At 44.3% G+C, this 116,094-nt stretch overlaps 1 protein-coding gene across 2 annotated transcripts; it reads right to left on the reverse strand.

The window, feature by feature from the left end:
• Positions 1-425: 425 nt before the first annotated feature.
• Positions 426-114,674, reverse strand: znrf3 (zinc and ring finger 3). 2 transcript variants are annotated; one of them, XM_036980189.2, is made up of 8 exons: positions 114,028-114,674; positions 40,997-41,119; positions 12,709-12,783; positions 10,286-10,417; positions 9,709-9,819; positions 6,077-6,244; positions 5,038-5,140; positions 426-4,702 (listed from the first exon to the last, which is right to left on the reverse strand). In XM_036980189.2, the coding sequence occupies exons 1-8, from the start codon at positions 114,256-114,258 to the stop codon at positions 2,802-2,804; spliced, it is 2,844 nt and encodes a 947-aa protein (XP_036836084.1). In that variant the 5' UTR covers positions 114,259-114,674; the 3' UTR covers positions 426-2,801. The 2 variants fall into 2 exon arrangements, with proteins under 2 accessions (XP_036836084.1, XP_036836085.1); XM_036980190.2 differs by having other exon boundaries at positions 9,709-9,816; positions 114,028-114,663.
• Between the last annotated feature and the right edge of the window lie 1,420 nt (positions 114,675-116,094).

Below are 116,094 nucleotides of genomic sequence, written 5' to 3' on the forward strand. Positions count from 1 at the left end.
TTCATTCAAACAGCACTTTCGTGCTGTATATATAAAAATATATATATATAAAAAAAAAAAATTGGCAGATTAATCGGTATCGGCTTTTTTTTGGTCCTCCAATAATCGGTATCCGCGTTGAAAAATCATAATCGGTCGACCTCTAATTTGAACCTAGGTGTGTGTACAGGCACAGAACAGCAGGGACTTCAGTTCTAACTTTGGCTGTCAAGCCCAAAAACTGCAGTGTGTACACAGTTAATCATAGTCTTTGTCTGGACTGTAGTTAAGTTGCATGCTTTGAAATATTCCACAGATACTTTCCTCCAAAAATGGTCTTCCCAAAAGAGATGTATCCCAGACTTAAGACATCACTTCTAATTGAACTGTTGTGAATTAAGATGAATTAAGATGACATGGTTAGGAAGAAAGATGCCACAACATTATTTACTTGAATAAAACTGTATATTTTACAGATCTTTGTACACTTTAATTACAAAACTGTATGATAACTACATTTTTTAAATCAGTTTTTGGTCAGAGAATATTTAAAATCGTCTTATGTGCAATTACCATGTATTTACAAAGTCTCATGTTAGTGATTTATCAAAGAAAGCAACCAAATAACAACTCCAAAATGTTCATACACAACATAAGACATGGCTTAAAGATAAATATATTAGTAAATAAATATTCAGAGAACATATTTCCATTTATGAAATGTGCTGCTATACAGATACAGAAATATACAGATTGATTTCTAACCTTTTTAAAATGGTAATGATGGAGAAAATAATTATATTTCTTAAATTGTTTTTTAAAAAGCATTTTTTTGTACACATTTTCTTTTTATATAATCTTAAGTGCTACAAACAATTAAAACAAATTAAATAGTGACTTGCGTACCCCCAAATGTTCATTTGCAACACATCTCTATGTAAAGGCAAGATTAGATTCTCAATATCTTTAATTTATTAGGGCTCTGGGTTAACATATAAATATTGTTATTTCAAAACAAATGCCTCTGTGAAGAGAATGGGTACATTTCATAGAAACAGTAGAATACAGTCTGTAAAACAAACAGAAAGAAGGTATGAATGAACAAACAACGTTGATATTGTTTGTGAGCATGGTGTGTATTGTGTGATTTAATCATAAAAAAAAAAATCTAAAATCAGATGTGCTGCCTTTTTTGTAACTGTGTTGTAAAAAAATACATCAACAAAAACACACAGCCACAGTATAAAAGAGATCCCTTGTGAATTATACTTTTTTCCTTTGGCCTATTTTTTTTAAGCAACACAAGAGCCTCATACGACCATCTACATTAGAGCTTAAGTGTTGAGGAGGCTAGATGAGTAATTGCCCCCCCCCCCCCCCCCCCCCCAAAAAAAACATGAGCTTCTAAACTAGAAATAGTAACTAAAATGGATATGAAACCAATCCTTTGAAGATTTCCAAATCTCTTTCGAGGAACTCAGAGAAACATTGTCACTATGTGGACCTCTATTCAACCAAAAAGTGACACAGTCCCGCCCCAGATAGTAAGTATGGCTCGCTGGCCTAAGGCTTGGTGTTGGACTGAGTATACCACAAACAGACAGAACTGTAGAGTAGTTTGTATAGCTTAGCTTCATCTTCTCAATGAGAGAAGTGGGCGACTGACTGACACTGGCTGTCCTCCAACTACCAAAAGATCCGAATCCCCAACAAACCCCCTAAAAAAAGAAAAAGGAAAGGTTTTGGTATTCTTACATAATCTTTCATCTGAGTTGGTGGTTTGTTCAAGCTGTATAGGTAACTAACTGTATGTCATAAAATAAGTACAGTACAGTACACACATAGTCAGGTCTAAAAGGTGAGCAAAAAAAGACGTATTTTATGCTAATACTATTGCTCAGAGGGAGATACTTTATTTAACAAGTAATACAAAAAAAGATAGGGGTCAAAAATATTGGTACTCAAGCACTCTCCCCTTGTGAGGATAACAACACTGTCTTTTTCTAAAATGTTTTATGAGATTGGAGAACACATTGGGAGGGATCTTAGACCATTCCTCTATACAGAATCTTTCCAGATCCTTGATATCCTTCATCTGCACTTATGGACAGCCCTCTTCAATTCAAACCACAGGTCTTCAATCAGGTTCAAGTCCCGAAAACATAATATAGCTCAGTATTTGTATTATTTATTGTATACAGTCTTTTTTGCTCATCTTTAACAAGGGTGCCAATCATTTTTGACCTGACTGTACGTATAGTGCATACATACTGCATGTACATCCAGGCATTTGTGTAATAAGAATTAACAAGAAGAGGGAAAAAAAGGGAAAGAAATCCTCAATCGTTTTGCACAAAATGGAGTTTCGATATCATGTGAAGAAAAACAACTCACCAAATCAGAAAATACAATCTCACAAACTGGGCCCAGCTAACACAATTAGTTGATCTTCTAATGGGTCTCATGACTGACCCTGGCTGGCACTGATGGTATGTGGTAGTAGCCTACATGTCGTGTTGTGCCCCTGCCAAGCCAACCACTGAACTTCCACCCATATGTCGTAGCCTGATTCTCTATCACAGCCTGTAGAAGCTGCTGGTGGGGCCACGAGGTGGGCTGAGCCACAGGAATGAACTGGATAGGCCTGGTTACACCAGGCAGGCCATCATATAATTTTCAGTAGAAATCCACACCATCACCATATAGGATTATAACATTCAGAGCTCAGCGAGCAAGGCTTAGAACAAGGCAACTGAGGGTTTGTTGATTGACTGAATGAACAACTGACTGGTTCGGTACCAAAGAGGCTGTTTCTGGGCTCCTCATATACCCCCAAGCCCCTCATCTGTAGCTTTACTGTTTCCCGACGCATCGTGGTTAGTGGCGTTCCGGGGGTGGAACAGGGCCCTGGTCTCTTCCTCCTGGGTGGGGTAAGTTTGACCTCTGAACTGTCCTGAAGTAAAGTACCCCCCTTCACTTGGCTCCACCCGCCAACGAGTCCCAGTCCGCCCCTCGCCCCCTTGCCCTTCCCCCGTGATGATGCTGCCTAGCAGTAGGCTGCTCTGGGTCTCCGCCCCCAAGCCCGGCTCACAGTCTGTGTCCTCATGGATTATGGGTATTCTCTGGCTGAGCTCGCCACAGCAGCCCTGTCCGGAGCAGGCGTCTGAGTCTGCAGCGTGGTGTGCGTACTGCACGTTCACGGCATAATCCTCGTTATAGCGCCCCCCTGTGGCCCGGTGGACCTTCATCTCCTTGTAGAAGAAGCAGGGCAGGCCCTCATAACTCACCTGCTCCGACGGAGCTAACAGGTGCTCCCCCTGGCCGTAAAAGTTCTGCTGATGCTGAGAGGCGGAGCTCTGCTGATGGAACTCCGCCCCCCTGTGACAGCCACGCCCCGAGGAGGCCAGAGACCCAGCCGTGTCCGAGTCCTGCCCCTGCTGACCTATGCACTCCATGTTGGGTGGGAGTACCTCGAAACAGCAGCTACACGCCCCTGCTCCTACTCCCCCCAGGACATGATTCCCCCCTATCTCCTCCCCTGTCTGCCCCCCCTTCCCTCTGTCAGCGGCTCCCTCTAGAGGGCCGGCTGAGGTAGTGCTAGTGGTGCTGGTGTCCCTGGGTTGCTCCAGTGACGAGCGGCTGCTGTAGTTGGGCTCCAGACTGCAGCTGGAGAGCTGGTCCCCCGAGCCGAACCCACAGGCTCCTTGAGGAGGCTGTAGGCTGCAGCCATCTTGGCCCCCCGAGGGAGCTGGGGTTAGGGAGTCCTCGGCTGTGGAGGGACAGCCGGTGGAGGCCCCTGCGGCTGTGGCCCCTGGCTCCCCTTGCGAACCCCTGCAGGGGCTCTTACTGCGGTAGACGTAGGGGTCGTAGTCAGAGCTCAGGGAGCTGCGGAAGGTAGAACAGGAGCCGTACACCCCCTGGTTGCTAACCTCGGTGCAGTCCAGCATAGAATCACTGGATGAACAGTGGCACTGGCCCGAACTGCTGCTGCTGCTGTCGCTGCCCGGACAGTCGGCCAGGTAACCGCTGCACACAGAGTGGTGGCCATGGTAACAGCCCAGGCCTGAGGCACCGCTCCCTGCCTCCCCTATCCTGGAGCTGGTAGCAGGGGCCATGTGGACCACCGTGGGGTAGAGCAGACCCCCCTGGAAGGCCCTGCTGTGGTGGCCCTTGTGGGGCCCGGCACCCCCAGCCACCCCCACAACGCCTGCAGCCCCCTCACCCTGCTGGGGGAAGGTCAGGCCCTGGAAGTAGTAGTGTTGGTACATGGTCTCATACTGCGAGTAGCAGGCAGCACGCGAGAAGCTGCGCCCATGGAATTTGGGCCTCTTGAAGGCTCCATGGTGGGGCCCGGACTGCTGGTGCTGGGGGTAGGTGGGGGGGTTGAGGCCCAGGCCGCGGTGTTGGTGCTCCAGGCCACAGTGGTGGGGGTTGAGGGAGTGGTCCAGGTGCATGGTAGTGTGGGGGTGGTAGCCCCGGAGGAAGGCCCCGGCGTGGGCAGACTGGGGAGGGTACAGGCCCTGGGGGTCTGGGTGGTGGTCCACAGTGAGCATTGTGATGGGGTTACCATGGGGGTCCATGGAGGTGCGGGTGGGGTAGGTAGTCACCTGCCCAGCACGGTGCACCCTGCCTGGGTAGTGGACGGGCAGGACTACCCTCTGCTGCCGGCTGTGGATGGGATTGCCATCCATGCAGACAGGGCCGGGGTTCCCCTTCTTTTGCTCTGAGAAGAGGGGTGTGAAAGAGGGAGAGTGCTTGATTAAGGTTAACCTAGAGAGTCAAAGAAGAGTCTTTCAAAGGTTAACTTTGTTACAGTTACAGTTTCATGTGTTGTAATATTTACTTTATTTCATGAAAAGGGTATTTTACAATCAACTGCATTTTGCTTGAACTGTTTTAGTGGGTTGTGTCGTCTAACAAAAGTGCTGGAAACTCTCATTAGAGAGCCACAGGTGCTCCCCCACTGGCACCCTGTTCCCCATATAGTACACTACTTTTGACCAGGGCCCATAGGGAGTAGTGTGCCATTTGGGATGCGGCCAGTGTGTACCAACTCACCGATAATGTTGTGTCTACAGTGAGGGCAGGTGTGGTGCTGGAGGAGCCAAGGGTCCACACACTTCTTATGGAACCTGTGGGCACAGGGGATGACCCGCAGCTCCTGTTGAGGGGAAGGAGAGCAGGAGAAGAGGAGGAGGAAGAAACAGGGGGAGAGGAGGAGAGGGGGAAGAAGAAGAGTTAAAGGTTAGTTAAAAGGCTTATGCCATCGAAGGACATCATTGTCGTTTGATGGATGAATGGCCAACAGGTGGCAGCAAAGCAGCAAGAAGGTTTCTCTTCTTTACCGGTGTCACATTATACATCGGTATACAGCTACACTGAACAAATCCAACCTCACCATCAAACCCAAGACTACACTACTCATCATGACAGCACAGAGCCCTCAAACTACACCAGTCCCCCTTATTCTCAAACCTGACACCATGCCGTTGGCCGAGCCAGAGAGAGCCTTATACAGAACACAGCAAGACTCACTGACACAAAGAAGGATCGTTATTATTCCGTTCTTGGACAGAGATGGCTCAAGTTTTTCCCTCCGTCTCTCTCGTCGTTTCCCTCTCTCCCACTCTCCTTCTCACCCTTCCTCTCCCACTGCCCCTTAGCATGACTCATCTCCTCTTTGGGCTCTCTCCCTCCCATCTTTTGTCTTACTTCACTGCTCAAACCCCTTTGATGCCATTCAGCCTTTTATATCACGACTATGCTTTGTTGTGTGTTTTCTTCCCCTGGTTTCCCAAGACGACACATAACACACTCACTGACTGGGTCCCCTGGGGGCCCGGGGCTCTGGGTTGGTCCCCTGATGTCCCCAGGCTGGGCCATGATTAGCAATGCTGTTACTGTAAACCTTCAAAGGTCCCAGATTAGGGTCTAGGAAACATCTTTCTACAGTGACTTCCGAAATTCAAGTCAGTTTGACCATGTGCCATAAACTCACCACTTTCAAATACCACTCCAATTAAAATGCCACTCTGATATAAGGCTCTTTCTTTATGAATAGTATTCAGTGTGTGTGTGTGTGTGTGTTCTCTCGCACCTCTCCGTCGATGTACTTCTCCAGGCAGATAGCGCAGTCGGAGGTGGAGCTACTGCTCAGTGAATCCGATGCCCCGCAGCTGCTCTCGCGCTGCCCTTTGACCTTGGCCTTGAACTTCCTGGTCTCCATCTTCTCCAGGGCCTGGATGGCCATCCTGTTCATAGAACTCTGGAGATGGGGAGAGGGAGATGGAGAAGAGAGAGGAGGGATAGAAATGGTCAGGCTGGGAATAATGGTACACAACAGGTACATAAAGAGAGGTACAGTATTGGTAGATAGTGTTGGTAGACAGGTACAGTGCTGGTAGACAGGTACAATGTTGGTAGACAGGTACAGTGCCTTGCGAAAGTATTCGGCCCCCTTGAACTTTGCGACCTTTTGCCACATTTCAGGCTTCAAACATAAATATATAAAACTGTATTTTTTTGTGAAGAATCAACAACAAGTGGGACACAATCATGAAGTGGAACGACATTTATTGGATATTTCAAACTTTTTTAACAAATCAAAAACTGAAAAATTGGGCGTGCAAAATTATTCAGCCCCCTTAAGTTAATACTTTGTAGCGCCACCTTTTGCTGCGATTACAGCTGTAAGTCGCTTGGGGTATGTCTCTATCAGTTTTGCACATCGAGAGACTGACATTTTTTCCCATTCCTCCTTGCAAAACAGCTCGAGCTCAGTGAGGTTGGATGGAGAGCATTTGTGAACAGCAGTTCTCAGTTCTTTCCACAGATTCTCGATTGGATTCAGGTCTGGACTTTGACTTGGCCATTCTAACACCTGGATATGTTTATTTTTGAACCATTCCATTGTAGATTTTGCTTTATGTTTTGGATCATTGTCTTGTTGGAAGACAAATCTCCGTCCCAGTCTCAGGTCTTTTGCAGACTCCATCAGGTTTTCTTCCAGAATGGTCCTGTATTTGGCTCCATCCATCTTCCCATCAATTTGAACCATCTTTCCTGTCCCTGCTGAAGAAAAGCAGGCCCAAACCATGATGCTGCCACCACCATGTTTGACAGTGGGGATGGTGTGTTCAGCTGTGTTGCTTTTACGCCAAACATAACGTTTTGCATTGTTGCCAAAAAGTTCAATTTTGGTTTCATCTGACCAGAGCACCTTCTTCCACATGTTTGGTGTGTCTCCCAGGTGGCTTGTGGCAAACTTTAAACAACACTTTTTATGGATATCTTTAAGAAATGGCTTTCTTCTTGCCACTCTTCCCTAAAGGCCAGATTTGTGCAATATACGACCGATTGTTGTCCTATGGACAGAGTCTCCCACCTCAGCTGTAGATCTCTGCAGTTCATCCAGAGTGATCATGGGCCTCTTGGCTGCATCTCTGATCAGTCTTCTCCTTGTATGAGCTGAAAGTTTAGAGGGACGGCCAGGTCTTGGCAGATTTGCAGTGGTCTGATACTCCTTCCATTTCAATATTATCGCTTGCACAGTGCTCCTTGGGATGTTTAAAGCTTGGGAAATCTTTTTGTATCCAAATCCGGCTTTAAACTTCTTCACAACAGTATCTCGGACCTGCCTGGTGTGTTCCTTGTTCTTCATGATGCTCTCTGCGCTTTTAACGGACCTCTGAGACTATCACAGTGCAGGTGCATTTATACGGAGACTTGATTACACACAGGTGGATTGTATTTATCATCATTAGTCATTTAGGTCAACATTGGATCATTCAGAGATCCTCACTGAACTTCTGGAGAGAGTTTGCTGCACTGAAAGTAAAGGGGCTGAATAATTTTGCACGCCCAATTTTTCAGTTTTTTATTTGTTAAAAAAGTTTGAAATATCCAATAAATGTCGTTCCACTTCATGATTGTGTCCCACTTGTTGTTGATTCTTCACAAAAAAATACAGTTTTATATCTTTATGTTTGAAGCCTGAAATGTGGCAAAAGGTCGCAAAGTTCAAGGGGGGCGAATACTTTCGCAAGGCACTGTACAATGTTGGTAGACAGGTACATAAAGACAGGTACAGTGTTGGTAGACAGGTACAGTGATGGTCATGTAGCCTACATAGAGTCAGCAATATGTTGAGGACAGAGTGTCCTTAGCATGCCCCAGTGTGAACTCAACTGGAAAGAGGTTTCGTAACGTGTGACAAACTGCTATTTTAATTAACACTTCAAGGAAGTCGACATGGCTCATCAGGAACACACACACGCAAACAGAAACACGTGTGCACACACACTGGCAGGTTTCTCTATATTAATCCCAAAAGCAGTCACCTGGAGTGTGTTCCTCTGTCTAACACACACACACAGGTGTGCTGGCAGGATTTCACCTGCTACTGTGCTGCTCTCCATCAATGTTAATTAGATGTTAAAACCTGTTTTGAAGACTGGTTTTTGTTCGGAATTTCGGATGACTGACGTGCCCAAAGTAAACTGCCTGTTACTCAGGCCCAGAAGCAAGGATATGCATGTACTTGGTAGCATTGGATAGAAAACACACTGAAGTTTCTACAACTGTTAAAATAATGCATGTGAGTATAGCAGAACTGATATAGCAAGCGTAAACCCGAGGAAAATCCTTTTGGAATATATTTTTTTTACAAGATGTCTCTCATTAGAAAAGTAGCCTTGTTGGCGTGTGAATGAGGTGCGCACACTTCATTATTTATCTTCCCTATTGAACATACTATTCTCCGTCTTAAATATTATCTTCATTTAAATATTAGCTTCTTATGGCTGGGGGCAGTATTGAGTAGCTTGGATGAATAAGGTGCCCAGAGGTGCCCAGAGTAAACTGCCTGCTACTCAGTCCCAGAAGCTAAGATATGCATATTAGTATATTTGGATAGAAACCAAAGTTTCTAAAACTGTTTGAATGATGTCTGTGAGTATAACAGAACTCATATAGCAGGCAAAAACCTGAGAAAGAATCCAACCAGGAAGTGGGAAATCTGAGGTTTGTAGGTTTTCAAATCATTGTCTATTGGTCATATTGCACTTCCTAAGGCTTCCACAAGATGTCAAGAGTCTTTAGAACCTTGTTTGATGCTTCTACTGTGAAGTGGGGGTGAATGAGAGGGGAAGGAGTCAGAGGTCTGCCAGAGAGCCATTAACAATTTATCTCTACTTCTGCTTTTTATGACTCCTCTCTTTGGTGTTTTTCTGTGACTTGGCTCTGACCTAACATAATCGTTTGGTTTGCTTTCGCTGTAAAGCCTTTTTGAAATCGGACACCGTGGTGGGATTAACAAGAAGTGTATCTTTAAAATGGTGTAAAATACTTGTATGTTTGAGGAATTTTAATTATGGGATTTCTGTTGTTTTGAATTTGGCGCCCTGCACTTTCACTGGCTGTTGTCACATCGATCCCGTTCACGGAATCTCAGCCCAAAGAGGTTAACTAGATGTGGGGACCAGAAGTCCACACAAAGTCAAATGCTATTCCTATGGTTCAGGGTTAAGGTTAGGAATTAGTGTTAGGGTTAGAATTAGGTTTAGTTTTAGGGTTAGGAGCTAGGAGCTAGGGTTAGGTTTTTGGGTTAAGGTTAAAGTTAGGGTACAAGTTAGGGGTTAGGGAAAATAGGATTTTTAATGGGACTGAATTGTATGTCACCACAAGGTTAGCTGCGCAAGTGTGTGTGTGTGTGTGTGTGCGCTCGCTCACCTGGCTTCTCCTCTGTTTTAGTTTGATCTTGATGAGCAGTATGAGGCAGACCAGAGATACCACTACGAAGAAGGCCAGGAAGATCCCCATGTCAAAGTACTCCGTAGGCTGCTGTCGGGAGGGAGACAGGGGGAGAAGTGGTTTGTTAAATTATGTCTATTACAGCCCAAGGCAGACATCTCACACACATGCTTGCATACACACGTGCAGGCACACCGGCACTGACGCACAGGACTGGGCATAGATGCACCCCTGGCACCGTCCATTGATAAAACGACTGTGTGAAAATTGTTGTGATATAATGAAGAATAGAGAGCGAGGGACTAAAGGAGAGGCTCAGATTTCTCTAGAAGAATGTCTTCCCATGTCTGTAACTGTTAGCTGCGGGACTAGACTCAGTATAGTGCTTTGTGAAGTGTGTAGGGTTTAAATAAGAGTTATGATCAAAATATGGTTTGGCTAGTCCATTCACTTGCAGTTGTGTGTGTGCGTACACACACACACACACACACACACACACACACACACACATCTAGCATCTTCCCAGTAGTTCTGGTTTGGCTTGTCTGGCTCTTACCCTTGGTGGTCTGTGCTGGATTCTGGCACGGGCCACTTTCTGCTTGTTGACTATGTTCATCAGCTTAACAGCATCGGCCCCCTTCACATAAACCACTGGCCTCTTCAGAGGGTCCTCCGCTACCTGGTTCAGCTGCAGGAAAGGAGAACACACAACAGGTCAGCTATACAAGAGAACACACACACACACACACACACAACGGGTCAGCTATGTAGGAGAATGCCGACACGGCCAGCTTCCACATTTGGCCCGGCCCACACCACATCAACCTTCAGTATTGTAAATTAAGAATAAGAACTGTGTCCTATCATCAACATACTCTCTAATTTTATTTCCCATTGAGAAAATAACCTGTAGGAGAGAGAGAGAGATGTGGAAACTGTGGACTGCCTCCTCCACTGAGTTCCTCTTTCTCCAGTTTGCTGTCGGCCTCCCTCCCTTCCTGCCCTCTCTAGTCCATGTGTCAAACTTATTCCACAGAGGGCCGAGTGTCTCTGGGTTTTAATGAATTAAGGTCCCCATTTTAGTAAAGAACAACCCTCACCTGGTTGTCTGGTCATAATTGAAAGGATAACCCAAAACCCACAGACACTAGGCCATCCATGGAATGAGTTTGACACCCCTGTTCTAGACTGTCCGCCTGCCTCCCTCCCTCCCTCCCTCGTCTGTCAGCCTCCCTCCCTCCCCCTCCTCTCTAGTCTCTCCAATCAGTCAGCCTCCCTTCCTTCCTACCCTATCTGGTCTCTCTAGTCTCTCAGCCTCCCTCCCGGTCCTCTCTAGTCTCTCCATTCTGTCGTCTCCCCTCCCTCCCTGTTCTCTCGTCTGTAATTTAGAAAGGCCAGGGGAAATACCAGGGATATTCACTTTTCAATTTCTTCCCGTCGTCATGTTACCAAGTGAAATATGCTCGCTCTGGTTACAGTATAGCAAATGGCAATTTCACATCTCTGCCTCTGCTTGTGTTCTTTCCCCCTGCAATCTACAAAGTTAATCTACACTAGACTCTCAAAAGTGCCAACACTTCTAGCAAAGTTATGCTGCATGTGCTTGAATTGAAGAACAAAGTGAATTTGAAAGATGAGATACTCAACCACTCAAAGTCCAATGGAACTTAAAAAAAGTGCTTCTCTATTATCAAAAACCATCATGTTTAATTCTACATTAAATTAAAGCCTTCGTAACAGTAGATAGATCATGTAAATGGCAAGAACAATTTAAAAAAGAGAGGTTAAAAACATTAACTTTCTAACCCTCTCTCTCCCTCCTAATTTCCCCCGGAGTACGTTAACTCTAACTCTCTGTAACCCCTCCTCCCTGCCCCTCGGCCTTGTGGGTCGTGTCTGTACCGATTGGGCAGCTGCGACTGGAAACCCTCTTAGGGGAATTTAACCCCGCGGGCCACACTGCCTTTCATGTGGTCCCTTCTCAAGCCTTTTATCTCTGTGGGTCGCTGCTACACTGCTGCTGTTGCCTACAGCCTGGAGGCCTGAACACAGAGAAACCTGCATGTCCGGGCCTGGTGCTCTGGGCCTGGCTGAATACCACAGGAGAATTCTTCTCTCTGACAAAGCTGCTATCGACGCTGCACCGGTGGAGGCTAGAGGGCGGAGGACAGACTTCTGTATTACAGACAGGGAGCTCACCAGCCAACAACATAGAAACAGGAACTAGCTCAGGTAGAATGGAAGGAGAGAGACAAAGAGAGAGAGGAAGAGAAGGAGAAAGAAGTAGAGAGAAAAAAATCAGCGAGAGAAGAGAAAGAAAAAAAAAGAGTCCGAACGAGAGAGAGATAAAAGCGAACGAGAGACTTGGATTATTCGGGGTACTAGGGGATGAGGTAATGTGTTGGTGTGCAGTAGCAGCTCTAAACTACCTCTGCAGTTATGAGCTCCACAGAGCACGGTCATGGTTGAGTAAAACCCTAACCTGAATATCAATTTAACGTCTCTCTCACACAGTACACTGTTCTTAAGGCAGACAGGGTAGGACTCAGTGTGCATCCTAAATGGCACCATATTCCCTATATAGTGCACTACTTTTGACAAGAGCTCCATGCACCATATAAGGAATAGAGTGCCATTTGGGACGGGTCCTTAGGCTAGACTCAAAGCCCCTAATAGTTGAATGAGCCTGCTTCATCCACATGGGTTTGACCAGAAGGGGAAAAAAAGTATATTGTTGGGCAAACACACAACCTGCTTGTCATAGCAGGGCATGTCTCAGTCAGTTGACAGTGGTCTGTTAGGACAGAAGGTCTTTGAAAAGAGAACAAGAATTTGGGTGTTTGAATGGAGAGGAATATGTTTTTAGCCTTAGCATGTTAGCTTAGCCTCTCTGTTTCCTTCATTGAATAAGTGGAGACTTCGAATGTGTGTGTGTGTGTGTGTGTGTGTGTGTGTGTGTGTGTGTGTGTGTATACTGACCTGATCGATGGCATCAGGGTTTTCGGACACGTCGAAGATGACAGCCGTCGCTCCCCTCTGAACCGCTCGCTTCGCCTGCAAGAAACAGAGAGAAACACAATCATTAGATATGCATCAATCATTCAAATGAAGGCACTACTTTCACTCTCTACTTTTGTTTACAAACATCACCTTGAACTCAAATAAGTACATCTGAAATGGAAATTGAAACCGAGAGCCAGACAGACAAGATCTTTGAGGTCGAGAAATAGACGTGTTGGCACAAAAAAAATGCACGCGCATCAATGTAGCCGGAAGGTGTGTGTTGTTATGATTCTGAACGGACAAATAGCTTGCAAAGATGACAAGAAGCTGCCTTGTGGGGAATCCTAGGTGGCTCGGTTCAGGACGTTGTAGCTTGTTATAGCTAGCTAACCAATGTAATTGAATGTAATTGAACAACAAGTGTGTGGGTTCAAATGGGTTTGTGTTTTCAATAAACATTTGGAGATGAAATATAGTTTACATGCTGTCAATAGTCTAAGACAACCCAGTCTGTTTTGCCCCATAGTTGCGCACTCGTCAGTTTTGTTGCGTAACATCCAAAGTGTGTCTACACTGAGTGTACAAGAAATTAAGAACAGGGTAGCCTAGTGGTTAGAGTGTTGGGCTAGTAACTGAAAGGTTGCTGACAAGGTACAAATCTGTCGTTCTGCCCCTGAACAGTTAACCCACTGTTACTAGGCCGTCATTGAAAATAAGAACTTGTTCTTAACTGACTTGCCTAGTTAAATAAAAGGTCAAATAAAAAATAAATACAATTTCTTCAGAACAGCCTCAATTCGTTGGGGCATGGACTCTACAAGGTGTTGAAAGCGTTCCACAGGAATACTGGCCCATGTTGACGCCAATACTTCCCACAATTGTGTCAAGTTGGCTGGATGTCCTTTGGGTGGTTGACCATTCGTGATATACATGGGAAACTGTTGAGCGTAAAAAACCCAGCAGCGTTACTGTTTTTGACACAAATCGGTGCGCCTGGCATCTACTACCATAACCCGTTCAAAGGTACTAAAATATTTTGTCTTGCCCATTCACCCTGAATGATACATACACATTCCATGTCTCAATTGTCTCAAAAGGCTTCAAAATCCTTCTTTAACCTGTCTCCTCCCTTTTGTCAATACTGATTGAAGTGGAATTAACAAGTGACATCAATAAGGGATCATAGCTTTCACCTGGATTTACCTGGTCAGTCTATGTCATAGAAAGAGCAGGTGTCCTTATAATGCTTTTTAGACTCAGTTGTTTCAATGTATTTTCCCCCCAAAGACATTGCACTCTCACTCCCAGCCACTGGAGGGGGTTGTGTGACTTTGAATGGCCTGACTCTAGCAGCAGCTAGGCCCAGCAGCTAGAGAGAGAAAGAGAGAGAGAAAGCGCGAGCGAGAGATGACCGAGGGTGTCGACCCCAGTCCATGGAGAGGTAAACAACACGATGATAACTTTGGAAGGATGAGCACATGTGGTCTGTCTCTCAACTTTCTTTCTTACTACATGGTGTCACGAGAGACAGACCAGTATACCAAATGACAGCTTATTGCCTATGTAGTGCACTTCTTTTGTCCAGGGCCCAGGTCTCTGGTTAAAAGAAGTGCACTCTAAAAGGGAATAGGGTGCCATTTAGGACACACTAAAGAGCTGCCTGTTTTGGTGGGATGGTGTTTTGGCCTGCTTGGTGACATCACCATGTGGTGAATTAGTTAACAGACCAATAAGACAAAGAGTTCCAAAACTCTGCCAGTAACAGCTCGTTTTCAGTTCTCTTTGAATTGTTCATTTTGATATCTCACATTTGGGGTTCACTAAGGATCGCCTACTCTCGAAAGTATTAATCTAAAACACTCTGTTGGAGACAGACAGGCAAAGCGGCGAATGAGGTGACCCTCAATTCCATCAAAGGATCAAAGGAGACACTCTCCCGCCCTCTGGTTATTCTCACTTCTCTTCCTCAAACGAAGTGTCACTACTCTAGTTCTCCTCATATCGACTGGATACCGGTTGCCAGCTCACAAGTGAACCGTGAAGGGTATCGCTGCCGAGCATAGGTCTTCAGACCCTGTTGAGAGGTTGACTTCTAACCAGGTTTTTGATTTAAGTAGAAATTTCTACTTCTCAGTCTCCGTTAGTAGCTAGTGTCACTGCTAGCTATTGAGACTCAGTTAGCCCATGCTGCAAGGCTTTGGCTAACTTGGCTAGCTTGCTGAGAGGCAAGCAAACCTCACTAGCATACCCTAACTGCAACACGGTAGCTTTGCTAGCTCCCTTCTATTGTCTAGTTAAGCTTCGTTCACCCATTGTGTTAGCGAGACCCACCCTCTGCCTTCACGGCACCGTCGGTCACGGGAGCATTTTTCTCTGAATGCTAACTCGGTCACTCTGGTTCCTTCAGCCAGCACTGAGCTAGCCACAGCACACCTTCACCATTAGGTGGCTGCTAGCTAGCTTACGCCCCACTAGCTTCGCAGCTATAGCGTTACAAAGTGCTCAATATTGCTTGTGCTATAACTAGCTAGCTTGGTGTCGCTGTTTACACAAGCTACTCTTTTGCTAGCCGCCAGCCGCAGGGCTTCTAACTAGCTAGCCTATGCCTTCTGCACGTTATTTTTACAACAGGCATTGTTCGGTCCCCCTTATCCATTGAAATGGCCACTGCTATCCCATCCCAGGATGAGCCTAGCCCAGCACTCTAACCCCCACGTTCTTGTGCTTGTGGCTTCATGATAGCGGGGAAAGATTCCCTCCCTCTATGCATTAATTGCTTGGGTAGGGAACATGTCTAGGAGGCGCTCGAGGACCCCGAGTCCTGTAAGCACTGCAGATTGCTTACTACAGCAGGTCTGAAGAGGAGGCTGAAATGTGCTTTTATCTCGTTATCCCCCTCATGCCTCTGAGCCAAAAGCGACAGCTGAGGCTCAGCTCCCCACAACCGAGCCCAGTTTGGGCAAGGTCATGGATAGCCTCGACTCCCTCCCCTGACTGTCGAAGTAGTGTCAAGGGAAAGCGAGTTAAGGGACAACGAGGATGACGATGGGATCAAGTCACGGAAATCCTTGATAGCACACAGGAGTTGGGGACTGATGACCACGTTCTCCCATCCTCCAGTGGAGTTTGGGCTCCTTAATGTCTACAAGCGGACCGTGTCCAGATTCAAAATTGAGTGGCTGTCTTCTATAGGCGCTCAAGGTCTGTCAAGGTCACGGGGACCATTATATTGATTTATAATGGCAAGGGTGCTTGGAAGGGCCCTCTCCTAGAGGAGTACTCCCTTAGTTTCGGGACCTCCGAGGGTTGCTATGTAGGGACTTCCCTGGCTTCAGAGAGCATGTGTTGCGATACGCAACTTAACCATATCCCCACATGTGAGATATATTTGAAAAAGAATACTTAAGTGTACCTGTGTAACCTCAGTTCTCTGATATTATGAGTGAGATATCTCACAGCATTTCCCTGCGCGCAAGAGAGTGAGGAAGAGAAGCATGCTTGATAATAATCAGAGGGCGGTCCTTAGCGAACCCCACTCAAAATATCACACTCATAATATCAGAGAACTGGGTTTCCCCTCCCCACTCAGACGTCTCCCAGACAGTCCTAGAGCAAATTGATCTTTGCTAAGAAGCTATTTTTGTTTATTTGACCATTTTAATTAAAACAATCACAGTAAGAAGTTTTCTAAGACCGTCTGAGAATGGTCTGAGTGGGGACGGGAAAACTGAAAACTAGCTGCTATTGAGGTTTGTAAATCTCTTGCTTGTTGGCCTATTAACCTATTTAACTCATGGTGATGTCAACAGGCAAGCCAAAACCTCATCCCTCTGTACCCACTGTTTCTTGAATAATTTTACTTATACATTTTGTAAACAAACATTGGAAGGGGCGGCAGGTAGCCTAGTGACCGTTGGGCCAGTAACTTGCCCCTGAGCAAGGTAGTTAACCCACTGTTCCCCGGGTGCCGAAGATATGGATGTTTATTAAGGCAGACCCCCGCACCTCTCTGATGCGGAAGACACATGGCGTGTAAAGGGCCCATGAAGTGGAACCTTTCATCAATTGGGCCAAAAGACCTTCCAGGAGAATGGAACTACACACATGGAACGTAAAGTACCAGTCAAAAGTTTGGACACACCTACAGTACTCATTCAAGGGTTTTTCTTTATTTGTACTATTTTCTACATTGCAGAATAATAGTGAAGACAAACTATGGAATAACACATATGGAATCATGTAGTAGCCAAAAAATGGTTAAACAAATCAAAATATATTTTTTATTTGAGATTCTTCAAAGTAGCCAACCTTTGCCTTTGACAGCTTTGCACACTCTTGGCATTCTCTCAACCATCTTCACCTGGAATGCTTTTCCAACAGTCTTGAAGGAGTTCCAACATATGCTGAGCACATCCCAAACCATCTCAATTGGGTTGAGGTCCGGTAATTGTGGAGGCCAGGTTATCTGATGCAGAACTCCATCACTATCCTTCTTGGTCAAATAGCCCTTACACAGCCTGGGGGTGTGTTGGGTCATTGTCCTGTTGAAAAACAAATTGTAGTCCCACTAAGCGCAAACCTGTCCTATCGCTGCAGAATGCTGTGGTAGCCATGCTGGTTAAGTGTGCCTTGAATTCTAAATAAATCATAGACAGTATCACCAGCAAAGCATCCCCACACCATCACACCTCCTCCTCAATGCTTCACGGTGGGAACCACACATGCGGAGATCTTCCGTTCACCTACTCTGCTTCTCACAAAGACATGGCGGTTGGAACCAAAAATCTCAAATTTGGACTCATCAGACCAAACAACATATATCCACCGGTCTAATGTCCATTGCTCGTGTCTTGGCCCAAGCAAGTCTCTTCTTCTTATTGGTGTTCTTTAGTTGTGGTTTCTTTGCAGCAATTAGACCTTGAAGGCCTGATTCGCGCAGTCTCCTCTGAACAGTTGCTACAGTGCCTTGCGAAAGTATTCGGCCCCCTTGAACTTTGCGACCTTTTGCCACATTTCAGGCTTCAAACATAAAGATATAAAACTGTATTTTTTTGTGAAGAATCAACAACAAGTGGGACACAATCATGAAGTGGAAGGACATTTATTGGATATTTCAAACTTTTTTAACAAATCAAAAACTGAAAAATTGGGCGTGCAAAATTATTCAGCCCCCTTAAGTTAATACTTTGTAGCGCCACCTTTTGCTGCGATTACAGCTGTAAGTCGCTTGGGGTATGTCTCTATCAGTTTTGCACATCGAGAGACTGAAAAGTTCTGTATGTGTGTTACTTGATCATTGGGCTGGGCTGCAATTTCTGAGGCTGATAACGCTAATGAACTTATCCTCTGCAGCAGAGGTAAGTCTGGGTCTTCCTTTCCTGTGGCGGTCCTCATGAGAGCCAGTTTCGTAGGTAGGTGCGTCCAAACTTGACTGGTACTGCACATCTGGCCAGGCCAGGCTGACTGGCAACCCTCCACCTCAATCCACATTCACCTTCATTTTGACTAGAGGAAGTGTGCAGTGAGCTGGCACTGTGTGTGTGTGTGTGTGTTCTTTAATACAGGTTCTCACCTGGTAGAAGGGGATGAATGATTCACTAATGCTTCACCATCGATCAACAACAAACTGACTCACAACAAAGTAGTACTCCACATACGGAATGCAGTATGCAATCCACACACAGAGACCAACGAGTTGATTCTAATGGGGTTAAATAGAACTCTTTGGCTAGTCCTTTCTTTAGGTCTACAGTCGTGTCCACTTTATAGGCGCTAACACGTTTATTTTTTCCCCAACTGCATAAATGCGTTTAAACTTCTGAGGCGAAGACTGAATTCTCTTATTCTGTTCTCTGTGTGTTTCCCTCTCACCCAGTTTCAGCTCTCCATTGCCAGGCTCTGGCTGTAGTCCATTCAATTCAGACGCTTTGATGTTAGCCATCTACGTTAATAATTAATAGCTCTTGGTAAGACGCTTCAAGAAGAAAGAGATCCCTGCTAAAGAATCTCCATTTGGGCATGCGCTGCAGTGTAGGGAGTCGCCTGCCTGATGACAGCAAAAATGTACCTACAGGCAAGCGCAGCTCCCTCTTTTAACGTAAAACACGCACACACACACACACACACACACACGTTGAGAGGAATGATGAGGATTGGGCTGTTTACATCAACAACAACAAAAACTATTTCCCCTGAGCAGAGCAGAGTGGAGTAGAGCACAACAGAGCAGAGTTGAGTAGAAATGAGTAGAGCACTGAAAAACAGAGCAGAGTAGCAGTGTGCTCAAGTCCCTATGAAAAGGGAAAAGGCAGACACTACTCCACAACGTCATATGTCTTGTCACACTAAAACCTTCTACTCCTACTCTTTCACACACTGTTCAAGGGTTTCTGTGAAGTAAAACAATAATATGGTGGTGTTGTACATGTGTAGCATCGGGCAAAAATAAAACAATGTTCTGATCAGTAATTCCATTTGCTTCATTCATTCAAAACCCCTCTGGAATTTCAAGTAATGTTACTTCCACAGCTACTAGATAACAATGTGAATCTCCATAATATATTTGTAGGAGAACTATAGAAAGATATGGCCTTGTCTTTGCGCAAGTAAACAGATGACTGAAATAACAATGTAAAGTTGCCTCTAAAGTTATTACAGTACATTTTAAAGTAAACAAAACATGAAACTCACAGGTCAGAAACTCTAAAAATTCTAGCTGTCTGCCATGCCATGCATATGGCCTGTCTGTCATAAACACTTACACTTACCCAGAGCTAGTTGGAGTCTCAAAGAGCACCCTACTCTCTACATAGTGCACTGCTTATGATCAGAACCCTATGGCGCCAATTAGGACACAGGCACTGACTTAAAGCCAGAGCCACAGTGTGCGGCCCAGCCGCTGGCTCAACGGGCTACATGTTGGCCCTGAGCATGAGAAAGAGGGTACAATCCAACCCAAGTGGACAGAAACCACAGCCTACAACGAGGAGAGGAGGAGAGCCTGGCGTCTAGACACAGAGGACAGAGAGGAAGAAGAAGCCTATGTTTAGAATGGGTACGTACATCTGCCAGCTTTTTTTTTAAAGGAAAGAAGATTTCACCATGCAGTCTGGAAAGTGACTTTTCTCAGGATAGATCAGCATGAACACTAGGTCCAACTGTTAGATACTGTATGTACACCAGTGGAGGGCGGCTCAGAATAATGGCTGGAATGTAGACAATGGAATGGTATCAGCCACATGAAAACCACGTGTTTGATGTGTTTGACACAATGCCATTGACTCCATTCTAGGCTATATTATGAGCTGTGCTCCCCTCAGCAGCCTCCTGGTGTACACAATGTGTGTAATCTGTACAGCTTCACTCACACACACACACACACACAAGTGCACACACACAGGCTGCGTTTACACAGGCAGCCAAATTCTGATTTTTATTCCCCAGTAATTGGTCTTTTGACCAATTAGATCAGCTCTGAAAAAGATCTGATGTGATTGGTCAAAAGACCAATTAGTGGAAAAAAGATCAGAATTGGGCTGCCTGTGTAAACACGGCCTTAGAAGCATGCACACACACACACACACACACGGCTGTGTATACACCTGTAACCTGTATACTTAGCTAAGCTCTCATCAGAGTTTAACTCTCCATTTCTCACTCTCTCCTGCTTGCTCGCCCTCTTTTTTCTTTCCTCTCTTCTCCCCCCCCCCACCCCCCCCCCCCCCCCGCCCTGCTCTCCCGCTCTGCTCACTGCTATAATTAAGTGAATTAAGTCTTCAGAAGGTTCTCCTCTCCTCTGCTATTACACAGTCATTTCATGTAGCCTCCTGGCTTCTCCTCCCTTTATTAAAAGATAAAGGCATACTTTTCTCCCATGGATTTTCTTACATGTGGTCAGCTTTTTTTCTCTCTCCCTCCTTTCTTTTTTTAGAGACCGTGTGCCAGGGCATTATTTACATTCTGCTAAAATAAAACGCTCTGTTCTCAGAATGACTCTTCATCCGACACATATATGTAGACATGTTTGCCAATGGCATTCAAACCAACTGAACTTCGTTTCCCATATGTGACTAATGAACACTATCCACCGACTATAGGAGATGACATCACTACTGAGCAACATATCTATGCAGTATACATACAGCAGGAGACGCAAACTAATGGCGTGAGCACAATAGTTTACCTCAATAACACCATGTGAGACGACACGTTTAGCACATACAGTTTACATACAAAATACATTTCAACTCAGTTTTTCAAAATTCCTGACATTTAATCCAAGTAACAATTCCATGTCTTAGGTCAGTTAGGATCACCACTTTATTTTAAGAATGTGAAATGTCAGAATAATAGTAGAGAAAATGATGCCATTTATTTTGTGAAGTGCACCAGACCCTCCTGCAGCAAAGCACCCCCACAACATGATGCTGCCACCCCCAGTTGGGATGGGGTTCTTTGGGTTTGCAAGCCTCCCCCTTTTTTACTCCAAACATAACAATGAGTTTTAAACAAACAGTTCTATTTTTTTTTTCATCAGACCATTGGACATTTCTCCAAAAAGTACAATCTTTGTCCCAATGCTGTTGCGAACCGTAGTCTGGCTTTTTTACGGCGGTTTGGAGCAGTGGCTTCTTCCTTGCTGAGCGGCCTGTCAGGTTCTGTCGATATAGGACTCGTTTTACTGTGAATATAGATACTTTTGTCCTTTGCTGTAATTCTGTGATTGATTTGCACTTTTCGCACCAAAGTACATTCATCTCTAGGAGACAGAATGCATCTCCTTCCTGAGTGGTATGACAGCTGCGTGGTCCCATGGTGTTTATACTTGAGTACTATTGTTTGTACAGATGAATGTGGTACCTTCAGGTGTTTGGAAATTGCTCCCAAGGATGAACCAGACTTGTGGAGGACTACCATTTTTGGTTGATTTCTTTTGATTTCCCCATGCTGTCAAGCAAAGAGGCACTGAGTTTGAAGGTCAGCCTTGAAATACATCCACAGGTACACCTCCAATTGACTCAAATGGTGTCAATTAGCCTATCAGAAGTTTCTAAAGCCATGACATAATTTCCTGGAATTTTCCAAGCTGTTTAAAGGCACAGTCAGTGTATGTAAACTTCTGACCCACTGGAATTGTGATACAGTGAATTATAAGTAAAACAATTGTTGAAAAAATGACTTGTCATGCACAAAGTAGATGTCCTAACCTGCCAAAGTATAGTTTGTTAACAAGAAATTTGTGGAGTGGTTGAAGAACACGTTTTAAGGACTCCAACCTAAGTGTATGTAAACTTCCGACTTCAACTGTAGCTTCAATAGCACACTTCGGTTTACTCTCATAACCAGTGATCGAGGCAGAATAAAAAATAAAATAACCTGCATTGCTAAATCACGACTTGCTACTTATGAGCTATACACATTGTCCAACCAATCGCACAGGGACATACCATACAGCGCACGCACACGCACACTAACCCCTTTCTCCTCATCCTCAGTGTCGTCCCTCACGGCCATGAAATCCCACACTGAAACCTCCACCGTGACTCTGTACGGCTCTCCAGTTCTATAGGGGGTAAAAACACCACGTCCAGACTCCTGACTGCATGTGGACTTTGAGTGCCCTTGACTTCTAAGTGACATTCTTTTGAAAAAAACTCCACTCTCCCTCCGTCCGTAATTCTCCTTTTTAATATCACTGTGGCAGCCCGTTAAGTTGAGTGTTTTACATGAGTTGAGGGGACGTCAACGATACAATTTCAAAGTATTTTTGGGGGATGTAAAAAAAATGTTTATGAAGCACATAAAAAGCCACTTGTGTGTCCACTAGCCTTACAGCCCTCCTGGTGTAGGACCCAAATATCACCCGGATCCCTTTATAGTGCACTACTTTAGACCAAGGCCCATAGGGGCCTGGTCAAAAGTAGTGCACTAGCGTGCTATTTGGGACACATTCCTTGTGTAAACTAGCAGTTTACTGAATGTAAATACGGACACGGGATCACTTGAACCACTCTGGGAGCCACGGCGGCAGCCATTCATAACCCTGTTCCAGACGTGAGCTACACTGAGCAGAACAGAATCGCTGGTTTTGTTTGGGTATTGTATCCGTCCTTCGTCTCTTCCTTGAAGTAATCACTAATATAAGACAAATGAATGGGGGTTAGTACAGGTTTAAGTACATAGTTTTTTATCTATCCATTATAGTCGGATCAGTATTTACTTCAAGGCAGGGTGGGGGATGTTTTGTTTTTGTTGTGAATGGGGTCTCTGCCTCTTTAAAGGGGCTCCAAAAAGCAAAAGCTAGGAGCTAGGCCCAGGCAGGCAGCTACAGTATGACGAGGGAAGATTCCCCTGATCAGTGTCATCTGCTCAGTCCAACTTGTAGTCAGTCAATGTGATGGGTCTCACCAATACGGAAATGGCAACGTCACAGAATAGTTTTCCAAAATTCTTCCAGCTTCACCACCTGATCGAGGCCCAGAGACAGAAATGAGCCAGCATTAATTCTGGGGCCACCCCATCACCACACTGTCAGCACATGTGTGAGGGTATGTATGGAACCTTACTCGGAACACAGTGGGTACGGAAGGGTACGGAACCTCGATCGGATAGAGAGACATAGAGAAAGAGAGAGACAGATGATGACCTCACTAGTAGAGAGACAAAGAGAGAGAAGAGTACAGCACTTTGGGGCTCTGGTCCTCGGGTCTCACACCGAACACAATATAGCCAGCTACGGGAGTGTGTGTGGCTGATGTCATCAGTAAACCCATTCTGTGGACAACAACATGTTAGATGCTTATGCAAGTTTCTACACTAGATGCTGGCGCAAGGTGCTAATGCTATGTGCTACGCTAGGTACCACTAGACGCTAATGCCAGAACGTCAGAGACTATGCTAAATGCTAACGCTAGATGCTAATACCAGGTGCTCCCCTCTTCCCCTCTCCCATTTCTTTCCCATTCAGTCTCCCCCTATCTCATTCCCTTTCTCGCCCACTCACTCTCCTCCTTTCCTAACTCTTGGAAGACTAGCCCAAGGTAGGCAAAAAGAGATCCTAATAGATCTTCTCAATCTCTCTCCCAAAACTCTTTCCCTATGTGTCTCTCCCTTTCCCCCTCTTTCCTTACCTCCCTCTACCTCTGCTAGGTCCCCCCGCTTTTCCTCTCTCTGCCTCAGCGCACAATGATGGGGGTTGGCCATTCAGCCAGTGTTACATAACCAAAATGATACAATTGAGTTGCACTGTGAGTGTGTGTGTGTGCGTGCGTGCATGAGTATGTGTCTGCATACTTGTGCCCGCGAGTGCTTGAATGACTGCGTGTGTGTGCATGAGCATCAAGTAGGTGTGTGTGCGTGTTCATGTGTGTGAGGTGGGGCACCTCAGAGGGCCAGCCAGAGCAGTGTGACTTGGCAAACAGCAACAGACCCATTAACGCCTACAGTTCTGCAGGAGAGAACTCTCTCATCAGACAGTCTTTCACTCTACACCTCTCTTTACCTCTCACCCTGCCCGCTGTCCTCCATTACACCAGTCCCTCTTCCCTACCTCGCCACTGAGTGTACAAAACATTAGAAACACCTGCTGTCCATGACAGACTGACCAGGTGAATCTAGGTGAAAGCTATGATCCCTTATTGATGTAACTTGTTAAATCCACTTCTAATCAGTGTAGATGAAGGGGAGGAGACAGGTTAAATAAGGACGTTTAAGCCTCGAGACAATTGAGACATGGATTGTGTATGTCTGCCATTCAGAGGGTGAATGGGCAAGACAAAATATTTAAGTGCCTTTGAACGGGGTATGGTAGAAGGTGTCAGGCTGGGTTTTTCACACAACAGTTTCCTGTGTGTATCAAGATTGGTCCACCACCCAAAGGACATCCAGCCAACTTGACACAATTTTGGGAAGCATTGAAGTCAACATGAGCCAGCATCCCTGTGGAACGCTTTCGACACCTTGTTAGAGTCTATGCCCTGACGAATTGAGGCTGTTCGGAGGGGAAAAAGGGGTGCCATTCAATATTAGGAAGGTGTTCCTAATAATTTGTACACTCCATGTGTATACCCATCATCCCTATGCGCGCTCTCTCTCTCTGTGTGTATGTGTGTTATCCACTACCCCGTCCTTAGTTTTACTTAAAACACAGGACCAAATCAAGCACCCATCAGCCACTGCTCTTCCCTGTGTGTGGGTTCTGCCCTGTGGAGACCAAAACGGACAGAGAATGGACAACCGCTAATTAAATATCCTCCACTTTTTCTCGTCTCGATCCCCCTGTTTTTGTTTTCTTACCGGTTTGCTTTTCCAGCCTTTGTGATCCGCAGGAAAATAAAACAACCCTTCTGGTTGGATGGTGGGTCAGACTCGGGAACGCTGCTGCCTTTTATAAAAGTACGCCCATCAACCAACCAACTGATCTCCTCTACTTCAGAACTGAGTACTGTAGGATCCCCAACGGGGAACCTGTAGGCATCCAATCCCAGGTAAGGGATGCATACATCTCCCAAGCCGCTATGAGCGTATCATTGATCTATGGAAGTAATACTAATTTACTATTCCACGGGTCTCTGGCGATTCCTCTGCAGTGAATTTATTACTGATGCTCATTTACCACCATGTGTGGCTGAGCCAACGCTAAACAAAAGAATCACATGACTAACTGCTGAAATAATACCAACTGGGCTTTTTTGCTCACAAATCTACCAAGTCAACTTCTTTTTTTTTCTTTTTTTTTGTTGAGACTCCCCCTAACTGTCAGTACAAAACTGGCAGTGCGGCATTAAAGTTGAAGAAAGAAGCGCTACAAGGAACTAGGCTATTTACTAGGAACATCCTAATGCAAGGACACTCTGCTACAGTCGGTCAATATTTCTCATCAATTTGTAACAAAAAAAAGTCCCCACAAAATCTTGAATCAAGGACATCCTTGCGGGAACATCCTCTTGGAAACATTTAAACCTGTTTTATAGTCGAGAATTGAAGACTTGTCCTTTGGCTCATCAGTAAATAGAAGAGTGGAGAGACAGAATTGGAGGAAGTTAGAAAGTGAAACACTAAACAGGGACGTAGTAAGTCAGCCACTTATCAAAAGGTAGACATCAAAACGACTGTGTTGTATTCCAGTGAAAAGGCTAAGACTACTAGGAACTGGAGTTGGGTTCCTTTTCTTATTAAAACAGGACGTGTGACAAACAAACATCTTACGTCATGTACAGTAAAATAACATAATAACCTTATCTAAATAAAATGTTATAAAGTAAAAAAAACATGACTGCATGACAGCAGAATGATGCAATGTTTCTGGGCATTACATCATCAACGTGTGCCACAGTGTCACTAACTAGCTACCACAATCACACAACACGGTACGTTGACCAACCGTTACAATACCTCACTGTTAGTTATCATAATAATGGAGCATTTAGTCCTTTAGGGAAGGGAAAGGGGGATACCTAGTCAGTCGCACAACTGAACGCATTCAACCGAAATGTGTCTTCCGCATTTGACCCAACCAGTCTGAATCAGAGAATTGCGGAGGGCTGCCTTAAATCAACATCCACGTTAATTAATAAATAGGATTTTCTACAGAAATCAGAAGAAAAAACCATTTATATAATCCTAGGATCTCAACTACCTCATCAGAACTGACCAATGGGAGCAAGTGTTGTCCACCTCCAGCATTTTGCCCATTAAGCTGGGGCGGCAGGTTGCCTAGTGGTTAGAGCGTTGGGCCAATAACCGAAAGGTTGCTGGATCAAATCCCCAAGCTGACAAGGTAAAAATCTGTCATTCTACCCCTGAGCAAAGCAGTGTTCCCTGGTAGACTGTCATTGTAAATAAACATTTGTTCTTAACTGACCTGCCTAGTTAAATAAAGGATCAATTTTAAAAAAGCTCTTTATCTGCCTCCGTCCTTTTCTCGCCCCCTCACTCCCTCCTTTTCAGGAGACAAACCAAACCCAGCAGTCGTAAAAACACAAACAATGTATGGAGAGCAGAATTAGTACGATACCTGCTAATCAAAATTCAGAAAAGAGCCGTTAAATTCTACAACCACCTAAAAGGAAGCGATTCCCAAACCTTCCATAAGAGATGAACCTAGAGAAAAGTTTCCTCAGTCAGTTGGTTCTATGGGCTCTGTTCACAGACGCAAATAGACCCCACAGAGTACCAGGATTAGACCCAACCAAATAATGAGAAAACAAAAAGATAATTGCTTGTCATATTGGAAAGAACTAACCAAAAAAACAGACCAAACTGGAATGCTATCTGGCCCTAAACAGAGAGTACACAGTGGCAGAATACCTGACCACCGTGACTGACCCCAAAATAAGGAAAGCGTCGACTATGTACAGACTCAGTGAGCATTGCTATTGAGAAAGTCTGCCCTGGGCAGACCTGGCATTCGAGAGAAGATGTGCCCACTGCCCACAACATTTGGTGGAAACTGAGCTGCACTTCCTAAACCTCCTGCCAAATGTATGACCATATTAAAGACACATACTTCCCTCAGATTACACAGACCCACAAAGAATTCGAAAGCAAATAAATTTTTTTAGAAACTCCCATATCTATTAGGTGAAATACCACAGTGTACCATCACAGCAGCAAGATTTGTGACCCGGTCGCCATACAAAAAGGGCAACCAGTGGAGCACAAACACTGTTCTAAATACAACCTTTATTTATCTGTTTATTTATTTTCCCTTTCGTACTTTAACCATTTGCACATTTTTATAACACCGTGTAGCCATAATATAACATAATATAATCATTATTCCGAAACTCTTGTGAGTGTTATGTTTACTGTTCATTTCTGATCGTTTATTACATTTTTGTTTATATCACTTGCTTTGGCATTGTAAACACATGTTTCCCATGCCAATAAAGCCCCTTTGAATTGAATTGATTCCCCCCTCTACCCCCCCTCCACTGGCAGCCCCTTCAGACGAGTAACAATAACTGGATGTAACTTAGCTCTCACTACTGCCCCCCCCCCCCCCCCCCCCCCACACACACACACACACACACAACCCCTCTCCCCTTCTATCCCTAGCTACGGGCTCACATAAAGAGCTCCCAGTCAGTCTGTCTCGCTCAGCCTCTCTCCCCATGGCTGCCAGGTGTGTTACTCCCCCCCCCCCCCCCCTCGAACTGTGATTCTCTTTTTTCAAGAGCTCTTCTTCCATTAGCTCAACCTCTCAAGGCATGGCTAGCTCCAATGGCACTTCTCACTCTCTCACACTTACACACAAACTCTCAGGAGGGTGAACCAAACCCCACCTCTCTGTTCTTACACCTCTGGATGTTCTCTCACATGGACAGAGGAGCCCGCCACCACACCATGGAGAGGACAGACAGCTGATCAGATCGAGTGTGTGTATGTATGTGTGTAGCAGAGAGAGGCCCCTGGCTGCATGGGGCCCAGATCAGGCTCAGGCGTGGTGGGCCTCGGCCCCGAGCAGCTCAGGCTCAAAGAGAACAGGGCCATCACACACAGAGCAGCCCAGTATGGAGGAACTCTCACAGAGAAGAACAAACGCACACGGGCTTAGCTATGTGGAGACCCAGGGAGAGAGAAGAGAAAAGAGACGCTTTGGTGTGGGAGCCATGTCTGATCATATCACTGTGATACGGTTTTAAAATTTTGTTTTATCCATGTTACCTCTTTGGATAGCTAGCCGTTGTATTTTCTGGCTAATAGCAAAAACGGTCAAAACTCACAAAATTAAATATATATTTTTTTAAATCACAAAAAAAATTTAAACAAAAGAAGTCGACTTTTTAACCGTTTACAATTACATACAAATTCAAGCATGTTGAAGAATTTATCATCTCAAATTAATCCATTTAAAAGACCCCCCCCCCCTCCTCCTCTGTGGCGCTCCGCTCTTTCATTTCCACTCCCCTCTCTCTCTCTTCTCCCTCCCCCTCTTTTGCGCTCCCTCTTCTTCTTTCTCTTTTCTCCCGCTCCCTCTCTTTCGTCTTAAGTCCCCGGGGCTCCTTTATTCTCTCTTTAAATAGGGGCCCGACCAGGGCTGTGAAGTGTAATAATGGTCATTTTTCCTCTCCATTCAGCAGCGGGTAATTCCACCCAGGGACGGCTCACTTTGAGCCACATCACACAAGGAGCTTCCCAGTGACCATGGCAACGTGCTCAGTGGGATCCCGGGGCCGTGAAGCAGTGATTTGGGGGATTTGGTGGGGTGTAGGGCAGCCAGGGTGGCTGGGGCGGTGAGGGCCCGCAGAGGAGGAACAAAAAAGAAAATGCTGTCCAAAATGGAGAGAGGAGAAGAGAGAGGAGAAGAGAGAGGAGAAGAGAGAGAGAAGAGAGGCCCAGTCTAGGTGTAGAGAAAGCCTCCGACCGAGCGAGCGACACCCCACCAGGAAGAGAAGCCAAGATACTATCAGCAAGTTGAGTCGTACAAAACATGAAAGGAGCACCCAAGAGGCAGGCCTCCCTCATGGTGCAGGCAGCTCAACGCTTCACAGGGTTTCACTCTCTCCTGCTCTCCTCCCCCTCCCTCCTATTTTTTTCCCCCCTCTTTTCTCCCCTCTCCCTCCTTCCGCCATGGTATGGCACTGTTTCTGTGATGTGGTGGTGTGGGGAAGGAGGGAGGGAGAGAGGGAACTGAAGGTAGCATGTGAGTTTTATTGTTGGTGCCAAAGTCTATTGATGAACTGATGCTTTCATTGATCATAAGGGAGGATACCTTGGCCTTCTGTTCACCTCTTAAAATCCACCCCAGCACCAGTACATTCACAGGGCCCTCCCCCCCTAACCCTAGAATGTGTGTAATCCACTGGTTAGTTATAGGGGAAACGCTGGATTACCGCTTCATAATAAATCGTCCTACTGCTACTGCGATGACACCGACCACCATTTCGGTCTTCATCACTTTAACGACCACAGCGTCTGACAGTAACATGCTCTTCTGTGGACAAGCTGTCCTCATATGGCATGAAAAGAAGTAGGCCCTTAACTCCACCTCTGAAAGGAGAGAAAATAGTCCCATCGACCCACCGCTACTCCATCTATTCCCTTCCGCCAGCAGAAAGCATTCTTCCATAAACGCTAGGTAATTACGTTGGAATAAAAAGCTGCAGCTGCATCTTAACAATGCACTAAAACTATTATAGGTAATCAATTCCTATTATATTGACGTTCGACAGCAATCTATCTACCAAAGCACTGTGCAAAACCACCTGGCCATCGAAACACAACACTTCGCTCTCCCTCTCTGCTCTGCTATGGAGTCCACCAAGACAGAGAGAGAGACAGAGAGAGAGACAGAGACAGAGAGAGACAGAGAGAGACAGAGAGAGAGAGACAGAGAGAGAGAGAGAGAGAGAGAGAGAGAGAGAGAGAGAGAGAGAGGGTGCTTTATCAAAGCACACCTAATCTCTCAGCCCCCAGATAAACAGTGGATGAGCTCACATAAACCACACACGCACACACTTATTTTTTGACATTTTCATCAGCCAATATTATCATCCACAAAATAAAATGAATGGTGTACAATACAACATAAAGGGTGCAACAGATCAGCACCCCTGCCAGAACCTACCCTATAAAACTCCACAGTACGAGTTTAACAACACTCTGTGTGGCACAGCACCGCATTGGCATACCATTCCATGTGGTCTGGCATTGGCATGGTCTCTAACAAACAGACCGACAGACACCTTTCCCAGGTCAGCTACAGGGCAGGGCATCCAAGGTTTACACAGCCAGAGGTGGGAACAGTTAACCTAACACAGGCCCCAGGCCAGACTGTGTATGTGTGTGTGTGTGTGTGTGTGTGTGTGGCTAGCTGCCTCACTCTCATCTCTCTCTCTCTGGCTGAGATGCCAGACAGGGTAAGCATCCAAAAGCCACTTAGCAGTAAGAAGGTGCAGCTGTTTGCTGAGCTCCACAGCAGGCTGTGCCAAGAGAGAGAGAGAGGGGCAGAAACAGAAAGAGGAGAGGAGTGCCAGGCTGCTAGCTAGTCACTGCAGGGGATCTATATCATAGAATTACAGTGCATTCGGAAAGTATTCAGACCCCTTGACTTTTTCCAATTTATTTAAAGTTACAGCCATATTCTAAAATGGATTAAATAAAAAATGTTCCTCAGCAATCTACACACAATACCCCATAACGACAAAGCAAAAACAGGTTGTCAGAAATGTTTGCAAATGTCTTACAAATAAAAAACAAATACCTTATTTACATTGCTATTCAGACCCTCTACTATGAGGTGTATCCTGTTTTCATTGATCATCCTTGAGATGTTTCTACAACTTGATTGGAGTCCACCTGTGTTAAATTAAATTGCTTGGACATGATTTGGAAAGGCACACACCTGTCTATATAAGGTCCCACAGTTGACAGTGCAGGTCAGAGCAAAAACCAAGCCATGAGGTTGATGGAATTGTCCATAGACCTCGGAGACAGGATTGTGTCGGGGCACAGATCTGGGGAAAGGTACCAAAACATTTCTGCAGCATTGAAGGTCTCCAAGAACACAGTGGCCTCCAGCATTCTTAAACGGAAGAAGTTGGAAACCACCAATACTCTTCCTAGAGCTGGCCACCCAGACAAACTGAGCAATCAGGGAAGAAGGGCCATGGTCAGAGGTGACCAAGAACCTGATGGCAACTCTGACAGAGCTCCAGAGTTCCTCTGTGGAGATGGGAGGACCTTCCAGAAGGAAGCCACTCCTCAGTAAAAGGCACATGACAGCCCACTTGGAGTTTTCCGTAAGGGACCAGAAAGAGTCTCAGACCATGAAAAACAAGGTTCTCTGGTCAGATGAAACCAAGATTGAACTCTTTGGCCTGAATGCCAAGCGTCACAATTGGAGGAAACATGGCACCATCATGCTGTGGGGATGTTTCTCAGCGGCAGGGACTGCGAGACTAGTCAGGATCAAGGGAAAGACGAACGGAGCAAAGTACAGACACATCCTTGATGAAAACCTGCTCCAGAATGCTCAGGACCTCAGACAGGGGTTAAGGTTCACCTTCCAACAGGACAAGGACCCAAAGCACACAGCCAACACAATGCAGAAGTGGCTTCGGGACAAGTCTCTGAATGTCCTTGATTGGCCCGGTCAGAGCCCGGACTTGAAACCGATCGAACATCTCTGGAGAGAACTGAAAATAGCTGTGTAGCGACACGCCCAATCCAACCTGACAGAGCTTGAGAGGATCTGCAGAGAAGAATGGGAGAAAGTCCCGAAATACAGGTGTGCCAAGCTTGTAGTGTCATACCCAAGAAGACCCAAGGCTATAATCACTGCCTAAGGTGCTTCCACAAATTCCTAAGTAAAGGATCTGAATACTTATGTTAATATGAAATATTCAGTTGAAGTCAGAAGTTTATATACACCTTAGCTAAGTACATTTAAACTCAGTTTTTCACAATTCCCGACATTTAATCCTTGTAAAAATGCCCAGTTTTAGGTCAGTTAGGATCACCACTTTATTTTAAGAATGTGAAATGTCAGAATAATAGTTGAGAGAGACTTATTTCAGCTTTTATTTATTTTATCACATTCCCAGGGGTCAGAAGTTTACATACACTCAATTAGTATTTGGTACTATTGCCTTTAAATTGTTTAACTTGGGTCAAACGTTTTGGGTAGCCTTCCACAAGCTTGGTTGGGTGAAGTTGGGTGAATTTTGGGTGAATTTTGGCCCATTCCTCCTGACAGAGCTGGTAGAACTGAGTCAGGTTTGGAGGCCTCCTTGCTCGCACACACTTTTTCAATTCTGCCCACAAATGTTCTATAGGATTGAGGTCAGGCTTTATGATGGCCACTCCAATACCTTGACTTTGTTGTCCTTAAGCCATTTTGCCACAACTTTGGAAGTATGCTTGGGGTCATTGTCCATTTGGAAGACTCATTTGTGACCAAGCTTTAACTTCCTGACTGATGTCTTCAGATGTTGCTTCAATATATCAACATATATTTTCTTCCTCATGATGCCATCTATTTTGTGAAGTGCACCAGTCTCTCCTGCAGCAAAGCACCCCCACAACATGTTGCTGCCACCCCACAACATGTTGCTGCCACCCCACAAAATGTTGCTGCCACCCCACAACATGTTGCTGCCACCCCACAACATGTTGCTGCCACCCCCGTGGTTCACGGTTGGGATGATGTTCTTCGGCTTGCAAGCCCCCCCTTTTCCTCCAAACATAACAATGGTCATTATGGCCAAACAGTTCTATTTTTGTTTCATCAGACCAGAGAACATTTCTCCAAAATCTATGATCTTTGTCCCCATGTGCAGTTGCAAACCGTAGTGTGGCTTTTTTAATGGCGGTTTTGGAGCAGTGGCTTCTTCCTTGCTGAGCGGCCTTTCAGGTTATGTCGATGTAGGACTCGTTTTACTGTGGATATAGATACTTTTGTACCGGTTTCCTTCAGCATCTTCACAAGGTCCTTTGCTGTTGTTCTGGGATTGATTTGCACTTTTCGCACCAAATTACGTTCATCTCTAGGAGACAGACCGTGTCTCCTTCCTGAGAAGTATGACAGCTGCATGGTCCCATGGTGTTTATACTTGCATAGTATTGTTTGTACAGATGATCGTGGTACCTTCAGGCATTTGGAAATTGCTCCCAAGGATGAACCAGACTTGTGGAGGACTACCATTTTTTTCTGAGGTCTTTTGATTTTCCCATGATGTCAAGCAAAGAGGCACTGAGTTTGAAGGTAGACCTTGAAATACATCCACAGGTACACCTCCAATTATGTTAATTAGCCTATCAGAAGCTTCTAAGTCATGACATCATTTTCTGGAATTTTCCAAGCTGTTTAAAGGCACAGTCAACTTGGTGTATGTAAACTTCTGACCCACTGGAATTGTGATACAGTAAATTATAAGTGAAATAATCTGTCTGTAAACAATTGTGGGAAAAATTACTTGTCATGCTGATTTGACAAAACTATAGTTCGTGAACAAAACATTTGTGGAATGGTTTTAATGACTCCAACCTAAGTGTATGTAAACTTCCGACTTCAACTGAATATATATATATATATAAATTAGCAACAACAAAAAATGTTTTTGCTTTGTCATTATGGGTATTGTGTGTAGGTTGATGAGGGAAAAAATTGTGTTTAATCCATTTTAGAATACCATAAATTATGTAAATTATAGGCTGATCTCGATCTACACCATGTCGGAGTGTGTGGAGAGGGGCTCTAGCACAGGGTAAACAGTCTAGAGACTTCGGCTCTTATGCTATTATTGTATTAAAAGGGTAGGGTTGTGACGGTAATGGTTTTTAGATGATGGTTACTGGTCAGTCAAATGACAGCGTCACCATAATAACCATTTGATGCTGGCCTTCTAGGCAGAGTTCCTCTGTCCAGTGTCTGTGTTCTTTTGCCCATCTTAATCTTTTATTTTTATTGGCCAGTCTGAGATATGGATTTTTCTTTGCAACTCTGCTTGGAAGGCCAGCATCCTCTTCACTGTGGTGTGTTGCGGGTACTATTTAATGAAGCTGCCAGTTTAAAACTAGTGAGGCGTCTGTTTCTCAAACTAGACACACTAATGTACTTGTCCTATCGCTCAGTTGTGCACCGGGGCCTCCCACTCCTCTTTCTATTCTGGTTAGAGACTGTTCTGTGAAGGTGAGTAGTACACAGCGTTGTACGAAATTGTCAGTTTCTTGGCAATTTCTCGCATGGAATAGCCTTAATTTCTCAGAACAAGAGTAGACTGACGAGTTTCAGAAGAAAGTTCCTTGTTTCTGGCCATTTTGAGCCTGTAATTGAACCCACAAATGCTGATGCTCCAGATACTCTGTCTAAAGAAGGTCAGATTTATTGCTTCTTTAATCAATACAACAGTTTTCAGCTCTGCTAACATAATTGCAAAAGGGTTTTCTAATGATCAATTAGCCTTTTAAAATGATAAACTTGTATTAGCTAACACAACGTGCCATTGGAACACAGGAGTGACGGTTGCTGATAATGGTCCTCTGTACGCCTATGTAGATATTCCATTAAATATCTGCCATTTCCAGCTACAATAGTCATTTACAACATTAACAATGTCTACACTGTATTTCTGATCAATTTGATGTTGTTTTAATGGACCAAAAAAAACATTTCTAAGTGACCCCAAACTTTTGAACAGGAGTGTATATATATATCTCAACAAAAAAAGAAACGTCCTCTCACTGTCAACTGCATTTATTTTCAGCAAACTTAACATGTGTAAATATTTGTATGAACACAACAAGATTCAACAACTGAGACATAAACTGAACAAGTTCCACAGACATCAGCTGCATTAAGTACTGCAGTGCATCTCCTCCTCATGGCCTGCACCAGATTTGCCAGTTATTGCTGTGAGATGTTACCCCACTCTTCCACCAAGGCACCTACAAGTTCCTGGACATTTCTCGGGCGAATGGACCTAGCCCTCACCATCCGATCCAACAGGTCCCAGACGTGCTCATTGGGATTGAGATCCGGGCTCTTCGCTGGCCATGGCAGAACACTGACATTCCTATCTTGCAGGAAATCACGCACAGAACAAGCAGTATGGCTGGTGGCATTGTCATGCTGGAGAGTCATGTCAGGATGAGCCTGCAGGAAGGGTACCACATGAGGGAGGAGGATGTCTTCCCTGTAACGCACAGCGTTGAGATTGCATGCAATGACAACAAGCTCAGTCCGATGATGCTGTGACACACCGCCCCAGACCATGACGGACCCTCCACCTCCAAAATCGATCCCGCTCCAGAGTACAGGCCTCGGTGTAATGCTCATTCCTTTGATAATAAACGCTAATCACCCCTGGTGAAATAAAACCGTGACTCGTCAGTGAAGTCCTGTTTGGACCAGCACCGGTGGGTTTGTGCCCATAGGCGACGTTGTTGCCAGTGATGTCTGGTGAGAACCTGCCTTTACAACAGGCCTACAAGCCCTCAGTCCAGCCTCTCTCAGCCTATTGCGGACAGTCTGAGCACTGATGGAGGAATTGTGCATTCCTGGTGTAACTCGGACAGTTGTTGTTGCCATCCTGTACCTGTCCCGCAGGTGTGATGTTCGGATGTACCGATCCTGTGGAGGTATTGTTACACGTGGTCTACCACTGCGAGGACAATCAGCTGTCCGTCCTGTCTCCCTGTAGCGCTGTCTTAGGAGTCTCACAGTACGGACGTTGCAATTTATTGCCCTGGCCACATCTGCAGTCCTCATGCCTCCTTGCAGCATGCCTAAGGCACGTTCAAGCAGATGAGCAGGGAACCTGGGAATATTTATTTTGGTGTTTTTCAGAGTCAGTAGAAAGGCCTCTTTAGTGTCCTAAGTTTTCATAACTGTGACCTTAATTGCCTACCGTTTGTAAGCTGTTAGTGTCTTAACGACCGTTCCACAGGTGCATGTTCATTAACTGTTTTTGGTTCATTGAACAGTCATGGGAAACAGTGATAAACCCTTTACAATGAAGATCTGTGAACTTATTTGGATTTTTACGAATTATCTTTGAAAGACAGGTTCCTGAAAAAGGGATGTTTCTTTTTTATATACATATTTTTTCCCCCTTTATATATATTTTTCTGCTGAAAACTTGAGGGGCCCCAAAAAAAAACGACCCGCGGACCACTTGGGGAACTCTACTCTACAGCCTTGTGTATTTGCTGTATGCCCTTACAGCCAGCAACAGGTCCAGAACCAGTCGAGCTTAGGGTTGTGTTTTTAGGGTTGCAACGATACCAGATTCGTAATATAGAATTCTTTCCATGGGAAACATGAAAACACATAGCAGACTGAACTATTTGGTCCTTTAAAAACTTGCTGTGTGTAAAATAGGTTGTGCTATATCTTGGAAAATAGATAAAATGTGACTCTGGGTGACAACATAATGGTGTTTGTTTCCAACATTAGGGCTGATTTCGTAAATATGTGAACTCCGCTTAGTGTTTTGTTTCCTTGCCAAAATACTAACGAGTATCACAATACGGGTATCGTCCCGGCCCTAGTGTTTTTGTAAGGGCAGAGTAGAGTACATGGCCCCTGTGTGTGTGTGTGTGTGTGTGTGTGTGTGAGTGGAGAACATGAAAAGGCTGTGAGGGAGAAAAAACCCCAATAATAATTAGACAGCCTCATATCTTGACACAACCCCCCCCCCCCCTTTCCCCTCTCACACCCTCAACCCTGAAACAGCAACCCTCGCACCCCTCCCTGCGTAGGAGGTGATGTCATGCCACAGGATGGAGGGATGAGGGCGGGGATGAAAGGAAGAGAGGGAAAACCCTCATGCCGGTCAGGGCCCATGCGGCCGTTGGTGCGGCAACATGAAAAGTGGAAATATCACGCTGGCATGGCGACAAAAGAGAGCAGAGCCACCAAAGCCATGGCATGATTACATGTTCCACAAGAGACGCCAATATCACACAGAGAGAGGGAGAGAGACTAACGAGAATGAAAGAGAGAGACTAGAGAGGAGAGAGAGACTAGAAAGAAGGAAAGAGAGAGACTAGAGAGGAGAGAGAGACCAGAGAGAAGGAAAGCGAGAGACTAGAGAGGAGAGACTAGAAAGAAGGAAAGAGAGAGACTAGAGAGAAGGAAAGCGAGAGAGAAGGAAAGAGCGATAGAGAGTGTGAGAGGGACTAGAGAGAAGGAAAGAGAGAGAAAGAGGGATAGAGTAGAGGGCGAGAGGGAGAGGGTAGTGGAGGGGAATTACCAGGAAGCTAGGAACATGTCACCCCAGCCAGGCTAGTTAGGACAGAAATACACCACTTAAAGACAGGCAGCACAATTATGAGCACAAAGTTTGTTTTTTCACTAAATTGGTAATTTGCCCAATCAGATCAGCTCTGACAAAGATCTGATGTGAAAAGATTTGATGTGATTGATCAAAAGACCAATTAGGGAGAAAAAAAGATTTGAATTGGGCTGCCCATGTAGACGCAGCAATACCGTTCAACACTACACTTAAAAGAAACCATCATGCGAGGATCTATTCAACACTTCACACAAAACACCACAAGTCAACTTACTGCGCTATAACTCTTTAGTCTGCACAAATAACATGTATAGGCATAGCTACAGCTCTCTGAACAAAGCTAAACCCTGCACGGAAATACAATGTGTAGATGTTAGATGAACAGCTCAGTGGCTATCTACAACGCTACAAAAACAACTCTTCCACAAACACAGGCAAAGGAAACACAAGCTAGAACCCAATCTTCCAGCGCCTCCCCGCTTCCCTGCTGTAGAGGGAGCCGCTGTGTGTGCAGCACGCAGGGAGGGAGGCAGCGGTGGGGGTCACAGGTCAACAGCCCAGCGCCTCTCATAAGAACCAGACAGGAAGAGCTGGGAAAAAACAGTGTACATATATACACCACCAAATGAAGTGGTGGGTTTGGCATCGAAAAACAAAAGCATATGCAGAAAAGTACCTCATACCTACAGTAAAATATGGTGGTGGGGCTATTATGGGACATTTTATGGTCAACGGCAACATGAACTTTACCAAGTATCAGGACATTTTAGCAAAAAACCTGGTTGCCTCTTGGCCGCGAGTTGATCTTCCAGCAAGACAATAACCCCAAGCACTAATCAAATTCCAGAAGAAAATGGTTAATCAACCACAAAATCTAAATAAATGTCAGTCTCCGGACTTGAACCCCATTGGTTTATTTTGAATAGGGCAGTCCATACGTGCAGACGAAGGATATCAAGGATCTGGAAAGATTCTGTAAGGAGGACCGGTCTAAGATCCCTCCCAATGTGTTCTCCATTCTCATACAATGGTTCAGTGTCGTTATCCTCGCAAGGGGAGGGTGCTAGAGCATTGAAAACAGCCAATAATGTTGACCTGTATCTTTTTGAGATTTTTTGTTGTTGTATTACTTGTTAAACAAAATCTCTTTCCCTGAGCAATTGTATTAGTATAAAATAACATAATTCTATTTTTTAACAGTCTTTTTTGCGCTTTATCTCTTTATCAGGGGTGTCAATAATTATGGACCTGACTGTATGTGACACGATACTGGTTTTGGTGTGGAAGCCTGCTCTCTCTACTGCACTAGGACTTCATAGACTAGCATGCCCCACCCCTCCCCTCCATTTTCTTTCACCCTTCTCCTCAAATCCTGCCTTTCACTCTTTCCCGTAAGTCCTGCCTTTCACCCTTTCCCGTAAGTCCTGCCTTTCACCCTTTCCCGTAAGTCCTGCCTTTCACCCTTTCCCGTAAGTCCTGCCTTTCACCCTTTCCCGTAAGTCCTGCCTTTCACCCTGTCCCGTAAGTCCTGCCTTTCACCCTGTCCCGTAAGTCCTGCCTTTCACCCTGTCCCGTAAGTCCTGCCTTCTGTTCATCAAACCTGCCTCTAATGGTGGGTCAGCTACAATAGAAGTAGTTAGTAGTCCTGGCTGCTTTGTTTTCCATTTCAGTAGAGAATCTATGAAGTCAGAATTAGAGTTTAAAAACATCACGATACATTAAAAAAAACGTGAGCTGGCGCACACCCAGAGGAAATTGATTTTGTGTAGAGGTGCTGACTAACGGCGAATAAACTACAAGATGCAAAAATAAAAATAAAGTGTCGCACACTTTATATATAAACTCCCGGTAATTTATTGGGTAAATCACCAACGTTTCGGGCATCAATGTGCCTTCTTCAGGGTGAACATCGTGATGCAAATAGCATATTCGGGGCATGTAGCATATTCTAGAATTGGAATTTAGATCCGAAACTGGGCGGCAAAGTGTGTAGTAAACAGAGAGGAGGGTTGAGTATGGGGTTATACAGGGGGTAAGGCTAGACCGGGCACGGCAGGGTGGGGTGAGGGGGGATATCTGAGCCTGTTTGGGACTACAGTCTGCGGGCACTATGGGAGTAGGGGCATGAGGGCTGGCAGGGGCACTTCGGGCTGTGTGTCTGTCTGGCATTACAGTAGAGTAGTGGCCGTGTCTGGCTCTGGGAACACTACAGGCCCCCAGCTGTGCTCGGGCCCAGGCAGGCAGGGTCTGTTCTGTCAAGATGGGCCAAACAACAATGAAGAGGCCTTTCCCCTCTCCTTTCTCTCTCTCACTTTACACACTAATTATAGACCAGCAATGTCCCACTGTCCCCTCAAAACAAACCAGGAAAGAGAATGGAAGAACAAGGCGCCTCCTCTTCTCCCTCCTCCTTTTCATCTCCATTCTAATGAGGGGATGGATACTGTCATCTAGATCACTTTCACAACACCTCCCCCTGAAAGAGGGCCACAGGTCTGCTGGATGGGCTCTGCTCCTGCACCAAACCCCCCCAATTCCAACATGGCCACCTGCCTACAAAGACAAGAGATCATCCCTATGGTGGCCCCAAATATCAGCTCAGCAGACGTTGAGTCAAGGCCTCACTGCAGTCCAGTCAGAACGCTACTGTACGCCAAAAACACTCGACTGACCCGTTGACTACAACAAATGATACAGTCGGTACTTTCAAGAGAGGAACCTATCGTCCACACTTGTTCCTATTCCCAGGTATAGTACAAGATTCTTCAAGTGTTTGAGTGCCTTCGTTCTAGCATTACCATTAGCTCAGCTTTCAGATCCTGGCGTGTTGCGTGTTCTGTTCTTCTCTGTTCTACTCGGTAGCTAGCATGAGTCGCCAACCGACCGCTAACCGTCGCCTCCAGAGAAAGTGCCTCATCCATTAGCATGTCTATACAGCTACAAGGAGCGCTCTTTCAATTATGAATGGCTGCCCTCTTTCTGTCACTGGGAAGGCGAGGCCAGGCGTGTACAGGATAAACGAGACGATAGCCTCCCCCCCTTCCTCAGGGACAAGTGGTATGTTCCATTAGGAAGGACACTTAATTAAAGCCATGATAAAATACCACTCTAGACACCAGAGGGGAGGTCTGGTGGAGGGGAGAGGGGGAGAGGCAAGTGAAGGCTTCAGTTCCTCTCTTCTGATTATTGAAGCGAAAAGAGGAGAGGTGAAAAACAAAAACAAAACCTGTCAACGAACGGTTCCCTTGACAACCAGGGATCAGAGATAAATAATACTGACAACATTTTAATTAAGTTGCTGAACACAAGTTGTCTTCACTTCAGAGCCAGGACGAATCTGCCCATGCTGATAGGATGAAGGAGTGATGTTGTCTGGCATGTACAGGAGCTGATCCCAGATCAGCACTCCTACCCTGAGACACTTGATACATAGGGGCCACGGTCTTGTTTAACATCCAGCACCTACCCAAAGACATTGCATCATGTTCGTCTGTGTGCATGTATAACCTAGCTGTGTTGCTCACCTTTCCTAGGACAGTGAGACAGCTGGGGTCCAGCTCAGGCTGCTCCAGCTTCACCACTCCCACCCAGCCATACTCGTATAGGTCCTCCTCATCATTGTTGTTACACAGCCCCAGCGGATGCATCTGGAGACACGAGGAAAACCTTGGGTCAATATCACAACATATAAAACAGGATTAAGGTCCTTCACGGCACAGCATAGGGTTAAAATCATTCTAGGGATCCTGGGAAAACATGCTCCTGCAAGAACCTAAATGTCCCTTATTATATTACATACAAGCTGGTGCAGGTGTGTGTGTGTGTGTGTGTTTGCGGTCGGGCTCAAAGAGATTGCCGTTGAAGTGCGCTTTATACACTGTACCTATGAGCTAAGCAGCAGCGCAACGGTTTAGCAGCCAGCCAGGCACATTCATATTACTATAAAAGGATGTAAGGCTTTAAATGAAGAGAGAGAAAAAAGCCAATGGTAAAGTAGCTAAGTTCCACACCACTGCACATTACCCAGTGTCTAGAGTATCTTAAGTGGTCCCCCTATTATCCCTAAGGCTACTAAATGATCTTGGGGTTTGCAGTGCCATTCCTCAGAGCACAGAAAGAGAATGACTAGAATGGAAAAGAATCCCCCTTCAGACCACAGCAATGCTTCAGGTCGAACGCACTGATTATAGGCCTAAGTTGCGCTGGATAAGTGTCCGCTAAATGACTACAATGTAGAATGTCTGTAATTGAAATGCCCAGTCTATTCTATGTCATTGTATTCTTATGTCCTGACGCAGAGGGAGGATGTCTGCAGAGTAGATTAGACCTGAGGACTGAGGATAGGAGGGCAGACATGACAGAGGCTGGCTGACTCACTCTCTCTCTGTGTGTGTGTGTGTGTGTGTGTGCGTGTGGACACGAGGCAGCCCCCTGTAATTACAGACTAATGCATCATGATTCATCTCAGAAAGCTCTTTAGCTACTTTACTTCAGACTTTCTCTTCTTTGATTACGTAGGGGGATTTAGAAATAGACCTATATGTCTGCATCCCAAATGGCACCATGTTCCCTTCCATAGTACACTAGTGTTGATCGTCTGGTTTGGTGACCTACAGTATGTCGTCATCATACATATCCCCCAATGGGAACAAAAACACAGAAACCACGCAAAAATAAATACACTTTTTTTTTTTTTTTTTAACAGCATAAAAAGGAACACTTGACGTCTAGGCTTCTAACTTCACGGAGCCTACTTGCCATTCCCCAAAATGCTTTAAGTATTGCACCAATATTTCTTGTGGTGATGACACGGACTGCTGTGGACTGTTATACTCTATATCTAAAAGCAGCCTTTCTTCCTTCCTGCTCTGTGGGGCCTCAACCTGGCCTTGTAAACTCAACAGGTAAAGACTTGAAGAATTCATCGTATTCCTGTCAGGCCTAAGCCAGTCAGGGATATACTGACCTTACTTTAAAAAGGGCTCTCCACAGTGATTTCACCGTCTACTCACAAATTTCAGCTGCACAAAAGGAAATGGAACGAGGTGGAGAACTACGCAAACAAACCTCCGCCGGCGCTATTGAGTTCTGTGTAGAGCCTTTAACACTCAACATGGTCGGCCATCGAACCGAACCAAATCAAGACAAAAGTTACATTGAAATATAAAAACAAGACAACTACAGCAAGAGAGAAACCTACAGTGTAAACTGCCCATATCTGTTCGAGCATAAAAAGAAAGAGGGTAATTTCACTCCTTCTCCGATACCCAAAATTAGATTAAACGTCTTTAAAAAAAAAAAAATTAAGTTGGAAGCTGGTGTCCTTAAGTCACAAAGACCCATCCCCTCCCCTCTCCACCCTGACCAGTAGCAGCAGCTTAGTGGACCCTCTGGGTCTGAGGATGACCCCAGATACCCTCTCTCTCCCTGCCCTGACCTCTGAACCCTACTTCATCACTTTGGGAGAGAGCTGCTCTGCTGGTTGGAGTTCGGGCGAGGCATGCAGCAGGACCATTGAAAAGGTAGACTACATGGCCAAAAGTATGTGGACACCTGCTAGTCAAACATCACATTCCAAAATCATGGGCATTAATATGGAGTTGGTCTCCCCTTTTGCTGCTATAACAGCCTCCACAGGATGTCAACAGACTAGTTGGAAAGGTGACATCCTATGACGGTGCCACGTTGAAAGTCACTGAGCTCTCCAGTACGGGCCATTCTACTGCCAATGTTTGTCTATGGAGATGTAATGGCTGTGTGCTCAATTTTATACACCTGTCAGCAACGGGTGTGGCTGAAATAGTGAAATCCACTCATTTGAAGGGGTGTCCATATACATTTGGCCATGTAGTGTATTTAGATGGGAGGTTTGTCACTCCATCGCAAAGGGGGGGCGGCAAAGGGGGGGCGGCCCACTGACCTGAGGGTTTTGGGGGAGTGTGTGTGTGCGTGTGTTGAGTGGGGGTTAGAGTTCAGGGCTTAAATACAAATAGCCCAAGATGGTCATTGTGTCATAGGAAAGGAATGCTGACAAAGTGTGTAATGTCGTTTGAGAGTTCTCTCTTCTCTATGAAGTTCCCCATTTCCCCCACTGAAGGATGTAATGTGATAGAGACATTGGATTCTCCACACGAACACCTCTCTATCATTACTAGTCTAGGGGCATACTGGAACCACAGATGCTAAATTTGAGAAATCAAGAGCCTCGGGACAGCCATGGGGAAGGAATATTAAAGACACACACACAAACACGTAAAGCACACACACACACACACACACACACACACACACACACAAGTGTACACAGACAAGGGTTTCTGTTAGCAGGTAATAGCCAGTACCAGTCAGAATTTTGGACACATCTATTCAAGGGTTTTTCTTTATTTTTACTATTTTCTACATTGTAGAATAGTAGTGAAGACATAAAAACTATGAAATAACACATATGGAATCATGTAGTAACCAAAAAAGGGTTAAACAAATCAAAACATATTTTAGATTCTTCAAAGTAGCCATCCGTTGCCTTGACAGCTTTGCACACTCTTGGCATTCTCTCAACCAGTATCATGAGGAATAATTTTCCGACAGTCTTGAAGGAGTCCCACATATGCTGAGCACTTGTTGGCTGCTTTTTCTTCACTCTGCGGTCGGGTGATTGTGGAGGCCAGGTCATCTGATGTAGAACTCCATCACTCTGCTTCTTGGTCAAATAGCCCTTACACAGCCTGGAGGTGTGTTTTGGGTCATTGTCCTGTTGAATAACAAGTGATAGTCCCACTAAGCCCAAACCAGATGGGATGTCATATCGCTGCAGAATGCTGTGGTAGCCATGCTGGTTAAGTGTGCCTTGAATTTGAAAGAAAATCACAGACAGTGTCACCAGTAAAGCACTCCCACACCATCACACTTCCTCCTACATGCTACATGGTAGAAACCACACATGCGGAGATCATCCATTCACCTACTCTCCGTCTCACAAAGACACAGCGGTTGGAACCAAAAAACTGATTTACACGGGTCTAATGTCCATTGCTGGTGTTTCTTGGCCCAAGCAAGACTCTTCTTCTTATTGCTGTCCTTTGGTAGTGGTTTCCTTGCAGCAATTTGGCCATAACGCAGTCTCCTCTGAACAGTTGACGTTGAGATGTGTCTGTTACTTGAACTCCGTGAAGCATTTATTTGGGCTCTATTCTGAGGTACAGTTAACTTTAATGAACGTATCCCCTGCAGCAGAGGTAACTCTGGGTCTTCCTTTCCTGTGGCGGTCCTCATGAGATTCAGTTTCGTCATAGCGCTTGATGTTTTTTGTGACTGAAACTTGAAGAAACTTTCAAAGTTCTAGGCATTTTCCGAATTGACTGACCTCCATGTCTTAAAGTAATGATGGACTGTCGTTTCTTTTTGCTTATTTGAGCTGTTCTTGCCATAATATGGACTTGGTCTTTTACCAAATAGGGCTATCTTCTGTATACTACCCCTACCGTGTCACAACACAACTGATTTGGCTCAAATGCATTAAGGAAGAAAGAAATTACACAAATGAACTTTTAACAAGGCACACCTGTTAATTGAAATGCGTTGCAGGTGACTACCTCATGAAGCTGGTTGAGAGAATGCCAATGTTGAGAGAGTGCGCAAAGCTGTCATCAAGGCAAAGGGTGGTTACTTTGAAGAATCTAAAATCCAAAATATATTTTGACTTGTTTAACACTTTTTTGGCTACTACATGATTCCATATGTGTTATTTTATAGCTTTGATGTCTTCACTATTATTCTACAATGTAGAAAATAGTAAAATCAAGAAAAATCCTGGAATGAGTAGTTGTCATTTTTTTTTTACTGGTACTGTATATATATATATTTTTTAAATCAAATAAATACATTTGGCACAGGGCCAATTGTTCGGGAGAAGAATAATAAATCCCGAAATATACTTTTTTAGCCTATTCATTGATGGAAATACCAGGCAATGTATAAAAAAATAAAAATAAAAAAAATATATAAAAAAAACATTTGACTGCTGGTCAAGCTTATCGGTCTAAAGGTACATTTGCATAATTTAGTGGAATTAAAATTGCCGCGTCTGTACAGCATATCCTTATGCATTTTATTTATCACACGCGTACAGCATTCAGATCTTTTGAGTGGAAAATCTCTGACCGAGCGAGAGCTGCTGCTATAGCATCTCAAACCGAAAATGCATAGGCAACGAACTGAAGGCAGGCTTCATCAGCGCATCACACACCACTTTGCATTTTGAAAACATATTTACATTTTTTGAAACCTCAACGTTTTAATACATGAGGTATGTCTTACCGTGCATCAAAGTAGCCTAGCCAAAATCAGACCATATCCATGGACGCAATTATTTTATATAAACTTTCTTTCATTGTCCAGTAGCCAAAGGCACAATTGTCCAGTAGCCAAAGGCACAATCCTAGTCATATTAACAACCCATGCTAGTTGTTGTATATTAGATCACCCCTCTTTCTAAATGTCGGATTTTGTCATCTCTGTCACATGAAACCGCTCGCATGTACAGTGCCCTTTTGACAAAGGTGTTTGCCTGCTAATTGCATTGTGGAACGAACAACCAATGCCTTGTACGCATTGCTGCGCTTACGTGAAGAAATATGTTTATTTTAAGCTAAACCTTCTGATCTGTTACCATTTTATTTTATGTATCCTACTGGTTGTACGAATTTGGGCTCTATCATCCCACAACGGTCCCAGAATCTGTTTGGAATAGGCCATTTCTTTCTCAACAAGCTGACCAATAGGTCCACTTTTCTACAATGGCGGACAGTAAATTGACAAAGGCTAGTGATTTTGCTGTTCTTTGGCTGAGGAAAAGTACATGTGGACAGTTATTCTAACATCTTCAAAGTGCTCTTCAAAGTGCACATCAGAATTCGGTAAGAAGGACCGCACATCGGTGCATCCTCATGTTCTGTTAATATGAATAACCATAATCAAAATGTGATTGCTGTCATTCGGAGCACCGTGGGTGGACGCCCTAATCAGGGCACGCACCTAATGCATATGGGTCCTGTACATTTCTCAAATGTCCGGTAAATTAAAAATGCTGGTGGTCAAATGTCCGGCGCCACGTTTTCGCCACAACTGAAACCCTGACAAAGACACACTCTTGTAGCTGGGTACGCGCACACACATTCTTGTTCTTATTTATTTCAGTGTTGCATTTCAGGTAACGTAAAATTCGAGGCAAAGGAAGCATGTCCTTCAGGCTGTGTCTTCTGAGAAGCCAAACTCCTGACGCAACAACAATACCTAGCAACATTGTCAACAAAAACATTGAATTACTAGGAAACTGTGGGCGAAAAAGAGCGATATTTTAATCAACACAGCACCAAGAAGGAAGCAGTGAAAGCAGCAGACCTTCATATTCAGAGAGAGAAAGAGGGCAATCAGTGAAGAACAAACACTATTTTAAATAAACCCATATTTAGGCTTATTTATTTTCCCTTTTGTACTTTAACTATTTGCACATCGTTACAATACTGTACAGTATATACAGTGCCTTGCGAAAGTATTCGGCCCCCTTGAACTTTGCGACCTTTTGCCACATTTCAGGCTTCAAACATAAAGATATAAAACTGTTTTTTTGTGAAGAATCAACAACAAGTGGGACACAATCATGAAGTGGAACGACATTTATTGGATATTTCAAACTTTTTTAACAAATCAAAAACTGAAAAATTGGGCGTGCAAAATTATTCAGCCCCCTTAAGTTAATACTTTGTAGCGCCACCTTTTGCTGCGATTACAGCTGTAAGTCGCTTGGGGTATGTCTCTATCAGTTTTGCACATCGAGAGACTGACATTTTTTCCCATTCCTCCTTGCAAAACAGCTCGCGCTCAGTGAGGTTGGATGGAGAGCATTTGTGAACAGCAGTTTTCAGTTCTTTCCACAGATTCTCGATTGGATTCAGGTCTGGACGTTGAGTTGGCCATTCTAACACCTGGATATGTTTATTTTTGAACCATTCCATTGTAGATTTTGCTTTATGTTTTGGATCATTGTCTTGTTGGAAGACAAATCTCTGTCCCAGTCTCAGGTCTCTGTCCCAGTCTCTGAAATCTTTTTGTATCCAAATCAGGCTTTAAACTTCTTCACAACAGTATCTCGGACCTGCCTGGTGTGTTCCTTGTTCTTCATGATGCTCTCTGCGCTTTTAACGGACCTCTGAGACTATCACAGTGCAGGTGCATTTATACGGAGACTTGATTACACACAGGTGGATTGTATTTATCCTCATTAGTCATTTAGGTCAACATTGGATCATTCAGAGATCCTCACTGAACTTCTGGAGAGAGTTTGCTGCACTGAAAGTAAAGGGGCTGAATAATTTTGCACGCCCAATTTTTCAGTTTTTGATTTGTTAAAAAAAGTTTGAAATATCCAATAAATGTCGTTCCACTTCATGATTGTGTCCCACTTGTTGTTGATTCTTCACAAAAAAATACAGTTTTATATCTTTATGTTTGAAGCCTGAAATGTGGCAAAAGGTCGCAAAGTTCAAGGGGGCCGAATACTTTCGCAAGGCACTGTAGCCATAATGACATTTAAAATGTCTCTCTATTCATTTGGAACTTTTGTGAGTGTAATGTTTACTGTTCATTTTGCTTTTGTTTATTATCTATTTCACTTGCTTTCGCAATGTAAACATGCCAATGAAGCCCTTTTTAAATGGAATTGAGAGAGATCTTCACTATTCACTAAGCATTCTCTACACGGTCTCTCCTGTAAACTTAGAGAAGGAGCAGAGCAGTATAGAAGGCTCAGGCTACCTGGCACAGATGACTGTAGATATGTAGGATTTAGGTAGGTAGATCGATATTACTGTTGGTAGGAGAAGGGAGAACAGAGGTCTATGCTACACATTTGGTACGATAATTCCATCTTTGAAAGCTGGGGAGGAGGGGGGGGAAATCAGGAGAGATAAGCAGCTCTTTCCCCTATGCCTACATAGTGCACACATTAATCACCATGCTGAACTATTCCACTTCACAAATTGAAATCAACTGAATAAGGATTCATTACCTGCCCTGGTGTTGCTGTGGCTGACATATTGAGAAATGTATCTAAAATGAACTGCCCGTCTCCCTGGATGCCCGTCTCCCTGGCTGCCCGTCTCCCTGGATGCCCGTCTCCCTGGCTGCCCGTCTCCCTGGATGCCCGTCTCCCTGGATGCCCGTCTCCCTGGATGCCCGTCTCCCTGGATGCCCGTCTCCCTGGATGCCCGTCTCCCTGGCTGCCCGTCTCCCTGGCTGCCCGTCTCCCTGGCTGCCCGTCTCCCTGGCTGCCCGTCTCCCTGCCTCTGAGTCTAGAACACTGTTCTATTGTGTTGGTCCTTTCCCTGCACCTCCAAAGGGCCTTCTATTGTTGTTATGGCCAGCGCTGTTATTTAGAGGCTGGCCACCATTATCTCCATCTGTACTGCTGATACACAGCTAGAGAGAGGCTGGTTGGTCATCGGGGGATGTAAAAACATGCCTTGATTGAGGGAAGGTTGTTAATACGGAGTTGGGATCGAATGAAGGGGCAAATGTTTGTGTCTTTGGCACACACACAGTGCAGAAACAGCAGAGCTTGTCATGTGCTCACTGCTCCAGAAGCTATCCTCTCTAGGTAGAGCCCTGCTACCCGACCTGAGCCCGACGGCCCCTGACATTATACATCAGGTTAGGGCAGGGTAGTGTCTGTTTTTTTAGGAATAACTACGGTACGGGCATAGCTCGGGTATCACCAAATTGTTAACTAACATTTTGAAGTGGAGCCATTTGCTCGCGCTCTGCTGCGCAGTACATCTATCGAAGCTCATAACATGGTGTCAGAAGTGCTTCAACCTCGTCAAATATAAGACAGGAGAGATTATTTCAGAGAAAATAATAATATTCCTTGTGCTGTCAGAGTTTAGAGTGACGAAAAGTAGCTAAGCGCTAACTGCTCTCATGTGTCTTCATTGAGCAGGGCAACCCAAGCGGAGCCGTTCCTATGGATACTCAGACTCGGAGCCGCCATGAACAGAGCGCATGGAGAGCGAGCTGCGGATGGGACTGAGTGACAGACCGAGGAGGATTTACTAACGGAGGAAGTAAATTCTGATTTCAGGATTCGGGCAGGGCCTTACATTTGGCAGAAGCAATCGGGCCTGGGTACGGTAGGGCCTGAACATTGTGGGCATGGGTAGGGCTCAGGCTTAAAATGTATGCCCGTGCAGGGCTCTACCTCTTGGCCCCACAGCTGGACAAGAGCACTGCCTACCATGACACTTCACTTTGCTTTGCGCCTCTCCTTCCTTCCTTCCTTCCTTCCTTCTCTCCCCACTCATCCCCTATCCCCTCTCCTCTATTCTCCCTTTCCCCCTCTCCTAGATGGTGTCTCCAGTTCTGCCCTGCTCGCCCCGAGGGGAGGCAGTCTTTCACATGGGTATCCCCTTACACACAGCCAACACTCTCAATGAAATCATGGCAGTGATCTGAACCCAGCTTGTCACTCAACTGGTCCCTCCCATGCTCCATCTACAGAAAACACTGTAAAGACTTGGGTTGTATGCACTAGGGCTAGGCACGAAACAGAAGAAAACGGACTGAAACAGGGAGCGACTACCTGAACTTCTCCAATGAGAAAGGCTTGTTTTCGTATTTTGTCGCTAATCATTTGGCTGTGGCATACACTAATGAATACAACCCTGAAGTTTGGTTTGGAACAGGAGTGGGTTGCAGCTTTGCCAACTAATACTGTACATATAAATCATCTCAATCAATAAATACAATACAGAGTTAACAAAATATGGGTTATGGCTGTTGCTTGTTGATTTGTCTTAGGTGCTTTAAAAAAACATCATCATAGCATTATGGGGGATGATATACTATGTGAAGACGTGAAATGCAGTCAAATGAAAAGTGGGCCCCCACCATCCCCGAAATCCCACCCCCAACTCTTTATCCCGCTCGCTCTCCCCTATAGGAGTGGACTGAGCCGATTTGGGTTTGTAGTGGGATCAAAACAAGCCCTACTTCTAGGACTATTTCCAGTCCTCCCCTCTCAACGGACATCTAAATGCAAGTCACACCATTCTCCTCTGTCAGTGACACGATTCACTCTTCCTTTGATCATTCAACAACAACTAATTCAGACCCCCCCTCCCCCATCCCTCACTTTCCACCATCGCTTTGCACCCCTATTTGCAGCACCACCCCTGCCCCCCCCCCTCCTACATCCTCCTTTCCCGCAACCCCCAACATTTTAAATCGCTCCCCACGTTTTGTTGTCCGAGTCGCAGCATGCTATACCGCCCCTGCCTGAAAGAACTTGATAGGGTTCAGAGCTAGGAGGAGGAGGAAACTCAAGGCAGGACAAGGCTAGCTAGTTTCCCCTACTGCTCTCCAACTAAACTCTCCACCTTCCTTCAGCCCCCCCCCCCCCCCCCCCCCATCTTTTATTAACTTAGGGCCGTCTAAAATCAAACTAAACGGAATAAGGCAACAACAACAAAAAAAAAAAATCTCAAGTTTTGTTTTTTCCAGCTTTCAGATCGCCCTCAAAACCACACTTTTATTAAATAGAAAAACATCAACATGGAATGTTCTAAGTCTACAACAATGCTTAAAATCACATCAGGAGACCACTTTTGAAGTCTGGGAAATGTTTTAAAGACATTTTAAGTGTGTACCAGCAAGAGACTTGTTGGTTAACAGTGTTTCTGTAGCACATGTGATTGCAGAGTATGCTAAACAAATTGCCACTGGATTGATCCAAATATTCATGGTATCATTCTGCCAGGGAAGGCATAGGCTACTTTGTAGCTAACATTTAATTGAGAAGGTTTTTGGGAAAGCCTTTCCATCTAACCAGAAGACGTTTATCATTAGCATCATCCGTAATGGCTCCACAAAGCGGCAGTTCTCCGCATCGTGGATTTTATAGGGCCCCTACTAACTTAAAGAAATGCTGTGTGGGTCAAAGATTTCACAAACATCCGCCCCGGCTCTGGTTTAAAAGAACCTGTTTGTACCATTACAGCTTCAAAGGGTGCGTTTGACTGTGGGAAGATGGTTGTGTTAGCTGCAACACTACATTCAGAGCACAGTGCTCCTGTACATGATCATCTTAGACAGTGCTTCTGCTGATGCACCAGGTAGTCAACTTCAAAACAGCAGGCAGATTGGAGGACATAGCAGACAATTTGATTCCTCAGCTAAAATCATCACGTGCCACAGACTGAAAGACAGACGGAGAACGAGATTACACACGCATAATAGCAACTTGTTGTTTATCCTGGATATGGAGCTGTGCTCAGCTTAACCAAAGGAACAACTGAAACGAACCCTCTGTTTCACTCTCAAATCCCAGTTAAGAAAGGAAATGAAACAGACTCCTAAAAAAAAAAAACATCTTGGGCATTGGCACACAAAAAAAGCCACGAGCAAGCCCACTACCATGTCACAGAGCAGCTCAGCACAGGGACTTACAGTATCCCAACTACTGTGCTTCTAATATAGTCTAACATTGCATGAAATCGCACCCTATTCCCTTTATAGTGCACTACTTTTGACCAGGGCCCCTAGGGCTCAGTAGGGAATAGGGTCAATTTGAGACACAGTTTAGGACACTGTCTGGTGATGACAGAATTTAGGTCGTAATGCAGATCGGTTTCACTGACAATCAGAAGGGAGAGAGCAAGCCCACAGGCACACCGTGCCATCACAAACTAGGGCCGGGGACAATGCCAGTATCGCAATATTTTGTCCGTGGCAAAAGTGAAAACACGAAGCAGAAGTCACTCTTTGGTCCTTCAAAAACTGCAGTATGGAAAATATTGTGTGCTATATCTTGGAAAATAAATACATGTGACTCTGGATGACAACATAATGGTGTTAGTTTCCAACATTAGGGTGGTTTTCCTAAAGTTAAATACGCTTCGTAATTTGTTTCCTTGCCACGATACTAACGAGCATCGCAATACTGGTATTGTTCCGGCCCTACCACAAACACCATGCCACCACGAACACTATGCCATCCCACGCACCATGCCACCACAAACACCATTCCACCACAAACACTATGCCATCCCACGCACCATGCCACCACAAACACCATGCCACCACGAACACCATGCCATCCCACGCACCATGCCACCACAAACACTATGCCATCCCACGCACCATGCCACCACAAACACTATGCCATCCCACGCACCATGCCACCACAAACACCATGCCACCACAAACACTATGCCATCCCACGCACCATGCCACCACAAACACTATGCCATCCCACGCACCATGCCACCACAAACACCATGCCACCACAAACACCATGCCACCACGAACACTATGCCACCACGAACACTATGCCATCCCACGCACCATGCCACCACAAACACTATGCCATCCCAAACACCATGCCACCACAAACACTATGCCATCCCACGCACCATGCCACCACAAACACTATGCCATCCCACGCACCATGCCACCACAAACACTATGCCATCCCACGCACCATGCCACCACAAACACTATGCCATCCCACGCACCATGCCACCACAAACACTATGCCATCCCACGCACCATGCCACCACAAACACCATGCCACCACAAACACTATGCCATCACAAACACTACGCCACCACAAACACTATGCCATCCCAAACACCATGCCACCACAAACACTATGCCATCCCAAACACCATGCCACCACAAACACTATGCCATCCCACGCACCATGCCACCAAACACTATGCCATCCCACGCACCATGCCACCACAAACACTATGCCATCCCACAAACACTATGCCATCCCATGCACCATAAACACTATGCCATCCCACAAACACTATGCCATCCCAAACACCATGCCACCACAAACACTATGCCATCCCAAGCACCATGCCACCACACACACTATGCCATCCCACGCACCATGCCACCACAAACACTATGCCATCCCAAACACCATGCCACCACAAACACTATGCCATCCCAAGCACCATGCCACCACACACACTATGCCATCCCAAGCACCATGCCACCACACACACTATGCCATCCCATGCACCATGCCACCACAAACACTATGCCATCCCAAACACCATGCCACCACAAACACTATGCCATCCCACGCACCATGCCACCACAAACACTATGCCATCCCACGCACCATGCCACCACAAACACTATGCCATCCCAAGCACCATGCCACCACACACACTATGCAATCCCATGCAACATGCCACCACAAACACTATGCCATCCCACGCACCATGCCACCACAAATACTATGCCATCCCACGCATCATGCCACCACAACCACTATGCCATCCCACTCATCATGCCACCACAAACACTATGCCATCCCACGCACCATGCCACCACAAAGACTATGCCATCCCACCACAAACACTATGCCATCCCACGCAACATGCCACCACAAACACTAAGCCATCCCACGCATCATGCCACCACAAACACTATGCCATCCCACGCATCATGCCACCACAAACACTAAGCCATCCCACGCATCATGCCACCACAAACACTAAGCCATCCCACGCATCATACCACCACAAACACTATGCCATCCCACGCATCATGCCACCACAAACACTATGCCATCCCACGCACCATGCCACCACAAACACTATGCCATCCCATGCACCATGCCACCACAAACACTATGCCATCCCACCACAAACACTATGCCATCCCACGCACCATGCCACCACAAACACTATGCCATCCCACGCACCATGCCACCACAAACACTATGCCATCCCACGCACCATGCCACCACAAACACTATGCCATCCCACGCACCATGCCACCACAAACACTATGCCATCCCATGCACCATGCCACCACAAACACTATGCCATCGCATGCACCATGCCACCACAAATACTATGCCATCCCACGCACCATGCCACCACAAACACTATGCCATCCCACGCACCATGCCACCACAAACACTATGCCATCCCATGCACCATGCCACCACAAACACTATGCCATCCCATGCACCATGCCACCACAAATACTATGCCATCCCACGCACCATGCCACCACAAACACTATGCCATCCCACGCACCATGCCACCACAAACACTATGCCATCCCACGCACCATGCCACCACAAACACTATGCCATCCCACGCACCATGCCACCACAAACACTATTCCATCCCACGCACCATGCCACCACAAATACTATGCCATCCCATGCACCATGCCACCACAAACACTATGCCATCCCACGCACCATGCCACCACAAACACTATGCCATCCCACGCACCATGCCACCACAAACACTATGCCATCCCACGCACCATGCCACCACAAACACTATGCCATCCCACGCACCATGCCACCACAAACACTATGCCATCCCATGCACCATGCCACCACAAATACTATGCCATCCCACGCACCATGCCACCACAAACACTATGCCATCCCACGCACCATGCCACCACAAACACTATGCCATCCCACGCACCATGCCACCACAAACACTATGCCATGAAAATACAGTGTTCAAAAAGAGTTCCATCAAAACAATGCCATCGCAAAGTGACACCACAAAATGGTGCCATGAGCTACAGTGCCATCAACAATGATATGGTTGTGGTGCCACCAGGGTCTGGCAGAGTGACAGGTTTCACTAGATGTTCTCTAGGTCAGTCAGGTCCAATGATTAACCACTAGAGCGGTTGGTTAAGGTTTATAGGTTTCTCTATTTTGGGAAGGGGAAGAGCTAGCACCTTTTCACGTGTACACAGAAATATACCGGAGAAGAAGAACCCGGGAACCATGCCAGTCTACTGTACTTAGTCAATGCCACTTCGACATTGCTCGTCCTAATATTTATACATTTCTTAAATCCATTCTTTTACTTTCAGATGTGTGTATTGTTGTTAATTGTTAGATACTACCGCGCTGTTGGAGCTACGAACACAAACATTTTGCTACACCCGCAATAACATCTACTAAATATATGTATGTGACCATTAAAATTAGATATTTGGTTTGAGTCCTCTTCTCTTGTCTCACCCACCTGTGTTCCCTAAGCTAGGCTACAGACGTGTGTGTTCCAGTGTGTGTTTGAGGGAGAGAGAGAGTGTGTGTGTGTGCTTGCGAGAGAAAGAGAGAGCTCAGGGCACTACAGCTCTCAATGAATGATACTGGTACTGGAGAAGGCAAGTATGTGTGTCCTCCCCAAAAGTCTTCCACCGTGAACTCAATGACCCCACTCCACACCCCCCACACACGTTCACACACGCATGCAAAAACACACACACCAGCTGCACTGACCCGGGGCATTGACAGGCTAGGGCCTCCCACTGCATCCCCCTACCCCATTCATCTTCAGAGAGGTGTGAGGTAGCCCTTACAACGATCCCAGCTTATGTGTGATACTATCGTAGTTCAACATTGTCGCAGGTTTGCAATGGGAGAGCGTACCTGTATTAGCATATCATCGCGTCATGAAGATATTGACACTCCCCTTACATTGTGTGGTTGGTGGATTTAATCAATGACCTGCGCAAACGTGTGTGAGTCTGCTCTGAACACACACATCAAATACCCTCAACCTCAAATGGCCCCCCAGCTGCCAAATACTTCCAGTGATACCTCATCCTCAGAACTGGATGCTCGCTCGCAATAACATGCCCACACATAGCGGGGAGAACACACACACACACACACGTGGCCGTGCCAGTTTCCTGTCGATGCATGTCATTTAAACTCTGTCCCAGCAGCCAAACAGTGATTTTCACAGAGAGTTATTGCCACACAGTTCCACTCCATCTGTTAATCCATGAGGAGGACCGAGCCATAGTATAGTAGTATAGAATAGTCTCTCTCAGGGCCTCCTGAGTGGCGCTGCGGTCTAATGCACTGCATCATAGTGCTAGAGGCGTTACTACAGACCCGGGTTCATTCCCGGGCTGTGCCACAACCGGCCGTGGTCCCTTAGGACGACGCACAATTGGCCCAGCGTCGTCTGGGTTAGGGGAGGGTTTGGCCAGGGGGGATTTACTCTCAACCTAGCAACTCCAAGTGGTGGGCCGGGTGCCTGCAGGCTGACTGACCCCGGTCGCCAGTTGAACGGTGTTTCCTCCGACACATTGGTGCGAATGGCTTCCGGGTTAAGCTGGAGGGTGTTAAGGGGTACGGTTAGGCTCTACCTCTGAGCCCGTTGTGAAATAAGGGGGTCAAAAAAAGTATAATAACAAAAATAAATTCAAAAGACTCTCTCTCTGACATCGCATGCATCTTTATCCAGCTCTTCTCATTGTTGGGATGTCAAGTCTATCTTTCTCAATCAATCATGTTGTATCGAAAGCTTTTTCTCTCCAGTCTGAACAGTGACTAAGGACAGATGCACACAGAGAGAGAGAGAGAGAGAAGATGAAAGTGAAAGAGAAAGAATGAAAGTGAGAGACCAAACCAAAACATTCTGACTGACCAGGCCTATGAAGTACTGTAGCAATTGAGTAGCTGTCTCCTCTTTCTACTTCATTTCTCAGCACTGTAAATAACTTCAAAGGGGGCTGGTAGCCTTGAGGAGCGGAGAGAGAGAGAGAAAGAGAGCGAACGAGAAGAGTGAGAGAGACAGGGGGGGGGGGGGGGGGGGGGAGTCCAATTACAGGAGTAGCAGCTGGGAGGACCTACAGGTGGGGCCATCCCTCCCCTCTCCTCTTCTCCCCCCCTCTCTTCCTCTCCCCCCCCCCCCCCCCTGTATATTATGACTCCTATAAAAGACTCTTGCATATTGTCAATTGCTGGGCTCATTGCAATTTATGTTGTTATTTTAATGTCAACACCTGCACATTGGATTTGTTTACCTATGGTTGTGTTGTTCTTACGTGCACATTGGATGTGTTTACCTATGGTTGTGTTGTTCTTACGTGCACATTGGATTTGTTTACCTATGGTTGTGTTGTTCTTACGTGCACATTGGATTTGTTTACCTACAGTTGTGTTGTTCTTACGTGCACATTGGATTTGTTTACCTACGGTTGTGTTGTTCTTACGTGCACATTGGATTTGTTTACCTATGGTTGTGTTCTTACGTGCACATTGGATTTGTTTACCTATGGTTGTGTTGTTCTTACCTGCACATTGGATGCGTTTACCTATGGTTGTGTTGTTCTTACATGCACATTGGATGTGTTTACCTATGGTTGTGTTGTTCTTACATGCACATTGGATGTATTTACCTATGGTTGTGTTGTTCTTACGTGCACATTGGATTTGTTTGCCTACGGTTGTGTTGTTCTTACGTGCACATTGGATTTGTTTACCTATGGTTGTGTTGTTCTTACGTGCACATTGGATTTGTTTACCTATGGTTGTGTTGTTCTTACATGCACATTGGATGCGTTTACCTATGGTTGTGTTGTTCTTACATGCACATTGGATGTGTTTACCTATGGTTGTGTTGTTCTTACATGCACATTGGATGTATTTACCTATGGTTGTGTTGTTCTTACATGCACATTGGATGTGTTTACCTATGGTTGTGTTGTTCTTACATGCACATTGGATGTGTTTACCTATGGTTGTGTTGTTCTTACATGCACATTGGATTTGTTTGCCTACGGTTGTGTTGTTCTTACGTGCACATTGGATTTGTTTACCTATGGTTGTGTTGTTCTTACCTGCACATTGGATTTGTTTACCTATGGTTGTGTTGTTCTTACATGCACATTGGATGCGTTTACCTATGGTTGTGTTGTTCTTACATGCACATTGGATGTGTTTACCTATGGTTGTGTTGTTCTTACATGCACATTGGATGTGTTTACCTATGGTTGTGTTGTTCTTACGTGCACATTGGATTTGTTTACCTATGGTTGTGTTGTTCTTACGTGCACATTGGATTTGTTTACCTATGGTTGTGTTGTTCTTACGTGCACTTTGCTTTACTTGTGTTGCTTTTTATATGCACATTTGATTTGCTTACTTAAGGTTGTGTTCATTAAAAACCAGCACTAGTGAGACTTTTACCTCTCGTGGCCACATGGTACAATCGTTAATGTTAATGCTATTATTTTAATGCTTATGCACACAAAAGGTGCATAGTGCTGCTAATTGTATCTGTTGTTTGTTGGTTTTCAATATAAAACGTGATGAGATGATTTCAGTTTGTGTATTCAGGACTTTTTGAACATTTCCAGCACATTTTAACAATACCGCGATAATACTGATAACCGTGACTATTTTGGTCACTATAATCGTGATATGACATTTTCATACCGTTTCATCTCTAAATACAACTAGGTTTTTCTCTTAGAGGCCCAAGGGCAGCAGGCAGAACCAGTCTGTGCTTCAAACTCCCCTCTCAGTATGCCCGTCTGTTTAAATGGCATTACCCTCCAGCTGGCGAGCCCACATAATAAGCTGACCCACTATGTTACATGCTGAGAGCTTTGCCATCCCAACACTCACACCCCCTGCCCTTGTCCTCTCTTTAACCCCCCTAAACATCACCTCCGCCCTCACAACCATCTTCATAGCAACGGGGAAAGCAAACAAGTGTGGTGGTTTCAGTGTGTATGGGGGACACTGGGAGAAGACACCTAATACCATGTCAATATTCTGATATGTAGCGCAGGACTCTGGAGCTGACAGCTTTAACACAGAGAGACAGGCCGCATTGGTGACTCTATTAGCTTAGAGCAAAGCCTGAGATGGTGTGTGTGTGTGTGTGTGTGTGTGTGTGTGTGTGTGTGTGGACTCAACTCCCTCTGTGGTGTCACTTTCAGTCTTCAAAGGCGTAACAAAGGCCGACAAAGTTCATAGGTCAAAGTTGGTCGGATGCCATCATTTTGGGGAGTTGCAACATGCACACACGCTCCCCCCCTAAAGAGCAGCAGAGAATATCTACATGCATAGTGAGAGTAATAAGCATATTGTGCTAACTGCATTGGCAGTAAAAGTGGGTGAGTTGAGCATGATTCTCAATATGCATCAATTATTCACCGACTTCAAGGTGTCACAGAGACTTCATTAACATAGCTTACATACCATATCACTGACAAGAGACATGGAGGATGTTAATAAGTGATACAGTTGGCACACACACACACACACACACACACACACACACCCTAATAACGTATTTGTAGTTATTGTCTCGAAGGGAAGGACCCCTGACAAAAACGGGAACTTTGAAAGAGACCGACCTCCGAGCAGAGTTAGCTGTGTTTAAAAGAACAAATCATTAACTTTGTTACATGAATGATCTAACAAGAAGCACATTTCCAGAATAAAGCCAATACATTGAGGGTACACCCCCCTTCTGAAGCATAACATTACTTTTCGTAATCGTTTTACAGTACACTCATTTCTCCCATACAACTAATTATGCAGCTCTGATAACAGTTGGATCTCCCTCCATAGTAAAACATCACCTAGCTCTCACCAGTCCCTCAAATCATAATTCCTGGAAGTAAAACCAGAGTGAATGTCACAAGTTAATGGGTCCTGATTAATGCCACAGCCTGGCTATGGAACCCACCCGGACCCTGGGCTGATCTAAATATCTATCTGGAGGGCTGTGGCTCGAAGTCCGGAGGGGGGCTAAAAGTGGACCAGTGGCGGATTGCAGTGATCAACACCTAATCTCAGCGTTTCCTTTGAAGTGGCCAGGGCCCTTTGATGGCTCCGCCGGGCGGGGGAGGGGAGGAGGGAAGGAGGGGGAGGGAGGAATCTGTGGCGTTCTGCTCGCCCTCCTCTTGGAAAGCCCCCAAAGTTGTGGAATGCAGAGCAAGCTGAGCACGGAGAGCTATTGCTGCTGGTTGACCGACAGACAGTCCAGGCCAGAGCCTGCTGGAATGTGATTAGAGCAGAAAGCACAGAGCAGGCCCACAACCAGGCAGGCCTCCCTCCCTCCTCCCTCACTGACTCTCTCTCCCTTGATCATTCATTCTCTCCCTCTTTACACGCACTGGAGTGGACAACATGGCTACCACAATATTGGAGTTGAGAGAGAGAGCTAAACTGGTTTGAGGCAGTGGATAGAACGGAGGATTGGTACATGAGCTGGTCTTTCTAGGAGCAGAGATTAAGTGAATGACATCCATCCCTTTTACTTCAAACCTATCCCTTCTAGAGTTCTCAATTTCAGCCCGAACCCGGCGGGACCCGACAGGTTCAGGATGGAACTTTGTTTTCAAGAATGGACTTAGGCCGCCATGTAAAAAAAGAAAAAGAAGTAATAATTACAGCGTGTGCCTACCTCCCTCTCCTCCTCCCTGTCAGCTGCAGGAGCAGGGACAGGCTGCACTGTCTGGGTTGCTGAAGCTGCTATCTTATTACACTTAACTAGTTTCTTACTTGCTATTTTTCTGACTGAAAAGTTGAAAGAAATCCCTAATTTCTTGAGAGAGCAAAAACATTCCTTATTTGCTAAATGTGCCTTCCATTTTCATGTGACACATGCATGCACATGTGACTGGCCAATAGGGTAGGGAGGGTCTGAACGTAGGATAGCCAATCATACACTGAATGTGCAAAACAATAGGAACATCTGCTCTTTCCATGACAGACTGACCAGGTGAAAGCTATGATCCCTTATTGATGTCACTTGTTAAATCCACTTCAAATCAGTGTAGATGAAAGGGAGGAGACAGGTTAAATAAGGATTTTTATGCCTTGAGGCAATTGAGACATGGATTGCGTGCGTGTGCCATTCAGAGGGTGAATGGGCAAGACAAAATATTTAAGTGCCTTTGAACAGGGCTAGGTGTCAGGCACACTGGTTTGTGTCAAGATCTGCAACACTGCTGGGTTTTTCAAGAATGGTCCACCACCCAAAGGATTTCTAGCCAACTTGACAACTTGTGGGAAGCTTTGGAGTCAACATGGGCCAGCATCCCTGTGGAATGCTTTTGTAGAGTCCACACCCCAACAAATGTAGGCTGTTCTGTAGGCAAAAGGGATGCAGAAGGGATGCAACTCAATATTAGGAAGGTGTTCCTAATGTTTTGTACATAGCGTATATCACATCAACACATTGGTTACAACATCTCTGTTATACCATTATAACGCGTTGCAACGAAATGGATGCCAAGGATATTAAAAAGAAACTTGCCTGCGGGGGAATCTATACTGGTGGCTCAGGAGGGAAAGTCAGATGTGAGAGGCCTTTCTACGCTGTGACAGCGAGATGACCGGTACTTCTTCCCTGCAGTGCCAATTTGCACAACGCCGTGACGCGACAGCCTCCTCCTCAGGCCAAGCTTCGGTAACCATCTCAAAGAAAACAAAACGGGCAGTGACTGACAAATGTGTCAGTTTTTGTTGCAAATTCAATGTCATCTAAGGCCCAGGCTTTCAGGGGCTTGTCCAGGAGCTAATATACGTGGGAACCACTTATGGGAGGGTGTCTGCCAGCTCTGTTCTACCCAGCAACAACACCGTCTCTGCCAGGTGCAAGAGTATGGCAGAAGACAAAAGAAGGATTTACAGATAAGGTAAATGATATCCTGAAAGAGGGCAAAGTGGGGATGACGACAGACATGTCTGATAATAACATGTCATTTCATAACTAAAAGGAGTTCCAGTTAATTGGAAGAAACCAGACCGCGGCTGTGTTTCCAGCTAAAGACTTGGTGAAGCTGCTTGTGACAAAGTTTGACCTCGTCGCTACGTCACTGAGCAGCATTGTTTGGGTGACTGACCAGGGCTCAAACATCCTTCTTGCCCTTCGGCCGTATCAGAGGCTGGACTCTCAGGACCACGCTCTAAACATGGTGCTATGTCATGACCTTGACAGAGCAGTACTGGCCATTGACGTGCTAGACATCGCTGAAACCCTCACCGTAGCAAAGTCACTGGTCAGGTAGGCTATATGATAATTAATTTGTGATTTATATATACCCAACCAACAATACTTTATAGGAATATAATTAATATAATGTTATGTAGCCTTCAATGTGGACATTTCCATGTGGATAAGCTTATTTTTCCATGCACCGGTTTGGAAGTTTAATGATGTGTTTATCATGCCCTCTATCTTGCCAGCACCATACCACCCTGCATACCACTCCTTTCTTGCTTCTAATGCTAAGCAGAGTTAGTCCTGGTCAGTTCCTGGGTGGGAGACCAAATGCTGCTGGAAGTGGTGTTGAAGGGCCAGTAGGAGGCACTCTTTCCTCTGGTCTAAATATCCCAATGCCCCAGGGCAGTGATTGGGGACACTGCCCCTTTCTGTGTACGGTGCAGTCTTTCGGATGGGACGTTAAACGGGTGTCCTGACTCTGAGGTCATTAAAGATCCCATGGCACTTATTGTAAGAGTAGGGGTGTTAACCCCAGTGTCCTGGCTAAATTCCCAATCTGGCCCTCAAACCATCACGGTCACCTAATAATCCCCAGTTTACAATTGGCTCATTCATCCCCCTCCTCTCCCCTGTAACTATTCCCCAGGTCGTTGCTGCAAATGAGAACGTGTTCTCAGTCAACTTACCTGGTAAAATAACGGATAAATCAATATCAAGTATGTCTAGCAGTCTGGACTGGCTGCCCAACTCTATGATCCTGCTTCGGATGGGAGACACAAGATTTAGCACAGTGTACCTGACCCTGAAGTCTGTCCAGGTACGTGTACAACTACGTGCACGGAGAGTTGGAGGCCCATGGAGAAAGTGTGAGAGTAAAGAAAATGTAAATCGCCCGATTACTTGCAGTTCCTCGAGCCGTTTTATGACTCACAGAAGGAACTGGAGGGGGACAAATACCCCACTCTGAATCTTGTGTGTCTGTGGTCAGAGAGACTAAAGCACTCTCCTAAAATATGTGTTCTTCTGTCTTATTATTTAAGCCATAGGTTAGCCTATAGCTAATAATATCCAGAACATTATTTATTTAACTATTCAAGGCTCCATTTGTTAGTTTATTGACATGTTGTTCTGTTCTGTTGTCTTAATACTTAGGCCATAGCCTAATCAGCCAGAACATTTCATTTGTTATTTTATTTTCAAAATAAAAAGATTGATTGTATTTAAAGGCATGACAGACTGACTTGTACTTATATAGGCAACTATAGTACTAATCCTAAGGAGAAGGTGGGTCATTTTTACATTTACATTCTAGTAATATAACAGATGCTCTTATCCAGAGCGACTTACAGTAAGTAGTGAGTGCATACATTTTTCCAACTTCTTTTCCGTACTCATCCCTGGTGGGAATCGAACCCGCAACCCCGGTGTTGCAAGCACCATGCTCTACCAACTGAGCTACACAGGGGGACGTGGTGTGTGCGTGTGCCACTGCCAAATAGGTATTAGAGTACAAGGTTTGTTTTCTGAACAGTGTAAACGACACCTAACAAATAAGATATCACAATGAGAACTCTGATCCCTTCGTCTCCCTCCTCTTCACTGTGGATCCTTCTGAAGGCGAACATGACAGAATTCGAAAATACATGATCAGATATAATTCATGCTAGTAATTGTTCGCTATCAGAATAAATCCCCCAGCTTCAATAGGTAACTTTTATTCCATTCAAGTGCAGTCAATCTTCTTTGACATTGCAATATTCGAATGGGGATGAGAGAGAGAGAGCATTGCACCATGCAGAGATCAAACGTTAGCCAAGCGCTTTGTCTATCATCAAATGCCACAGATCCCCCTACCCTACGTGAAGACTGAGATCACACACACACACACACACACACAGCTTTAGGTCTGCATCCAAAATGGCAACCCATTCTCCTTTATAGTGCACTACTTTTGACCAGGGCCCATAGCGTTCTAGATGACCAAAGCCACCTGCTGATTATGCAAACTCCTCTCTGACATCAAAGTGTCCTCTGCTAAATAAATAAATCACAAAGTGGCTTCTTTTGAATCCTCAATCAAACCAGACTTGTTGGCCTTCCCTTTGTGTGTGTGTGTGTGCGTCATGGTCTCCACTGGCTGTTAAGAGTACTGTATAGCAGCTGGAGGTAGAGGACTACTCTAATCTAGACACTCCTTAGAGGAGGCAGGCAGCCAGGGTTCTGTTAAAGGTCACACCATCAGCTCCATACCCTCCCTTCCCCTCATCCCCCCTCTTCTTACACCGCTTCTCTGCACCAACCAGACAGCACAGAGCAGCACAGACCATGACCTTCTCAACAACTGTACAAACACAGCCATATGTACCGACTAGGGATGCACAATATATCGGTGGATATTAGCTAAAAATGCTAGTTTAACGCAGATGTGCAAAACCGATGTCAAAGCTGACGTGCATACCTATTAGAGGTCGACCGATTAATCGGAATGGCCGATTTCAAGTTTTCATAACAATCGGAAATCTGTATTTTTGGGCGCTGATTTGCCTTTTTTTTTTTTTACACCTTTATTTAATCCTTGGCAAGTCAGTTAAGAACACATTCTTATTTTCAATGACGGCCTAGAAATGGTGGGTTAACTGCCTCGTTCATGGGCAGAACGACAGATTTTCACCTTGTCAGCTCGGGGGATCCAATCTTTCAACCTTACAGTTAACTAGTCCAACGCAATAACGACCTGCCTCTCTCTCGTTGCACTCCACAAGGAGACTGCCTGTTACGCAAATGCAGTAAGCCACGGTAAGTTGCTAGCTAGCATTTAACTTATCTTATAAAAAAAACAATCAATCATAATCACTAGTTAACTACACATGGTTGATGATATTACTAGATATTATCTAGTGTGTCCTGCGTTGCATATAATCTGACTGAGCATACAAGTATCTAAGTCTCTGACTGAGTGGTGGTAACATTCATTCAAGCAGCACTCTCGTGCATTTTGCCAGCAGCTCTTCATTGTGCGTCAAGCATTGCGCCGTTTATGACTCCAAACCTATCAACTCCTGAGATGAGGCTGGTGTAACCGAAGTGAAATGGCTGGCTAGTTAGCGCGCGCTAATAGCGTTTCAAACTTCACTCGCACTGAGCCTTGGGGTGGTTGTTTCCCTTGCTCTGCATGGGTAACCCTGCTTCGATGTGGTGGCTGTTGTCGTTGTGTTGCTGGTTCGAGCCCAGGGAGGAGCGAGGAGAGGGACGGAAGCTATACTGTTACACTGGCAAAACTAAAGTGACTATAAGAACATCCAATAGTCAACGGTTAATTAAATACAAAATGGTATAGAGGGAAATATACCTATAATTCCTATAATAACTATAACCTAAAACTTCTTACCTGGGAATATTGAAGACTGTTAAAAGGATGTTAAAAGGTACCACCAGCTTTCATATGTTCTCATGTTCTGAGCAAGGACCTGAAAAGTTAGCTTTCTTACAAAGCACATATTGCACTTTTACTTTCTTCTCCAACACTTTGTTCTTGCATTATTTAAACCAGATTGAACATGTTTCATTATTTACTTGAGGCTAAATTGATTTTATTGATGTATTATATAAAGTGAAAATAAGTGTTCATTCAGTAGTTGTAATTGTCATTATTACAAATATATAAAAAATAAAATACATTTTTTTTAATTTTTTTTAAATCAGCCGATTAGTCGGTATCGGCTTTTTTGTTCCTCCAATAATCGGTATCGGCGTTGAAAAATCATAAATCGGTCGACCTCTAATACCTATATAACGTAGGTACATGAAGTAATGACGCCACGTAAAATGTGGCGTGCAACACAGCATTTCTAACCTAGCCCACAATGTCTGCAATGTGGATCGAGCAGTCAACAAGTCGAGCAGTCATTTGAAAGAGTAAGAACATTTCAGTGAGACAACTCAAAGGCGAAATCCATTAAAGCCAAGATACTGGAATTCATTGCCCTTGACAATCAACCGTTCTCTGTCGTGGGTGATGTTGGCTTCGTCGACTGGTCGAGCACCGTGCACTATTTTTCAGATGTTGCACTACCGGAGTTACACAGTAATAGCGTCACTGCTATTAGCTTCATGACATACATACTATGGACGGCCGTTTGGATCTTTGCGTGTCAACAAAATATACAGTAGCACTATCAAAGCTGTGCAACAAAAGTCTACAAACAAGCAAACACCGGCTACGAACAATGTGTTTTCAATACCGAGTTGGTAATAAAGCCTCATTTGTTGGGCCGTAACTTCTGGGGTAGCTAGCTTTAGCTTGGTACCTAGATAGCACCAATACAACCTGCCTGAAAACAATGACCAGTAGAAACTGCAGTCATTTTCATTATTCTTAGCAATGATTTAGGAATCCTTGTGAGTAAGTATTAGCTTGGTTGCCACTTGGTGTTCTCCTATTGAAATTGAACTTCAGTTGATGAAAATAAATAGCTAGCCAGCTACTTAACCCTGCTGCCCAAAGCTAGCGTTATAAGCAGCCAGCTAGCTTCATCTGGCTAGTGAGGCTCAACAGGACCGGGTTATGTGTTTTGAAGCTATCTACAATAAGGATTAGGCACAATAGTGGAATTTGCGATTTGCGTTCAAAATAACAGTATGTCATTTACGGTGATGCAAATTAATACAAATAGTATAATTATGCCATACTTTTATTTTGAAGGCTAACCGCCAAGTCCACTGTTGTGGCTAATCCTTAATGTGGCTAGCTTCACACAGATGGGAGTGACCACCATTAATCAAATAAGAACTGTCTTATAAATTAGGGTTATTTTGGATGATGTTATCTAGCCATATAGTTAGCTAGCTAACTATAGCTACAGAAACAGATCATGTCGTTTTGATATGTTTTTGGAGAAGAGCATAGTTTGCATCCATGAGCTAGCTAGCTTTTTTTTTTATGACCAGCACTGTAGGTGCGCGAGACAACTTTACCAGCATCATAGCATATGTATCGATGAATCGTTGTGACATATGAAATACGAGTGATTGTGTAATCAATGTATAATTACTACGTAAAAAATGTATGAACGCGTTAAATTATTATGTGACTTGCAGTCATATTCAGGTTCTGATTGGTCAACAAGCTTAATTGACACATCAAATAGTGTTATATAGTATATTTTTTGACACGCAAAGACCCAAACGGCGTTCCATAGCAAAGACCCAAACAGCTTTCCATAGAAATCCTGGTTGAGAATGAAATAACTGAACAAATGAACAATGAAAACAGCACAGCAAGTAAGTGAAAGAAATATGTTTTGATTATGTTTTTCTGGTAACGGGAACATACGTAAATGCCAACAAAATAACTTTTCGGTCAGTGTGCTGTGTAACCTTTATTTAACTAGGCAAGTCAGTTAAGAACAAATTCTTATTTACAATGATGGCCTACCCCGGCCAAACCCGGACGACGCTGGGCAAATTGTGCACCGCCCTGTGCACATGTGATACAGCCTGGATTCGAACCAGGGACTGTAGTGACGGCTCTTGCACTGAGATGCAGTGCCTTAACACACACACACGGACGCAGTGGTTTAACTATTTAACTGTACTAGAATGCTTAAAAGGCCGCTAGAATTGTAAATATCGGTTATCGGTATAGGGTTTTTTGGCAAGGAAAATATTGGTTATCGGTATCGGACAAAACTGTCATATCGGTGCATCACTAGTACCGACTACTGAGTGCTTGACAGAGGCTATGTGCTGAACTCTAATTTGCACTTAAAGTCGACTGGAATAGGCAGAAGTACTAATTCTAGGTGCCTACCTGTACTCTTTATATTTACAGTGCCTTCAGAAAGTATTCATACCCCTTCAGCTTGAATTCAAAATGGATTAAATGTATTTTCTTAAAAATCACACAATACCCCACAATGACAAAGTGAAAACATAAATGGAGCCAAATACAGGCAAATCCTTGATGAGAACCTGCTTCAGAGTGCAAACGACAGACTGGGGCAAAGATTCAGGACAACAACCCCAAGCATACAGGCAAAGCAACACTGGAATGGCTTCAGAACAAGAATGTGAAAGTCCTTGAGTGGCCCAGCCAAAGCCCAGACCTGAATCCCTTTGTTGAAAATCTGCGGAAAGACTTGCAGACTGCTGTTCACCGCTTCTCCCCATCTAACTTAACAGAGCTTGAGAAAATCTGAATGGAAGAATGGGCGAAAATCCCCAAATTCAAATGTGCAAAGCCGATACAGACATACCCAAGACAACTCAAAGCTGTAATAGACACCAAAGGTGCTTCTACAATGTATTGACTTAGGAGTGTGAATACTATTGTAAATTAGATGTAGTTATTTCATTTTTAATACATTTGCCAAAAATGTCTAACAACATGTCTTCACTTTGTAATTAAGGGGTATTGTGTATAGATGGAGAGAAAAAAATCTATTTAACCCATTTGTAAATCAGGCTATAACACAACTAAATGTAGAATAAGTCAAGGGGCATGAATACCTTCTGAAGGCACTGTAGGTGCCAGTACTCATCACATTTTAGACTGTGTTCCTCAAGCCATAGAACAAGGTAGTGGTGAGCACCTGGTGGTGAGCGCACACATTCATATGCAGGCCATGCACCAGTCAAGCATACATGTTTAACTAAATGTTGTGCACTTCCTTTGGCCTGTGTTTGAGAGCTACCCCTGAGAGTGGAGCAGGTGGGAGACAGGGGCGAGGGCTACCCCTGTCCTGTCCCCTTGGCAGTGGGGCGAGGGAGCAGGCCGAAAGGCAGATGGTGAAGGCAGGAGAGAGAGGCAGAGGTGGGATGGATGGAGGAGAGAGAGAGAAGTGATGCAGGGGTAGAGGGGGGGGGGGGGGAGAGGGGAGGCAAGCGGTATTAGCGCTGGGTTCAGGTTTCGGCCTTGGTCTTGTTGTCTTTAGGAAGCACTCACTTCCGGGTCATACGGTCGAGGTCACGCTGACCCTCGTGGGAGAGAAATGGGGTCTGGAGGGAGGCATGCGGACAGACCACATTTGGAACTCATAAGGTTACCAGCAATTAACCCCTACGATACTTTCAAATATACAGACGTAAAAGAAAAACACAAAGGAAAGAGAGACTCTCCCTCTCTCCCTCTCTCTCTCCAAGTGAAATAGATCATCTCCCTCTTCCTATTGAAACTACAGACACCTTCCTGGCTCAGTTTCAACCCTCTTCCTATTTTTTTTTTTTTTGTCTCCTTCCTTCCACTCTCTCTCTCGATTTGGTGAACGGCAGCGGGCCATGGCGGGGTGGCGGCAGTGCTATCACCTTTCAAGACAACCTGGAAAGGAAGCGGTTGGGAGGCGGTCGGATCGGGAGGAAAGCCCTGCTCCACCATCCAAGAGGAACATTAGGACGGGAGGCACTCCATCTAATGATATTCCAGAGGAAATGAGAATGTGAATAAACAATACCCAGGCTATTTCCTGGGAATAACGGAGAGACGGAAAGAGAGAGAGACAGACAGAGGGGGGGGGAAATGGGAAGCAGGTCTGTCCGGAGCCAGAGAGCCAGTGCCAGGAGAGGAGCAGTACAGGCCCTTTCAGGTCTCTAGTTATATTCCTTGAGGGAAAGACCTTGGACGACACGCACAGGAGCACCGGAAGCTATTTGGAAACACTTCAAACCAGAGACTTCTGTCTCTCTGCCATGGCTGGAGGGGGTTAGAGGGGCTGGAGGGGGCCAATTTGTGTGTGTTGGGAGACTGCATTATAAAAATTCTCAGCCATGGCTTGGCATGTCTCCTCTTCCAGATTGCAACCAGAAGACAACTTATTATGAATTAATAACAACATACTCCTGCCCCCACCTATGGGTGGAGAATAACCGCTATGTCACAGCGGTTATTCTGTGGGGGAGGCAGAGGCAGGACTTTCAATAAAGCTGCACCATTCTCAGCACTGGAATATCGAGAAGCTTTTCAACCAATTTTGTGTTTCCCAAAATGCTACCAAACGTCAGAGACATAGATCCTATACTATTCAAGTGTTAAAGGATCATGGAACCATTACCTAAGCCACAGAATAAAACAGTTATAGAGTGGACAAATCTCAGATATGAAAGGTGAAACTAAACAAGGAATCATCTGATCTGCCAGTGGAGTAGGGGTTTACCGCTGAGACCTAGAACATCTGCTTTCAAATGCCACCCTATTCTCTATATGGCCCCTGATCAAAAGTAGTGCACCAAATAGGTCATTGGGACGCTACCAGTGAGCCGCTCCCTCCATCGCTTTCTTATTCTCCCCAATGATCAGGTTAGGCAAGTCGCGCCATTCACCACTACACAGTAATACCGATATCCACCCCCAAAAAAAAGAAAGATGAAGGGGGGAAAAAAAGAGAAAAATCCTATATCAGAGATGAACTGGCAGCACCCAGGCGAGGCTGTGCTGGGTTCAGTGTGTGTGTTTGGGGCGAGGGAGGGAGCCAGTGAACCTATCTTACCCACTCGTCTCTTGTTCTGAAGCAAAGCAAGGCACAGTCTCAAACAGCACCCTATTCCCTATATAGTGCACTACTTTTGACCAGCCCCCACAGGCACTATATTAGGGTATAGGGTGCCATTTGGGATGGGACTTATGTCTTTGATACTTGACTAGGAGGAATCCGGAGGCGTTGCAGGTTTCTTTTGTACTTAGCGCTTGCCGTGCCACACAGAAAACCCATGTGTGTGTGCCAAGGCTGGGATTTCTTTCTTCTCTTTACCCCTCCCTCTCCTCTTCCCTCCTTCCCCCCATCTCCGTCCTTGGCCTTTACCCCCCCCCCAACCAAAGCTCAAACCACTGAATCAGAAACTACTTTTTTTGTCAAACTTTTTCATAAGGTTATAACTAACTTTTTATTTAGTGAATGTCCAGCTAGAGCGCTCTATGACCCTGCTGGTCATGGTGTTGAGTGTTCAGAGCGGCCATATTTGGGTGATGACGAGCTTCTGAGGGGTTTTCTGAAGGAAAAGAGGGTGGGGGCGATTTTGGACGGCAGGAGGGGGGTGGGTTTGACTCCCCTTCAAGATTTTCTTAAACCTATTACATCAGATTTTCTCTGCTTGATGGACTCAGAGGCCTTGGCCTTTGTGAGGGGAGAGAATGACCTAAACTGACATTCAGAAGGGTTGTGGATGGTTGTGGTCAGGCATTTACAAATAAAAGGGAGATTCCTGAGGCCCCTTGACCCTTCTGAAAATCATTGATCAGTTAGTAAGAGCAGCTTCCTCTTGGACAGCAAAATAAATAGCTGACTACGTGAATGTGAGGATTTACGAAAACTGAAAATATGCTCTGAGGATTATTAGCATAAATCACAGAAAGACACCATTTAAATAAGAGGTGATAATATAATCTGTTCCTGCTCTCTTGCCAACTCCTTATGGAATTATCATGCTAAACATGGCATGACAATGACAATTGAGTAGGCAAAAGCACAAACAGATCTAGGACCAGGCTAGTGACAACTAGCAACACCTGTCACCAGGTAAATAAAAACAACTTTTCCCATAGAGGATGGATGCTTCATACAGATTTGTTTTGTTTTGTTGCTAATGTTGACATTTGCAGCCCAGCTCAACACAAACCATTTTTAAATAGAAGAGAATCAAAAGGGTGTGAAACAAGAAATGGACCAACAGGGCAGTTAATCTGTAGCCCAACATGATAAACAGACCCACAATCAACAACAGGCTAAACGTACTGAGAGAAAAATATAACTCTGGTGGGGCCGGACATACCATTGGTCACCAAACAGGCACTATCAAAAGACCCTGGGAGACTCAAAGCTACCACTCCGTCTCCCCTACTGTGATCAAACAGCTACACTCGACAGAGAGGAGAGAGAGAGATGAAGAGAGAGAGGGGAGCTTTTTTCACCTCCACAAGACAGCCACCAGCACAACTGAGCAGTTGAGGAGTCACCTCAGTCAAGACCGAGAGAGAGAAAGCAGGAAAAATACTCTGTACCCTACTATACATAAACACTACACTAAAAACTCTAAAAAGCCCCCCCTCCTGAAGACTAGAAGCAGGAAAACACATCTGTAGTCAGGAAGAAAGAGACGGATATATTATAATCTCCTCCCTGTCAGCTTTCAATACAGACGGACAGCCCCCCTCCATTTCAGCCCCCCTCCATGAAGTGTGTGTTCTGTGAAAGACTATTCCTGCTAGAGGGAGGATCCACACTGCAGCCTGTTTATCTCCCTCTCTCTGGGTAGTATCTGTTACACAGTCGTCCTCCCCTCCCGGGCTCTCTCTGGGTAGTATCTGTTACAGTCGTCGTCGTCCCCTCCCTGGCTCTCTCTGGGTAGTATCTGTTACACAGTCGTCGTCGTCCCCCCCTCCTGGGCTCTCTCTGGGTAGTATCTGTTACACAGTCGTCGTCGTCCCCCCCTCCCGGGCTCTCTCTGGGTAGTATCTGTTACACAGTCGTCGTCCCTTCCCGGGCTCTCTCTGGGTAGTATCTGTTACACAGTCGTCGTCCCCTCCCGGGCTCTCTCTGGGTAGTATCTGTTACACAGTCGTCGTCGTCCCCTCCCTGGCTCTCTCTGGGTAGTATCTGTTACACAGTCGTCGTCGTCCCCTCCCGGGCTCTCTCTGGGTAGTATCTGTTACAGTCGTCATCGTCCCCCCCTCCCGGGCTCTCTCTGGGTAGTATCTGTTACACAGTCGTCGTCCCTTCCCGGGCTCTCTCTGGGTAGTATCTGTTACACAGTCGTCGTCCCCTCCCGGGCTCTCTCTGGGTAGTATCTGTTACACAGTCGTCGTCGTACCCCCCTCCCGGGCTCTCTCTGGGTAGTATCTGTTACACAGTCGTCGTCGCCCCCCCCCTCCCGGGCTTTCTCTGGGTAGTATCTGTTACACAGTCGTCGTTGTCCCCCCCTCCCGGGCTCTCTCTGGGTAGTATCTGTTACACAGTCGCCGTCGTCCCCTCCCGGGCTCTCTCTGGGTAGTATCTGTTACACAGTCGTCGTCCCCTCCCGGGCTCTCTCTGGGTAGTATCTGTTACACAGTCGTCGTCCCCTCCCGGGCTCTCTCTGGGTGTGGATCTGTATGGCGGCGCTACTCTATCCCCTTCATCTCAGCAATGTCACCTCATACCCACCATGCCTGAGGACATAACTCATACATTCTGACATTCCACTGTGTGAACATTAAAGAGGGATATGGTTATAGTATGGAGACTAGAGAGATATACAGTTTACAGTTGTAGATTCTCCTCTTCTTAAGTGGTTTTGACTTTCAGGATTTCACAAGATTTTTAGAAACCAACTAACTTGAGGAGATTGAGATTTTAAAAAGACTTGGGGGGGGAATGAAAAATACCAAATCCTTGTAAACAGATCTTGTGTTGTTCAGGATAGGAGAAATTAATCTTGAGGTAGGGTTTAAAAACATTATCTTCTCTGTTCAAAATATCCCCAAACATCAGGGACAAACATGCAGATATAGTGGAACCAGCTGGACTGCCAAGTCTGCGCACACACACCTCCCAGCAGAAAGTAAAACATACATACGTTTGCAACTGACCAACAGAATGTTTCTCTACTTACTGCCATACAGGAAGACAGTAAATAGTCTACATGAGGGCAGCAAGGAAAGAGAAAAGTAAACTTGAATTAGGGTGGAAAATCCATGACCATATAGTCCCTATAAAAAGGTGATGTGTTCTTTTGACAGGCTAGGCCAGGGCAGTTTGTTTCTGAAGTAGCTGTGGGATGGGCCAGCCCCAGCCCGGGCCGAGGGGCAAGGCCACTCACCAACCAGAATTCCCTCCAATATTTGTTTAGCAGCAGGTCGAGCGCAGAGCAGTGCACAAACACAGTATTGTTCCTTCCCCCCCTTCTCGCTCTCTATCTGGCCTCACTGTATAGCCAGAGTTAGGAGCTGCCTGACAGAGTCATGGAGAAACTCCTTAGTTGTCCCAAATGTCACCATATTCCCTATGTAGTGCACTACCTTTGACCAGAGCCCTATGGGAGAATAGGGTGCTATTTGGGACGAAACGCTTCTCCATGCCTTTTTATGGAAGGAGGATATTTAGAGAGTTGGAGGCGAGTTGGTTTATCTGCTCTGAGAGTTCATGACTCCAGTGTTGTAAACCTCCAGAGATCCACGTTATTTGATTAGTTTATTTTTTATTAGAAACAAGAAATCACTTAGCTGACTGTAACCTTTGGGGCATTTGGCCCAGCTTCAGACAGAAAGAAAGGACTGTGACTCACTGCTGCTACTCCACGTCGGTCACATTTTTTCCCCAAAGCGTTTTTTAAAATAGCTATGGCTGTCCTGCCCCTAACAGACACAGCCTGCATCAGGAGATTAAAAAACAAAAAAAAACAAAGGACGGAGCAGAGGGCAGTAATATGCTTAGTGAATTTATGCGAGAAGAGATCATAATGCATCCAGAGCGAGGACCATGCAGCAATGTGTAGATTTGGCAACCCATATGTCAATAAATATACCGTTGAGGATTCCTCCTCTATTCAAGCCATTCTATCCCTCGAGTGTCTAACATCATCATCCACCAACTCAGTCTCTCTCAGAGCAACTCTACTTCACTTCTCTGTGATTGAACTGAAGTGTTCAATGTCGATACAAAAGTCAATACAAATAGGCAGCCATTTGTCAAATGGAGGAATAGATTTTGCAGTGCAGTGGTGAGTACAGTGAGAAGCTATTATTGGCACTTATCTGAACCATTGTCATTTCACAACACCCAGACCGATGAACGGTTAAAAACAGAGAGAGTGGCCGCGGTGTGTAGGCGAACACCTGCTGGGAGTCGATTCAACATAATCGTGGGTAAATTAAGAAAATGATGGCAGATGTTCTGGTCAGAGGCGATTGGACGGCCACGCCACCAGCTGCTTTTAGCAGGTCGTCTTTGCGGTGTGTCTCTTCTCATACATGCAGCAGAACATTGTTGGGGTCAGAGGTTAAAGGTCAGGTGGATGCCAGAGAGAAACCACTAGATCCCAAAGATGTCAGACTTCCATACGACCCTCTGAGGACACCTTGAAGATGAATACTAAAAACACTGAACATCATGAATGCCAATGAAGGACCAGGGTTGGAAACTTTCCAGGAAATTTCCAGAATTTTTCCATGGGAAGTTAAGCCCAGGAATTTTGGGAATTTTGCTTTAATCCATCAACAAAGTTAGCTTATAACAGTAAACTTTTTTTGTGGGATACACATAAGGCAATTCTAGGTCTTGTGGCATATTTTGGTTAAACTATCCCCAATCCAATGGAATTGCAATATAGTTTATATGATATACATAATTAACTAGTAAATAGTAGCCTACAGCAAAGTGTGTTTCAATCATTTCTATCTTGTTAACAATTTATGCTAGTTAGTTTTTGCTACCATGTGGGTTTTAGCTTGCTTGAGCCTGCTAACTGAGGATTGTTAATTCACCTGTTTCCATACATATTTCATTTTAAAACATTTATCTTACAAAAGGAGTTGTTTAATCTAACTGCTTAACTATTTACCTGTACATGGAATTATATTTGGATTTTTTTTACTTGTTTTTTTTCTAATCTTTACAGGCAAATGCCACGGGTACTATCTGATGTGTGGAGACATTTCACCGCAGTTAATGTAGAAGGAAAAGCTGTGTACATTTGCAAATACTGTGCCAAATCATATGTGAAGAATGCAACAAAGATGCAGAATCATCTGGCCAAGTGCATCAAGTTCCCACAGCACTCACAACAAGCAACCTCTGACAAAAGTCCCTCTATTTCTATTTGAGGTGAACATTATGAATCAGACACCTTATAAACAGCAACAGCTCATGTTATTTTGACTCAATGGAGGAATGGATTCAGAGAAATGCTGATGAATGCCTTGCTCGAGCTGTGTATGCAACTGGTTCACCTCTGATGCTCACAGGCAATGTGTATTGGAAAATATTTTGGAATGTTCTTCGCCCAGCATACACCCCTTCAACCAGACATGCTTTATCTACTAATTTGCTGGTTGCAGAGTTCAAAAGAGTTCATGTGAAGGTCAAGCAAAGCATAGAGAAAACTGACTATTGTAATCATCTCTAATGGGTGGTTGAAAGTTCGTGGGCAAGGAATCATTAACTACATTATCTCCATTCCTCAAACAGTATTCTACAAGAGCACAGACACAAGGGACAACAGACACACCGGTCTCTACATTGCAGATGAGCTGAAGGCTGTCATCAATGGCCTTGGACCACAGAAGGTATTTGCACTGGTGACAGACAATGCTGCGAACATGAAGGCTGCTTGGCCTAAAGTGGAGGGGTCCTACCCTCACATCACACCCATTGGCTGTGCTGCTCATGCATTGAATCTGCTCCTCAAGGGCATCATGGCACTGAAAACATGGATACGCTCTACAAGAGAGCCAAGGAAATGGTTAGGTATGTGAAGGGTCATCAAGTTATAGCAGCAATCTACCTCATCAAGCAAAGAGAGAAGAATAAGAGAACCACATTGAAGCTGCCCAGCAACACCCGTTCAGGTGGTGTTGTCATCATGTTTGACAGTCTCCTGGAGGGGAAGGAGTCTCTCCAAGAAATGACCATATCAACTGCCATTTACAACTGCCAGGTCGCAGTTGTAAATGAGAACTTGTTCTCAACTAGCTTACCTGGTTAAATAAAAGGTGAAATTTAAAACAAAATTAAAATCACTGTCTGCCGATATGGACAGCCCCATCAAGAGGATCTTTCTGGATGATGTATTTTGGGAGAGAGTGGTAAAGCAGCCTGAAACTCCTGAAACCCATAGCAGTAGCCATTCCACAGATTGAGGGAGACAATGCCATCCTGTCTGACTCTGCTTGCAGATGTAAGAGAAGAAATCTGTACTGCCCAGCTACTTCCCTGTTGCTCCAAGCAGAGGAAACTGCAGTTCTGAAATGCATCCAAAAGCGTGAAGACTTCTGCCTGAAAGCCCATACGTACGCCGCAGCATACATGTTGGACCCCAAGTATGCTGGCAAGAGCATCCTGTCTGGTGCAGAGATCAACAAGGCCTATGGTGTCATTACTACCGTGTCGCCACCTTGGCCAGGATGAGGGCAAGGTTCTTGGCAGTCTGGCGAAGTACACTTCCAAGCAAGGGCTTTGGGATGGAGATGCAATATGTCAGTCATGCCAAAATATCTCATCAGCCACCTGGTGGAAGGAATTTTGTGGATCTGAGGCTCTTTCCCCTGTTGCCTCCATCATCCTCCAAATCCCACTAACATCAACCGCCTCAGAGCGCAACTGGTCCTTGTTTTGAAACACACACACCAAAGTGCGCAACAGGCTGACCAATACAAGGGTTGAACAATTGGTGGCCATCAGGGCAAATTTTTGGCTTTTTGAGCCTGACAACGAGCCATCAACAAGGTTGGAAAGTTACAGTGAAGATGAGGCCTCAGAGTCTGATGTTCAAGAGGTGGACATTGAGGAGGACCAGGGAGAAGACATGGAAGCCTGGGAGGAAGACAACCAAAAGCTTTAGTTTCTAGACTATTATTTTACAGATGCATGTTGAAAACGTTTTTGGGAGATACGATGGATCATTGGGGATCATTCAGTATTCCCTTTCTTTTGTTGTTCAGTGAAATCATCCCATATGAAGAGTCATCTCATTTATTTCAAGTTCAATTTGTAACTACATTTTTTTATTTCTATTGGAAGGATTTAATACATTTGCAATTATGTCTACTTATGATAAGGTAAAAGGTTAATGTTTCTGTTTCCATATGATATGGTAAATCTATCCAATGCAAAAAAACATCTACATTTAAAATGGTATTAATATTAATTTGCATATATTCCCATTAATTCCCACAGAAAGTTTCCATCACTGAATATTCCCCAAAATGTGCAACCCTAACCACAGCTATGTCCATTTTAACTAGAAACGGGGAAACCTTGGTTACAACTATGTCCATTTTAACTAGAAACGAGGAAACCTTGGTTATATTCATTAGGGCATACCCTAGCTAGCTATAGTTGTGCTAAATGTTGGCTAGAAATACAGAAAAATATGAAAATGAAATATAACAATATTGCATTTACATAAATATTCACACCCCATAGTCAATACATGTTAGAATAACCTTTGGCAGTGATTACAGCTGTGGGTCTTTCTGGGTAAGTCTAAGAACTTTTCACACCTGGATTGTACAATTTTTTAAAAAATTCTTCAAGCTTTGTCAAGTTGATTGTTGATCATTGCTAGACAGCCATTTTCAAGTCTTGCTAGATCCCTAGTCCTTTGCCGATGATAAGCATACTCATAACATGATGCAGCCACCCCCATGCTTGAAAATATGAAGAGTAGTACTCCGTGATGTGTTGGATTTGCCCCCAACATAACACTTCGTATTCAGTTTTACTTTAGTACCTTGTTAAACAGAATGCATGTTGGGGAATATTTGTATGCTGTACAGGCTTCCTTCATTTCACTCTGTCTATTAGGTTAGTATTGTGGAGTAACTGCAATGTTGTTGATCCATCCTCTCCAATTGCAGCCATTTAAAGTCACCATTTGCCTCGTGGCGAAATCCCTGAGTTAGGAAGGGAGCCAGTACTAGGTGACTAGGTGTATTGATACACAATCCAAAATGTAATAAATAATAACTTCACAACAATCAAATTTCTTTAACTAAGCAAGTCAGTTAAGAACAAATTCTTATTTTCAATGACAGCCTAGGAGCAGTGGGTTAACTGCCTGTTCAGGGGCAGAACGACAGATTTGTACCTTGTCAGCTCGGGGGTTTGAACTTGCAACCTTCCGCTTACTAGTCCAATGCTCTAACCACCAGGCTACCCTGCCGCCCCATTTAAAAAAGAAATAAAATGTACCCAGCAACACCAAGGTGTTGGTGCCCTTCTTTGCGAGGCATTGGAAATGTGTTTTAAATTCACTGCTAAAGTAAAGGAGTGTGAATACTTTGAGGCACTGTAAGTTGAACCATAGACCCAAAGCTAGGTTGAACCATAGACCCAAAGCTAGGTTGAACCGGACATCTAATCAACAACTTTATTTGAAAATCTAAATAGTAATACAATAAATAAAAAGGTACTTCTACAAGCTTATTTCACATCATTGCCTGCTGAATTGCAGAGATAATTAAATAAATTCATTTGTGCACAACTTAAAATGTGTCACTGACTCGCCTCTGGATTGATGTTTCAGATGTTTCAGCTCAATGAAGAGTTCGGCGTTAGATTAGCCATGTACAACATGCCCCCACAGTTACAAGCCTGCTAGAGTTAGCGGCAAGCGGACAAGCAATGTCCACTGTCGTAGTAAGGATGAAGCCTGAGCTGGAATGTGACGCTAACTGAAGCTGGCGAGCTTTAGAAAACACTGAGTAGGCCTAGCTTCCTTCGTAGTATACCCCTCCGGTCTTGGCTGATGTGTGTACCTGGCATGTCACAATAACAGAACAGAGAGTCTTTTGTAGACAGGCAGCGGGTCCATTATGCAGCCACCATCCACCATCCCCTAGCTGTAAGTAAGCCTCCCTGCCCCCATGAGCGCTGCTACGTGTCCTCCCTCGTCTCGACCATAGAAATATAACCCTTAGAACCGGTATCCCTATTGAAGTCAATTGGTGGGTGGAAGGTAGACGGGCAGCCATATTGAATGAATCCATAAACATAATTATATTTCTATGGTCCTCCTGGCCCCAGTGTCTCAGTGGCCCAGGCCAAACCCAGCCCAGGCTGCCAGCCTGGCTGTCATCACTGCCACAGAGGCCTCTATTCATTCTATTCATCCCGGAAAAGACAAAGCCCAAAGTGTACAGCAGCCATCCCAGGCATCCCAAGCATCCTGATATCCACCAGCGATATCATTTTAGGCTTTTGTGTTCCCCGTGCTTTGGTACGTTGCCTCCCTTCTTCCCTCCCTTCTTTGTGTTCCACCATCACTCGTTCTCTCTCTCTCACTTTCTCTCTCTGGCATAATGCAAGGTGTTGGTGCAACACCATTCTGCCACTATGTTGTTTGTTATTGTCTCGTATCGATACACACATTATAAGCATCATAACACAGCAACACAGATCAGGAACCGAGAATGTGTCTGTGGAGGACAGATGAGAAAGACACTCTGGTGGCCTCTTCTTAAATACAACATCCTTCCTGTGCACCTCGTTTTACCTTACCCCCGCCACCACATTCTGGCCCTATGCAGGCCCCTCTGGTTAGCCCTCCCCTGGCCATGTCAGTCCCCATTGGATCCTGGAGCCCAGTGGTGGACTTAATTCTCCAGCTGCAGATAGCATTATCACCCCCCCCCCCCCCCCCCCTCTCCGCTATGGTGGGCATGTGTGTCGGCCACTGATAAAGGAAGTGGAGATAAGAGGAAACACAAGCTGTGTTGAGGAACACATTGCTGACAGAACAGAACATAACTGCAGATGTGGGGAGGGAAGAGAATGAGAGAGAGAAAACAAGCATATGCGAGAGGGAGAGTGCATCGCAGCAGCAAGATTTGTGACCTGTTGCCACAAGAAAAGGGCAACCAGTGAAGAACAAACACCAATACAAACCATATTTATGTTGATTTATTTTCCCTTTTGTACCTTAACTATTTGCACATCGTTACAACACTGTATAAAGACATAATGACGACATTTGAAATGTCTTTATTCTTTTGGAACTTCTGTGAGTGTAGTGTTTACGGTTTCTTTTTATTGTTTATTTCACTTTTGTTTCTTATCTGCTTCACTTGCTTTGGAAATGTTTCAAAAATGTAAAAGGAGAGAGAGAAGATCAGCCTGTGACATAAACAAAACAGAACAATAATAAATGTAAAGGGCTGAGAGTGACAGAATATTCCTGGAGGGCCATGCCTCTAAACTCCACACTGAAACCATATTTTTGTATCTAGACCAGTTTGCGCTTGAGATGTAGGGACTCATGTGTGAATAAAAAGTCTGTATATATCTGAATGATGCCCAAGTGAATGCCGATAACATAGAAATTTGAATAAGTAAACGTAGCTATATTGTAAATATGCTGCACCACACATAAACCACAAAGCATTTCTCTCTGAGATTTACACTATTCATTCATTTAACTCATTGTTAATATTCCAAATTCCAAAATGCGAGAGGTGATTATGATTCTACTGAACTTCCCTAGTTTCCCAAGAGGACAGAATGTAGATACATCTGTGCCAGCGTTAGGACTGAGTGGAAGGGACAGGTGCCACCCTGACAGTTGTGACCTCCACCCTCCTGGGGACATACAGTATGTATATATGCTTCCCATAAAGCATCCAATAGTGCCGTGGTGTCCCCTTTCAAGATGGGTGCCACGCTAGGGGACAAACCAGGGCAGGCCTGCTGCCGTGTCGTGGTGTGGTCAATGAACGTACGGTAGAGTCGCCCTTTCAAAACACTACAGGCTTAGGCTACTTAGAGATGAATGAATGTAGACTACAGCAGATATAGTATTGTCATACAGAATACACTAGGCGAAAAGGGTCCATATCAGGGGATATCTTTACATGACAAGTTTTTTGATATTCTAGAGAATACAGACCATTTCCCATGCATATTTTCAGTAGATATGCACCATAACCTGACAAATTCTGAATCCAGGTGTGTCTTTTAGACATATATGATATTGGGATTACTCCGAATATTGCATTTCCTATGGCCGGTTATGGACTCATTCAATATCCTGAGATATGTGAGATCCTATTTTCTCTCTCAATGCTGACAAATACGGACTGTATGCATCGCATATATTTGTTTCAAGATATGAAGCTACTATGTTGATTCCAAATATGCTTCTCTTGGCTGAGGTTCATATCCGGATCTAATATGCTTTTTTTCAGCTGATAATGACGACGATTTCTGATTAATTTCTGTGTTTTCAGCACATGCTCAGTAATTTGATCAATATGAAATCCATATTTTTCTTTCATGCACAAATCATTTTTGGATTTCATCAAGATATCAGACATTGTATGGCCAGATATTGACTCATTAGATGTCCTGAGATAGGCTTATGTGGACATCTTGCTCAATAATTTGGCAAAAATAAAATCCATATCATTCTTTCTATCTATAATTTTTGTATTCCCTCCGGATAAAAGGCACGTGCAAACCGGAAGCTAAAAGCACTGAAACTGGTAGCTTAGCAACAACAATCATGTATTTTCTGCTGTAAATGTCCATCTTTGGGCACCACAAATGAGTGTGTAAACAGTGTGTGGAGAAACAAAGAAGTGAGAAGCTGTTCAGAAAATACCTCAAAAGACGTAAAGGCTAAAGTAAGTAGCTAATTTGAGATGTTTTATTCATCTTAGTAGCTAGAATCAAGAAAGTTAGCTAATTTGGCCAGCCACAAGTAAAGCAGTGGTCACCAACCTTTTCTGAGTCAAGATCACTTTCGCAGTCAAAAGCAAGCTGAGATTGACTGCTCAAGATTTTGTTTTTTTAACATTAACTTCACACCAAGTTTTGTAGGGTTGAGGTTTGGGCAGTAGGCCTAATACATTATCACAGCATATTGGCTATATCATTGGCGTGCCAATATTGTTAATCAGACCATATTATATTTCAAAACTCAAGCTTTGATAACAAAATAGATCAGTTGGTTTAGCACTTGCGAGGCACTGTGGAGCATGAATTGAAATAATTAGCTTTTTTATTTTACTGGACTGATGGTACCTGCATCTGATGGTCAACGAGGTCAAATCACGGCATCAGTGATCTTCAGGTCGAAAAGTCGGAGCTCTAGAAAGATGCCCGGGTTTCTGACTTGGAATTCCGAGTTGGATGACCGTTCAAAACGATTTTTCCCAACCGCCTCTCACAGTCCCTGCTCTCTCCTTCCTTTCCTCTGGTGAGACTGACCAGAGAGATGTGACACCGTCTTCCAAACTCAAGTTGCATCGCATCTGCCTCATGCACAAATTCATTTTGTTCCTCTGACCAGAGAAAGTGAAATATTCCTTAATATTAAAATCTACACGAGCTGGTAATAATCATAAAACACAGGGCTATCAATACTTGGCTACTCATTAATTGCAGCTGCAGCCCGAGCGGAAGTACCGCGAAGCGCGTTTTGTAATAGAGTTGATGAAAAACAGTGACAGTGCTGAATATAAACTTAAACATGAACTCACTCATAAAAACAGCAGCTCTTTGCTGTATTAATTGACGGTCTCTCTGTGGTCATGGTTTTAAAAGTTATAAAATCTTAAGTAGCCTAGTAAACTTGGCTGTGGTCAGGGAAGCCACGGTGATTTGAGCTATGCGTTCTGGAAGAGCAGTAGATGCACTCGATTTAGTCACAGCTATGCCGGTCCGCCGGGTAGGCGGAGTTTGGCTGATGGGAACACTTTGCTTACCCTGTGTGCAGGACTTTTGAATCAAGTGCAACAGCTCAACGCGATTTTTAAAAAAAAGTTGCAAGAATTTAACTTCTGGGATATAGGGGGCGCTATTTTAATATTTGGATGAAAAACGTTCCCGTTTTAAACAAGATATTTTGTCACGAAAAGATGCTCGACTATGCATATAATTGACATCTTTGGAAAGAACACTGACGTTTCCAAAACTGCAAAGATATTGTCTGTGAGTGCCACAGAACTGATGTTACACAAAAAACCCAGATAAAAATCCAATCAGGAAGTGCCGCATTTTTTTAAACCGCCTCATGGCAATGACTCCTTATATGGCTGTGAAGGAGCTAGGAGTAAGCTTACGTTTTCCACGTTTTCCCCAAGGTATCTGCAGCATTGTGACGTATTTGTAGCCATATCATTGGAAGATTGACCATAAGAGACTACATCTACCAGGTGGTCGCTTGGTGTCCTCCGTCACAATTATTGCGTAATCTCCAGCTGCAGTATTTTTCCATTTTCTTCTGATGAGAAGGCAACTGCCACCACTGATAGATTATCGAATAGATATGTGAAGAACACCTTGAGGATTGATTCTAAACAACGTTTGCCATGTTTCTGTCGATATTATGGAGCTAATTTTGAAAAAAGTTTGGCGTTGTAAGTGACTGCATTTTCCGGTGTTTTTCTTAGCCATACGTGATGAACAAAACGGAGCTATTTCGTATACACAAATAATATTTTTGGAAAAAATGAACATTTGCTATCTAACTAAGAGTCTCGTCATTGAAAACATCCGAAGTTCTTCAAAGGTAAATTATTTTATTTGAATGCTTTTCTTGTTTTTGTGAAAATGTTGCCTGCTGAATGCTAGGCTTAATGCTATGCTAGGCTATCAATACTCTTACACAAATGCTTGTGTAGCTTTGGTTGAAAAGCATATTTTGAAAATCTGAGATGACAGTGTTGTTAACAAAAGGCTAAGCTTGTGTTTGAATATATTTATTTCATTTAATTTGCGATTTTCATGAATAGGAAACGTTGCGTTATGGTAATGAGCTTGAGGCTATGATTACGCTCCCGGATACGGGATTGCTCGATGCTAGAGGTTAACGTTCGTTGGCTTTTCTACAGAAATATTTGGTGATCGACGAGGAATGCCTTGAAGATAGACCAGTCGACCGCTTGGCGACCACTGCAGTAAGGCTAGCTACTTACCTAGTTAGGCTGGATGAGTGGGGGGGGTGTAACGTTAAAAGCTAACTGGTAACCTAGCTAGCTAACAAATAACAAAATGGCCCTTTTCACCCCCTATCAAGCCTCAATGTGACAGCTAACGCTTTAAAATGTTACGTCGTAGTTTGTATAAGCGTGATAAGCTCGCTAACTGACTTAGCTAACTAGAAACTTGGCTAGCTAGCAAGCTTGTTCAAGTTTTCTTGTCATGAATTAAGGTAGAGTAGCTACCTTGTGGTATGTATGGTTATGTGAAATGACAATATTTTCTTGCAATATCAACAGTTTGGAGTGGATCACAGACCAACACTATCACCACATTGGGTCTGGACTGCGAGGGACCACCGCTGATGACCCAATCTGCATCCATCGTCCATAACAAACAGGGCAGGCAGGGGTATTATTAAGGGTGTACAAATGGTATTTTCTGTTAAATTAATAAAATAAAAATGTATACGAAAAGATCGGCCTACGTTTGCATCTTTACAGAAAACTTGTTGCGACTGGATTTGCTTTGGAAGTAGCAACTTGGTTGGTTTAAATTTGACGACGTTTGCCTTTCTGTGCATTGTATAGCCTACTAATAAATGCTCAGATATGTCACCATGTGAAGAAGCACAGTGATATTCGGTGCTTGAACAGGTAAAATAATTTGGCCGCTGGACATTTCATATGAGTATGATTAAGCCCATTATCAATCAGACACTTTTTTTATTTTACCTTTATTTAACTAGGCAAGTCAGTTAAGAACAAATTCTTATTTACATGAGGATATTACATATCATGTAACAATATCTATTAATATTATTTATTTTTTATAATGGTACATAAATTATCGGGTAATGACTACAGATATGATAATATTTCTAAAATATGTGAATTCGTTCATGTCTAAGTATAAAGGCTTAGACACATACCTTTTCAGGAGAATATCCTACAAATATGTACAGTGCCTTAGGAAAGTATTCAGACCCTTTGACGTTTTCCACATTTTGTTACGTTACAGCCTTATTCTAAAATGTATAAAAAAAACAAAATCCTAAATCTGCACACAACACCCCATAACGACAAAGCGAAAACAGGTTTTTAGCAAATGCATTAAATATAAAAAACTGAAATATCGAATTTACATAAGTATTGAGACACTTTGCTAAGAGACTCGAAATTGAGCTCAGGTGCATCTTGTTTCCATTGATCCTCCTTGAGATGTTTCTACAACTTGGTTGGAGTCCACCTGTGGGAGACTGGACATGATTTGGAAAGGCTAATAGTTGACAGTGCATGTGCATGTCAGGGCAAAAACCAAGACATGAGGTCGAAGGAATTGTCAGTAGACCTCCTAGACAGGATTGTGTCGAGACACAGATCTGGAGAAGGGTACCAAAAGATTCTGCAGCATTAAAGATCCAAGAACACAGTGGCCTCAATCATTCTTAAATGGAATAAGTTTGGAACCACCAACACTCTTCCTAGAGCTAGCTGTCCGGCCAAACTGAGCAATCAGAGGAGAAGGGCCTTGATCAGGGAGGTGACCAAGAACCCGATGGTCACTGACAGTGCTCTAGAATTCCTCTGTGGAGATGGGAGAAGCTTCCAGAAGCCAATCAAATTTTATTTGTCTCATGCTTACTAACAAGCCCCAAGCCCTTAAATTTTTTTTAAAGAATAAACAAAATTGTAAAAAATAGATAAGGAGGACAACCATCTCTGCCGCACTCCACCAATCAGGCCTTTATGGTAGAGTGGCCAGACGGAAGCCACTCCTCAGTAAAAGGCACACGACAGACCGCTTGGAGCTTGCCAAAAGGCACAGAAATACTCTCAGACCATGAGAAACTAGATTCTCTGTTCTGATGAAAGCAATATTCAACTCTTTGGCCTGAATGCCAAGCGTCACACCTGGAGGAAACCTGGCACCATCCCTACGGGGAAGCATGGTGGTGGCAGCATCATGATGTTTTTCAATGGCAGAGCTGGGAGACTAGTCAGGATCGAGGCAAAGATGAACGGAGCAAAGAAAACCTGCTCCAGAGCGCTCAGGACCTCAGACTGCGGCGAAGGTTCACCATCCAACAGGACAACAACCCTAAGCACACAGCCAAGACAAAGCAGGAGTGGCTTCAGGACAGGTCTCTGAATGTCCTTGAGTGGCCCAGCAAGAGCCCGGACTTGAACCCGATCAAACATCTCTGGAGAGACCTAAAAATAGCTGTGCAGAAAGAAAAGCTCCCCATCCATCCTGACAGAGCTCGAGAGGATCTGCAGAGAAGAATGGGAGGAACTCCCCAAATACAAGTATGCTAAGCTTGTAGCGTCATACCCAAGAAGACTCAAGGCTGTAATTGCTGCCAAAGGTGCTTCAACAAAGTACTGAGTAAAGGATCTGAATACTTATGTAAATGTGATAGTTCAGTTAATTATTTTTTAATACATTAGCGAAAATGTAATTATGGGGTGCAGTGTGTAGATTGATGAGGATTTTTTTTTTTTTTTATCAATTTTCTTTTTTATAAATCCAATTTAGAATAAGGCTGTAACCTAACAAAATGTGGAAAAAGTCAAGGAGTCTGTATACTTTCCAAAGGCACTGTAAAGCGGGTGCACGCACATCAGTGGTTAGAGCGTGGGCCAGTAACCGAAAAGGTTGCTGGATAGAATCCCCAAGCTGACAAGGTAAAAAAAATCTGTCATTCTGCCCCTGAGCAAGGCAGTTAACCCACTATTCCCTGGGCGCTGAAGACAAGTTTTATTTATTTTACCGTTATTTTACCAGGTAAGTTGACTGAGAACACGTTCTCATTTACAGCAATGACCTGGGGAATAGTTACAGGGGAGAGGAGGGGGATGAATGAGCCAATTGTAAACTGGGGATTGTTAGGTGACCATGATGGTTTGAGGGACAGATTGGAAATTTAGTATTTGTATTTGATTAAGGCAGCCCCCCGCACCTCTCTGATTCAGAGAGATTGGGTTAAATGCGGAAGACACATTTCAGTTGAAGGCATTCAGTTGTATAACTGACTAGGTATACCCCTTTCCCCCTTGAATGTATCTCACCCCAGATAGCTCCCTGGACTCGTTCGGTAGCTGGGAGATTTCTCAGGTCCGGATTGGATGCATGTAGAAACTTTCCCATTATGGGGAATATACTAGGTCTGTATATGAAATTAAGGACATTAATATCTGAATCATGTCTACGCCTTATATCGAATAAATGGTTAGATATCCGGAAATACATAGATAAAGATATCCCCTGATATTGACCCTTTTCGCCCAGTGATAGAAATAACATATAGATCTGACACCCATCCCTATCTAACTGGCCTACTCAACGCACCACAGGGTTTGGCTACTCAGGACAGTGCAGCATTGCAGAATTTGAAACTTCAGTTAGAAAATGTATTTTATAGAGCTAGAAAAGCTTCTACCCCCAAGCCATAAGACTCCTGAACAGCTAATCAAATGGCAACCGGGCAATATTACAGCAGAAACTGACTCAACCACACGAATGCCCGGCCATCCCATCTTCAGTCAGCTGTTCCGACCACACAAAAAAACATATTATTTTTTTTAAACAGTTTAACATTATTATTATTATTTTTTTTACAGTTAACATCAATTTTATTTTCATGGCGCCGGTCCATAACCGTCGGTTACACCGTTATACCATAATTGTGCCAACCCTAGTGTCAGGTCAATATGTTATATTTCTATCAGATTCTATTATTTAGAACGTCCAGTTTTGACTGACGAACAGTCAGCATTTGAGCTAGCCACACTGTTTTTTCACAGAAACATTTTGCACAAAGCACAGTCCTTACAAAGTTAGGTCCTGAATGTAACCAGTTTATTTTTGGGCACAATGTTCTGGCATTCACGCAAGTAGCGAAAGAATACACAATCATGCAAACCGGAAAAAATGTGGGCTGCATTAGTCCTGGCGCTAAATGAGGAAATATTGACGTAACACAAGTGGTCATTTTTAGCTAATTCTCGGCTGACAGAAACCACAATATGAATTAGCTAATAGCAATTATTATTTATAATTCATCACATCACGGGTGAGCTCACCATTGATCGAAATAATTGAGTAAAACACTTTATAGAAATCGAAACTAATCCGACAATAGGTGGTTTGTGCGCGCCGCCATGTTTGTATTTTCATGTCAACCAAAGATAATAAGAGGAGACAGAGGAGACTGTTTGCAGTAAGCATGTTGAAGGGGGTGTGTCGTCTACGATAATTCCCTTCCAGACGTTTACTTGAAAGATGTGAACCATTCCTTCACCTCATAACATCTTTGGTCTGACAGAAGTTTACGTGACAGCCAGAATGCATTGTATAATGTGGCGCCACACATAGCTGGCAAATAGCTTAGCCTTAGCTCATTGTTATCAGTACAACCTTCAAAAAAGTATTTTACACACGTCATAGGTGTCCATTACAATCTATGGAATAATCAGAACGCATATTTTGTCACCAGTACTTGAAAACTGTAAATATATTATGCTCCATACATACATGTATGCTACAGTAGCAAGGACAACACGATGTACAGAAAATATGGCACTTACTTTGATAGGAACACACACGTCCAAAGCAATTATTTGAAAGGAAAACAACAATGAAGGCAATGCGAGCGCAGGGATCTTGGGATCTCCTCGAAGAGAGAAGTTTGTTCAGCTCAGTAAAGCCTCAAACATAAATTGTCCGCAACATTGAAATGGGCTACTTCTATGTGAATTCATGAGGAGGCGGAACACACCTCGATTCAAACTGTTTGAAATTGTCAAGTTGAAACATAGCCTATAGATAATAAGCAGGAAGTGCATGTTAATTGTCCTGTTGCGTAACAATCACATTTTGGAACAGTGAGTCCATTTTGACATCACGTGCATAAAACAACTCACGCTGGGTTGACCGTTAGAGATATTTGGAACTGACGTGTGAAAAGATGAATATGGATATAAATAACAATGGAATTGGGGTAGTGGAGAGTGAAAAAACATGGGATGTAACAAATAATCATCTTCAAAGTGTAGGCTAGAACCAATCATTGACAATACACTACTGCAAGGTTGAACGTTTCCAGTTCATTCCTTCCTGTAGGTTTGCATTTAGCATTTCCAAGATCAAGGTTATTTTAAAAATCGAAATATAAAAAAAAAAAAAACAATTATTTCAGATTTCTTCAATCCTGGTACTAGCCAGCCAAAACACCTGCCACCCCAGCAGCCCACTATCACCACACAATGGAGAACGAAGTGTTGGAGAAACGAGTTCTTTGAAGCGGCGGATCTGATGCAATCAGAAGTGGAAAGAAGATTCTACCAGAAGGGGTAGGGATATCAGCAAGACAAGAGAAAACCACACTTTACGCAGAAAAAGAAAGCATAACTCAACTGGATGCACAATCCCTTGACTCCCTCCACATCCCCATGCAGCGTCGCCTGCTGCTTCAACACCACATGTTGGGAGTCATCACAAAAAACACCCCATGCAGCTCTCTCTCAAAAGGTGGCTTAAACTCTGGCCCAATTTCACCCACAAACAAGGTCTCTTCAGAGAAGTAGAACCCCTAATCCAACTGTGCCTTTGTCTTCGTGCTCGAGAGCACGTTCTCCACCCTTCGCCGCCTGAAGACTTGCCTGCGCAGCACAATGAGCCAGAAAGGGCTGACAAACCTTTCCCTTATGCACATTCACTGTGAAACTTCTCATATGATACCGTTTCGGTATCGAGTATCGTTTCGGTATCGAGTATCGTTTCGGTATCGAGTATCGTTTCGGTATCGAGTATCGTTTCGGTATCGAGTATCGTTTCGGTATCGAGTATCGTTTCGGTATCGAGTATCGATTCAGTATCGAGTATCGTTTCGGTATCGAGTATTGTGATACTAAACCTGGTATCGAAGTCAAAAATCTGGAATCGTAACAACACTTGGCTGCAGTGATACGGTTACCGAATCTTGTCCTATTCGTAGGCTACTCACCACTTTAGGAATTGTATTTAATTGTTAGTCTGCATAGATGGATGTAATGCTTTACTATAAAAGGTGATTTTCCTCCTCAATTTTCTCTTTATTTTCAGTCAGCACCCCCTACTCAAAACTTCATCCCGCGGCTATGCAATAGACCCCCACTGAGTGGCCAGGTTGGCCATGCCTCTTATCTCTTCAAACAGCTTCCCATTGGATCACAGTCAAAGACAATGTCCTGTTAATCCAATCCAACAGTTGTCTGGTCTGGTCCCTCTGAAAGTGACCTCTGACTGAATAAAAAGGTTGCCTCCCAAATGGCACCCTATTCCCTAGTGCACTCCTTTTGACCAGGGCCCATAGGGAATAGGGTCCTTTTTGGTACATACCCACTAAGTGGCTGAGCACTAGGCTAGCCTAGTGGCTGAGGAATCTCTAGGCTCAACATACCGGCTCCCGGATATCCTTTAGTTAAGGAGGCCCCTATGCTAGCACCATGCATTCGCTTAGCTAGGGCAAGGGCCAGGGTGAAGTATCCTAGACACCGGTGATGCTTAAAAGGCTTTCGAGGTGACATCAGTGTCCCTGTGAGTCATGTAAGTCGCCACTAGCATGACAGACTAGGCTATTGAAGCAAGACTATAGAAACCAATCCATTTCACTGCCCCTAGATCTATGAAGCACCGTGTCTGTGTGTGTGTGTGTGTGTGTGTGTGTTCCCCTGGGCTAAGTGTGCAGTTGCTCCTGCTGTAAGCCCCTGGATCTCTCAGTCGACTCTGTGAATGGCTTTTGTTGTGCACGCACACACACATGCACACACACACACACACACAGGATGAGGGAGCTCAGGTTGCTCGAGCTCTCCTCTCCTCTCCTTCTGTTATTGGTCTCGCCATTGTGTCTAATTATTCCAGTAAACATTGACACAGCATGTGTGGTCTCCCATCTCTCTGAATCCACCCGCTCCAGCCCAGAGACAACAGACAATGTGTGTGTGTTCTGACATCATCTTCATCTTGTTGTTTCAATCAGCAAGAGAGAGAAAAAAACAAGAGAATGTCTTTACCAATGTAAGCCGTTAAATACATACACAGTCAGAGAAAAAAAGCGTTAAGAAAAAGAAAAAAAAAAGGGCTGTTGCCATGGGCAATTATCATAACTCCACACAACTCCAGAAAATAGTCATTATGACCAACATATGTTCGCACCAGTCCAGTAACTCACCACTCACTAAACCCTCTGGAGTCTGACCTAAATACGCTACATGTGGTTTAATACCCTGGCTATAGGGGCCAGACAGAGGTAGAATTATGCCGACTTTAGCCTGCTTCAAGCCCCTGAAATTATTTTAACGTAACTGACGTAACTGTGGAATTCATTCAAAAACCAATCAAACACTACCGTAAAACATACTCTCACTGACCCCACTGTTAAAAACCCTCATTGACCCCATTGTTTTATCACACCTGGACTACTGCAACGCCATTCCCTTCGACCTCCCCGCCAAAATACTTGACGGACTTCAACACATTCAAAATTCAGCTGCACGTGACCTCACACACACGACTTTGGGAGCACATCACCTCCACGCCCACCCTCATCAAACTCCACTGGCTCCCAGTTCAATACAGGTTCATCTTCAAACTGCTCTTGCTCACCTACAAAGCACTCAATGGATTGGCCTCCGCATACCTTACTGACCTCCTGCACCCCAAACTCTGACCTGTTCACTGCACTTCTCTGACACTGTGCTCCTCACCTTCCCTCACACCAGCCCCACTCCATGGGAGACCGTGCTTTTTAACAGTGCAGCCCCCGAACTCTGAAACTCCCTCCCTCTCCATGTCAGAACCTCAAAATCCATACACATATTCAAGTCCACAGTAGACACACCTCTTCACACAAGTGTACCCGGTCTCTCTGTCGTCTTAGCTTTTATCCCGTGTAGTTCACTTCCCTGGTTAGTCTGTCCTAATGTTTAGTGTACTTCTATAAACTTACTTATTTTTAAATGTATGATTTTCTAGCTTTTTATACTGCTGTTTATCTTGTGCATGCAAAGCGACTTTGGATGTCTTGAATAGTGCTTAAAAGAAAAAAAATGATATATATGTATATTATTATTATACATGAACACAGCTACATTGTTAGGCATGACCATGCAGATTGAGGACAAATCACTAAAGGTATTGATGCAGAATCTGTTGGTATGGTGTTTGGCCGTCACCTACCTACCCATGGGCCTTACGCTAGACATCAGCGCTGCCCTGAGGTTACCCTACCCAGCGCCTAGCCTCAGATCCCACCTAGCAACCGGCTTCAGGTGGTAACAAGAAGGGAAGGAGGGGGGCTGACTTGCATTGTTGCATTGATGTTACTCACTGTCAATGTCGCTGTGTAGCGCTGCATTGGTGTCACTGTGTATCTTGCTGTGTAGTGCTGTATTACATTTTATTGTGGATGCTGCTGTGTAGTTTCGACCTGTCAATTTGTTTATCTAACCACAGCATGCCGTGCACTGAGCCATTTAGGGTGGATGTGATGTGACAGAACGTGGGTTGACAAGGCCAGCGTTAGAGAGCCGTCTGTCACATCGATGGTTGACTGTTCCAGGTATAAGACCTGATGTTGACGACGTCTCTGACTGAAAAATCTCAAGTTGAGTCCAAAATGGCACCCTATTCCCAATGGGCCCTGGTAAGAAGTAGTGCACAATATAGGGAATAGTGCCATTTTGAACGTAGCCACAGTCTCTCTCCGGCTGTCGAAATTATGAAAACTGTCTGTCTCTCAGTCAAGACAAGATCCGGTTCATGGACTCTGTATTAGGTGCATCTGGGGTTGAAAAAGACATGAAACCGAGGCGTGCAGCACAAGCCATCTTTGAGAGAGTGAGAGTGAGAGTGAGAGAGATCAATAAAAGTCTCAGTGAGGCCAGTGTCCAAATCTCAGGACCGCTTTCTGGCAACGTTTATTCAGGAATGCTCTGTTGCGGAATGTGTGTTGCCTCAGGACCAACTATTTGACTTGTGTCACATGCCTGTGGGACGGGTATGACGGATGTGTTCTCCCTTTCCTTTGTCGTCTCTGTGTGTGTGTGTGTCTCTGTGTGTGTGTGTGTCTCTGTGTGTGTGTGTCTCTGTGTGTGTGTGTCTCTGTGTGTGTGTGTCTCTGTGTCTCTGTCTGTGTGTCTCTGTCTGTGTGTCTCTGTCTGTGTGTCTCTGTCTGTGTGTCTCTGTCTGTGTGTCTCTGTCTGTGTGTCTCTGTCTGTGTGTCTCTGTCTGTGTGTCTGTGTCTGTGTGTCTGTGTCTGTGTGTCTCTGTGTCTCTGTCTGTGTGTCTCTGTCTGTGTGTCTCTGTCTGTGTGTCTCTGTGTCTCTGTCTGTGTGTCTGTGTGTCTGTGTGTCTCTGTCTGTGTGTCTCTGTGTCTCTGTCTGTGTGTCTCTGTGTCTCTGTCTGTGTGTCTCTGTGTCTCTGTCTGTGTGTCTCTGTGTCTCTGTCTGTGTGTCTCTGTGTCTCTGTCTGTGTGTCTCTGTGTCTCTGTCTGTGTGTCTCTGTGTCTCTGTCTGTGTGTCTCTGTGTCTCTGTCTGTGTGTCTCTGTCTCCCTCCCTCCCTCTCCCGTGGACTTCTCTGATAGAAACAAAAACTAGTGATGCGATTATAGAGAGAGGGATTGATGGATGGCATGGAGGTAGACAGAGACACGATTGAACTGCTGTAATTGCCATGACCTTTCCTTCCGTCCGTACGCTGTGCTCCAGGCGTGGACGTAGAGACCGACAGGGGTGAGTGGACACAACAAACCTTACCAATTTACTGGGGTATGTAACATGGATTGACGTTGTTTTGCTGTCCCAGTCTTCTTCTGTCTCTTGGTCTTCCACTTATCGCTCTCTCACTCTCTCGCTCGCTCAATCCCCCCGTCTGATCTGAAACAACCGCTTCACATGACAAATCCAACCTCCAACAGTGAACCATATCCAAATAAAAAAATAAGATTAAATGTTCTTACGCAGGTCAAAGTCATACTCAGTTATTTGGAGATTCAAGAACTAGATGGTCATTTTATAACCAAGTGCCACACTCTACAAACTGTGACAAAGGCAGAAGGCATATTCTTCACTAGCTACAACACATATTGGCCCGTATTGAGAAAGCCTCTCAAACGGAGTAGGAGTGCTGATCTAGGATCAGTTTAGACTTGTACTTCATAATGAATAGGCTATATGGCTATATAGACAGTGAGGATCTGATCCTAGATCAGCTCTCCTCCTGAGACGCTATGTGAATACAGGCCCGGGACACACAGGTTAAAAAGAAATCATGAACTCTGTGAACTCCAAATAAATACAAGCAGATAAACGTCACTGCTCATTAACAACAAAGGGACAGAGAGACACTATCTGGAAACCAAAAGAAAAGCTTCAGACTTCAATCAGAAGCATGCAAATAACCCTAGTGAACCACATCAACAATACACACACACACACACACACACACACACACACACACACACACAAGGGTGTTATTCCAGTGCATTAATTAATTGAAGCCACCTGGTGTCCCAAATCTAAATCAGTCTCTGATTAGAGGGGAACAATGAAAAAAGCAGTGGAACGAACTGGCTTCAAGGCCCAAAGTTGAGTTTGAGGGCTGCAAAGTGACTATGGGGCCTGGTCAAAAGCAGTGCACTATATAGGGAATAGGGTGCCATTTGGGAGGCATTCTTTCCTTCAGCGTGAGCTTCCAGCTGTCATGGGAGCTGTCAATGAGTTATCTGTCTGATGATCTTGGCGGCATTTTGAAAGCGTCTGCAGTCACACATGCGCATGCCTGTTCTGTCACACACACACGCACACACACACACTAGGGCTGTAGACTGCGACCATTTAGTTGCATTTTGCGACCATTTGACTTGGCTGTGCAAGTTTTAAAAAGTATATTGGTCACGTCGGTGCGTGCTGCACATTCTACATGGTCACGTAAAAAAAAAAAAAAAAATGTTTAAGGCTAAAACCCTTATGATTTGGTCAAACTGTAAAGTACAATTTTGGAATGAAAGTGTCTGCCTGCCAGTGTACATGTTTGGCTGGGGCCTGCTGCTGTTAGAGATTGCCAATCTCGCCCTCCTTTCCTGGAGGGGAAAAAAAATGCTTGAGGAGAAAAAAAAATGGTTGTGATTGTATAACATTTTAAAGTCCAATTTCCGGGAGAACACCGCTATTCCTGTTGTCACAGTAACCTGTTGGGGAGAGGAGGTTATCAGCTTTCTGTAGGTATACTTTTTATTTCTCAACTCTACATTTTTAGCTAAATAGCAACTATTTTACAAACAAGATATTTGATATGGCGTTAAGATAAGGAGTGGGCGAAATGCGCATTGGCCATTGCGAGTGCATCGAACGTATTGGGCGGTAGGCTACAACTGCACAAAAAAATGGGACATTAAATTGACTGTTAAATGAATACATGACTCGTTCTCCGTGGCCGACGGAGCCGCGTCCTCAGGGCATGCGCAGACCAGCTGGCAGGTGTGTTTACGGACATATTCAATCGCTCCCTATCCCAGTCTGCTGTCCCCACATGCTTCAAGACGGCCACCATTATTCCTGTACCCAAGTATGCAAAGATAACTGAACGAAATGACTACCGCTCAATAGCACTCACTTCTGTCATCGTGAAGTGCTTTGAGAGACTAGTCAAGGATCATATCACCTCAACCTTACCTGTCACTCTAGACCCACTTCAATTTGCTTACTGCCCCAATAGGTCCACAGACAATGCAATCGCCATAACACTGCACACTGCCCTATCCCATCTGAACAAGAGGAATACCTATGTAATAATGCTGTTCCTTGACTACAGCTCAGCATTCAACACCATAGTATCCTCCAAGCTCATCATTAAGCTTGAGGCCCTGGGTCTCAATCCTGCCCTGTGCAATTAGGTCCTGGACTTTGATGGGCCGCCCCCAGGTGGTGAAGGTAGGAAACAACATCTCCACTTCGCTGATCCTCAACACTGGGGCCCCACAAGGGTGCCTGCTCAGCCCCCTCCTGTACTCCCTGTTCACCCATGACTGCATGGCCATGCACGCCTCCAACTCAATCATCAAGTTTGCAGACGACACAACAACAGTGTGCTTAATTACCAACAACGCAGAGGCAGCCTACAGGGAAGAAGTGAAGGCACTCGGAGTGTGGTGTCAGAAAAACAACTTCTCACTCAACGTCAACAAAACAAAGGAGATTATCATGGACTTCAGGAAACAGCAGATGGAGCACCCCCCCTATCCACATCGACTGGACACCAGTTAAAAAGTGTACATTTTCTCGGCAGCCTACACATCACCTACAAACTGAAATGGTCCACCCACACAGACAGTGTGTGCAACAGCACCTCTTCAACCTCAGCAGGCTGAAGAAATTTGGCTTGTCACCTAAAACCCTCACAAACTTTTACAGATGTACAATTGAGAGCATCTTGTTGGCTGTATCACCACCCTCAACCGCAAGGCTCTCCAGAGGGCGAGGGCAAACTACCTGCCCTCCAGGACACCTACAGCACCACATGTCACTGGAAGGCCAAAATGATCATCAAGGACAACAACCACCCGAGCCACTGCCTGTTCACCTCGCTACCATCCAGAAGGCGAGGTCAGTACAGGTGCATGAAAGCTGGGACCGAGAGACAGAAAAACAGCTTCTATCTCAAGGCCATCAGACTATTAAACAGCCATCCCTAAGAGGCTGCTGCCTACATACAGACTCAAATCATTGGCCACTTTAATAAATTAATCACTAGTCACTTTAAATAATGCCACTTTAATAATGTTTACATATCTTACATTACTCATCTCATATGTATATACTGTATCTTATACCATCTATTGCATCTTGCCTATGCCACTCTGTCATCGCTCATCCATATATGTATATGTACATATTCTTATTCCATTCCTTTAGATTTGTGTGTATTAGGTAGTTGTTGTGGAATTGTTAGATTACTTGTTAGATATTACTGCACTGTCACGCCTAGAAGCACAAGCATTTCACTACACTCGCATTAACATCTGCTAACCATGTGTATGTGACATAAAAGTTGATTTGATAGCAGTGGGTATTAGATTTAGATATCTAGATAATAATGTGTTTTGAGTTTCCACTTACTCAGGTAAGTTAGCCCCAAATAAATTAGCCTAGGATATTAGTTTACATGAAGATGCAGGCAAATTCATCTCTTTTCAACAAAAAATAATATATATTCTGGAGCCTTATTTTAATAGTAAAATATAACAGCCTAATTGTCAACACAAAATGTAGCCCTTTACACGCGTACCCCTATACAGGTTGAAAATTGCAGATTTGGACACTGATAAGTGCCTGAACTGAAACGCAGTGGCTGTAAGTAATATGCTATAAATGACATCAGAGCTCAGGGTCTCAGCTTCACACATCTGTATGAGTTTTGACTGACAGCCATTTTGAACTTGAGCACCGTGCGCGACAAGAAGTTGCACCCCCATCCCTCCCACTATGTTTTGTTGTCTAAGTGAGGGAAATGTTGTAAATTAAGAGGACTCAATGTAAGTTGAAAGATGTGACGTTGAGGATTATAATAAATACCGCTTTGATGTCATACATGCAAGACAAACACCCGTGAGTTCAAATGTGCACTTCACATTTCCATATCATAAAACCCGTGCAAAAAAACAGTGTCAACGTTTATGATCACTACGTCTGATGTACAGTTACAAGATGGCATGGTGTTATACCCTGGGTTGTCCTGAACAGAATTAGCCTGTTGTATTGAGAAGGACATCTGATGGGGACCATGCATCTGAATGCACTCGTGAATCTGTTCTACGCGCACCAAAATTACGATCTGCTTCTCCGAATTACCTTGTGAAAACGCTACGGTCGCATTTTCTAATTTAGCTAGTCACGTTGGCAATAGAACAGCTTTCAAATGACCCCCACCTGAACCAGATTGCGATTTATAATGGACTCTTTTTTTGGATCGTGTAAACAACAACATTAATTGTGTGTGATGGCGAGGATGCAGAGCTGAGTTTTTTTTAAGTCATAAAAGTGCATTGAAATTACTGTGCACACTTTGGAGAAGTGCCTGGCCACTTGGAGACACCGGTTCGTCCTCTCACTCAAACCCCCTTGTCATGTTGCACCTACCCCAAATTTTACAAGAATATTCTAATCATGTTACTGAATGTATCCAGAGTATTTTCAAATTGTTATCAACAAATTCGGCAAAAAGTACAGTAAATGTAAAATGCACATAAAATAAACATATTTGGATTCAGTCTTGTGTCAGGTGAACTGTTGTGTCCTCACCTTTAGTCTAATAATTTTCCCATAATCTCCAAAAAGGTTCCCTTTTAACTTCTTCGAGATAGGGGGCGCTCTTAATTTTTGGATAAAAAACGTTCCCGTTTTAAACAAGATATTATGTCACGAAAAGATGCTCGACTATGCATATAATTGACAGCTTTGGAAAGAAAACACTGACGTTTCCAAAACTGCAAAGATATTGTCTGTGAGTGCCACAGAACTAATGCTACAGGCGAAACCAAGATGAAATTTCATACAGGAAGTCAGCCAGATTTTTGAGGCGCTGTGTACCAATGTCTCCTTATATGGCTGTGAATGCGCAAGGAGAGAGCCTACACTTTCTGTCGTTTCCCCAAGGTGTTTGCAGCATTGTGACGTATTTCTAGGCATATCATTGGAAAATTGACCATAAGAGACTACATTTACCAGGTGTCCGCTGGGTGTCCTCCGTCGAAATTATTGCGCACTCTCCAGGTGCGCGCATTTTTTCCATTTTGAACAGAGGAGAAACCAAACTGCCAGGAGTGACTTATCATCGAATAGATATGTGAAAAACACCTTGAGGATTGATTCTAAACAACGTTTGCCATGTTTCTGTCGATATTAATGGAGTTAATTTGGAAAAATGTTTGCGTTGTTATGACTGATTTTTCTGGTTTTTTTCTCAGCAAAACGGAGCGATTTCTCCTACACAAATAATCTTTTTGGAAAAACTGAACATTTGCTATCTGAGAGTCTCATTGAAAACATCTGAAGTTCTTCAAAGGTAAATGATTTTATTTGAATGCTTTTCTTGTTTTTGTGAAAATGTTGCATGCTGATTGCTAGGCTTAATGGTATGCTAGCTATCAATACCTTTACACAAATGCTTGTTTAGCTATGGTTCAAAAGCATATTTTGAAAATCTGAGATGACAGTGTTGTTAACAAAAGGCTAAGCTTGAGAGCTAATATATTTATTTAATTTCATTTGCGATTTTCATGAATAGTTAACGTTGCGTTATGGTAATGAGCTTGAGGCTATAAATAGGATATATAAATATATCAATATAGCCCTATCCATATATGGGCTCCCGAGTTGGGCAGCGGTCTAAGGCACTGCATCTCAGTCACTAAGATATCATAACCGCCATCGATAAAAGACAGTACTGTGCAGGCGTCTTCATCGACCTGGCCAAGGCTTTCGACTCTGTCAATCACCGTATTCTTATCGGGAGACTCAACAGCCTTGGTTTCTCAAATGACTGCCTCGCCTGGTTCACCAGCTACTTCTCAGATAGAGTTCAGTGTGTCAAATCAGAGGGCCTGTTGTTCAGACCTTTGGCAGTCTCTATTGGGGTGCCACAGGGTTCAATTCTCGGGCCGACTCTGATCCACCTCTACGCAGACAACACCATTCTGTATACATCTGGCCCTTCTTTGGACACCTTGTTAACTTCTTCGGGACTGGGGGGCAGTATTGAGTAGCTTGGATAAAAAGGTGCCCAGAGTAAACTGCCTGCTACTCAGTCCTAAAAGCTAGAATGTGCATATAATTAGTAGATTTGGATAGAAAACACTGACGTTTCTAATACTGTTTGAATGGTGTCTGTGAGTATAACAGAACTCATATGGCAGGCCTGAGAAAAAATCCAACCAGGAAGTGGGAAATCTGAGGTTTGTAGTTTTTCAAGTCATTGCCTATCGAATATACAGTGTCGATGGGGTCATATTGCACTTTCTAAGGCTTCCACTAGATGTCAATAGTCTTTAGAACCTTGATGCTTCTACTGTGAATGATGAGGGAATAAGAGCTGATTGAGTCAGGGGTCTGGCATGAGCTGATCACGCATGCTCACGTGAGAGTTAGCTGCGTTCCATCGCATTTCTAAAGACAAAGGAATTCTCTGGTTGAAACATTATTGAAGATTTATGTTAAAAACATTCTAAAAATTGATTCTATACTTCGTTTGACATGTTTCTATGAACTGTAATATGACTTTTTGTCTTCTTTCACCTGGACTTGCCACGCCTCGTGAGTTTGGATTGTGTACTAAACACGCAAACAAAAAGGAGGTATCTGGACATAAATGATGGACTTTATCAAACAAATCAAATGTTTATTGTGGAACTGGGATTCCTGGGAGTGCATTCTGATGAAGATCAAAGTTAAGTGAATATTTATAATGCTATTTCTGACTTCTGTTGACTCCCCAACATGGCGGATATCTGTATGGCTTGATTTGTTGTCTGAGTGCTGTACTCAGATTATTGCATGTTGTGCTTTTTCAGTAAAGCTTTTTTGAAATATGACACAGCGGTTGCATTAAGGAGAAGTGGATCTAAAATTCCATGCATAACACTTGTATCTTTTAGCGATGTCTATTATGAGTATTTCTGTAAATTGACGTGGCTCTCTGCAAAATCACTGTTTTAGAACTACTGAACATAACGCGCCAATGTAAACAGATTTTTGGATATAAACATTAAGCATCTCCAATCCAAAATTAAAACTTGAATTGGCTTCCTATTTCACAACAAAGCTTCCTTCACTCATGCTGCCAAACATACACTCGTAAACATCCCCATATTGTTATTTTTATTTATTTTTTGTTCTTTTGCACCCCAGTATCTCTACTTGCACATCATCATCTGCACATCTATCACTCCAGTGTTAATTGCTAAATTGTAATTATGTCACCTCTATGGCCTATTTATTGTCTTACCTCCCTAATCTTACTACATTTGCACACACTGTACATGGATTTTTCTATTGTGTAATTGACTGTACGTTTGTTTATCCCTTGTGATACTCTGTGTTGTTGTTTTTAAATCGCACTGCTTTGCTTTATCTTGGCCAGGTTGCAGTTGTAAATGAGAACTTTTTTCTCAACTGGCATACTTGGTTAAATTAAGGTGAAATATATACATTTTTTTTTTTTTTAAATTTAACTACAGTTCCTGGTTTGAATTCAGGCTGTATGACATCCGGTCGTAAGAATTTGTTCTTAACTGACTTGCCTAATTAAATAAAAGTTAAATAAAAATACAATAAAAACAATAGGCCAATTCCCACAAGTGTAAAGGGTTAATAAAGCACTGTGAACGACGTAATAAGATGACTCGTTCTTTCTATTGCTTGACACCACAGAAAAAAATTTGGTGAGACCAAATCATGGGCTGGTGCCACCAACTCAAAAACGAAAATGTTCGTCTGGAGCCCTGCACATGCAAACACAAACACAGGCAGGCAAACACACACACCAGGCAGGCCCTGTATAAACTTTACAAAGAACAGAGTCAACTGTGTTCCACCTGTTGTGTACTTTAGGAACGCCCAGTGGATTAGCCTGTCGAATAAGGTAAAAACTCCCATCCAAGATCATCAAGTCCATCTCACCAGAGCTTCTCCGGTCCACAGCCCAGCGAGCCAATGTTCTAAAACACTAACTCCACTTTACACAGTTGAATCAAGTTCCTTACAGAGAACATCTAGGATTAAATCTACCCCTCCCTCCTCCACCTACAAGGTGTCTGTAACTATGTTGGGCCTCAAACGAAATCTCACTGCTCACCAAAAGTATTTTTCCTTCCATTCGAGCAGGCAGCAGGCAGAGAGGGAACACCTCCACCTTTATTTGAAAGGGGAGTGGAACAGAGCAAAGCGTAAGGATTTAGCTCCAGGCCTGACATTACATCATCGTGGGGTTTCTCAGCAGAGCGGTGTATCAGGGACCGGAATTATTCACTGAACCCTTTGAAGAACTCAGCCTGGCCCTGCCTCTCCCTCCCGCTCTCTTTCTTCTTCCTCTCTCGCTCTATCACCTTGTGTCTCTCTCTCTCTGTCGCTGTCCCTCTCTCTGCCTCTCTGTGTCGCTCTCTTTGTCTCCGCCTCTGCCTCAGAGTGGCAGGTCCTTTGATGCTAGTACTGTGAGCTGTGTTTGCGTGAGCACGTTGCTGCCTCCCAGCCCTCCCCTTCCCGCCCGATACTATCTGCTCAGATAGTGTGGTTTATCTATGCAGCACAGCCAGACTGCGGTAGCCTTTCACCCTCCCATCCTTCCCTGCCTACCACAGGCCCTTCCCTGTTCAGGGTCCAAAACTGGAAAGGTAGGTAGCCAGGCAGGGCAGGGCAGAAAAGCAGGCATGCATGCAAGCAGGGCAGGGCAGGGCAGGGCAAGGAGGTAGGTCAGGAAGCAGCTTGGCTTTGATATGGTGTAGTGTAATCCTGTGTATTGGGGGGGGGGGGGGAGAAATCACACACACAATCAAGGGAGCTATTTTTCCAGATGAGTAGACCCATTTCTCACTCCCAAGATCTGGGACACGTCGCTTACATGAGCTCTGGGAAGGGGAGGAAGGAGATTGGGGACCAGAGATGATACATCTTCCTCCTGTACTCAGGGGACGCCTGACTACGATGGCACTTCACCAGGAAAGTAAATGAAGCTCCCAGCCAACCCAGTCTGGTCCAACCAGCCAGCCCCAATTCATCATACCTCAGGCCCCATTGTCAAAGAGCCTCCTTGGTTGGCTGGGTCCTCCTCATTACTGGAACCGCCACCACCACCAGGGGGGGGGGGGCACCAACAGGGGGATCGGGCTGGTGGAGGCCGGGGCTTCCACCTCCACCAAATAATCCCAGCCAAGCTATTTGTCCCCATAGGGCAGCCTTATAAATGACCCTTATACCACAGTTGTGTAAGAGTCCAAAAGAGGAAACAATGGAGGAGAGAGAGAGAGAAATGGCCAGGCTGTGACAGAGGATGTGTCAGCTTTATGGTTTGTGCAGACCCCTAATAACACTGATATGATACATTAGTCTTGGGACAGATGGAGGCACAAAACCAATAATGCCTTCCACTGAGTAATAACAATATAATGCTAATAAGCCTGGAACACAGAAATGGCATCAATGGACTTCCATTAGCCAAACTGGCTTACTATAATAAACCTGTATGAAAGAGCAGGGAACAATAGATATGGGATTTGATGATTATGAAACTAATAATTAATTCTCCTTACAATGAAGCACAGTGAGTGGAGGTTTATATAGATCAAAGGAAAGCAGTGGTAAAAAAAACCTCTGAAAGACCTAAGAGGCTGATGTAATTTATGTCACGATGTACACAAAGAGAGACCTTTGAACACCGTGGGAGTGAGACAGATTTGTGATAAGGCTTCTCCTCTCATGACGGCGTGAGCAAACCAGGTTAACGGGCGACAAGTGTGTGCGTGTAATTGACGTGCAAAAGTGTGTGTGTGTGTGTGTGTGTGCGCACAATCTGAGCCTGTACGTACGTGCTTGTGTGGAGCCAGCCAGACAGAGGGCAGAGGACTGAAAGCGACTCCAGGCCATGCAGCTAGCTAGCTACCCAACTACCTTCCCCAGTCAGTTCACAGTCCCAGAGTCTATCAGTCTATCTATCGGTGTATAGAAGCACAACAAAAGGGGGGCTGGACTGGTGTTATAGACCTCCCTCCAGTAGTCAGCACATTCCTGACCAACAACAAAGCCTACCTCTGCTCTGCCTGGACCCGCCATGGATAGAGAGCATTGTCATCTCCCTCCTAACCCAAACTCTAGCCCCCGTCGTAGCCCCACAGCCTTTGTTTTCTAGCTAGACCCCTGTGTCAGGGAAGAGAAATTTAGGCTGACTGAGGCCGGATGCAGCCAAGGGATGGACTGGCCCTTTCAGCACGACAGTCAACAAAGAGGGGAATGATGACCACGATGGGGCTTTTCAGAAGTTAATGCAACCCAGTCTCAGTCCCCTCACTGTGGTTCTGACTCAAAAGACAGACAGAGAGAGAAGCTGCCTGCTAATCTCTCAGAGAGGAGCATCAAAGCCTCTCTCCCGCTCTCACATCTCTCACTCAGCCCAGTGGAAAGTAACTTAGCTGTTGAGGCCACCAGAACTAACACGCACTGGATCCAGCTGTTGTGCACAGATACACACACAGAACGGGGCGGAGAGAGAGAGAGAGAGAGAGAGAAGCAAGAGGCAGAACAGGTCTGTGAAAACAGGAGACAGAAATGTCCCCCAGGTTGTTGGTTAGTGAGATAAAGTCAGTGTGTCGGCAGCTGAAAGACAGGGGGAGAGGTATGAGGCAGTTAAGCTGTTGGTCTGATTTAGAATGTCAAACAACACCTCCGACATCCATCACAAGCCCACGGTGCTTTGTGGCAGGCCGTGATGCAACAACGTACAGATTAGTGATAGGGAGTTGCGATATACCGGTACACGTTTGTTGTGAAGGGAAAAGGCAAGTGTTAGGGCCTGGTTCCTCGTCTGTGTGTCAAAGGAGGAGGAGACAGCAGGGGAAGAAGAAAGCAGAAGAGTGAGAGTGAGTGAGAGAGAAACTTCTGTTCTATTCCCGAAAAATACAAACCCAACCTCAAATGACTTTGGCTGGGACTTAAAAGCGGAGCCGGGCGGCGGTTAAAGAGACGATAGCACTTAAAATACAGCTGCCACCGCGAAACCAATAAATGGAGAAAGTAGGCGAGCAGGGCGCTTTTAACCTTTTAAACCCTATAGCTATATAGTGCTAGCTGCTTGTGTACTGCTTCTGTTGCTTGGCGGCAGGCGAGGCGGGCGGCGCTGGGAGGGGTCCTGTTCCGGGTACCTCCCGTCCTTTGCCCATTATGGCCTCCTCTCTTGGGGTTTCTAGTCTGTGGTCGAGAGCGAGCGAGAGAAAGCAGCGCTGCCTGGATCCCTCAACCACACCAAGCTCTCATTATAGTCTAAATGCAGCGGGACATAACTCCTGCCTGGCCCGCTCACTTTCTCTGAGCTGAGAGGAGCCATAGGCTTCAGTATATGGGCTTGGGATCCTCGTTTTCTAACTTTGTTGGTATGTGCAATGCACAGGCTTTTATGACTGGTAAGTCAGATAAAGCTACTGTATAGGCTATCCACTCCCAAGGAAATGACTCAATGTCAAAATATCAACATTTGATGCAGGTTATGGGTGGACTTCAAAAAGGTGGCAGGTTGAGACTGCGAGTGAGACAAAGAGCCTTAGAGTCTCAGAAGAAAGCCAGCAGTCACTTTATTTCACAGGAAGTTTGAGACATTCCAAGGATGGAAGTGAGACAAAAGCCACATTCTGGTTCTGGTTTGAGTTCCATCTGGGACTGACAGATGCTGCCACAACTCTGTCCCTGCCTTGGCCCCTGCCTGCTCCTCTGCCCCTGCCTGCTCCTCTGTCCCTGCCTGCTCCTCTGTCCCTGCCTGCTCCTCTGTCCCTGCCTGCTCCTCTGTCCCTGCCTGCTCCTCTGTCCCTGCCTGCTCCTCTGTCCCTGCCTGCTCCTCTGTCCCTGCCTGCTCCTCTAGCATGCTGTGGACAGCATAGCCAAGCTGCAAGGAAATCAGACGCAGATGTGTGCTCTGCTCTGCTCAGGCCATGAGATGAGATGCAGGCAGCTTCCTTTGCCAGGCTAAAGGAACAGACAGCTTGGACCGGGGAGAGACAATGTGGAGACAATAGGAGATATGATGAACAGATGGGAAAACCAAAACCAATGGCAAAACACTGGTAACTGCAAATATAATGCATTATGATGCAGTTATAATGCATTGTAAGATGTCTTATAAGCATATTTGAACAATTATAATACTTTATAATTTCATAATAAAAAAAAAAGTGTCATGCCGCTGTATTTACTGATTGATATACAACCGATGTAAAAAAGAGCAACATAAGCGTTGCTATGGAGACAGATTGTCGTAACTCTATGTGCATCCGATAATAAATGTCATCCCAAACCAGGAAGTAGTATCAGTAGCTTCTACCAACATGCAGGTCCGGTTTAAGTCGGCACCCTATTCCCTATATAGTGGACTACTTTTGACCAGAGCCCTATGGGCCCAGGTCCAAATTAGTGCAGTAAATAGGGAATAGGGTGACATTTGGGACGCAGTCCAGATGGTGATGACTGATGGGGATACCCCCCAACTGTGTAAATATCGGTTGGCATCGTGATGGTGAATCTGAGCTCACTGTCACCCGGATCGTCCACCTGAGTGAATCAGGCGGGGGTGGCCGTGTGGTCCCGCCATCATGGCCCCGTGTCATGGTATTTACCGTGCGGTTGTGCCGATGAGGTGACACACTGCCCGTTGTTTACAGCAAGGTTTGGAGTTAAACACCATCATATTCACACACTGCCTCCTGTAGTAGGGTTCAAAGTTAGTGGATTCCCGAAATGATTGACCCCCTTGATAAAGACGAGGATACTATATAAAATTAAATCATTCAAATACTGAGCTATATTCATATTGTATGCTAAAATACAATTGGGAATTTAAACTGCTACAATTGCAAAGAGAAAGAGATGTTGTTTAACAAGTAGGACAGCATACTGTACCTATTAAACCTACTTCGATCTTCCGATTTAATGTTTCAACCAATGAATCTGTCTGTTATTATTCTACGCCAAAAGCCAATCAGATGTTTTACTGTCAAGTTATGTGCAAGTTCCCACGAGTGGACAATTTGAAAGCTGCAACAAAAACTTGGGTTGAGGCGGCCTAAGATATATTTTGTGTACCTTCTCGGATAAGTGATCATACTTTATGTACAATTAAGAGAGGAATGTACTGATATGCACACGGTAGCATATTTTATGGGCATCAATGACTATTTCTTGCCAATTGAAAATCTGGGCTTTTCACGCTCGTCAAAGTCACACAGTAGCAACATCACTTGGTGAACTACAACGTGATAGTAGACTTCAGGCATTAAACAGCGAACATTTTGAAATGCCTTTTGTCTTATTTTACTCTTAAAATGAACCTTGCATTATTATACATAGATGACATTTTTGTACATTTGCCATTTCTCATGTGGGCTTAAAGGGCGCAGTAGCACAAAGAGCACTCCCTCTATACAGAATGTAAACAGCAATAAAGAAATATTGTTCAATATGATCAATGCTACATTTGCATAATATTGTAGACTACAGTGTATATTTATACCCCATTGGTTTTTAAATATATGTTATGAGTAAACGTTGCTATTCTGTCTATTTTAACAATATATCCCTATTGTTCCAAAAGCCCAGCATGCTCCGATTGAGACGAGTTTGCAGAGACACACGGGGATAGTGTGTTGATAGCCCAAATATTCAATGATCATGAGCATAATAGTTTTAGGTTCAGATTTAAGTTGATTAAAAACACAAAAACTACAGTTAGGCATATTGTGAATTTAGCCATGGTGTCAATTAGAATCCTCTGTACTGTCCCCAAGACGTTTGGAGTGGCGAGTTGGAAAATTACTATATAATGTAGCTCAGTACTGGTACTTGTTCTATAGTCTTTTTTGTTCATCTTTATCAAGAGGGTCAATAATTTCACTGTATAATTTCACTGTAAATGGTGCCACACTCAAACCCACACAAAACGTATTCATTGACGATGAAGACAACCGTCACAAATGACTAAAAACTGCAGAGACGAAACATGAAGTGACAACAATGTACAGTGCCTTGCGAAAGTATTCGGCCCCCTTGAACTTTGCAACCTTTTGCCACATTTCAGGCTTCAAACATAAAGATATAAAACTATTTTTTGTGAAGAATCAACAAGTGGGACACAATCATGAAGTGGAACGACATTTATTGGATATTTCAAACTTTTTTAACAAATCAAAAACTGAATAATTGGGCGTGCAAAATTATTCAGCCCCCTTAAGTTAATACTTTGTAGCGCCACCTTTTGCTGCGATTACAGCTGCAAGTCGCTTGGGGTATGTCTCTATCAGTTTTGCACATCGAGAGACTGAACATTTTTTCCCATTCCTCCTTGCAAAACAGCTCGAGCTCAGTGAGGTTGGATGGAGAGCATTTGTGAACAGCAGTTTTCAGTTCTTTCCACAGATTCTCGATTGGATTCAGGTCTGGACTTTGACTTGGCCATTCTAACACCTGGATATGTTTATTTTTGAACCATTCCATTGTAGATTTTGCTTTATGTTTTGGATCATTGTCTTGTTGGAAGACAAATCTCCGTCCCAGTCTCAGGTCTTTTGCAGACTCCATCAGGTTCTCTTCCAGAATGGTCCTGCATTTGGCTCCATCCATCTTCCCATCAATTTTAACCATCTTCCCTGTCCCTGCTGAAGAAAAGCAGGCCCAAACCATGATGCTGCCACCACCATGTTTGACAGTGGGGATGGTGTGTTCAGCTGTGTTGCTTTTACGCCAAACATAACGTTTTGCATTGAAACCAAAATTGAACTTTTTGGCAACATCTGACCAGAGCACCTTCTTCCACATGTTTGGTGTGTCTCCCAGGTGGCTTGTGGCAAACTTTAAACGACACTTTTTATGGATATCTTTAAGAAATGGCTTTCTTCTTGCCACTCTTCCATAAAGGCCAGATTTGTGCAATATACGACTGATTGTTGTCCTATGGACAGAGTCTCCCACCTCAGCTGTAGATCTCTGCAGTTCATCCAGAGTGATCATGGGCCTCTTGGCTGCATCTCTGATCAGTCTTCTCCTTGTATGAGCTGAAAGTTTAGAGGGACGGCCAGGTCTTGGTAGATTTGCAGTGGTCTGATACTCCTTCCATTTCAATATTATCGCTTGCACAGTGCTCCTTGGGATGTTTAAAGCTTGGGAAATCTTTTTGTATCCAAATCCGGCTTTAAACTTCTTCACAACAGTATCTCGGACCTGCCTGGTGTGTTCCTTGTTCTTCGTGACGCTCTCTGCGCTTTTAACGGACCTCTGAGACTATCACAGTGCAGGTGCATTTATACGGAGACTTGATTACACACAGGTGGATTGTATTTATCATCATTAGTCATTTAGGTCAACATTGGATCATTCAGAGATCCTCACTGAACTTCTGGAGAGAGTTTGCTGCACTGAAAGTAAGGGGCTGAATAAATTTTGCACGTCCAATTTTTCAGTTTTTGATTTGTTAAAAAAGTTTGAAATATCCAATAAATGTCGTTCCACTTCATGATTGTGTCCCACTTGTTGATTCTTCACAAAAAAAAAACAATTTTATATCTTTATGTTTGAAGCCTGAAATGTGGCAAAAGGTCGCAAAGTTCAAGGGGGCCGAATACTTTCGCAAGGCACTGTATGTAAGTTGTATTTTAACAAAGGCTGTGGCTACAGTAGATCCATCCTTTATTTTCTTTCACAACACATCACACCAGTTGAACTTAAGGTAGGTCATTTGTATTTATCAGTGAAGGCTGCTGCGGGGAGGACAGCTCATAATAAAGGCTGGAATGGTTTTCCATGTGGTTGATACCACATTACTATGAGCTGACCTCCCCTCAGCAGCCTCCACTGGTATTATTATATTCCGTGTTCTAAAATCTACATTCTATGTTCTAATTCTACGTTCCACATTCTAATGGCAGGTAGTCAGTCACAGGGTAGATGTTGAGGGGACCGCTACACCTGCAGAGAGAATAGCCCATATAGTTTCACTGAGGGTGATTTAAAGAGACATTGATACCTCCCTATTATGTAGTCAAATTGTAGGCAATCAGGGACCTGGGAACTGGCCTGGCTGGTAGGGAGGGATAAAGAGAGAGAGAGGGGGATAAGCTGATCGTTCTGGACTCTGGCGTCTCATCCACATCAAGTCATCTCACTTTCCCCTTAACGGCGCAGAGCAAGTAGAAAATTGACTTAATTTATTATTTTTGGCCCCGCCGGCACATGCCAGTTTTTTTTTTGCACTCATGGGGCAGAGCTCAGGGGGTGTTCGCTTTGGGGAGAGTAAGGGGGGAAAGCGTAGTGGTTACTGAACCACTTTGCTCAGGAACCATGCCAAGCCCCCCCAGTCCTTCTAACACCAACCACTACCTACTGAGGTCTGGAGACCACTGTACATAAGAGGTAGAGCAAACCCCCAGGGGCCAAACAGCTGGGACTGACTGAGGCCTGCCTTCCTAACCTGGCCGACTCGGCCCTGTAAACCACCTCTCAAGACTCAGACGGTGCCAAGTAAAGGCCTCCATTCACACTGACTGGGAGAATGCTGAAACAAAGACAGCCAACGGCGGCGAAGTGGAGTGGCTAAAGAGAGAGGGCAGTGTGAGAAATACATGGAGGGGACTAGTGATTTGGGGGTGAAAGCTATGATCCCTTATTGATGCCACTTGTTAAATCCACTAAAAATCAGTGTAGATGAAGGGGAAGAGCCAGTTAAATGAGACACGAATTGTGTATTCATTCGGGGTATGGTAGTAGGTGCCAGGCGCACCGGTTTGTGTCAAGTACTGCAACGCTGCTGGATTTTTCATGCCCAACAGTTTCCTGTGTGTATAAAGAATGGTCCATCCCCCCCAAAGAACATCCAGCCAATGTGACAACTGTGGGAAGCATTGGAGTCAACATGGGCCAGCATCCCTGTGGAACGCTTTCAATACCTTGTAGAGCCCATGCCAAGGAATTGAGGCTGTTCTGAGGGCAAAAAAAGTGTATGTGGGGGGGGGGGGGCAACTCAATATTAGGAAGGTATTCCTAATGTTTGGTTTACTCAGTGTATTGAATCATGAGAATTACACTACATATCGTATCGGCACATAAGTATCATGATAATATCGTACTGTGAGGTCCATGGCTATTCCCAGCCTAGAGGGGACAATAGTGAAAGTATTTTGGTATGATAATAACAAGTCTTACAATTCATTATAACTAGGGCCGGGATGAAAGTATCGTGATACTCATTGGTATCAAGGAAACAGAACACAAAGTGGGTTTAACTTCATTAGGAAAACAACCCTAATGTTGGAAACAAACATCATCATGTTGCCCTTCAAAGTCACATTTGATAGATTTTACAAGCTATAGCACACAATATTTTGCATACAGCAGGTTTTTAGAAGACCAATACTGGTATCTTCACAGCCCTAATTATAATTGCATCATAATGCATTATACCTGTGGGTACAAAGTAATCTTTACAGAAACATACACAAGAACCTACCCAGTTTCATTACACAAGGCTTACTAACGCAGAATAGCAAGGCCTCTATGGTTTGAAATGCCATTACTTTAACAATTCAAAAATACAGTCTTAAGGTTGCCATCTCTCTTAGTCAATCATTCACAAAACACATAAACAACCATCAGCGACCGCTGAAACGGAACCAGTTGGACATGGTGATTCTGTCCTTCTGTACTGGACAAAATGTCCCTCCTCTTTACAAAGAAGGACAACGAATGCAAGCTGCCACACAGTGGTCACTATGTTAGCAAATAAATGAAAACCTAAATAGATGTTTTCAATGTAAAGTTGAGGTCCCACATTTCTGTGTGGTTAGCAAGCCAAGCCAGAATGGCCAACAAATGCTCTGTGTAGAAACAGGATCCATTTCAGTGATAAATATTCGCTCTCCTTTGATCCTGATGGTCTTCCCTCAATGTGCTACTTTCATTGCAAAATATGACAAATGGTTGTTATTTTTATGAAAACACACTTGTGAGTGCACACACACACACACACACAATTCATTCAAGTTCTCTTCGGGAAAGTGTATTCTTTGTGGCTCTGTAATGTAACTTCACTGTATGAGTTAGAAAGCAGTAATAAATGAGTTACAGACATCATTATAGATTCCCGCAACAATCCTAACCAGACCCAGATAAGGTATGCCATATATGAAGAGTGATGTGCAAACAACTCACACTGCTACTTCATTAAACCTGTAGGTTAGCACACTAATAGTCATAATTGGAGTCATCTTTGAAATTAGACAATTTCTAGCAAATCATGATCATGTGTAGGCTACTGTAGCAGTGCAAACCACCACTAGGCTGAGATAGTTCTCCAAATCATGACGGGTAGTAATCTAGACCACATCGTCCCGGTTTCATGCAGGGTAGGTTAGGCAACAGCGGGGTTGGAGGGGTCCGTGGCGTGGCCCGAAATCCACATGGCTGCAGGCTTGGTGGGCCATCAAAGGATTTAGTAGGCTGCTCTTTACGGAAATGATTACGAACATTGCATGGTTGGTGAAGTAGTTATGTAGAAAGGCCATACCAAAACTAAGTAACACGCTGGTACAATAAAATATATGGGAGAGTTTGTTCAATTTTTTAGGTTGTTACAAAACAACCACACAATAATTTAGCCTAGGCCAACTTCAAAGAAATTGTCTGTTTGATAATTGATAATGTATCTTCGCAGCGAGGCGGTACAGTAGGTAGGAGGTTTGTTTAGTTATATTGGTTGAACTAAGAATTAAAAAAATAAGTCAATAATGAAAACAAACAACCATCCACCAATTAATTGGGAACGAAATGACCTATAGGCGTACTGCTGAATGAAATCATTAGACGTTATTTGACGTTATTCTTGAGTACTCCCAGACAATATTTGATGGAACTGTGACCAACCATCTATCAGTTGTAACTCTGATCAAATTGTGATGAACAACTTCTATGATTTTCCTGGGAACGTTTACAAGTGTAATAACCATGTTAATCCGTGAAAAAAAAGGTTATTGAATGTATATGCCATGGCAGATTCTGGGTGAATCTGAGCTTTTATCCCGAAAAGAACCTGCAATGTACATGTGAATGAGTTCCAAAAGATAGAAGCCATCTTGTAATCACATTTGGTAGCAATAGGAGGCTAGTACCATCCTCACACATACAACACACACAGTGCAACTCAACACCCCCCCCCCCCCCCCCCTCCCCCCTCGATAAAGTTTTAGAGTAGAGTAGCGAAGTAGAATGAACGCCCAGGCTCAGTATACTGATAAGCAAACAGAGCCGTAGCAACATATTGTATATGTCCTTCCCACAACTTAACTGAGTTGTACATACTTGCACGATCTCGCCCTCCGCACTGATAGTGGCTCCTGCCTTTGAGAATCGTCCTTGCAACCCCGTCGTGTATGTAGTATAATCTCCATTTGGACTTGACTCAAACAGCACTACTTCCACAAAAGCCGTATCCTTGGCGAAAACCGTTCCAAGAGAAGTGGTGACCACGAAGATCACCAAGACCACCGAATCGGCTACACACTCTAACCTTCTCCTTGGTAAAATCATCATCTTGCCGGTTGGATATGCGCCGATCGGAACATAATTTCCAAGCGTGATTAGGTGATGGTGCTGAAATTCTGGAAATCGAATCTGAAGCGAGATCGATGCGTCAAAAGAGTGCCGTGTTTTCGCAATTGTGCAGCGAAATCTGTGCGTTGGCCGAGAGTGATTATTTCACCATTGCAGCCTTGTCAATTACGTTGCTTGCTTGCTTGCTTGCTTGCTTGCCCGCTCGCTCTCTCTCTCTTTCTCTTTCTCACTCCCTCTTTCTCACTCCCTCTCTCTCCAGCTCTACAAAGCGGATCTTCTTTGATCTCCAAACACGTGATTGTTTTAGTTTTTTTTCCTTCGAAAAGGGTTATCCCCACCCACCAATTTTCCTGACCCTCTACTTTCCACTCCCCGCTTTCGAGTGCCAGCATTCTGTTAAGGACGCACGGCGCATTCGTCGTTAACACTTCCTATTTAGGAGCCTAATAGGTCGACAAGTATACCTCGAATTGAAGCCAGACATTTTATCAAACGTGATACATTTGAGCTGACATAGCCTAATCGAGGTTTAGTTTAGCTATGGACAAGAGATTTAACAGCCAACATGATTAAAATATTCATAAACACTGTCTTTTAGAAGGGGTCATTCGTTCAGAATTGAAGCCCTTAAAGATAGGAACACGACCTTAAAATAATCATTACCCTCTTCAAAACACTTCATTATTTAACCCGGCTAATTTTTCAATCTCATTTCTGATATATCTGTGTCACCACGCATTAATGGTAACTTGTTACATTAATGATACATTTGCCCCTATTGTGAGATTAGAAAGTTACTACGCAGCCTGTAGTTGCCGGTAGTTTTTGAAGAAAAGATCACGAAGCATGCCGCGTGTTCGTGTTTAAGAAATAACAGGGACACTTTAACCAACACTTTATACAAATCATGAATAAGGGCCTTTATAAATGGTTCATTAACGCTTATTTATGAAAAGTATTATAAAGTGTTGCCCAAATAATTAAGTTATTTTGGTATTATTAACATAATATGCATTACAAGTTGTCAAATACCCATGTCAGTGTTTTGTCTAGCTGCATTCCTCTCATCTTCAAAGGGTTCTTACCCTAATTGTTATTAAGACTGAGGCATGACAGGCTAATTACACGTACTTTCGCTGTCAAAGGTGTTTAAAGCATATCAATGGTTATTTGTAACAGAAATGCATCATCACTTTGGTGTAGGAGAGATTGATGCCCAATATTAGGCATGTATAGGGTTCGAGTTTTGCATTACATTTTTTTACACACTGTGAACGATTGAGGTGAGTAAACTATTGCAAACCATAACACAAACAATTACACAAAAATAGAGGACAAACATAAATATAGTGTATTTGTTTTTTGTTTTTAATCTAATAAGAATGAAATAAAGTATATTGTTACATGGATTATTTTTCAGTAGACAATAATATTGCTGTGAATAATATAATGGTGTTTGGACAGAGGACCAGTCTGATGACTTGTCTTGAATCCTTTATCCAGGCAGGCGTGTGAGAGAGGCGTTTGTTTGTGTGCTGCATGGGGCATGGCAGTGCCTGGGTGCTGGAGACAGCCTGGATCATTGCATCCCAAATGGCTCCCTATTCCTAGTCCCATAGGGCTCTGGTCAAATGTAGTGCACTATGTAGGGCATATGGTGCCATTTGGAACACAGACAGATCTTATATGTATAATTCCAGTGTCGGAATCAGAGGACCTCTGTGCAACATTTTATTTGTTCAATGCATTTAACAAAATGCAGGCCAACATGGGCTACAATATTTATCACATACATATCTTGGTATGATATTATAG

Source organism: Oncorhynchus mykiss, chromosome 6, assembly GCF_057628025.1.
Source record: "Oncorhynchus mykiss isolate SJ-2025 chromosome 6, ASM5762802v1, whole genome shotgun sequence".
Classification (NCBI taxonomy): Eukaryota; Metazoa; Chordata; class Actinopteri; order Salmoniformes; family Salmonidae; genus Oncorhynchus; species Oncorhynchus mykiss.

Bases quoted from the DNA above. Each gene is read 5' to 3' on its own strand.
- znrf3 (XM_036980189.2), bottom strand. From the start codon at position 114,258: ATGATGATTTTACCAAGGAGAAGGTTAGAGTGTGTAGCCGATTCGGTG. The intron at 41,120-114,027 runs GTATGTACAACT...TCGTGTCTCCAG, and splicing joins CGGAGGGCGAGATCGTGCAA to ATGCATCCGCTGGGGCTGTG. The intron at 6,245-9,708 runs GTGAGCGAGCGC...CCCCATCTCCAG, and splicing joins TAAAACAGAGGAGAAGCCAG to AGTTCTATGAACAGGATGGC.